This window comes from Stigmatopora nigra, chromosome 15 (genome assembly GCF_051989575.1).
Source record: "Stigmatopora nigra isolate UIUO_SnigA chromosome 15, RoL_Snig_1.1, whole genome shotgun sequence".
Lineage (NCBI taxonomy): Eukaryota > Metazoa > Chordata > Actinopteri > Syngnathiformes > Syngnathidae > Stigmatopora > Stigmatopora nigra.
Window position 1 is genome coordinate 3,288,726 of NC_135522.1, and position 115,655 is coordinate 3,404,380.

Genomic DNA, 115,655 nt, shown 5'->3' on the forward strand with positions numbered 1-115,655 from the left:
CCTAATTGACGGATGGTCACAGGGATTATAACGAGAAGGAATGCACAGGAGGCCATCTTATTTTGAAAAAGACTGACAAGGTGGTGGTAGGCGTGAAGAGATACAAAAGCCATACGCGTCTTCAGATACGAGACTCGCAGCTGACAACATTGCCGTTCAATGCTAGGAATGCGACCGCGGGTTCGGGCTCTGTCACATTTCTGACATGTTGGAGTCTGGCCAGGTGGGGTGAGGAACGAGGGGGGTGGGGGGGTGACGACGACAGACGAAGAGCATCACGATGGTATCGGTGGACTGCGAAATATTCGACACGCTTCTTTGACGTGTCGGCTGTTGTCAGCCGTTACGAAAGACTGTAAAAAACAAGCTGTTGTTTTGGAAGAAGTCGTTTGAAACCAGAATCAAAACAGGAACGAGTTTCCAAACTGTGAATCAGTGGTACTTTGACTTATGAATGCCTTAATTAACTCCTTGCACAAAGACATGTTAAAAAAATGGCATTTTTCCAAAGGACTTGCCCTAAACTAACAATAAAAAAGACTTTTTATGATGCATGTATTCTTTAAGAGTTGGATAGTTAAGTATACTTCATTTATTATTTTCAGTGTAAATAAAATGCGACTTACTATACAGTAGTAGTTTTCTTATCATTTTATAGGAGGCCATTTTTTATGGATATGGCGACCTTTTGTTCATTTTCACTTCTGGGATTTCTTCCTTAAAACATTTATTTTGATTTATTAGATACAAATGTGAATTGCAATTGAAAATATACAGTCAATTGACTTAGAGTGTAACATAAGATGAAAATCTGAGTGCTTAAAACATGTTAAAATCAGTTAACAATGCTTTTTAGTACAAAAAAACAGTATCTTTTGTTTTTCTTCACTAAAACTGCAACTATATTTTATGGAGAAACTAACTGAAACATTTCTATGAGTTTTTATGTTAACTACGGCCTAGAGGAAAGTAGGGCTCAAAGTAGGAAAGACTATTCCAGCACCCCCCACTCCAAGTGCACAGCGGACAACTTCCGTTCTTCCAGATTAGCCTCAGTGGTCTCATTCTCAGGGTTTCCTAGTGTGAAAGTGCCACTTTCTTTTGATTCGCCCCGTAAGCGAGTGCGTCAGCCATTGGGACGGCTGATGCCGCTTGACGGCCGTGAAGGACACTGGAAATTCCACTTTTGTCCATTTCCAAAGCCCGCTATCGTTCCTACGCGCTCCCTCTCACGCCACTACTGAATTTAAACATTTTAAACGTACTATTTTTACAGTCTGGAAGATTATTCAACCTTTTCAACAGGTGCTCGTGACACAGAAAAGCAGCTTAAAAGGGGGTGAACAACCTGGATGAAGTTGAAAGCAGATCCTAACGAAGATTTTTGGGGGGATCAGATGAAGGATCACAGTGGAGTGCACCGCGCCCTTTTGGGCTTAGCTCGAACCCACTGGGGTGACGTCTTTGGATGGACTGGAAAAGGAAAAGAAGGGAATTATGTTGAGGTTCATGAAAAAATAAAAAGACAAGTCAAACGGTTAAGGGTAGTTATTGTGAAGAGCATGCACCCACATGTAGTTTTGGAGTCTGGCACCTGTTAAAAAGTCATGACCAGACTTGTATGTACAGGTGAATCAAACGCAAACGTCCCGTATCATTTAGTTTCAGTGTCCAAAACAAGTCATTCTGCTTTTCTATGAGAGTATAGGAGTATCGTAAACATGCCTATAGTATATTAGTACATTATATTTATAGGTTTCCCAACCGCTGTGAACAAGAAAAACTAGTGCTGTTTAATATTGTATCTTAATTTTTGCTTGTTTAAATACATATAATGTAACAATAAGACGTGGATTAGGATTTTTCCAGAGTTTCTGAATTAATAATGTGCTCAATTTTTTTCATGAATAGTGCCATAGGATCATTGTGAGGATAAGCGGTACTAAAAATGAGTGAATACAATTAAAAGTTGATTCTAGAATATAGTAATACAGTACTTTTATCGTTTTTTTGCAGAAATAAATAGGTGCATCCCCATGTTTTCTCCTTGTGTGTTTTCCTTATGTTCCTAATTGTATCATCAGCCCACAAATACATATCAGTACAGCAGAGTAGTTTCTCCCCTATTGTCAAGACAGGAGTTTAATTTGAGGACCCGCTAGCTGCTTATGTTACTCTTAGTAGTATATTTGTGTTTTTTCTTTCTGTTACACATGTTGCAGTGTTTTACAGTCAAATTATCTTGTCAAAACAACATATTTAGAATCACTGTAAGTAATGTCACGATGTAGAAACTGTATTGTTGTGGGATGACATTTTTTACCGGATTTATTTCCTTAAAAAAATGCTACAAACAGTTTCCGTTCTGGTGGAGTGGAAATAGCCACCCTAGCATTAAATGTGTAGATATTCCATTTGTTATCGGAGGGTTCAGAGTGTAACGATGGTGACATCGCCCCCGATAAATCACCAGTCAAAAGAGGCCAAGAGGAAACCTCACGGTGGTCTGCCAGCTGGTCGCCATCCAGATCTTATTTGGCTCGTGAGCAACTTCCTCGCCTTTCATCCTCCTCGGAAACATCTGGAAACACGCGTGTCCTCCAAGAAAGTTTGTGACAGGAGCTTTGGGTGCGCTGCCAAAAGATGTTTAGACTTTGACGTCAGTATTCGACAAAAACGCATTCCTGATAATTGTCCACAATTACCGTCAGTCGCCACCTTGTTACTCGCCGGGCGGAAGTTTCAGCGACACTGATTGGTCGCATATACTGGATTCAAATTGGATAATAATCCTGTTTTAAAAAAAAATGGTATGTGGTATAGAAATAGGAATTAGTGCTTTGTGTTTTTTTTAGTGACGTGTGTACATTTGGATACTGTTACTGTGAAGCAGGTGAATGAACAAAGGACTCGTGTCCTCCCCTATCCGGTGGGGGTGCCGTATCCAGACGGGACGTGTTGACAGACGCTGACAGATGCGCCTCGGGCTGGTCCAACCTGTCGACGGTGATGTACGACAAACATTCAAGACGGAAAGGAATTAAAAAGCGTTAGCGGTCGTACCTGGGCGCTCGTGCAATGCAGTCTGTTGACCCAATTGGCTGCCGTTGAAGTCGATTGACCGGACGTTTGGTGGCCGGTCTTTCAGTCCCTTTTGGTCGCCAGTCAAATGTACTTGGATGTTAAACAGTACTTGGATATTAAACAGTACTTGGATGTTAAACAGTACTTGGATATTAAACTGCACTTGGATATTAAACAGTACTTGGATGTTAAACAGTACTTGGATGTTAAACAGTACTTGGATATTAAACAGTACTTGGATATTAAACAGTACTTGGATATCAAACAGTACTTGGGTATTAAACTGTACTTGGATATTAAACAGTACTTGGATATTAAACACTATTTAGATATTAAACAGTACTTGGATATTAAACAGTACTTGGATATTAAACAGTACTTGGATATCAAACAGTACTTAGATATTAAACAGTACTTAGATATTAAACAGTACTTAGATATTAAAGATTTGAAGTTTGATCCTTGGCGCTCATTTAGGTTTATTGACAAGTAGGACATAAGGAAGTAAGATTTGGAAGGAACAATAGTATTTAATTGTGTTCATCTTTTCTGGTCACTGATGTCAATAACATATGACATTCTGTTTTTTTTATAGCTGAATTCAGATTTCCTGTTTTTAGCCTTTCTGCATTTGGACACAAAAGACAAGCGGTGATGAGATTTTTGGAGCATCAGAGAGGAAGTTTTGCCTCCTGTGTGGCGACTTCTGACCCCCGCCATCCTCCCCATCCTTATCAGCGAGCGGAACGTAGTACAGGAGGATCCGACATAGGATAACGCCTTCTTTTGTTAGCGTTTTAGACATTGGAAGTCAATAGCTTGAATTCAAATGAGGGTGGGGTGGAAGAACAATTCTATTCTGGAAGAACTTTGCAGTACACGACTATTAAAGCCACACTGGTGCTGTCCATCTAGCACCCCCACAACAGCACGTGTCAGATGGTGACCCGATTGACCCGTTGCGCTAAAACAACAGCGTGCGGTGGCGAGGGCAGCGCGGCCACGCTGCTAGTGGACGTTAACGTGCACCGACGTGGAGCTTTGAAGTGGACCTGCGCCGAGTTCGGACAAAAGGCGGCCCGGCCGGCGTCAAAGCATGCCTGGGGTGCGTCCGGACAATGAGCAAAGACAGCGGGGCCCCCCTCTTTGCGACTTTTTGTGTACTTTAGGAAGGGGAACCTGCATGTTGTTGGTGGCGGAGATGATGAGGGGGAAGATGTGAAATGACAGAGCTCAGCGTGGCGTGTCAGGGTATTCTAGCACGAGGTTTCAACAGCAACACCAATTTGATTTGAAGCGCATATCTACCTAAAAAGACATTGCCTTTTTCTTTAGCCCACATTAGTGTCGTCCGACACAGAGGAGATCCTAATTGTAATGCTTAGTGGCTTTGTCAAATTAACAAATTACAACTACTACTACTATTACTACAACAACTACAAGTGCTACTTCTATTACAACTACTACAAGTACTACTTCTATTACAACTACTACAAGTGCTACTTCTATTACAACTACTACAAGTACTACTTCTATTACAACTACTACAAGTACTACTTCTATTACAACTACTACAAGTACTACTTCTATTACAACTACTACAAGTACTACTTCTATTACAACTACTACAAGTACTACTTCTATTACAACTATTAAAACTACTACTTCTATTACAACTAATTCTATTGCAACTACTACAATACAACTACTACTTCTATTGCAACTACTACAATACAACTACTACTTCTATTGCAACTACTACAATACAACTACTACTTCTATTGCAACTACTACAATGCAACTACTACTTCTATTCCAACTACTACAATACAACTACTACTTCTATTGCAACTACTACAATACAACTACTACTTCTATTGCAACTACTTCTATTAAAACTACTACTTCTATTACAACTAATTATATTGCAACTACTACAACTACTACTTCTATTGCAACTACTACAATACAACTACTACTTCTATTGCAACTACTACAATACAACTACTACTTCTATTACAACTACTACAACTACCACCATCCCTACTACAACAACCACCACCACAACTACTACACCTACTACCACCACCACCACCACCACTACTACTATGACTACAACAACTACTACCACCACCACCACCACTACTACTACAACTACTACCACCAACACTACTACTATTACTACAAATACCAATACTACCTCCACTACCACCACCAATATAGTGCAGAATATCCAGTAGTAAGACGTATTTGACAGAGATTTTCTCCTATCTGAGTGTGTCTTGTAACCCTATGCGATAAACGGGTGTTCACCTCAACTGCCACATCTGGTTCACTTTAGCTCCAGCATCAACAAGTGCCTCCACCTTCCAACTACATTCCCCCACTCTTATGAATCACAGATATGACCGCAAGTCTTTGAAACGGGCCGCTCCGTCTATTTTTCACGAGCAACAAAGACAGAGCCGTGCTCTCCCCACATGCCGGACAATATGTCCGTCACCTTGCCGACGGGTCGTTTGTAAAGGCAGAGTGCACGTGGCGAAGCCCGCCTTTGTTCACTACGGGGGGGATTCTGCAGTACGATAAAGAAAAATGTTTGGACGAGTTCTCCGGATGGGTTGGATAATCATCTTTTCCTAATAAAGAAAGCATGTTATGATGGAGAAAGAGCACATTATACACTATAAACCTGCTTCCACTATGCATGCATGGAACAAGGCTGCCTTTGTTCGCCCGTCTTGGTGGGTGGAAAATCAAGGTCGCTGCCATTCGCTATAGAAATGTCTTCAAATGGGCCAGCTTTCCTTACAAGGTAGCCATCGCAGTACTAAATGCTGTTTTTAAGTAACTCTTCTTATCGAGACCACTAAATCATTGCGAGCAAATTAAAATCCTGTCAACTCTATTAACGTTCAATCTGAATGGAAAACAAACTACAATATTTCCCATTGTCAACTATTTGTATCACATTCAAATGACCAACACTACTACTACTACTACTACTACTACTACTAATATTACTACTAATACTACAACTACTACTACTTCAATTACTACTCCTACTACAATTACTACTCCTACAACAATTACTACTCCTACTACAATTACTACTCCTACTACAACAACTACTACTCCTACTACAACAACTACTACTCCTACTACAACAACTACTACTCCTACTACTACTACAACAACTACTACTATGCCTACTACTACAACTACAACTACTACTACTACAACTACAACAACTACTACTACAACTACAACAACTACTACTACTACTACAACAACAACTACTACTACTACAACAACTACTACTAGTACTACAGCAACTACTACATAGATATATAAATAAGTATGATACACAACATTGTGAACCTTTTGGTCAATGTAAACCAATGAGGTTAAAGTGATATGCACCACTTAAGTAGGAAAATAATAATAAATGTATATATTTCTTTTAACTAAAAAAGAAGTATGAGTTCAGCCAACTAAATAAACTCACAAGTCAAGCTATCACCGTAAAGATTTTGCCACCGAGGGACGTAATGTCCACCCAGAAGATTTTTTAGAGTTGACCATACTTCAACGCACACAAAAAGTATCAAATTTCATCCATTTTGGATTTAATCATTTTTCAAGACGGGTGCTCAGGATGACGTGAGCTACCATTTCCGTAGCAACGCTCTCAGTGGGCCCTCAACCAGGCACTTTTAGAAGTCGGGGAGTGGTGGGCCGGCATAAGGAAGTTGATGAAGTGAGTGAAGATTTGAGGTGGGTGGACTTTTTTTTGGGGGGGGTGTGCAGGACATTCCTTAGCCAGCTGTGGGTTGGTTGAGGGGGGAATTCTCCTTGAATGTTTGACAAATACAACAGGACACGTGCTATTTCAGTGCTTTGGGCGGTGAGATGTGGGGGGAGGGGGAGAAAAAAAACACTGGCAAGCCGCGGCGGGTGGAATGAGGTGGGAAGGCGATGGAAAAGGTTTTTGGAAGGACAACTAATGACAGAAGCAGTAGTTTAGTCCAGGAGGTAAAAGTTTTTTGCGCCAAAAAGAACAGATTTTTGTAGTCGCATTCTTCACGCCGACACACAGGTGGCGTGACGGCTGTTTTCGAGAGTACAGTCGGTGGAAAAGGGGAGGAGAGGTCAGGCCAAATTGGGGTCATGGATAAACTTAAGTGGTCTTTGTTGGGCTACTGGTTTTTGAGGGAGAAAAAAGTACCCTCATTTTGATTTGCCGTCAATAGCACTGAAAGAGTTACAGTCGGAAAATGGTGTATTTAAAGTTACGGTGGTTTTAGCTGACGTGGTACAATTGTAAGGTCATATTGGGGTGAAAAAGGCAACTAGAGACCGCCTGACCTAAAAGGCTTTATAAATGAAAAATGGCCACTTGACATACTTGATGGTTAAGATGTTTATCTCCTAATGAAGCATTACCAGTTCAACAATCAGGGACGTTGTTTGAGGGCGAGCCTGGATTTGTCATTTGCGGCCAAACACACTTAATGTTAACGACTGCCGTCCTTGTTCATAGCGGCGCCTTTGCCCTGGAGCACGCCACTGTTTAAGAGAGAAAATTATTATTGGAGGCGGTGCGCCTGCAACGGATCACTTATGACTACATTCAATGCCATGTTAACTTAGGAGAGAAGAGAAAAGAGCTATGTTAGTTAGAGATGGGGTTGTTAAAAATAAAAATGCAATTTGACACCAAAATGGGAGTATAAAATAGGGTAAATTGGATTTTTGCAGTAGTTTTGGTAGTAGTGAATGATATTTTTTGCATTTTCAGTAAATTGGATTTTTGCACTAGTCTTTATAGTAGTGAATGATATTTTTGGGATTTTTCTTTCTAACTTGGCTGCCGTTCAAAGCAGTAGATGTCCCATTTTTAAAGTTTTTTCTTATTAGTGTAGTATTGGAGTTGAGTATTTTTTTGGAGTATTGATAGAGTTGGAAGTTCTACTACACTTTAGCACACAATATCTAAAGATAATATTGTCCTACTTTCAAATTTTTGCCTTTTACGGGGTTTATTTTAATCAAAAGTATATAGATACATTTTAAAAAACTCAAAAGTGATCATATAATATATAAAACATCCCAAAAGTTGCATACATTTGATTTTCTGAATCAAAGTTTTGGAGCTACTTAAGGGCAGATTAGAAAGCCACGGCAACAGAGACTCTTGATAAATCTTGTTTAAAAAGAAAGGATGGTTGTGAACAGATAAATGCAATTCCCCAAAAAGAGAAGAATAATGATGTTTTGTCATTGAAAAAAAAAACATTTTGTAAAGAAGACATGCGTCCTTCCCGCGGTTTGGACACGCGCGTTCTCGCCTCATGTCCCAAACCGCTTCCTGAAAGCCAGGGCGCTCATTGAGGACGACAGCGGCGAGGCGACCGCGCCGACCACATTCACTGTCCTTTCTCTTTGCCCTCCCTTCTCTAAATCCCAAATTTGAAAGACTGAGCCAAAGTTGTGCCTGCTAAAAAAAAAAGCCAGCACTTTAACATCTCTCACTACGGATGGAAATGATCAAACTAGTACTGAAATATTGAAAAATGTAAAAAAAAACAACTAAAATTTGGACAAAGCCAAGTAAAACCAGAAGGCAACTTGGTGAATTTGTCCTACTGAGGTGAAGATAATCAAGAAAAAAAAAGCAGTGATCATCAGAAGCATGTGATTCCCCTGTCAAAGTCTCATGATGATTTTCATTTTACAATTCAAGCGGAAAAAAAGCTGGACACGCGCTCAGCCACCGCAAAAAATGCACTGACCCACTTTGCAAAAAGGTGGGCCATTTAAAAAAGGAGCAACTTAGCCAACCACCAAAAAAACAAAAGCACTACAGAAAAGAAAAATATTGTGTTATTTCAACACACTCACAGTTTACCTTAAACCAAAAGCAAACATACAATGTAACAATAGTAAAACAACAGTCTAAAAAGGTATCTGGAAATATATGTTTTTGATAACTATAGCCTAAAAAACATATGCACACTCAACTATGAAAAAAAAGTGCGACTTATAGTCCAGAAAATACGGTAATTTTAATTAAAATAACCAGTTTGACTGCAAATTACTCAAAAATGGTGCAACTTTCTTCACCAAACAAGTTTTTACTATCTTTTGGTGGGTTGAATATACTTCAAAATACATAATACTGTTACATATGCATATACCACCTTAGTTAACAAACTACTTCAAGACAAAGCTCCTCCTCCACTGCAATATTTTGCACCAAAAAACTCCAACACATGAACAGGAGCTGGCTCTAGAGGTGACTGTGTAATTCCCTTCAAAACTTTTGCATTCAACCAAAGCACCTTTTTTGTCCATGTGGCACATATATGGAACTAAATACCAATTACCATAAAAGAAGAGTCTTAAAAAAACCCCAAAAAACTAACACAAAGTGAAAAGAGCTAGCAGTGGAAAATTACACTAAATATTGAGAAACGCTGGACAAGAGCGCCATCAAAACAAACGACAATGACATCATGGTTTCGTTATTGGAGCCCAAAGGAGCCCACGCCCGTGAGCTGTCCCAGCCGGGCCATACCGCCACGTGCACGGCGTGCGTCAACAACAACAACAAAAAACACCAAGCTAAAGTCAGAGGTGGCTCGAGGTCGCGTTGCTAAACAGGCGCCGGGCGGGTTGGGATGTCGGGCCCTATTTCATGGCTCAATCCCTGCTGGGGATTGTGGGAAAACACCAGCTCAGGGCGGGTTAAGTCCAAGGCAGCTGGACTCGCTGTCACGGATGAGCTCCATTTCATAACCACGACGTCACTTTTGAATCAACGGGTGACTTAATGAAGTTCATTTGAGGACAGTTCGATGACGGGAACGCTCTTGATTTATCAGTACGTGCACCAGATCATTTCTGTTCCCATTCGGAATGAATGACCCGCAAAGCCAGAAAATTAGAGGGTCGACAATGACTTTCCGACACGGAAACTTGCACAAGACGATCCCTAATTAAATACTGAAGACACGAAGACCCTTTCTTTAAAAGAGGCGATAACAGCTGCGAAAAAATAGTCAAGGTCAAATACTATCAATGTTTAAGCAGGCTACCGTGGAGAGAAAAAAAAAACATAGAAACAAAACAAAATAATCTTATCTGGACACTAAAACCTTGGCCACGAAGGGCCTCATTTTAATTTATAAGTGCCGAGAACGACTCCCAGTATGAAGCTACATATTTTCCAGATTTCGCTTGACCTGTTTATTTAGACTAAAAAAAGTTTTCTAGCAAGATATCAATCTTGCTAGAAAACTTTTAGTCTAAATAGTCTCCATTAAGTGGATGTATAATACAATCCGCTAATATTACCACTACTACTACTACAACTACAACAACTACTACAACAACAAATACTACTACAACTACTACAACAACAAATACTACAACAACAACAAATACTACTACAACTACTACAACAACAAATACTACAACAACAACTACAACAACTACAACAACTACAACAACTACTACCACCAACACTACTTCTACTACTACAACAACTACAACAACTACTACCACCAACACTACTTCTACTACTACTACTACTACTACAACAACTACTACCACCAACACTACTTCTACTACTACTACTACTACTACAACAACTACAACAACTACTACCACCAACACTACTTCTACTACTACTACTACAACAATAACAACAACTACTACTACTGCAACTACCATCACCACCACCACTAATACTACCACTACTACAAGACTACCACCAACACTACTACTACTACTACTACAAGATATCATCCCATCTTAAAGCATCAGTTGGCGTCATCTTGTAAAAGAAAAAAAAAAACGAAGCAAACCTTTTAATAAATTGGATTTGCCCTAAAAGTGTGGCCGTTTGATTGAATTAGCCAAAAGTATGGTAGGGAAATCAAAAGTAAGGAACCCGGTTGTTAGTTAAGCCATGAGCCTTTCAAAAAAGGACAGCAAGTTGACAATTAACCCACAAGCTAAACGCATCCAGCTGCCCGTCTTCCCCAAATGACTATAATTCTGGGGAAGATGGTCATTTGAGAGCGTACGCAGATTACAAGTCTGGCGAATAGTTGAAAAAAGGCTGCGGCCGAGTCGCGTTCATAATGACAGCATCCCGCTCTCTATTTCCATCAGCGGTGTAATTACGCAGCGGCCTGGCCTCCTCTCAGCCGTGTCATTATCATGCTCCTTTATATCTACCTCAACTTTGATTCGCCAGCCGCCACGTTTTATTTACGGTGCAGCCGGCGAGCACTTTTGCCCTTTTCAGCTTTGGCGCAAAATTCACTTTGATATGCTAAAATGGAAAAGTGTCGACTTGAGGATTGCTTTTAAGGAGCTAAAAAAATAACATTGAGAAGGATTTGGGAGGAATTAAACAGAGATGGGTTGGCGATATGTTTTGCTCAGTGGTAGAAAATGATTTCTAAAGAAAGTTGGGGGAAAATATTAAAAATTTGAATTGGAAATTGGGAGTTTTATTGATGTAGAGATGTTTTGTAATGTTATAAATATGTTATTTAAATTTTTGTATGGTGGTTGTGGACATCCAATCACTGCCAGTCAAAATGGAATGGAAGCTTAGTGCCTTAAATTAAAAGAAAAATTACAAAATAAATAATGGCGGGCGATAAAAAGCAAAAATAAAGTCAGCAAGATCAAACTGAACTGCAACCACCCGGCTCCCTCTACAGGATAACTCAGAATATACAGCCAAAAATATGTCAACAACCCTAATAGACAAAAGAATGTGTAATATGGCTCAAAATATATATCTACCAAATCTCATAGTGATCTTTCCACGACTAATAAACGATAAAATAATCTTATTTCCTCTTTAAAACGTAAAGGCTGCCTTTAAGCCACACTGCCACGATATGAATATGAATGAACTAACAAAAGGTCATCTGGAGGTCATTGATGGTCGCCGGGTACCAATGGGTCGATGATATGTTAGCTTGTGACGTCCCTACACGTCCCAGCGTCATGAGGCCCGTCAGAAACACGGTTCGTTTGTGCCGAAAAACGACAACCGGTGCTCTGGATAAAACTGGCAGCGAGACAAGCATCGCCATTGTCTTCGCGTGAGGCCTGGTGACTTTACACATGACTGGAAAATTACTTTTTCTCGCCATGGTGCAAGTTTTTAAGGAAAATGTGCATTGTAGTTTTGCAATTCAACCTTCATTTATAAACTAAATCTAAAGTATGTACATATAGTGCCGCATTGGTGCTTTATTTCTCAATTATTGTTATTTTTAAGTACTCCCTAATGCTAATAATGTAATTTAAGGGAAAACATTAGTTTTTTATAGTTCAGGTTAATGCTAATAATGTAATTTAAGGGAAAATATTAGTTTTGATAATTCAGGTTAATGCCAATAATAGAATTTAAGGGAAAATATTAGTTTTTTTATAATTCAGGTTAATGCCAATAATAGAATTTAAGGGAAAATATTAGTTTTTAATAATTCTGGTTAATGCCAATAATAGAATTTAAGGGAAAATATTAGTTTTTAATAATTCTGGTTAATGCCAATGATGTAATTTAAGGGAAAACATTAATTCTTCATAATTCAGGTTATTGTCATGATTTATGCATATTCAGGCCTCCCATTTGAAATAAGTTGGACGCCTATCATTGTCAATGGCGATGAATGAGTTAAAGGGAGGCACTTTAAACAAAAGTAGAAAGGATCCAATTGGAGCGCCTCTCTTCTCCACAAGGCCACCTTTGTGTGTCAGAACGTTGCCATGGATACCGTCCCAGAACTGTAAGCCTTTTAACAATTCATCATCTCAGGCTCTGAGCACTGTACTGAAAGAAATTTGCTCACTTTGTCATCAATCTTTTCTGCAAGATTGGGGGAATAAAATACCTCACAATATTTTTTTTCACCATAAAAAAAAAAAAAAAAACACTCCAGGAATGTCCATCTGGGACCGGAATTAATTAAAGTCGAATTACTACGGGCCGGGGAGATATTAAAAAACGGTGAACAGGAGTGACTTTGGCCTTGTGAAGGGAGGAAAGCTTGTGCACTTGAAACTTGTAAAGTTAAAGAAGAGAGACATAATAAATCCTTGGAGACGTTATCAGGAAAACTTCGGGTCATAATATTGAGGAAAAAAGATTTATATCATCAAAATTGTGACTTTTTTTCACTTAGAAGCAACTACACTTACTACAGGGTGAAATTATACCTTATAAATAAGAAGGTTATTTTTAAAATATATACAAATACTCAGCTACTATTTTTATCCATTCGTTGGATTATAGGTCATAATTATATGAACAATTTCCACTAATTATGGGATGATTCACAACTTCCACATTTCTTGACCGTAAATAAAAAATATGATCTTTGTTGATCTACTTTCTCACTAATTGTAACTAAAAGTCAACTAACGACATGACTAACTGAAAAAATTGAATTCTACAAACTATTATTATCAATTTTCCCATTAAAATTCACAAATAATGTGATATTTTGCGCCTTCACCATTTCTTGCCTAAATAAAATAAACTCCTTTAGATCAATATTTAATATTTTACTTCAGAAATTTACCAAATTAAGATGAAGATTAACATGAAGATTATTACTATTTCAATTCCACTTTTCAGCAAACTTTCTAAGCTCAATATCACCATCTAGTAGAGTAATATTAAAATAATAAAACAAATAATTTCCTGTCAAATGCACTCCCTTGCCCCAAAAACGTTTCTCTTCATAAAAAAATAAAATAAATTATGGCCAGCCCTGAACCAAATAAGAATCCAAATCTAGTAAAGTTCAGTAAATTCCTAACACATATAATAAGGGTGAATTCTGCCAGTAAAACAGTAAATCTTATTAAATTAAGCCTATTAGCACAAAGAATGTAATGCAATATGTCCAGCAGCAGGCTTCTCAGCATTGTGTGATAAACAATCCACAAGTGTGACGCAACAACTGCAGCTTTGTTAAGAGGCAACATGGACAAATCGCCATAAAAAAAGGGGCTTCTGTTAAACAAAAGCGGATGGGAACTTGCATAAAAATGTCTTACGTCGCAGAAACTGGGACATTCAATCCATTTTGAAAGGGAGGGACATTTTTCTGTCAATATTAGAGATGTTAAATTATTTTTTTAGAGATTATTGGAAAGGTTTCAGCTTTGAAAACGCGACAAAAAACTGCGACAAGATGGATGAGTCCTGCTATTTAATATTCTGACTTTTACTACATTAATCAAACCTACTTGTGTATTTTGCAACGCTTTCAGGAAACATGATTAGGAAGATTTCTGCCAGAAATGAAAGACAAAAAAAAAATATATATATATATTTTGATAAGGCAAAACCTTATGATATTATTTCTGGTTATTACCATGTGCAGGTATTACCTGAGCAAATGGCCGCTTTGAGGGGACCCCCAGCAAATCCCTTAACTGGTTTTTAGTATCCTGCAGAACAGTAGGTGGACTCTCCCTAACAAAAAACAAGAGAGTTGCATTTCAAGCTTTGATACTTAACATAAAGTTATTATTTGGAGAGAATGGTAAGAATGGGGATGATTACCAATTGGTGTCACTAAGCAAAGTCATGACCTCATCCAAAACGTCGGGGTCAACGACGTCTTCGTATGTCAGAAGCATTTCATACATCAAGCTGGCGGTTGTCGTTCTTACCTAGAAAATGGAGATTATTATTATTACTATAGCCCATCATTCATAGTTGTTTTCCCTTTTTTACCATGGTTAACTAGTTCTACAATGTCTTCTGTGTCTGTACTTGCTACTGCAACCAAGGGAATCTCCAGAATATGGGATCAAATAAAGTTCTACAATAATAATAATGTTGAAAAATGGTATGGTCTCATCTAGTCTCTGATTGGATGAATTATTAATTATATCTGGATTCATAAAACAATTGTTTCCCTTTTCCATTGAAGGTTAACTAGTTCTACAATGTCTTCTGTGTCTGTGCTTAAACTGAAATCAAGGAAATTTCCAGAATATGATGAAATAAAGTTCTATCATAATAATTATAATAATGATATTGAAAAATGTCATGTTCTCATCTAGTTTCTGATTGGATGAATGATTAATTATATCTTTCTTTAGTGGGACGCTGACAGTCTTTGTGAGCCCCCCAAAAATATATTTTTTTGTTCAATTACCACAAGGAGTTTATGGCAGATAAGCATGAGCAGTTGGTAGAAGATCTCCTTCCGGACTTCACCGGGGAACTGAATGAGGCCACAATAGCTGTCAAAGAAGAATGATTGACACATTAGTACGGACATCCATTTTTTGGGGGGAGCATTTTTTTTAAAGATGGAAGGGGGTCCTCACACAGCGGCACAGGCTCGCACCCTGTACACGTCATGGGATCGTCGGACCACCTCGCAAAGGTGAAGTAGTTCCATGCAGAACGGGTGACTTGATGGAGAAATTACAAAAATAGAAGGATAAGTTGATATTGGGGTCGTATTTGAAAATTGGAGTGACACTTACTCTTCTTCTGTGGTAAATATTTCAAAGCAGCCATTGGACAAGAGTTGGTTTAGCATTTTGAGGAATGGGAGCACGATCCTGAAACAATATGAGTAAATTGAAGGTAAATAAGTATGAAAAATAAGGTATTTACTGACAACAAAGGAGAATAAATGTAGTTTTACCTTGCGTTGCGCAAATTATCATTAAAGATTTTTATCAAAGCGTCCATAGCAAAGTGCTCCAGAGCGGGGCGGTCATTTTGGATCTCTCGCAGGTAATTAACCAATGACTCGGACGAGGCTGTCACCTATAAAACAGATTAATACCACATATTTATATATAATAATAATATATTTCTCCTGGCACTTAGTCAAAAAAATCATGATTTTGTGTGATCAAATAGTGAATTATAAGTCTTAATAGCACAAATATGTATGTGCAAACAGTTACACATTAATTGATTGAAATAAGTAAAGGCCATTAAATGTATTTTGATTTACTAAGATAGGCGAGTTAATGCTTTGGCTTGCTGAATATATTTGTGTAGTGTGAGAATGCTGATGTTGGCCCGCATATTGATTCAAGGCAGGCTTGGCTCATTTTACAGGCGGCTCTGTGAAAACATATCAATTCCGCGTCTCTGAGGATGTCTATGTGCGGAAAGAAAAAAAGAAACTAAACCGACACGCACGGCTTGTATTCGGCTGACCTCATAGTCAGGGGTGAGGGTGAAATTTTGTTTTTTTGTTATACAGTGAATAGTGGCAACCCTCCTGGTCGAAATGGATTGGACATCCATTATCGTCAATGGTAGGTGACATGAAATAACAGTAAATGAAAGGAGAGATGCTAAATAGGGATTCTAACTGCTGAATGGTAGGACAAACAGTCTTTGGGTGTATGGCTCCCTCTTTTGGATTCATAATTCTAACACAATGAATTGAGCTTGCACTAATGCACATGCAGATTAATTAATTATAGAAAAATGGGATTTTTGCAACTATGCTTACATATTTACCTTCGTGCATTAAGTTGTTTTTATTTTCATTAATGTGAAATGCTATAATTAAATAAAGAAATACTAAAAAAACATTTTTAGAAAACTATGTTACATTTTTTATTAGTCCTGCATTATTATAACTGCCCTTAATATAAATGGTGTTAATTTAAGATATACATTAAAATTTGATTTTTTAAATTAATTGAAATATATTTTCGATTATTGATGATAAATGTCAATTTTTTTTGCAAAATACTTTTTTTTTACCAGTCCAGAATGTAATTAGTCCTCTAGAAGCCCATCATCACTCTTTGTCACAATTTCACAGTTACTAAGTAAAATCTCTATGCATTTGAAAAAAAATCCCAAAAGTCTGTGAGGTCTACTAACTAATACATTCAAATATTTGTATTGGAAAAGTTTCCCAATGGCCTCAGCTTTCCACCGAGACATAATTTGCAAGTGAACAAAAAAAAAAGTCAGAAAAGCCTTTTAAAAATAGCCCTGTGTCAACATGGCTTCTGTGTTGCTTGGCATGTCGTACACCGAGATGGAAAAACCTTTCCCTTTTCCAAAATACGACTCTATAGCGATTGACTTACCGTGGATTGTGTCAACCCTCCCACGGATACCGTGAGGCCCACTAAGGTTTGGTACTGATACTCTTGGAGTCCAAGTAGTTTGGTAATGTATGGGAACGCTTGGGATGGAGCTTTCCATTGTAATCGGGTTATAACTTCACTATAAAAAAGAAAAATAAATTGACATGTGAATCTAACAAATAAGTTGATAAATAAGATTGACAATCTCACGTTGGAAAAATCTTCAACAGCTCATCTCTGTGGGGGATGTGGGGTACCGTAGGGTCACTGTAATGGAGGAGCTCTGTAAAGATGGCGCCAGCGTGCGCTCTGTAGTGGTCTATCTTTTCTGCAGATTGTTGTGCAAGGGCACACATCATGCGCTTGACCCTGATTGATAAAAAATAATAACAAAAAGCTGAAAATGGAGAATTTCTTTACTGTGATATGATAAGCATTGATGTCAATGGTTAATAGCCACGCCCACTTAAAATTGTACTGAAAGGTGGTCACTTACTGGTCTGGAAGAAGGATCTCTGGGGCAGAACTGGTCACTAGGATAGTCACGTCCTTGAGACTTGTCATTGCAGCCTCTCTCACCCTGTGAGGAAAAAAAGCATAGAGAATGAGGATAAATAATTTAGATAGTGTTAAGGAATAAAAAGTCGGGAATATATTAAAATAGCATTCATGCCTTGTAGTTTTTTTGTTTTTTTTACTTTAATTAAAACTGATTTGTCTGTCTGTTGTTATTTTTGCACTATGTAGTGAAACCTTTAAATGTACTTGTATAATGACAATAAAAGAATTTAATTCAATATGTTGCAGTTGACAACTTTGTTCCTATAACTTTAAAGCTAAATTTAAAAAATTGATCTTTCACATTGAAGAACTCAAGTTAATGTAAAAACAAGGCCTGTCCCGTAACCCTTTTTTTTTTAAAATTTAAATTGAAAAACCGGAAGAGATTTACTCTAGGCACATTTTTTATAAATGGATGGTGAAAACTCCGCCTATTTCCTAAGTCACAAAAGGACAAAGCACAAGTTAATCAGCATTCCTACTGAAGAAGTAAGCATCACTTCAGGCTATATTACTAACAGATTCAAGCCAGTCCTGTTTGGATGTCCCAAGGTGGAAACAAATTATGAAATGTAACAAAAGCCCCTCAAAACTATACATTTTAAATAACAACAACAACAACAGGGTGGCTTACCAGGCACCAACATCCCCTCTGCCATCCGTAGTGTAGTCATCCAAACTGCCTAATAGAACATCGTAAACACCGGCAATGTTCTCCGGGCACAAAAACGATGATGGTGGGCCACCAGCAGAAACCCCCGCCTTCATGCATACTCTGATTAGGAAGTATAATGAATAAAATTGCCTTGAGTTAAGTCATCATTGTACAAATACTTTATAATCGTTTCTAACAGCTGCATTTAACTGCACATTAACATAAATATATATACAAAAGTACCCAAAAAATGCTAAATACCATTTTTTTTTTGTCTATTGAATGGAGGTGTTCTAAAAAAACGAGGATATTTCTAATATTGGAAGCCATTGATGGCAATACACATCCAATTAGGAGAGGACATGTGAATTTAAATGAGTGTTATTTGTAGACGTAAAAATGTTTTTCATTTCAAATCCAGGTACTTTCTAGAACAATATAGTATGTTTAAATGAGAAATAAAATAATGAACCATGTGTAAGTAAAGAAGTCGGGTAAAATTGGACGGACATGCCATTCAGGTCCTGCCGGTATTGTCAGTTAAGTGTTTATTTTAGCCTCAATGAAGCTTGAATGAGGCAGAACAAATAACAATGGAGGCACAAGAGGCCTTTTATAAAAGCAAGCCCTGGCAGAAAATGTTTAAAAAGTAAAATTTTAAATATAATGGTAGAAAAGAAGAAAAAAATAGGAGTGCTCACTGAGCTATGGCTCGGACTGCATCCCTCCTGGCTTCTGGGAAATGACCCTCACGTAGACAAGCGGCTTGCATTTGACTGAGGCCATCCAGGATCTGTCATGGTACACAACAGATGATGACAATGTCCAGTGTGTGTATGTATGTAATGTGTGTTGACTTTAAGCGCACCTGTTTGAGTTTTCCATGGATCATAAAGCCTGGCAGACAGCCCAGGGCAAGGGCAGAGCCGCAACGGGTTAGCATCTGTGGGCTTTGAAGGTTGGCCAGGTATTGAGATATGAGGGCACCTAGAAAACATGTCTTTGGGTTAGAAATTCTATAGCTCCCATACGTATTTTCATGACTATAAGGCGCACTTAAAAGTCTTAAATTTGCTCCAAAATTGACAGGGCGCCTTATAATCCAGTGCGCCTTATATAATGGAAAAAAATGTCATTCATTGAGGGTGCGCCTTATAATGCGGTGCGCCTTATAGTCGTGAAAATACGGTGTTAAATTTACATTAAAATGGAAAAAAAAAAAAATAGCTATGTTACAGCCAATGGTTGGAATATTTTTTATTTATATTCTAACTGTTTCTTTAAATTTCAAAATATATTCAACATGATTACTAAATGTTAATATTGTGGCATATATAACCCAAAAATCAAAGTATATGGCTGACTGATGTATTTTTTAATGACCAAAAATAGACATAACATTGTAATTTCTATTTTTAAGACTCCTTATGTTTTTAAAGCTTGAAATCTAAACCAAAAAATCTTACTTTGCTTCTCCAAATCAGCTTGATTAGGTTGAGCCTGGTAGTACTCGTCACACAAGGCAGACAAGGCCAGCATCACTGCGGGCTGTAGATATACAAAAAAAAGGTGCCATTGATTTCAATAGTGATGTCGGTGACGTCAAACAATGAATTGATTGACACATTTGGGGATTATTAACTCGCCATGATGCCATCCTTTACACCTCTGGAGAGAAGATGGAGCGTCTTAATGGTGTCATCAATAAGTCCTTGCCAACCATCTGAAGCACAAAGCAACGTCATAAAAAAACCGCCATTACTTTATAATGACTAAATAAAAAGTACTTACGGATAACTGGGTCGTCCTTATATGGCATTTTGGACAAAGAGAGCTTTTCAATAAGTCTGCACACTGCAAAATTAAAAAGACAATCAGTGAAATGCATTGGAGAAGTTTCAAATGTTATTTTTTAGAGATTTACTTACTGGCTGGCCTTATGAGTTCTCCAACAAAACCTCTTTAAATATAAAAAAAACAAAAAACAAAAATATTTATGTAATATTGGGTAGGTAGCACAATTATTTGAATATTTATATTGGTAAACTTACTTGTACTGTTGCTTTTCTTGTAGCTGAAAATCAAATTTAGCAGAATTCAGCAAAAATACATTTTTATACAAAGTGGCGCACGCTTTACCTTGGCGTGAATGTCCTTCATTGCCTCCACACACTCAGAAGAAATCATGTTTTCAATGGTTCTGTTGGAATATTTGAGAAAAATATAGTAACTATTAATTCATTCCCTGCTATAGTCAATGGCACTGAAACATCATCATTGTGCAGAAGTTATTCTTGTGTTTAAAACATCTACCTGCCACTTTGCAGGCCTAATTTGAAGAGAGCATGAGTCACTTCCGCACATGCCAAAATGGCGCCATGGCGACCTTGCAGGTCCTTAGTGACGGCCATATGCAAAAGCTGTGGCAAAACTGCAGAAAAAGCACATGGAAAAAGAATTAGTGGGACTCATTATAGAATGTTTTGAGGGAAAATATGCATCTGGAAGGATAAAGACTGCCTTAAAGGCACAGTGTTGCTTAAAAGAAACGGGTAAGGTGACATTGTTTACCTGAAGTAGCCATGTAGTCAGGTGCTAGAGGTGTTAGGCTGTGGAGTGCTTTGCAAGTGAGTTCTCGAATCACACTGGAAAAAAATGGGGTGGAAAAGCATTAACTTAAAAAAATTGACCAAATTTTTTTTCAAAATGGGTTAAAAAAAAATTAACTAAATTAGCTTACCTATCCCAGTGGTTGACCTTCATGGCTACCAAGTGGTCAATCATGGCTTTAGTGTACTCTGGAAAACTGGCGATGTAAAGACTAGAAAAAAAAGATAAAAATACAATTACTAATCAGCAAAAATAAATCTTTAAAAAAGACATTTTGCATTTGGGAACTTGAAACCAGCATTCATACAATACAATCCCTAATTGTGTTTTTTTTACTTAATGCTGGCCAAAAGATGTACAAAAAAACAATCACAAATCATTAAAAATAAATCTTTAAAAAATACATTTAGAATTTGGGAACCTGAAACTAGCATTCATACAATACAATCTTTGATTGTGTTTTTTTACTTAATGGTAGCCAAATTTTCAGTTTTGAAACTTGCTTACCTGGCTTTCAAATAACAGTGATTAAGATTCCCCACAGCACAGTAATCAGCTGCTGTTGCAATGTCAATCCCATGAGGAAATGTCCCCTGTGGACAAATAAACAAGATTTTTGCATTTTTAGGGAAACTCTATAGCATTTTTGAAACAATATGTACGACTTTAGTAAACAAGAAGTCTATTCGTCCTACTACATATTGGTGTATTATGTCTTGGCAATAATATTTTATAGGAGTCAATTGTGTTTAATACAGACCTGCCTGCCAACATTCTCTTGGAAAGCAGCCTGGGAGAAAGTGAAAAAATGAGAAACCTGTCCATTGCATCAGTCATGTTGAATGTTAAGAGGGACTTACCGAAGCGGCTTTACGGCAGCTCACATCACGGTCGAAAACACTTGTCACCAGCAAAGCGCTGCAATATTAATTCAGAAATTATTAGTGACATATTATCTGGCCCTGACAAATGAAAGTTGATTTAAATGTTAATTGGCATCAGTGGTAGTTGAATATGTTCATTCAAGAAGAGTGTTGAATGCGTAAAATATATTTATATAAATCATGTGTGTCAAAGTGGCGGCCCGGGGGCCAAATTTGGCCCCCGCATCATTTTGTGTGGCCCGGGAAAGTAAATTATGAGTGCTGACTTTCTGTTTTAGGATCAAATTAAAATGAAGAGTATAGATGTATAATAAATTTTCTGATTTTCCCCCTTTTAAATCAATAGTTGTCATTTTTTAATCCATTTTTTCTGTGTTTTTAGTTCAAAAATCATTTTGTAAAATCTAAATATATATATAAAAAAAGCTAAAATAAACTTTGTGTTAGATCTATAAAAAACTGAATATTAAGGGCTTTTAATCCAGTTCTTTTAATCCATTTATTTAAAAAAAAATCTACATATTATATCTAAAATGGTCCGGCCCACATTAAACCGAGTACTTTTACTACAAATGTGTGTATGTTTGGGTAGAGCATGTTAAAATAAACTACTATTACCCTTGTTTTCTTTACCTATGCCTAGAGCTGGACAGTTTGTCCTTTTGTAACTGCCCTAGCCCTAAGGGGCAAAAAAAACCCACAAAAAAAACAAAAGCAGTCCTGATTGCACTCCAGATAAGTCACTGAGCAAAAGGTAAACTCGTCAAGTCAGATATGACATCGTTCCCACACAAAAAGTCGTTTTCCCCCTTTTCCTGTCATGGAATAGAACAGGAACCAGCTTGTCAAAGAAAGTATGGCTGCCAAAACATTGACCGAAACTTTGAGTGAACAGGCGAAACCTGGCAATCCTGTAGACGAGGGCAAAGGGAGTGGAGGGTGTTGCAGATGCTACAAGCCAAGGGGATCAAACCGACGCTAAACCTCAGGTTGCAACACGTCCGGTCGTTTCTTGGGAAAGAATCAGTCAACCATGATGTGGTTTTAACTCAGCTTTTTGAGAATTACGTGAAAATTGCAACAGTAATATTTGATTAAAAGGTCCACCACACGTGTTAGAAGATGAACTTGGTTGCGACTACGACTGATGTCAAAAATCGTATAATCAGTTAGATTTCGGGAGAATATCATTTTTTTGGTGAGTTGTTACCTGGCGATTTGGTGGACAAAAGGCTTGAGCTCCTTGGGATCGTACGCCCTGGCGAAGGCCCAACATACGTAGCACGCAGCATCCCGGACATTAGAGCCGATGCTACAAGCGCCCCTCTTTTCTTCGTAGGTTAGAGCCTTGATGATGAGTGGCACCACTGTGGAACACAAAGCAGTTGAATGTCAGCTCCTTTCAATAAAATCTTGGAAGTCTGTAAAATTATCTCCAAAAATGTTCTATTTTTTCATGTAAGGTCACCAAAAAAATGCTACGAGTGATGAGAAATGTAAAAGAGTGCTTTTTATTCTAAGAAAGTAAATATTAATTCATTTTCTGAACTGCTTTATCCTTACTAGGGTCGCAAGGGTGCTGGAGCCTATCCCAGCTGACTTCAGGACAGAAGCAGGGTGGCCAGCCAATTGCAAGTCACAAGAAGACGGACAACCAATCATAGCTAGGGGCAATTTAGAGTATCCAATCAGCCTACCATGCATGTCTTTAGAATGTGGGGGGAAACCGACTTACCCGGAGAAAACCCACACACACCCAGGGAGAACATGCAAACTCCACATAGGTAGACCAACCTGGATTTGAACCCCATATATATTTTTTTTAAAAGACCCGAAACCTGGTCCCAGGCTGAATGAAAGCGCATCATGAAATTGTTGCTCGAGGCTCGGCTAATATCAGGAACATTGATGTTGCCCGAGGGCGCTGCTGTTTGTACTGAGACTCCGCCCACATCAGCAGAGACAACAGCTCACCAAAAGAAGCTCACCAAACAACTAATAGGAGAATAAGATTCACACATGCTGGATCTCCCACGTTCCCTGAATTTGGCAAAAAAAGGAGACGTCCGTGACAAACTGACTAACCGAAAAAGCGGCGCTACCAGAGCAGGTAAACGCAATTTAAAAAGTACTATCATTTGTGTTTTATGATTCAAGTATTATAACGACGAATGAAATTTGTGATCATTATTTTCTCGCCGATGCTTAACATATTGTGATAAACTGGATAAAAATGATAAAATGCCAAAATCAAGAGAATTAACAGATAAATTTAAAGGATAATACGATAAATACAGCAAAGATGGTAAATGAAAACATAAAATTATTGCACTAATTAGCCTTCTTAGGAAGGGAGTGGCAAAACTTGAGCGACAACTTCTTGCGACAGCGCACGACAAGCAGGTTCGTCCACACATGATCTTGAGGGACACCCGAAAAGTCTGAAGTCGGGTTAAAAATAATGTTTTAATTGACATGTCGGGAAGCCTAACGAAGGATTTTCCTGGTAAGTTGACGACTCATAAGCATACGTCAGCCAGGTGCATCTTGCAGGTGTAGCAATCATGAGAAGCAGGTGTCTGCTGATTCCCACACAAGCAGTAATAGGTTTTCTACGAGTTTCAGCTTGTCCTTCTCTGAGAATCGCTTAGCCCAAAGCGCACCTGCTACGTTGGTGACGACAGCATCCGAATTTGCGTGTTTTAACACCATCAATCAAGCTAAAAAAAGTGCCTATATTTGCATATTCAACCGTGTCTCTGTTTGGTATCCATCCTGTTTGTAGGAATAGTTGTAAAAAATAGACTAGCCTAAGGGTGCAAAGTTTTTGGGCAGCTTGAGATTTTTGGACTGACTAGTCAAACATTTGACGTTTTTTAAGAGCAAATATTTTCTAAACGGAAAATATTACTCTTAGGCTTTTGTATGGGCAAAATAAGGTAAGTTTCTGCATGTTTGAGTCCTCACTTCTGTGTTATTTGGGTGCTCGGACGTTTGGTCGCCGGTCAAATGGTAACAGAGAGTTTACTGTTGAAACCAGTTCTCAAAATTATATTAATGAGAGAGAGTTTAATATCTGAGTATTGTTTAATATCCAAGTACTGTTTAATATCTAAGTACTGTTTAATATCTAAGTGCTGTTTAATAAATAAGTACTGTTTAATATTTAAGTACATTTGTCCGGTCACTGTTATTTGCAACCTACTTTTCCAAAAGTGATTGCCTAAAAAAAAAATCTAAAATTGTATGTATTGTTTGACGCAAAAGTGGGGCAAAAAAGATTTTTTGCCAAGCATTTTACAACATATGACCTAATGACTTTTATGCTAACAAAATCAAGACTGACCATTACTAGCTTCTCTGCATTGAACTGAATTTGATATAACTGAGCGTCAATGGTAGGCAATGACTAGAACAGTCAAAAATCTTCAAAGCTATGTCTTAAATATATTTTCTCTTTCCTTGGAAACATTTAGGGATTGCATCGTCATGGCTACCGCTCAAGAACGCAAACCCAAAAGACCTCATTACATCCCTCGTCCACCAGGGAAACCCTTCAAGTACCAATGTTTCCAATGTCCCTTCACCTGCAATGAGAAATCTCACCTCTTCAACCACATGAAATACAACCTATGCAAAAACTCCCTCAACATCTCCCTCACCTCCCAGAAAAACAGCCACACAACTCGCCAGCCCAAACCCATCACCAAGCCCGTCCCGGCCAAACCCACCAACGACCCAACATCCCCCGAAACCTCCATCCAACAGGAATCTGAGAACAATCTTACATCCGACCACATTGACATTGAAAGCCACAAACCAGAAGATAAGACCAACCCAAGTTTGCCTAAAGACGTAAATTCCCAACTCCGCTCTTCTGCCTTTTCCGCTGTCAAACCCATTCGTGACGGAACCTTACCCTTAATCCCCCCTGCACCTGTCTTAGACACAACCTCAATTCGTCCACTAGAGCGCCCATCATTCCCATGGACCTTCAAACCCTTCCCCACAGAATACACTCCTTATCTAAGACCTTACTATTCCTCATATTGCCAAGCGGCAAACCAAACCGCCAACGAAACCAATTCTCCTCACCGACTTGACATTCCAGATACCCAAAGACCAATAAGACCCCAAGCCATCGTGCCGCCTCCCACTTCCATCGTTAGCTCTTACCCATATCAATACTGTCAGCCTCTCCACCTAGGACAGCAATTTCCTTACAGCCTATACAGACCCCACGATCTCTCCAGGTATCTTTCCTTTGACTGTTACGCACAACCACTAACTTCGAAAGATTACAGTTTCCACGGCCACTATCGTTTTGCCGAAGAAGAACATCTCAGGTTAAGTGGAGAGAAGGAAACCAGGCATAGCCCGAAAGCGGGTTGTTCAGCTTTGGGATCACCCGACAGACCCAGTGAAGAAGAAAAAAATATGCAGACTGATGCCAGACGGAAGGATACAGCGGAAAGCTTGTTGCGGCTTGGGACTCTGCTAGTGAGGACAGGGTAAGAAATAATTGTTATTTTTGTTAAACCAACTCATTACTATTATTGATGGGAATAGACATCTAATCCATTAGGATGTTTAATGGAAGCCAATATACAATTAATGTTAAAAAATGCATTGATCGATAAATTTTAAGGGGATAGGTGATTTGGTCAATAAATAAATTTAACCAATGATGTCTATGGATTAGTTCTAGAGATAGTTGGCTATACTAGCCGGCTAGCATTTGTTCACAAACAATAGTCTCCATTTGAACTTGTTTGATATTTTCATACTACATATTTGCAATTACAACATCTACTGTTCATTGCTATGTTAATTAGTGTGAAGGTATAGATTTAGTATTGACATTCCATACAGTAACTGTGCGGTAATTGTTTCGTCATTAGTCTGAAAATAGAATACAATTTTAAGACCTGATATAATATAGTACTTTAGTACTCCAGAAATGTAACTCATCTATTCCCTCAACCTTGTCACTTTTTTTATAAAGTACAATTCTACTGCATTTAAAATTTTGAGAAACTACATTTTATTCTTCAATCATTTCTGCATGTGTAGTAAAAAATAGCCTTGGTTCACAGGTAATGTTCAATATTTTACAATAAAACAAATTAGTTGTAGTATTATAAGGTCCATAATGGAATTTGGGATCTGAAAATTGTGTTCATTGTATGTTTTTTTTTAACAGATCGACTGAGAGGAGCAGTTTTTCCAACCTATCCGAATCGTGTCTACAATCGCAAGTAGAAGGAAACAACAGAAGCGCATCAGCACCATTGAACCTCTCAATGATGAACCAGGACAATCCCACTAACGAGCTACCGCTAAATCTCAGCCTCCGCCCTCTTGGTGCTTCAGACGAGCCCAATCAAACCGATGAAGAAGCTTGCGACCAGAGGAAAACGGCCGCATTGGCGCTTTGTCAGCTCGCCATTGCTAGCTCGGCAGCTCCCTTAAAGGAGTTTGCGGCAGGCAACCAAACAGATGGCGAAAAAGTCATTTTAAGATCGAGGAAAAAGGCTGAACTTCGCCACAGTGCTACGAAACGAGTTGCTGTAAACAATACGCAGAAACCAAAGAAGAGAAAAATGGCTGTGCGTGTAACAAGGAGGAAATCTCGTTACTGTTGAATACATCCAAATGAATGAAATAAAACAGACTCCGTATTTGCATTAAGAAGAGAAACTTTGTACTGTAATATTTGCAAAAAAAATCCGCCTATTGAACATCCACATTAGAAAAGCACTGAAACACTAATATTTTGGTGGGGATATGTGATTAGTTCAGGTGACACTATTTTGAATGTGTGTGTGTGTGTGTATTTTTTTTATTCTGACAAATTTGCCACTTTTTGTAGAACACAAATAAATGAAGTTTGAACACTAAATATGACAAATGACTTATTTAATGATGACTTACCGTCTGATAATCTGGAAGGCAAGAGAAGACCTCTCCTACCGAGTTCTGCAAGGGCCAAACAGCCTCCGTGCCAAGTGTCTGTGCTCTGGAAGCTTTGAGAGGAACACAAAAAAACAGGTTAGTAAATTTTTGTTGTGTTTTTTAATGAATGAAAAGGTAAATAAGCAAATAACCTGAAGCTATCCAAAACTGATGCCACCACCTCGTCTGCCAGCTCCTTGGGAAGCCTACCAGTTACTCGCCCAACACTAAAAGGGATTTAAAAAACAAACTTAATTCAACTTTCATCCAAAAAATCAGACATATCATACACTAAATTGCTAAAAATTTACCCTTTGGCTGCAGACCATCGCACCACTGTCTCTTTATCCTTAAGGCCCACCAGTAGAAGTTCTGAAAAGACATACAATATATATTATATACTTTATAGGTAATAAAATGTAGGACTTACAACTGGAAACACACAAGTTTACCATAAAATGACCATATTTACTCACATATAAGCCGCCTTTGCATATAATAACCCTTAAAATCGTTAAATTTTACTATTTTCCCCATATAAGACGCCCCTAAATTCACAATTTTCACCTCCATATTCATGATTTTAATAGTTATGTGTTATTTTGAAGGGAAAATCTTAAGAAAATTTTTTGTTGAGCATTTTATCTGTTTATCTTTGGCCTATTTTGAAAATAAATGACCATATCGAACACATTGTCTGGCTTGTCAAGACTAATTTATGCACATAAACATTACCCTTGTTTAAGTCATTTTTTAGCGACAAATACGGCCTATATGCGAGTAAATACGGTTTCTGAGATTTTGGCTATATGCATTAATTGTTATATTCTTACCAATAACAGTCTCCAACTCTTCTGGGATATCATAATCCTCCTCTGCTTCTTCTGTTGTCCCTTTAAGTCCATCTGAGGCCTGGCTGGTCAAAAGGGTTGATGCTATGGAACGGCTACCTCTCTGATACCTGGAATTTGGACACAAAAATCATCAAGGAATTGGATTTAAAGCTAATTTGCATCTTTTTTTTTACCTCCATGGGGCCAAGCGAGGTTTGAGATAGGTGAGGCCGAGTCGTTGAATCAGTTTGACGTTGAGTTTCCTCAGTGTGGCTTCACTGCTTTCCGAAAGATGCTTTTCCTCGAGGCATCGTAATACTCGAGATGCTTAAGAAATGGAACATTTTTCATGAGTTGGAAAGCGTTTTGAATAAGTAGTGTTAAAAAGTGCTTTCACAAATAATACTTATGATAGTCCGTGAACAATTTATCAATCTGGGCTTCTCATTTAACTGCAATTGTCTACTATCTAGGGGCCAAAAACTTACTATGCTGTAAAAGGTCTTCTCGTTTTCCATGTTGAAAAAGCATCGCCTATTGGAATAAAAAGAAAATTGTCAATTCCTTAACAAAAAGTTAATGTCAAGTCATGTGATTGTCTTTCATTTGGACCAGTTTAACATCAAGTTTACACAAAAAGCACCAACTTCCAAGTTAAAGGAACTTGTTATTCAAGTTTACCGTATTTTCCTGTACAGTTAAATGCATTGAGATTGCTCAGAGCGTGGTACTAATTGTAGAGCCGTTACTAGGTCGCATGGCTTGGGTGGGAAAAAAACTATGGAATATTTACTTTTTAACTCTTTCTATACCAACTGTTTTAAGAAAGGACTAAAAGATATTGAATTTAAGCTTCATGATGACTTCTCTATTGAAAAAAAAAAAGTAGTACTACTTATTCTTCAGAAATAATTGGCAGTAAATACTTTAGTACTATATACTAGCTTTTATCCATCCAATTTTTGTAAACAATTTATTTTGCACTAGTGATTTTGTCAATAGGTATTGCCTATTATTCTATAAATCTGGTGATGTGCACATATTTGAGAAATATGTCCAACAATTGTTTATTAAAAAGTGTATTTTGACATGTGTGAGCATCAAATATGTATGCGTGTTTACCAGAGATTGAAGAGCGCCATCTAACATTCTGATGGAGTGTAGGTACTGGTCGTTATTTTGGGATATAGTGTTTAAGCTCCAGTCCAGGAAATTTTCAAGGCACATTTTTACCACATCAGGCCGTGTCATGAACCTGCAATTAAAAAAAATAACAAATTAAAAAGAGTGATATTCATTTCCAGCTAAATACCGCCCTCCTGTGGACTATATGTCACACTACAGTACTACACAAGATATACGTAAACATTACTAGTGTAGAGATGATGGATTCTGTTCCATATGTTCCTGTTTTATGGTGAATGACTTACTTTGACACCAAAACGGCAGATGCGAACCTGCAACGGTCACTGACAGCAAGGTAGGACTGCAAAAAAATTAAAAAAAACAAATATGATGAACATTTTGTGCCTAATAGTAGCATATAAATGGCCCCTTTATAGCAGTATGATTTTATCATTGCCGATTATTGACGTTTAATGCATTTGAATTGGGAGGAACCTCCGAATTCAATTAGTGTATCACTGTCAGTGACATTTAAATATTATAATTCGTCCATCTTGCCTTTGCAATAGCAAGGATGCGCTCCATAATGGGCTCTCGGACTCGTCCATCTTCAGACTGCAGATTGCCATCAAGACGGGAGAGGTCAAAGGGCGTAAGACAGGTCATTGAGAGCCACAAGAGCAGAATGTAGCGAGATGACCATGTCTACAAGAAAAAGAATTGTCAAAACCCACTCAAAAGTTTAGAAAAAAAAAATATATATATATATATACATATATGAAAAATGTGATGCAACCTCTGTGTCTGTTGGGTCCTGCTTGGACAGCAAATCCAAAACTGGCTCGATGTCAGCAACCTCATGAGGAAACTTCCTCATGAAAGTTTTGTATACTCTCACCTGATAAGGAATAAGTGTGTTTTATTGTCATGTTTTTTTTATTTATTAGACAAAAAATCAAATCTACCTTAGAGATGAGGTAGAGGAATTTGAAGGCCAAATGAAACAAGGACGAAGGAGAATCCTTATGCCTTATGAACTCTATTAACATATTCACCATCCACTCTAAAAACAAGATGATGTGACATTCAAATAGGTTGCATGTAGAGCTTTGTTTTTGTTTGTTATGGTACGTACCCAAGTGAGGATCTAGCAGATGAGGTTGTTCTTGATATTTGCTCAGAGTTGCTGTTGAAGGGTACGCGTACACATAGACAAATACAGTGCAAATTGTCAATTTTTCCATTTGGAACTGAATTAATAGGGTCAATTTTTATGTTTATCACAGTACATCAATAGTAATATTATGATTCACGTCTTGGTCCCTCAGAGTGGTTGATTTCTTTTTTTTTCTTTAAAAAAGCAGTTCATCAGAAACAATTTTCCCAGTCAATAGTTACTTTTTCAGACCAAGCAGAGGGGAAAAATGGAATCGCTGAATTCTGAGGAAAAGATTATGTAATTACATAATTATCCAGACAAAATAACATTAGTGTGCAGAACTCATAAAATATAATTCACTCATCTGAACTACCAATTCTACCTACCAGTGAATGAGCATTTTTGAAGCTTGATAAGCCTCTCTTTTGTGTAATATTTCATTTGAAACCCAGTTGACCAAATCTGATTTATGTTTTAGCTTTCTTAATGACATTCCATCATTTTTCTTTGACTGTGAGGGCTCTCACCCAGGATGTGGGCTTGAGTTGGGTTGACAAACCGATGCCTTTCATGATGTACATGAGCTGACCCTGTCTCTTCTTCGTTCCTCTCCTCTCCTGCCACAATTCCACATTTTTTCCCTTCTGACTGGTCTGGAAAAAGTAACCGATAGTGATTAACACATTTTTTTTTCTAGATACTTATTAGAATTTCCAAAAACCCATTTGAAATGGGTTTAGTTTGAGTTCATAACAATGATCTACCCTTTTTTCTCAATCAATTTAACACAGATCTGGCAGTGGTGATTCCTTCATTGTTTTGTTTCCACTGTTTACATGTGATCAGATGAGTTTTTTTTTTAAATCTATACTGATACTCACCATAGAACTTCTCTGTGACGGCCTCCCTGCTCTTCATTTCCCCGTGGAGGTCTGGAAGACTTGCGATCATCGCCTCAACCGTGTCCCGTTCCCCAAAGCCCTCCAACACACAGGTTTTCAATAACCCGTCCGGATCTCCTCCATCCCCAGCACAACCTATTTCCCTCCCTATAAAATCCCTTTTGCTCACATCATCACCTCCACCACCGATTTCCATCTCAGTTAAGACCATTTCATTTCCGATATCACCCGAACAAGCAACTTGAGCCTTAGATGAAGCCATTTTGGTGAGATTTTATAGACTAGGTGGCGTGTGATGTAGACACTAGCTCACTTTGGTTAGCATTAGCAACTAGTAACATAATTGATGGTAAGACAAGACAGGCACCTGTAGGTTCATCTATGTCAAATTGATGCACGATGATCTTAAATTGATAAAATATGAACTAATATTTACAATCCCTTGATGCTGGATCTTTTAAAAAAAAGTGATGCGTCAACGTTGTGCCCTGCCCAAAGTACGGAAAGCGAGAAGGTTAAAATTAATTGACACTACAGCGCATGTGCAATTAACCCGGAAACAAAAAGAACAAAACAATACGCGAGCGTTCATTGCGAGGCTTTTATTACATTACGCCGTTACTTTTTGTTTATAGATACTCACCTTTGTTGTGTTCATGATTTTTCCATAGATGCTCGTAGGGTTAAGGTAATTCCAAAAGTCTTTAATACTGTGACGCCTGATCTGACGCACGTTTTTCTTGAGATGTCTTTACAAAGAGAACATAATTACTATACTAAGTATAAATGATGGTGCTATATTGTATGACGCTTTTCTCTTTGTTGTTAAGAAAACTTATTAGGTATACTGATTGTAATTGTATTGTTTTTCACTGAAGGTTGTTATCCTTCTCAGATTAAAAAAATGTTTAATTCATGGCATGTCATTGAAATGCAAGGATAAAACACGTCATGGATGTGATATTAAATATATATTTCATATATTTTTTTCTTCTCAATCAACAACTGAGAAACTTAACTCCCTTTTTTTGTTTTAAACCAGGAATGCTGTAAACAAAGGGCAGTACCCCATAACACAGCAACAGCTGACTGTCAAGCCAAGCCACACATAAAAATGCCACGTTCAAAGACACCACGTAAAAGAGCAAGTTATTCCTCTGCTTTTAAAACAAAAGTGATCTCCATTGCCGAATTGGTGGGAAACCGCGAAGCAGCTCGTAGGTTTTACGTACCTGAAGCTAATGTGAGAGATTGGAGGAAAAGTAAAGAGAAGCTCCTGCGAGAGAACCCCCACGCCAGAGCTTCAGGGCGGGGTAAAGTAGCACAATATCCAGAACTGGAGAAGGAGCTGTCTGAGATCATAGCGGAACGGCGAGCCAACGGCTACGCCATTAGCACGGTGGAGCTTCGCTGTAAAGCATTGAAAATCATGAAGGACAAAGGTAACCACGACTTCAAGGCATCAGGTCGCTGGTGCCAACTATTCATGAGGAGGAATGATCTCTGTGTCCGGCATAGATTCCACAGCACATCAAATTCAGAAGGTCTTCCAATCTCCATTCAAGATAAATTGATGCAATACCAGCAATTTGTCACTCAGTTAAGAACACGACACGGATATGATGACAGCTGCGTGGCAGCTGCCGATCAAACCGCCCTTATGTTTGACCTACCGTGTTTTCGAACCATCGATCGGAAAGGCACTGGGAATGAACAAAACCACTTTACTGTAATGTTAGGTGCTTACGCAGATGGCACGAAAATGAACCCTTTCATAGTCTTCAAAGACGATCTTCCAGAGAAATGTCATTGGCCAAATGGCGTCGTTGTCCGATGCCATCCGAGTGGATCGATGGATGAAGCGCTGACTCAGGATTGGTTCAGGTCAGTCTGGTGTGAGAACCAAACAATAGGCCGTAAAATGCTAACAATGCCATGTTGGTGCACACGTACGCCAGCCATTGAAAAGATGCTAATGGAAACGTCAACAGATATGGTTTTAATTCCTTCAGGCTTGACTGAACAGACGCAGGTTGTGAGTTTGCCATGTGATGGTCGGTTTAAATTGCATCTCCGGCAAAAGTGGACCAAGTGGATGAATTCCAGGAATGTGAGGGGTGAAACTAGAAAACCAAAACTAGTGCAAATTGCTGCTTGGATTAAAGAAGCATGGGATGGAGTCCCTCCTCATTTAATTTCAAGTGGGTTCCAAAAATGCAGCCTTACGGACAAAGTTGTCAAGGAGGAACCTGAGAGTGATGATCAGTCAGATTCTCTTGAAGATTTTCTTGTGGATGATTCCTTATACTTATGAATTACTTGTAGAGTTGATTGTGTATAATAAAATGCTTTGTTTTCCATTTAAAATGGATATTTTAATTAGAATGCATCTGAAGTGTTGGGTGATTTTAATAGTAATTTAAAATTATAATAATATATTTACATACTGGACAGAAATCATGTTATATTTGTTTTATTTTAAAACCTGCTATACAAATGAAGAATGATGAATGAAGTGTAAAAATATACACCTTCAAATAAACTGAATATTTTTATCTATCTTATTTCACTGACTCATAATATTTTTAACTAAAAAAGTACTTTTGTGCAATTTTGATCGCTATCATGCCTCCAAGTCTAATTAGCAATAAAGCATTCTTAGTGCATTTCCAGATAATTTAAGACTTGAGCATTTTAAAGTTAGTCCATTAGTGCAATTACTTAAGTAGTTCCTTCATAATACTTATAGATGAACCTCTATAACCACCACCAAAGTGATTCCAATGATTCAGGTAATGGAAAAGTTGATAAAGCTTGTTTCTTCTGTCAAAACCAGGCGATTTGGGAATTTTTTGGTGGTATGCATTAAAAAAAGAGCTGTTGAAACCACCAAACATCCCAGCAATTCCTAGCTCATACTCGGAATGACCGTAGAAAGACGCAGGGTCGTACACCACTGGGCCTTGATTGGTTTCTGCCACGTTGCCACCCCAAAGGTCGCCGTGGAGGAGAGCAGGGAATATCTGGATGTCTTGGAAGAACTGCGGGATCTTCATCTGTTGGATAATTTGATCAGAAGAAGTTGTATTTTGTATACGGAAAGTCAGTTGAAGTATACCTGAAGTGATGCCCAAAGTTCTCTGGCCTCTCGGTCCCCATTTGACTTCTCCAACATGTTGAGTTGGAACTCAAGCTTCTGTTGGGTGTAAAATGTCACCCAGTCTTCATGCCATGTGTTGTCCTGGAAAATAAAAAATAAAAATATACATGAGTATAAGCTAAATATATAAAAGCCACCACTTTTGGTATGTATTTGATGGATACCTGTGCAATAAAACCACAGCATGTGGCAGTAGAGAAGCCATATTTGTCCACGTATAAGCCCTCTGACTGCCCAGATCCTTTTCCTGTTTAACATTAAACCACAGCAATTTTTGTTATATCATCAAATTTTCTTTTTTGTCAAACTTCCATTGGAAAAATGCTAAGTATTAGTTTGGTCACTACCATTGATAGCAAAAGATGTGCAATTCAATGGACGTCTATCACCATCAATGGCAAATAATGAGTTAATATTAGTGTTTTAATAAAGCAGTTAATGGTGCATTATACCAACAGTTTGCTGCTCTTCGCTGACTTTCTCAAACTGCCTTTTATTGTGAAGGTGAAGATCAGCCATTTGCTCTCCAAGCTGTTTTGAATACCTACACAACATGAATAAAAAGCACGTTTTTAAAATACTAATTTTGAATATTTGGCTATGTCATGTCTTACTTGTTTAAGCCACGCATTTCCAAATGCTCCATAACAAATGCGCATCCTCCTCCAGTGTCCAATTCGATCACTTTAATAGGTTCAGGCACTTTAATAGTTCCTGTTTTCAAGATTGCTTCTAAACTGGCCATTTCACCATCAAACATTATCTTGGACTGCAGCGTAAAAATGGGATGTTACAAACATAACTGAGCCCGTTAAACAACTGGTTAAGAGTTAGTTACCTTGCTTTTGTGGTTAACCTTCACAAATACTTTGCCAGTGTCAGTGTGGTAACTTAAACCCTCACTGATGCATCCACCTCCAGAGTTACCAGCTGATTTTAGCATCGTGGTACCCAGCTCTTTCTTTATCTTTTCTTCCATTGCAATTCGAGGACAGTCTATAATACTAAATATTTACAAACCAACAAACAGCGTGCTGTTTGTTTTGATTTACCTGGACCAGACAGAACGGTGCATGTTGGCTGACGTAGGGGCTTCCACTACTGCGTGAAAAAATACTGTTCATTTAAATATTATTTTACCTAGAATACTTTTACTAGTATTTAATGATACACATCGACAGCTGTTTTACTGCTTAAAAATAAGTTCACAAATAGCGCTTTATGATCTGGCAATTTGGGGCAGTCATCTTGTGGTCCTAATTGGGACACGTGGTATTTGTTTATCAATGACCAATAGGAAACAGAATTGGAACGAGGCGCTGTCCTATCACTATTGAGTAAACTCAACAAGGCTTGGCGTGGGGGTGTGTGTGATGCTGACCAATCAGGGACACGTAATCCCAAGAACGAGTTTCCTCCTATCCCGATCGAGTTGACTGATCACGTGAACATCACCATGGTTTCCAGAAGCTAAAGTGATACATGCTAATGTCCGAGGCATCTCCTTTTGGCATCAAATGAGCAGCAAGGGAGCCTGCTTGCTCCTCGGGGCTACGGGGGTCGGGAAAACGTTGCTTTTAAAACGTCTCGTCAATATCCTTGAACGTTAAGAATAAATGCAATGAATATTTTGCATGTCTGAACCATTTGTGATGAGTTAGCTAGGACGAGAGCATTAGGATTGTTATGATGAAGAGTTGAACCTGAAAATACTAATTGGGTTATAGTCAATTGGATTTTTGTTTTTGTGTTGTTTGCCTGTTTATTTCTTAACGTTTAGTCTACCTCTCAGTCAGAATGGAACCGTGGAAGTGGCTGGTTGTCCACCGACTCTGCCAACTGTAAATATACTATATAATATTTATGATTTATACATTTATAGCATCATTTTTTTAAATGATAAAATATATGACTTTTAGAAATGTATTTACTGTAATACCTTCCCATACTAGTTAAAGTTATGCATTAAAAATAACCAAAACCATTTCTTTTCATTCCATTTATTTACATTTTATTTATCTGCACTTTAAAACATATAAATGTAGTATTTCCCTCTGATATGTCCACAGGTAGGAACCAATTTGACAGATCTGAAGCTAAGGAGAAAAAAGCTGACCGTGAGGGAGCTTGGAGGCTGCATGGGGCCAATCTGGCCCAGTTACTTCCCCGATTGCTCCTCTGTCATTGTAATTACTACTTACATACACTCTTATACCCGTTAAACACAGTACCGTTTGTATAACATTCATTGTATTGCAGTTTGTGGTGGACTCGGCCAACATCTTTCAGGTGGCATCATCTTGCATTCAGCTTCTGTCTGTGATCTCCAACGAAGCCTTACGAGATGCCTCTGTGCTTATAATCTTCAACAAAAGGTCAACTGTGCATTGAATGAATGTCCATTTTCAATTTAACTCAGGAGAAAGTCAAGAGAACTAACCTGAATGTTCTACATGTTCCCCCTTTTAGGGACATGCCTTGTACAATGAGCCTAGTGGAAATGCAGTCCCTCTTCCGATTGGATGATGTGATAGCCAACGCTACCCAGACAATAACCACCATGGAAACAAGTGCTCGCACTGGAACGGGACTACGGGAAGTTTTAACTTGGATGGAAACAGTTGCCGTCAAGTGACATTCAATCAATGCAAAAATGGGCTCTACACTGACATTTGATCCAAATATAATGATAAAATGGAATCAGGGTCATTTCAGCCTGTAAGGTCAAGTCATGAGTCAACATGTTATTTTTATTTTATTAACTAGTAGTAATGTATCCTTGTCGATTGACAGAACAATGTTCCAAAACATGTTCTTCCACTGGATGGCAAAAATAAATCAACTTGTGTAACCAAATATGTGATTTATGTTTTTTTGTGGTCAGCTATTAAAGCTAACTAAAATCCAAAAGCTCCTGTTGAACCCTTCAAATGTGGATATGTGTTAAACCTAAAGAATTTTCACCCCGTGCAAAGCAAATAATATAAAAAATTTAGCCAAAATATTAAGCTTAGGGATGCTTTAACAATAGTGCTGTACAACAGCAGCGGCAAATGGTAGTAACACAAACAGCTGAGTGTGCAACAGGATTGTTGAGTACACAAAGCTAGAAAACCTTTGAGTGGAAATAAAGGCCAAAATGCAACGGTAACAACTTATACTACATTCTGTTTGGTTAGCCACTTAGCAATAGCATGAGAAGGGAGTTTTACACATTATAGTAACACTCCTTCAGTTACAGGTTTGTTATATTTTTCCGACTGTTTTTGGAACAGTTTTGTGACTCCAATTTTTGCTGTTTTCCATTTTTTTGTAGTAGTTTTGTCCAAAGAAGAATGAAAACAAGAAATATTATGTCTTAGTAGATTGTATGCTCAATATTGAATATTGATGATCAGGTTTTTTAGTCTGGGGAAGGGGTTATATCTGGTATTTTAACTTTTTGGAATTGAATTATTTTAGTGGTAGTATAGATCAGACCTCCACAGTGGAGGAGAGGGTTAACATACTTTCATTTCTAGCCTATTTCTTCATCCATTAGCTTGTTAGGCCAAAAGGTAAAAAAAAAAAAGTGGGATTCTTACTCAACTCCCATTGGTTACAGTTCAATTTCCCTTTTTTTGTGTTGAATTGTTCCTCATAGGAAGGGGTTCTGATTGTTCAAAGCCGACTGTGAAGCCTGAGCGCTGCCTGTGGAGAAGGGGAGAAGAGGCTCCGGTAGCTCCAAACCGTTGTTGGTAGGGTGGGTGAAGGACGACGGGAGGCTTGTTGGCTGGTTGCTAGGCAGAGGCAGAGAGGCGCTGTAGGGGAGGGCAGGCTGCAGAGTGCCCGAACCCGAGCCCATTTGACCCAGAGTCAGTCGGCTCGGCTCTGGTTGGAATGGATTGATGGTGGTGGATGGGCCTGCACCTTTGGGGGTAAAACCAAGAGGTCAAAAGATGGTAAATAAGTTCCTTTTGGAAATGAAATTTAGCAATTACCAGATAGAAATGGATTCATGCTATTGGATTGGCCGTTGGAAGAAATCAGAAAGTCCAAGTTGACCAGAGAAGCAGCCGCCGGGTCCAAGAAACTCTCGGGGGTCTGTAGAGTGCGTGGTTTGGGGTCCTCTAGACTTTTCCCTATTTTGTATAAGTCAAACATTTCGGGGCTGCCGGCCCTCTGACCGTTGATTTTGCCTCCGTCCATGACGTCGTCGAATAAATCGTCGTCTAAAAATGAGTGAAATTGGGTTGTTTTTTTTGTTTTACAATGGGAAAAAAGTAGGTGGGTAAATTGTTTACCTGAGGGGCTTATGGGTCGGAGAGACTTTTTGGGTGTTGTGAAGGGAACGTCTAGTTTTGCTCCTAAAACATGCAATTTGGTCAAAAACATTGGAAGTATTTTGGGGTTTTTGAAACAGTGTTTGAAAATAGTTAGCTTATGAGTCAATGTAACACATGGTTTGAATTCAATCACCTGTAGCCCATGGGTTGGCGGAAGGGGGGTCCCAAGGATTGACTGGAGGTGGGCTGGGTTCCCATGGTGGAGGAGGGCTGTTGGGACTAGGTGGATCCATCCAGGAAGGATCTAATTTTGAAGAACTGCTGCCTCCATCTGTAATAAACAGCAGAGATTAAATGGATTTGTAAATATTGTGTTTGGATCCTCCTACCCACAAAAAAGCCACAATTTTGAGTAGACCAAAACATTGCAAGTCTAGTAACTTATTTCTTCAGTTTTTATAGGTCTTATAAATCGCAATTAGTACATTTTGCTAGCAAAGTAATATTGAGGAAAATGCTGAATCCTAATTTGCTAACTTAATGACTCCCTTAAATGGTAAAATATTAATTTTCTTTGAAACTCACCCAAGGCATCCCAGGGGTCCGTGGCGCCTAAACGAGTGGACGCCTTTAACGGGTTTTTCTGCCAAACGTTGTCTTTTGGATGATCTTTGGGTGGTGCAAAAACATCGACTAAGTCCATGAAAGCAGTCTGTAAAGCAGGAAAAGGACAATGCATTCAATTGTTTTACAGCCAGTTTGAACATTTTAGTTTAAATACAAATCAGAAGCCCATCCAAGTTCCCACTAACAGTGACCCCCATTAACTTTTTGATAATGATAGACATCCATTTTTCAATTACACTGACGTTTTTAAATACGTTTCTTACCCCTCCTTTAGCCGACATCTCACGTTTACTCTCCTCTAAAGCTTTTTTAAGCATGGATTCGTCTCCTTGGCGACCCAGTTGCTCCTGTCAACATATAAATGGTCCAAAAAGTGTCATTATGGTAAGTCTTATTCTTAATATCTTAAAAATAATAAAATTTCAGCAGCACTTTTTTGTGAAAGGCACCATTTTAAATATCCAAAGTTGAATTTCTAACCTACCTGTTGGTGCGCCTCTTTACTCATACTAAGTGCTAACTTAAGTTGAGTGTCTTCATCTATTTCCAGTGTGGTTTGTGTCCTCTTGACTGTCTGCAAAAGTGCAAAAAAATAGAAAAATGTCAAAAAAAACGTTTTGAAATTGTCTCAACCTCACCACAAAAAAACTAATTAAAAAAAAGCGATTTTAGGAGAAAGTGATCCATTCAACCAAACCAAAATACACTGTATGGACAATTGTATTGAGCCTTCAATTTTCCCATGATTCAATTCCCAAACATTAAATGATTAGATGTATATGTGTGAATACTGTTGTCCATGGAGTGCAAAAAAAATAATAATAATAAAAGATGCGAGGAGGAAGAAGGGAGTGAAATAAAGCATTTTTTTCCTCTTTTCCCTGAACCCAGTGAAGTGGTACCTTCTTGCCCTCTTTGTTGAGGTTCATAGCGATCTGCATTGCAGTCTTTTCATCGACAACCATCGTCGTAGTTGTAGGCTGAGGTCAAGGGGAGGAAGGATTAGGAGGAAGCATTTCTAAATACAAATCTGAGATCATTTATAAAAGATCATTTATCCAAGGAAGTCTAGTAAAGGTGGAGGAGAGCCACTTTGGGCGTGGATCAATACATGCTTCCTGTTCGGCTGGATTGACAGTGATGGATCAGAGGGCTGGCTATTACTGGCTGAGTCACAGACCGAGACGTTCTGTTCCCAGGCTAATGGCGGCGTGTGCCAGTGGCGCTTAATCGTTGACAAAAACGGGGAATATTCATGTCAATGCTGGGTATACGCCCATTGATTTTAATTACCGTTAAGAGGATTTCAATGTCTTTTCAGGGAGAATGATTTCTCCTGAATAGCCCAAATGGAGATTTTCTATAACTCACATTGTGGTGGAGTTTGCATGTTCTCCCCAGGCTTGTGTGGGTTTTCTTTGGGTACTCTGCTGTTCTCCCACATCCCAAAAACATGCACGGTAGGCTAGTTTCTCCCTCAAAATTGCCATGTAAATGAGTGTCCTTAATGTTTCGCCCTGCAATTGGCTGACTACCGATTGAGGGAACCTCCCACTATGTACCCATAGTTCGCTGGGGTATGCTCCAGCACCCCCTGCGACCCATATCCCAAAAACATGGACATTAACCTAGTTACTCACTCTAAATTTTCCCATAAATAACCATTCATGATGTTGTGCCCTGCAATTGGCTGGCCACCAACTGAACGAACCTCCCACCTGGTTAGCTGGGGTGTGCTCCAGCACCCCCTGCGAACCTTGTGAGGATAAACAGTTGGGAACTTAAATAACAGAATGAATCAAAAATACACTGTAGTTATCCCCCCAACAACAATAGTTTTTATGCGTGTATAAGTCAATGCTAATAAGCTAATGGTTGCCATTGACAGCAATAGACGTCCAATTCATTTTGATTGGGAAGATGGTAGAAAGAATTTGATCCTATATTTTTCCCCATCAAAGTGAATTGGACGTCAAAGGCAGTCAATTAGTTAATTGAATGTCCTATGAAGGGAATTTTGACCAAGTGTGGATGAAGTAGTACATGATGGCCACGTCGTCGTCGTACCTTTTCGTTCTCCTCCCGGCTCATAGCCAACGCCAGCTGCAGTTGGAGCTCCTCCTCCCCCGTGGTGGTTGGCCGAGCTTGCTCCATATCCGGTGCGAGCTGTGGCGAGGAAGAGGAGGCTGCAAAAAGGAGAGGGCAACGAGTGTTTGAGCCAGCGGGAAACGCATTGACAGAAGGAGCGTAAACAAAACACTTTTGGCCCAGTCCCCGGGTCAGAAAGGTGCCGGAGCCTGCCCTGAATGTTAATGTATCGGCCGGTTTGCCTTGTTTGGGCTCTTTGTTGCCGTCTCTGGCCACTCGCTGGGCCCACTACCAGAACAATGCCACGCCTGTGCGGCCCAGTTTGAAAAAGAGAGAGATGACGGACTGAAAACAACGTGCAATTTAGCGTTCACGGTGAATGTTTAAAAGTAAAAAATCAACATGGCGTGAGGGTTTATTTGCTGGGTATTGTATTTGTAGAAGAATGGAGGCACGTGTTGGGGATGAATTTGGTGAGGGGCCACGTTCCCCCTGGCGCACCTTCCTAACCAAATATGCAGGGAACGCATATTAAGGCAGGAGGACAGTATTTGCTCAAATTTGAACGGAAGTAGAAGCAGTAAAACGGTTGGATAGTGTCTGGAAATGTGATTCTAATTAACTTGTTAACGGCCAATGGAGGGGATAAGGTTGGCACACTCCAACTTGGCTTTAACGTCAACTTGATTTCACGTTTTAGATATAATATTTAGATTTGTTTTTATAAATGGATTAAAAGAACTGGATTAAAAGCCCTGAATATTCAGTTTTTTATAGATCTAAAACAATGTTTATTTTAGCTTTTTTAAAATATATTTCTAGATTTGACAAAATGATTTTTGAACTAAAAACACAAAAAAATTATTAAAAAATGACAATTATTGATTTAAAAGAGGGAAAATCAGGAAATGTAATATACATCTATACTTTTCATTTTAATTTGATCCTAAAACAGAAAGTCCGCACTTATGATTTACTTTCCCGGGCCACACAAAATGATGCGGTGGGCCAGATTTGGCCCCCGGGCCACCACTTTGACACATGTGGTCTAAGCCATTTGAGTTTTCAGGGTTGAGGGCATTGAACTTGCCAAAAATAATCAATGTTTTTTTTCACCTCTATAGGCATTATGGGAATTTGGCTTATAGTAGTTTTGTTTTTGTTTTTTTGCATATATGCACACACAAAAGGGGTAGAGGGCCTTTTGTGATTTCAGAATGCAGATCAACTCATGTGACTATAAAAGAGAGAATGATGGGAATGCAAAAGTCCAAAAAGAAAGAGCAAAATTCAAACCCCCACATGCCGATAATTACTTCTTAAAAACTGACCTTTTACATGAAAATCACATTTTTTCACTTCTCTTGCTACTTACAACTGATAGAAGAAGGCAAACTTCTGGATCCATACGTCCCGTAATACGCAGCGTGGCCACCAGGGTATGGAGGTGGCAATTCCCCGAATTCATCGTAGACCCCCACCATGCGCGACTTGGTCTTCAACGCCTGAGTCCGCTCCTTCTTTAGCTTTTCTGCGTCCTTCAGTAAAAGCACTAATTTCTTGGCCTTCTCCCGTATATGGATCCCCTGATCCTGTCCATCTCGGTCCACATACTGGAAATCCCTTAAAGTTTGGATGGAATAGATGTTGTCCCTGCACTCCTGCGCCACCCGGTCCGAACCGGTCTTGATGAGGTAGTCCATCAGGTTGAGTGCCTTGTAAACATGGCGCCAGTTCTTGCCGTGGTCATTGAGACGTCTCCAGATCATACCCATGACCTCGGGGAATGCCACCACATTGTAGGTCAGGTCGGAGATTTCGGCCATTAGCGAGCCGGAGGCACCCCAAGGGTCGTTGGATGTGGCCTCGCGCACCTTTTTTTCGGCCTCCGTGTAGTTGTTGACCACGTTTTTCATCTGACGGCGCAGTGAGGAGGTCGTCATGGTGGCGGTAGTGTTCGGCACTTTTGTGAGGGGTTACAAAAAAGTGGAGCTCTATGTAGAAGTGGCTATATGAGGGCGGTGGTTTAAAAGAAAATGGTGATGTGGATCCAATCTTTTATATCAGTTTTATCCACACGTTAATTTCTGTTGGGCAGGGAAAAAAATTATGAGACACAAAATACCAGCCAGAATTAGTCAAAAAACGTTTTTTTAAAAGACACCCAGCCCAATGAATAAAAAAAATACTATTATTCTCAATTAAAAGTCCAAAGATTCAAATAACACTGAGTTTTGAATCTTCACTAAAAAAGATGTAAACACACAACTCGTGTCAACATTCTGAAACATCCAAATGGTGATTGATGAGCGTACAGGGTTCCCCAAATAGTTGGGCAAATTCCTTAAATATTCGAACAAAGGTCAAACCTGACACTAATTACTATTCTGTTGTCATGGGAAAATATAATTGCCCAAAAGTGAATAAAAATATGGGTAGGAAATTTCAATTAAGGGAGTTACAGTGAGATAAAGCTATGCTGAAGCATAACAGAAACTGGACACTTAAGCTCATCTTTGTAGGGACTATACAAAGTGATTACGGTGCAAAATATAATCCATTGTTTCCAAGAAGTCTAGGTTAAACAAGCTTTCTTTAATGGAACTACAGGGGGAGATGATTTTATTGCCCGTTATGCTATCCGTTAGTTATGTTAAGCTACACTTTAGACTGATCGATACAGTGAGGATAAACTGATTATTTTCCGATGAGAACACTCACAAGCCACAATAAGTCTGATACTATCAATTTATGTGTCAAAATGTCTAGATATAAATATATTTAAAAAATGTATAAATTTTGATTGGCATGTACATTGACAGATAAGTATTGAACTTTTTTTGATTTAAGTAATAGGTAATTTTAGGCATTTTTTTAAAATTACCCTCAAAGTGATCATGTACTACAAACTATAAATACAATAAGAAACATTAAAAAGCTAACAATTAAGAGTGTTAATGTTCACCTGTGTTAACAGCTGGTTAGAAAATTATCTTTTAATCAATTAATAGGCAAAACTTGCACTGACACGCTACAGAAAATTTCAAAAGGAAAATAATGAAGGCATTCTAAGTTGTTGTAAAAGTTCAAATTGGTGACTTAATTTGTACTTATAAATTCATGTCATCGTGATGTAACATATTTGCATCTATATTTAAAATAGCATATGACGTCATCATTTTCAAAGGAGGAAATAGCTTTCTGAAAATCAAACGAAAGAAAGCAAAAAACAAAGGGAAAACGGCCTATTAAAAATACATATTTTATTATTAGACTTTTCAAGTAAATTGCATTCTATTTGATCCTGTAGGTGCTTATTTTAAATGGCTATAAATCCTATATTAGCTCACAATTGATCGCTTAAGTACACTGGATTTTTTTTTGCGAAAAAATGGAAGGGAAATTATTTAAAAATGAAAAATAAAAGGTTGGGTGACAAACTAATCAATTAGTCAAAAAAAGTCAGCCCATGTGGGTACGTGACGTCATCCCAACTCAGGTGGTGCACTTCCTGTTAGTCTCGTAACGCCAAATCAATGTAAACATCAAGATATTTCTTTAAACCCCGGAAGACAAATCTATTCATAAGTAACATTACCTCGTATTAAATTACTCTCCAAAATATATTTCCAGTCATTTTTAATAAACTACAAGTCAATAAAATCCTTTCTAACGACGCAAATCCCCTATAATTGATGTCTAAATTAAAAAAAAAAATGTCATGTCAGTATGAATTACAGCCATTTTTAAAAGCAGGAATTTTGTGACATTGTCCTGCCCGTGTCGAATTAGCCCGGGACGTTGGATCAAAGATCCGAAAGAGATGAGAAAAACAACACAACTACCTCAGCCGATCCACTTCATATGACTTATAAAAAAAGTTAAAAACGTGCCTTTTCCGCGTATAAAAACGCATTCCAATTGATTTCCCCTTGCCGTCTGCCCTCTTACCTTCATGACATGGCAGCGTCAGGCTTCCAAGTTGAAGAGGAGGCGGAGAGAAGATCAAAATGTGCCTCCGCCTCTCGTCATGTCCCAACCAGGACTCCGAATCTGGAAAATAACAATCGGGCTCCAAAATCCGGTTAAAAAAACAAATTCCGACCTGCAATGTTTACATATAAGTAAAGCAATCCTGCATAAAGGCAGCTGGTCCCCTTTTTACCTCTCCTGAAAAACACACTAAAGTATACGCAGATGATGAGGGATGGGTGGGAGGAGTGGGCTGAAACTGCATGCAGAGTCAGACTTAACTCATTCATCACCATTAGGGCTGGTTAAAGTACAATCGGGACGATTTGAACTTGGAGGGCTGACAGTCAACGATTGAAGGCGATAGACGATTAATTCAATTGTCAATCCTCCAATTTGGTAGGGATTGGACGTCTGTGGCAGTCAATGGTCGTGGCTTTGATTAATTTTCACTTTTTACAGTCTATAAATCAATTATTCTAGTCTGAGTAGCATTTTTTTCGTATTTTGTATGCGTAGAAATATGATAAAGTGGGGTTGCCATGATTAATTGGCAAATTAGGGACTAATTGTCCAAAGGTTGATTCATTATTTGGATGTAGTTGAACTAATAATGTTATGAATCATTTTTTTCAGCCTATAAATAGTAAATATTATTATTTTTGAACTCAGTAGCTGTCATTGCCAAAAAAATTGTAAATTGGACATTTATGGCAATGTACAACCCTGAAAAACGTACATTCAAATTGATTAAATCTTTCTTGCTATCAAAAATGATAACAGAAATTAACCTCTATTTAAATACAATTTATTTCAATGGGAAAACAATTGTATTATTTATTAAATTGATGATGACAGCAAATGCTAATCACTCTAACAAAGCAAATAATATCAAATATTTCAAATTCTCCAGTAAAAACAATAACAATACATAATGCAACAAAACAATCTTTCATTCTAATTTCCATCCCCAGTGTCAACACATGTCAAAAACAATCTCTGATTAATCCCCAATCAAAATAGCCATATGTGCCAGACATATAGTACAAATTTAAATTTACAACACATTATAAAAGCGTTTTGACTGAGAACCCCATTTCCTCCTCTACAAAAAGTCTTTACTTATTCATCAACCCTAATGGCATATTGTCCAAAGTCCCATCCTCATGCATTATACAGCACTTCACCCTTATTGGCTTTTTTGCCTTTTAGTCATCGCTACGTAGTCGGGCCGGTAATGCCTGTTGTGAGAAGTAGAGGAAACGTTACGGAAGTATACACCGGCAAAGTCTCGACGGAACCGGACGTACAGGAAATACCAGCTCCTCCTTTGGAAAAAAAAAACATTTATGTGTTGAAAATTTCAAGAGGTTAATAGTATGAAGACTTCAGGAACTACAAAATGGAGGGATGTTCTAACATCTAAAATAACGCGAGTCATTTTAAATCAGTTTTGATTCTTGCCAATCAGGTTGATCCAGTTAGACTTCATTGCTAGTTTGGTAACAAAAGCACTCTTTCCTTCCATGGCAACTTGTTATTTCTCCTCAAAACAGATGCTTAAGCATTCTTTGTTTCCCAACAAAGGCCCGTAGAGGTCAACGCAAGGAGGAAGGGCGATTCTAGACGGGAGGAAGGGGTACAGAGGGGCACGTAAACATCATGTTGAACATATTTTAAAGGCATAACAATGAGTCATGTTCAGGGCGTAGCACTGATTATTGTCACACTAGTTATTCTTTAAGGGTTGACCCGTATGGCACTGTTATTCTTTTTTTTCTTCTTTTTAGTGCCCTCTAGTGGAGAAGGTGTAATTGCAGAAGATTTCATGGGTGTAAAGGGCAGAAATGCAAGTTGTTTGAGGATCTTTTAAAATTGAGCTTGAACTTTAGGTTCATAGTCTGAAATGGGGAAGGAATTATGAAGATAAATGCATAAAACCAGACAAAGAAAACACAAATTCCAACAACTGTGTTGGTATAAAATATTTATCGTTGCAATTAGGCAGGGAATGATAGTCTCCATTTGCAAAAATATGTCGTGATCCATTTTTCAAGTATTAAAATTGAGTTGACTTTACATGTCATAATAGGGCAACAAGCACCTGAACTGATTGTACAGTACTAGGCCTAAGGGCTGACGACCGGTTTAGACGTTTTCATCATGACTTGGACACTCCAACAACATCCGCATTCCATCTTGCTTGCTCACATTCTTCTAGTGGCATCTTGAATGGAATAATCAGCATACGACTTCCCCCAATATGGCCGCCGATTGTTCTAAAAAACACAGCACATCAAATCTTGAAAAGAACAAAATGGACAACAACTCTCAGACATGATGGGTTCTATTCCTTAGTGTCCCATTCCTAGTGTTGTTTTAGACGTATTTTCATATTTCATAAGGGAACAAACACAATGCCATTTTGTGCTCTTGAATAAATGATGACTGTAATGTGACGTTGGGTGGAAAATAACCCGACTGAGAGAACTCGATGGGTGAATCATGGTTAAGTGAGTGAGCTGTTTCACTGCAACTCGTGATAGCTACTTGGGCAGTACTTAGATATGATGACTAGATAATACATCTATGCAGTGGGGAGTTGAATGATAAAAAATATGAATATATGCAATAAAGAATTGTACAATACACAGGTATTAGCCCAAAGACTTTCCTGTAGATGCCACAAGATGGTGGCAATGTTCTATTTTGGTGTTAGACACACTTGGAATTACACAATTCCTCCAGGAGGACTAGTAGTAGTAGTAGTAGTAGTCGTAGTACTAGTAGTAGTAGTCGTAGTACTAGTAGTAGTAGAAGTCATAGTACTAGTAGTAGTAGTAGAAGTCATAGTACTAGTAGTAGTAGTAGAAGTCATAGTACTAGTAGTAGTAGTAGTCGTCATTATAGTAGTCATAGGACTAGTACTAGTAGTAGTAGTCATAGTACTAGTAGTAGTAGTCATAGTACTAGTAGTAGTAGTCATAGTACTAGTAGTAGTAGTCATAGTACTAGTAGTAGTAGTCATAGTACTAGTAGTAGTAGTCATAATAGTAGTCATAGGACTAGTACTAGTAGTAGTAGTCATAGTAATAGTAGTAGTAGTCATAGTAGTAGTAGTCATAGTACTAGTAGTAGTCATAGTACTAGTAGTAGTAGTAGTCATAGTAATAGTAGTAGTAGTAGAAGTAGTCATAGTACTAGTAGTAGTAGTAGAAGTAGTCATAGTACTAGTAGTAGTAGTAGAAGTAGTCATAGTACTAGTAGTAGTAGTAGAAGTAGTCATAGTACTAGTAGTAGTAGTAGTCATAGTACTAGTAGTAGTCATAGTACTAGTAGTAGTAGTAGTCATAGTAGTAGTAGTAGTAGTAGAATTAGTCATAGTACTAGTAGTAGTCATAGTACTAGTAGTACTAGAATTAGTCATAGTACTAGTAGTACTAGAATTAGTCATAGTACTAGTAGTAGTCATAGTACTAGTAGTACTAGTAGTAGTCATAGTACTAGTAATACTAGAATTAGTCATAGTACTAGTAGTAGTAGTAGAGGTAGTCATAGGACTAGTAGTAGTAGTAGAAGTAGTCATAGTATTAGTAGTCTAAAATCAGCTTGGAAAGTCAATGTATTATGTTGGTTAGAGAATCACATAAATATAACAGAAGCATCCAAAAGCCCATCAAGCATCAGTGACAGAGACACCTCATACTCAGAACTCTCATCCTTCCCGTAACCGTGACAACAAGATTCTGGGCCAGGTTGCCAATCTATTGATCTGTTAAGAGACAACATTTGGGGGTAAAAGTGAGGAAAAGTGAGACACGACCGAGTTGAAGAACCTTCCCGGCAAATCAAATAGGAGAAGAGGAGGGATTTGTTTCTATAAAAGGAACATGTTCCCTGGATGCAGGCGGATGACGCAGTTCGTACGCTTGACGTGGGTGTATATATAAAAAAAAAAAAGAAAACCCAGTCCAGGCTCTACTCGGAGTGCACATGGCCAAGCCAGCGAACGCCGCTCAGACATCGCCAAACAAATGTGAGGAGTCTGACTGAACAAAGATGACCACGAGTGAGAAGTTACATCTTCCCGTGGAATCGCTCGCCAAACTCCATCCTCATTTGTCGCCCGGCCGACAGAAGCACTCTAAAGTGTCTGACCTATCAAAAACGGGTATGGGTCTCCTAGAAAGTGTCAAAGGACGATGGAAGCAGCAAGATAAAGTGGCGCCGGGTATGGTCAAGCCTCAGAATTGCCATAGAATTGTGGTTTTGGGGGCACCCGGGGTGGGAAAGACCAACATAGTCCGACAATTCCTGGGGGAAAAATTCCGGGAAGACTACGAGGAAACTGCGGAGGACTTCCATAGGAAGATGTTTCGTGTCGGGACTGAGACGTACCAGGTGGACGTTTTGGACGCCGCCAGGGAGAGAAATTTCCCGGCAAAACGGAGGCTGTCTATACTTACTGGTGAATATTATTAAATCATAGTAATTTAAATGCAGTTTTGTTATTTATACTGTGTATTGTTATTTACAATTGAAATGTAAGACTTTTGCCTCATTTTAAAGAATTTAGTGGCTAACTCTTGCAAAAGAATGTTTCTCAGAAACAATTTCAAGTGTTTAATTTGAAATTTGAGGAATTTAAATCCTAACAGATGAAAAATAAAATGGACTAGTACTTATTTATTGATTAATTATTGGTGCATTATGTGGTGAAAGCTTTAAATGTCATTATACTTGAATAATGACAATAAAACCATTCAAATCAGTCAAAAAAATTCAATTCCAACTTTATGGTAGTCAATTTAAGACTTTGAAGACCCCTACAGGAATTATGATAGTAGTTTTATTGTTTGGATTTATTGAAAAAACAAAAATAATTTTCATGCTAATAGTGAAAAGAGTAAATATATTTTACCGGTGAAATTTTAAATTCAAAAAGTAAAGAATCAAATCATGGAGGACTACAGAAATCTGAATTTAGATGTAATTAATTGTGAAAGATGTGCAATTCATTTTAAATGGGAGATTTGAGAGGAATCCATTATAGCCATTATAGCCATAAAAAAGCTGACTTTCTATGTCTACATGATATAAAGACACAGGACAAAAGAAACTAAATATTCTTTCTTTCCCTCATCTTTAGGCGACATCTTCCTTCTCGTCTTCAGCTTGGACAACCGAGACTCATTTACCGAAGTCCATGAACTCCTCAACGAAATCCGACTAGCCAAAAACAAATTACTCAAATCCAAACGTAAAGCCAGATTGCCCGTTGTCATCTGCGGCAACAAATCAGATCTGGACTCTCAGCGACTTGTCAGTCTATCCGAGATCTCCGCCTCGCTAACCCGAGACGTGACCTTCTTCGAAACCTCAGCCAAGCACGGCACCTCTCTAGAATCCGTATTCCGAGAGTTGGCCATCATGGGCGGCCTACCCGATGAGACCGGACCCTCTCGACATAGACTGGTCTCCATGGTGACCTACCAGTCGCCGTGCCTGCGAGGGGACGCGCCTTACGCTGCCGTGGACCCTCTGGCACGGCGACCCAGCTTTGGTAGTGACCTGCAGCTGGTGCTTGGATCGTGTGGCAAATCCAACAAATCCGAGAGATGTCAGATTCAATGAATCGTGACCTCTCTACGCAAAAACCCATTGTAGTAGTACGCTACAATGTTGTAATATGTAAGGAGTTATACTCTGTAACGCACTTGGCTGGACCGGTGCTAACCTTTTTTTGTACATATTTTGCTTGCTTATTTCAAAAATGTCCAATCACATGACTTGAATGTATTTCTAATCTTACTTGAAGACATTAAAATGACAAAAAAATGAATCAAAAATGCTTCTGGTCTTTTAATTTTGCATTTTTCTGCTACGTTTTTACAAAAAAGTGCTATATTAAATTATTCTTGGCTACATTTATGACGTGGATTCCATATAAAGGCCAAAAATTGTAAGTCCGCCCTTTCCAGGCAATGATGCAAAAAACAGCTCACTGAGTGTGTGCGTATGTGTTTTTTTTTTTTTTTTTTTGGCTATGAGAAAGTCCAGATAAAAAAAGAACTGAAGCATAGCGGTATTAAATAACAGATGCGTTGTTGGCGTGCACAACCGAACCGACGCATTGTGAATGATGAGTATGGAGGAGGAGGTGTCATTGTGAGTCAGCAATCCAAAATCTTTTTGGACTACTTTGTTACAATAGGAAATGTATATATTTAAAAAAAATGTATGTCAGCAAATACGTGGTCTAATTAATATATATATAAATTGGCTTTTTTGCAATATGCAATCTGCCACCAACAAATCTGCACATAGTCTTCTTTTAACATTAATATTTTAGGTTTTGTTAATTGGCAAACCTACTTTACGTTTTCTATTCAATATGTTTTACATACAGTTTACCAAATGTGTCAAAGTGGCGGCCCAGGGGCCAAATATGGCCCGCTACATCATTTTGTGTGGCCCGGCAAAGTAAATCATGAGTGCTGACTTTCTGTTTTAGGATGAAATTAAAATGAAGAGTATAGATGTATATATTATATTTCCTGATTTTCCCCCTTTTAAATCAATAATTGTCATTTTGTATCAATTTTTTCTGTGTTTTTAGTTCAAAAATTTTTTAAAAAAAAGTTTTTAAAATCTAAAAATATATAAATAAGCTAAAATAAACATTGTTTTAGATCTATAAAAACTGAATATTCAGTGCTTTTAATCCAGTTCTTTTAATCAATTTATAAAAAAAATCTAAATATTATATCTAAAATGGTAAAGCAGAAGAATAGCTTCAGCAAATGCTATGATGTAATATACTCAATAGGTCCTCCACTCCTATTTATTCGTGGTAACTCTATGCAACTGAATAGTATAATTATAATAATATATATCATTAAATTGCATCCGATATTTTTTAGTGAGCAAACTATCATTCGTGACACGAACTGACATTAAACATGAGGCGATGGTGTTCGCATTAATTCATTCTCAAGTGCATCTAATGCATGTTTTCTTTTGGGAAAACATAATGAGATCATCAATATTCAGGTCATGGCAGCATAAACAAACCCACTAAAACCCCCCACAAACACACAATAAAATAGCATAAACTAAAGCATTTCTCAAATGGCATAATAAGACCAATAAGTCATGACTGTTTTTCAATATTTAACATGTCATATGATGCCATATTTGATTGAATGGAACAAATACTTTGAGGTAAAACCAACACTACCATTTTGAATTGGCTGATGGTCCTCTTAAAGCTCTCGAGGGGAATTTCCTCTCCAATTCTAGTAGCAAATCTGGCAACATACTGTCCAATAATGCCAAACCGTCCCGGGAGCATCGCAGTCCTCTAAAGACCAGAGGAAAAAAAACAAACATGTGATGGGATTCTGGCACGGATGTAAGAAATAAAGAAAAAAAACAATTTGGTAGAGTTATTACCCGTCATCAAGGGTCAGCTGGCCATGGAGGAGGAATTCTCGGACGTCAGTAGATAAAGCGAAGATGTCAGCGAGTCCTAGTTGTGGACTGAACAGCTGCCAGTGCTAGGAAATGCAATAACATGTACAATTAAATACTATATATATATTTGGACATTTACAGTGTCGCAAGATAACAAATTGATCTCATAAAAGGGAGTTCATGAGAGGAAGTCAGATATAATAGACTTCAATCTGTGAACTGTATAAGATGCTTAATGCTTTTTTGACTATAAAAGCAAATAATTGTGCCAATATGGAATGTTTTTTTTACTGCAATAGCAAATAATTGAGCCATTTACAGGAGGTATTAATAAATTAGGATGTAAACAATAGTGGACCTATGACAGAGACTTGTGGAACTACTGCATATATTAACAGGTAAAATGATAATAGATTTAAACCTGTGAATGGTATAAAGGCCTATTGGATTGCTTTTTTGACTATAATAGCAAATAAGTGTGCCATAATGGGACATTTTTTCAACTATAATAGCAAATAATTGTGCCATTATGGAACTTTTTTTTTACTATAATAGCAAATATACATTAACAGCAGGTACTACTAAATTAGGATGTAAACAATAGCGGACCTATGACAGAGCCCTGTGGAACTACGGTCTATTTATCTATTAACAGGTAAAATGATAATTTACTTAAATATGTGAAGGGTGTAACATGTCTAATGGAATGTTTTTTCTACTATAATAGCAAATAATTGTGATGTTAAGAGCAAGAACCAATACATTAGGATGTAAACAATAGTGGACCTATGACAGAGCCTTGTGGAACTACTTTATATCTATCCATCAACATGTAAACGTAAGCTATTGTAAACATGAGTAAAGTTGATTGACAATGTGGTAAATTGATATAATGATTTTTCTGCATCACCTTGTGAGTTATGCCTTCTGTCATCCTCAAGCCCATCACCAACACCTCCTCCAATCTGACCAACAAAAAGAATAGTCACTCGACTTCAGAAATAACGGGAACATGACAGCGCCTGTCAACGTGCTGATAAATTCTTTCACATGGACAGCATGATTGAAAGGACACGCATATGGGCAGCGACCTCCAAAATGTTTGTCAAGCTTACAGTTCCAGACGGCCTAGTTGAATTCTTCTGCGGGTCCCGTGTCCGGATTGCTGGACCTCACGGATCCACGCGTCGGGATCCAGTGTCTGGGTGCGAGCCTCACGCTGCGTAAAACCCTCGTTGAGAGGAACGAATCGCCCATGTGCTCCTGTTGGAAAAAAAATGGTGAGCGACACTTTTGAAGATCACGGCTTTGACTAGAACATGTGTCAAAGTGGCGGCCCGGGGGCCAAATCTGGCCCGCTGCATCATTTTGTGCGGCCCGAGAAAGTATATCATGAGTGCCGACTTTCTGTTTTAGGATCAAATTAAAATAGTATAGATGTATGTTACATTTCCCGATTTTCCCCCTTTTAAATCAATAATTGTCATTTTTTAATCATTTTTTTCTGTATTTTTAGTTCAAAAATCATTTTGTAAAATCTAAAAATATCTATAAAAAAAGCTAAAATAAACATTGTTTTAACCTATTAAAAACTGAATATTCAGGGCTTTTAATCCAGTTCATTTATTCCATTTATAAAAAAAATAATATCTAAATATTATATCTAAAATGGTCCAGCCCACATGAAATCGATTACCTGGACCGACGCCAATGTACTGTTTTCCCTTCCAGTAGCTCATGTTGTGATGGCTCACAGCACCCTGTGAAAAATTATGGAGAAAATAGACTTAATTTTTAATCCAAACAATAAAGGTTACAGTTGGCCTTCTACAAGCAACTCACGTTTCTGGCAAAATTCGACACTTCATACTGTTCAAAGCCATACTGGTGCAGCATCCTTCTGGCAGTTTCATACATCTCTGCCATATCGTAGTCGCCGGGAAGCGTCACCTCACCCTCTTGTATCTGTTTAAACAGCAGGGTGCCACGTTCGGGTGTCAACTGGTAAAGAGACACATGGTCATCGCAGGCTGGCAACAGTTCTGATAACTCCGCCTCCCACGAGGCCACGCTTTGCCCGGGCCGCCCGAACATGATGTCCACAGACACCTTCCCGGGGCGCAATTTGCGAGCTTCTTCGAGAGTTCGTAAGGCTTGTTGAGAACCGTGGTCGCGCCCCAGATTGGTTAAGTCGTCATCTAGAAGAGACTGTGGAAAGAATTGTTATGTTATGATTGTTTGGAAATGAATGTTGATGAATCTAGTGATTTCTAAACACTGTGTGGAACATTTTTTAACTCCGTTCTTGAGGCTACTGTGGCTTTTATCACCAAAATTTTGTATCACTGTAAATTCTTTTAATAGTTACTATCAATTTGAACACTACATTATGAATGTAAACGGTTCTGAGATTTACAACAGCCACTAGGTGTCCCTGTATCAGTAAAAAGGGGCGTTATAAATCACCAAACAACACAAATGGGAGTGTGGTGCATGAATAATTGAAACTTAATAAAGGATTAAGGTGGAAATAAACAGTGGGAACAAATTAGACACCAATAAAAACAAATGGGCAATTTATTTGTTTTTTGTTTTTTTACAAAAGACCATAGGGAATGCTAAAATTCCCAGTACTGGTATGTTAAATGGGGGCATAATGTTATAGTAATACAAAATGAGAATACTGCATTGTTACCATTTCACTCTTACCTGAACCCCAATGGAGAAACGGTTAACTCCAGCATGGCTAAAATCCTTCAATTTTGCCATCCCTCCAGAAGTGGGATTTACTTCAAGTGAGACCTCAATCTGGTCTGCAAGACTACTATGCCTAGAAACCGCATCCAAGATGGCTGAGACAGTGATGGGGTGCGCCAGGCTTGGGGTACCACCACCAAAAAACACAGAGGTGATGCTGAAAAGACAAAGCAGATGCAATGTGGGTATACTGAATAATAATGGATGTGCAAAAAGGACATACCAGGACACCTGACTGAGTTGCAGAAGTGTCTCCACTTCTTTTTGAAGACATTGGCTCACTATGTGGTTATTGTCACTTTTAGGGATGTACTTGTTAAAATTGCAGTAGGAGCATCGCTTGAGGCAGTAGGGCCACTTTGAAAAAGGGAAAAAAACATGATTTTAATATAACAATAATATGTGATTGCAGGGTGTACTAATATAAATATATAAATATAATATATATAAAATATTGATAACTTGATAATAAATTTACTGGTTCAAAAACAATAACAACAGCAAAAACCCATTCAAATGAACAAAAAAAACACCACTATTGTCATTAAAACTAAAAAGATGAATTTATTATTATATCTTACATGTATGTAGAGAGACGCCTCCTTCGTGAGACATTCGTGTTGAGTAAATTCGGTCCTGTCCTCCACCCACAATTGTTTGCTGCTTTTCCCCGAGAAATGACAGCGTTGGCCGGCTCCTATCACTCCACGCCGGGCTACTATCACGGCGTGCTTGATCATAATATATTCTTATTTAATGTCTCAAACGTTTCCATCGCCGGAGGTTAAAGTCAAAACACAAGTTCATTCATTACCCTGACAATCACATAGTTTTACAAATGCAATAGCTAAAACGAACCTGATCTTATTTTAAAGAGTAATTTTACACTGCGAAGTCTATTCTAACATGTATTTTAAAATCTAGTGTGTCATGCCTTCATCTCAAAGTTTCGACTGGAAACAGAGATCTTGCAAATGATTGTTCCACCATGAAATGTTAGAATAAAAGTAATAATAACAACAATAATAACAGTAATGGTAATAATCATATCAATAACAATGACAATGATAACAATAACAACAACAATAACAACACCAATACGACTACCAATAATAATTATTGTAGAACAATGTGCTATAAAATTCATTATCTGAACTGCCTATCCTCACAAGGGTCGCAGGGGGTGCTGGAGCTCATCCCAGGTGGGGACAACTTGAATCGTAGACCAGCCAATCACAGGGCACAAGAGGACAGATAACCAATCATAGCTAGAGGCAATTTAAAGAAAACTGGAGTACCCAGAGAAAACCCACGCAAGCCTGGGGAGAACCTGCAAACTGAGATCGAACCCTCAACCCCAGAACTGTGAGACCGACACACAAACCACTATGCCCAATGCGGCTTCTTTAAGCACATACACATGAATATAAATACATATAGTGTTTTTATTTCCCTTTAAAGTGTCAGGGTGTGTATGTTGCCAAGTCAATGTAATTTGCCCACGGCCTCTAAAATTGTGTGTGATAGCTATAGAGCCAAAACAGCCATGTTGTATTGATGAGAGATTGTGTAATCCAGTGGGATTTACACGTGCTGTCTTTCTAATCACTGACATTTATTGTCACCGTGACGCCACCGCTCTATATTTAGAATACCCATTGGAACGAGCCTTGGACTAAATCAAATTTAATTTAATGAAGTATTGATTATACAGATCTCTCTGTAGGGTGACTATTAAAGAACCGTGGCTATAAAAGCAGTGATATACGAAATACAAGGATTCAAGGATGAATCTCTGTAAAGACTGTGAAAACTTTTTCTACTTGATAAGTGAATGTTTACAAGTATTAAATCACAGAGAATCGACTAGGAAAACAACTGAGTGGATCATTCGAGCGTCAGAGAGGGACAGAAAGACGTTTTTATTCTCTTCTCAAATTAAAGTTGGCCTGGCAAATGGAGAAAAGGAAGAAAGGTACGTTTGTATTCTATTGAGTATGATTGGGGACCCAAATACAAGTTGGGTTTCGGATTGCTGATTGTCACAATTAAATCATCATCCACTTCGATAAAAATTGCTAGTTGGATTTTCCAAAATATGTCTGAACAGAAGAACATGATAATACTACATGGTGCTTTTTGTTAAAAATAGGTCATTATGATTGTGACTGAAATTGTGATTGATTACTTCTACTAATTCTGACTGTACTTTGGGTTATTATAACCGAAATCACTATCCAAGTATGAAACATAAAGAAAACAACAACCAAACATCATAATGACCACTATAATCCAATAAAGAGTTTACTTACCAGATTTACCAGAATATACATGCCTATTCGTCAATGAGTAAAAAGCCATAAATATATTTTCAAAGTAGTTATCTGTTATTGTATTGAAATTGTTGTTATTGTTGGGTTCCATAATTGGCTAACATAAGGAAATAATGGTGCATCATTTCTGCTCAATTCAGTCATTAATTGTATTATATATAGTAAGTCCAATTTTAGAATGATAGGCTGTTTGGATGTATATGAGCATGAATGGAATACATCATAAGCAACTATTGAACACAGATCCGCTTCTAACAGGAACATGCTTGGAGTTGAGGCTGATGGTCGTCGGCAGCAGCGGCCCATCTCAGTTCCAGCTAACCAACGCCATTCTAGGACGGGAAGAGTTCCCCAAGGACACCACGAGCATCTCTGGCAGTCGCAAGATTCTCGGAGAACTAGCAGGTCGACGGGTGGCTCTGATCAGTGCCCCCAACCTCTACGATAAGGACATATCCCGTGTCAAGAGGAAGATGGAGCTCAGAAGGTCCAAGTGTTTGTCAGTTCCCGGTCCCCACGCTTTCCTGGTTGCTTTTGACATGGACAAAATCTCACCCAATGATATGAGAACCCCGCAGCTCATGATGAATCATTTCGGAAGACGTTGTTTGAGACATTGCATTGTCCTACTCGCCTATGAAGGGAAGCCAGATGGCGGTAACTTGGAGAGTGCCGTGAGGAACACTGATTGGCCCTTGAGGCGTCTTGTGGAGGACTTTGGTGGCCGTTTTTACATTTTTAACAAGGACTGGCGTGACCGTAGCCGAGAGCGAGAATTGCTCCAGAAAATTGAGCGGACGGTGGCGTCTTTGGGCGGCGCCTGTTTCGCCAGCGGAACCTTCCAGAAAGCCGAACGTTGCGTTAAGAAGGAGGAGAAGAGGCTCATGAAGGAAATGGCGGCAGATAATGAGAAAGTATGGAATGAACTGGAGAAGGAGTACCTTTCGGATGAGTTGTACCGGCGAAAAGATGCTCACACGGCTAGCGTTAGCGCCGAGATCAGGGCCAAGGCGGAAGTCGATAATGGGTGGTTGAGGACGTCATTGGCCAGAGGAGTGGGCTCTGGTGTGGTGGTGGGTGCCGCATTGGGGGTCCTGGTTGGCTCCATTGAAGGCCCTGGAGGGATGGTGCTGTATGGGATCATTGGTGGGGCGGTGGGAGCGTCTGCGGGGGGTGCCGCTCAGGTAGCCACCAAACACATGGAGGACCGAGTGGCGCCTCCTGCTCGACTTAACTTCAACTCCATCTTTATTAATCGCTTCTTTGCCAATCCTCGGCCATGACAGGATTTTGTTCTTTGGAAATTTAAAACCTGATGAACTGCCCAGCAATTTTACATCAAAATATTTTGGACTTAGTGCTTCTGTTTCTGAACAATTACTATGTTAAAACATAGTCCAGCCTCCTGTTATGTTTGCCTATAGAGAAGCTCCTATCACATTCAGGGTGGAGTTTGTTTCAGTTGAACTTGTTTTTGTTTGACTTTCTAACACACCTTAACGCAATATAAAGCATTCCGAGTGCACTTCCCCGTTCGCCTGGAGCCTTTGGCGAGACAAAATCAGACTTCTGCTCAGAACAGGTGAGCCTTTATGTCACTGTTCTACTCCTGTTTAATTACTTTCATTCATTTTTCAAGCAAACACAACCTGCTACACCAAATGAAGCCTTTAAATACCTTGTGTACATGACAAATGATCAATTTCCTGAGGATTGAAACTCAAACCTGCATTTAACAACAAATAATAACATTATACTTTTGTTCCTGGTAGAATTAATCTATGTTTTTGTACTTAGTGTTGGAGTTTAGCTTCTCTGTGTTGTATTACAGTAGTCATCCATGCGTTGGGTATACCTGTTTGCCTGCATTCTTTACATATTCAAAATAGTCCATTCATAATATCAGATTTCACATGATTTGAGTTGGAAGTATTGCAACTAAATCTGTGAGAATCTGAAGTCCAGGATCTGAAGGATACTTTTTTTGTCCCTTCCTTCTTCTCAGTCCTAATGGCGTCAACTATTAGCCTCCTGCCCGAGAAGTCCTTACTATGCTCTCTGTGTAAGGATATCTTTAAAAATCCAGTGACCACCCCATGTGGTCATAGCTTTTGCCTGCCCTGCCTTTGCGACTTCTGGATGCGGCACCAGTCCAGATACTGCCCGTCCTGTAGAAGACTCTTCATTAGCAGACCGGATCTCAGCATCAACCACCTCCTAGCCGAAATCTCTGAAAATTACAAGAAAACCAGACCACAAAAACCCCCAGATGAAGAAACGGTAATGTTGCAAAGCAGCAATTTGTGATGGAAATCCAAGCTTAAACCAGACTTCTTTAGGTTATCAATGTTGAGCAAATGATTCAGGAACGATTACAGAAGATTGAGAAGCTGAAGAGTTCTCTTGAGCTTCAGAAGGTAAGGCTGAACACAACTGTAAAATTTGATTTCCTCTGATGGTGTCGTGTCATCCAATTAGAACTCTCATCTGAGAGAAGTGCGCGATAGCCAGAAAGTCTTCTCTACTCTTGTCCATGCCATGGAAAAGAGCCACAAAGCATTGGTGGTGGCCATAGAGGAGCGCCAAAAAGTGGAGCAGAAGAAAGTTGAGACTCTTTTGAAGGAACTGGAGCAGGAGATCCAGGAACTGAAAAAGGAGACTGCCCAACCTGACTTACTGGTTCCAGAAAAAAATCACAACCAGGACGAATCCAAGGAAGAATCTATCGTAAGTACCTAATACTTCTTCACATAACCCATGACACCATGATAGAAAAATGTTTGTTTCTTTACAGAACATCATGCCTGGTGGGCAACAGGTCCAATTGAAGGATTGGTCCATGGTTACCATTGAAACTGACCCTTGTGTTGGGGTCACTAGAAGAGCACTCTCGGAAATGATGTCAAAGATTAAACTGGAGGTCAACAGGCTCTCCAAATCAGGTCAGTTTTCAAATATTCTTGATTGTATACCTCATGAACTAAACACTGTCTTATTTTTTTTACTTGCCAGAACTTAGGAGAATTGAAAGATACATTGGTAAGACTTTATCTCCATTTAAATTCAAGCTAAGATGCCAAACCTACTCACACACTTTGACCTTCCCTCACTATAGTGGACGTCAACCTGAGTGCCAAGACGGCCCACCCTTCCCTTTCGGTTACGGAGGACAGAAAAGAAGTGCGGCAAAGTGATAAGCGCCATGAAGTTCCGGATCACCCCAAACGCTTTGACCGGGTGGCTAACGTCCTTGCCAAGGAGATCTTCAGTAGCGGACGATCCTACTGGGGCGTGGAAGTCGGCGAGAAGACAGAATGGAGCTTGGGGGTCGTTCGGCAGTCCATCAACAGGAAGGGTCGCTTCACAGTTTGCCCTGCCAATGGTTTCTGGATTCTGAGTCTAAAGGCTAACGGGCAGTATGTCGCCAACACCTCTCCACCGAGTGCAGTGGCAATGGACCATAGGCCTAGAAAACTCGGCATTTTTGTGGACTACACCGAAGGCCACGTGTCATTCTACTGCTCCGAGACAGGCGTCCACCTGTACACCTTCACAGACACTTTCACAGATAGCCTACACCCGTTCTTTAGTCCCGGTCGTCTGCACGGTGGTAAAAACGCTGAACCCCTCGTCATTAGCTCCGGGTTTTGCAGCATCTGATTGTACTGGAGTAAAGGTACTAATCCCTTCGTAGTTCTGTAGTATTAACACATTAAGTTATTGGAGACTGGAATGAGTGTTTCCATCCACCCTGGAAATCTGGAGAGAAACCACAGGGTGAGCAGACATGAGGCCAAAGCAGGACGTGGACAGAGGGCGAGGGAGGTGGGGTGGTTCTCCACCAAACAGCAGCTTATTGTGTTCGTACACCAGGCACCGGGAGACACATTCACGCATTGACACACTCACAGATACGGACACACATGCTTGTGCCCACTGCCACACCGCCTGGGGAGCATCTCGTTGCCACTTGATGCTGAACCGAGGCTCTATCGCCCCGCTGCCAATTCTGTCAAACTGCCCCATTGCACCTTGAGGACGTCGCACCTGCGGATCTGGAGAAACAAAGTTGCTGAGGACAGGGAGAGTCCAGTTTAAGGTAAATGGAGAGGTTGTTTTTGCCAATGGTTTTTATAGTTACTTTATTGTGGCATTTGTATCGTGTATGCTTTTTGGATGGGGACCATGTCTAATTCTCTGACTTTTGATACCCTAAATTTTAATCACTAATTTTCACTTGTCACAAGAATTGCGAAAGTGGACCACAAAAAAAGACCAAAAGAATTGCTAATATAACAGTAGATAACCACCTAAAAATTAATCTGTGTACATAGAAATCAGTCTCATAAGTGAATCAAAATAGCTTTGGATTTCATAGAAATCAGTTTTTTGTTTGTCATTAACCTTTTAGTCAATAATCTTCTATCATTGTACACATTAATTCCCAAGAATTATCAAACTTGCATCCCAACTGACGCGATCCTTGTTGTGGCCCACTCTAAAAACGCCCATGAAAGCTCGCCAGTGTTCCCCAGAGTAGCCTGGTGCTGTTTCCAAGATTAGCTGGTTAGCTCGACACCCACAGGCTCCCAATGTCAAAGAAGGCCTTTCTCTGGGCGACACCATGGAATCCACCAAATATGGGCCCATCACCAAATACTTATGAAAACCATATGCTTAGTTCATCAATGACATAACATTTTCTATCAACCTATTGGGCGATCAGATTAGCTGTTGCTGTCAGTTTCTTCCAAATAAACCAATCCCATTTAAATAAAATACACTTCTGTATTTTTGTGGATTGTTTTCAGATGATTTATTTGGAATTATCTTGTTTTCTAGATTACCCGGTCGGATTGAAACTGAGTGACATCATCACCACAAACCCAGACCTCAGCATTGGACCGCAATTTAAGGACTACACTCCATAAGCAAAGACTTATATAAAACCCTCCTACTTTTTAGCAAACATGGCAACCACAGGCATGCAATTAGTAGGCCTCATCATGTCCATCCTAGGCTGGGTGGCAGGGTTAGTAGTGATCCTAGTTCCACTTTGGCGGGTCACCGCTTTCATCGGCAACAACTTGGTGACCGCACAGATCATCTGGGAAGGCTTATGGATGACTTGCATTGTACAGAGTACGGGTCAAATCCAATGCAAGGTCTATGACAGCATGTTGGCGCTTCCCAGCGACATGCAGGCTGCTCGAGGTCTCACGGTCCTCTCGGTTATGCTATGCGCCGTGGCCCTTTCTTTAGGGGTCCTTGGCGCTAAATGCACTAAATGCGTTGGTGTTAATAGTCTCAAGGCGCGTATCGCTCGTATCTCAGGGGTGCTTTTCGCCGCCGCCGGATTCCTCTTCCTAGTACCCGTCTGCTGGACCGCCCACTCCATTATTAAGGATTTCTACGACCCGCATGTGGCTGCCCCGCATAAGCGCGAACTGGGGCCGAGCCTTTACATCGGCTGGGGGGCGTCGGGTTTACTCATGGTGGGCGGGTCTCTTCTGTATGCCGGTTCGAGCCCGCCCGGCTTGCCCGGATCTCCTACATTCAGTAGTGGGGAGAGCAGTCCTCGTCGGGCGCCTGCCTCGCAGGCGAAGGGTTATGTTTAACGTCCCCCATTCAATTGATGACAAGCTTGTTTCATTTTCCTCTTGAAATTTAATATTATTCAGCATGCGTGGAGGAATTGAACTCTATGTGTGATTAAATAACATTTTATCCTATGTATTTGATTGTGGAATACAATAAAACATTTGGCCTTATGTAAAATGTGTTTGTTTTTACATTTTTTTAATGATTATTCACACAAGAGTCTAGGGTCACTTAAAAATAGATGTAATGATTTGCTCTTTTTTAAAATAAAAGTTTTATAGTGCTTTTATAACATAAAAACAAGTTTGATGAAAGGTGGAGATGATTTAAAACATACTGGGAAAGAAGTTTAGTACATAGACAGACCATTTACACTCACAATTACATATATTTATCTTCTTTTAATACTTCAAATTGGAATATTTTTGGAATAGGGGGAGATATTGGATTAAACCTAATAACAAAATCATAAAAAGCCATCCTAACTATAAAAAGTTAGCATTAAATTCATTAAAATAATTATTTAGACATAGTAAGAATTGAAAAAAGTTCAGTCCAATTCTAATCAACAACACAGTGACTTGAACTCAGCACAGTAGAACAATAGAACAATGGCTTTAAGCTTGTACTCTTGTCTCTGCCATTCTCCATCCGGCCAGAACGGAGTAAAAAAAATACACCTAATCATCATATTTCTGTAGCAAGATAGTCTACTTTAAAAAGCGGATTGCCTATTTTCCATCTGAATGACAGCAGATGGACTAGCACAATACAACTTGATCATACACCACAACAATGAGCGTCAGTGATCCGAGTACCAGGTAGTGACTCATACATGACCTACGTCAGCCTGGAACAAAGCAAGACAGCCACTGTACAATAGAACGATGACAGGGTGCCATCTTTAACCCTTTTAGATGCATGTGTTAAACTTACAGACTGCCATTGACAGCACTAGTCGTCCAATCAATTTTGACTGGTTGGTCTCACAAGAAGCAAAAAAAAAAGCCTAGTTTAAAGGAATTGGACGGATATTTTTATTCAGCAATGCACAATTATTGCCCTGCACATTGTTCTTTTTTTATCTATGTTTTATACTTTCCACTCACACACAAACATAGGGGGCAGATATGTATATGTATACACATACATATATTCTGTATATATGGATATATAGAAAATAATAAAACCTGACAATTAGTTTTATAGTGAAAATAATGCTTTATATTTTCTATATTTTGAGAGGTATTACTATTGGGGGGGGGGGTACATTGTACTTTCTTGGTCCCCAATGGCTGGATTTCTTCAAATTAAAATAATTTCTGTGTCAGGGCTGTGACGTCACGTACTTGTTTGCTGTTCCAGACGGTATCATATGTTGTACCATAAATTTTCGCTAGAGGGCACTAAAACAGACATTGACCGAGTTCATACAGGAAGTGGGAAGTGAGAAACAGTACACAGCTGTGTGTTCGGTTCCGTGGCTACTGACGCTAAAGCTAAAAGGGTGAAAATAAAAGCCGACGCAGAGTTGAGAAAAACACGATTCTAATTGCGACTTTTAAGACTTACAGTCAACTATGGGGAAAGGTGGAGGTACATTTGAGAGGCTTTTGGGTAAGTCGTGAAGACAATTGCTTATGTTAGTAATCGAATGTGTGTCTCAAAGTGACGTGTTTTCAGCAGTGTATTGTTACGAGCCGGGGCTGTGGCGCTGAGGCCAAGCTAATTTTAGCCTTTGCTAACTAAATTGGCTGTTGATGATGAAGGCCCAGATAAGATCGTTTATTTTCATAATCGACATCACAATCCTTAGACGAGAAAGATCCCATTATGTTGGTCGAAATAAGGGTCGGCTCTTAACGTCTAATCGGACAGTCATTTTAACCAACCTACATATTTGTATCATTTGATATTTAAACAAACGTCAACATGACGATTTAAGTCACAACAAATGTCCTTTGGGGCTTTGGTGTGAGATAAATAACAGTTTTACAATACTGTCATAAATGTAATTGTTTTAATAAAAGAATATGACTTTGGTGGTGTCACTGTGGTGAATTCGATATCATTCCAAAAGTTTGTTTATTTGATGTACTTGTTTAATCAGGGTCACCTGAAGACTGTAAATAACCTCAAAAGTAAATAATGTTGGGTATTTTCCACGAAGAAAATTCATCATCTTTGCACACAAAAGTCATGCAACTCTAATCAGCCTACGCCATTGACATCTTATGCATTTTTACTGGAAAGATGGATGCTATTAATGGCAACCAAAGAGTTAAATAGCAGTTTTTTGCAGATAAGGCCACCAGTCAGCTGCTCCTTGAGACCGACTGGGAATCCATCCTGCAAATCTGTGACCTCATCCGACAAGGAGACACCCAGTAAGCCACTCTCATTATTATTTATTGTCTTTTTGTAATATTTTGTTTATTAAACTGACATATCTCCTTCCAATCAGAGCTAAATATGCCATTGTTGCTATAAAGAAGAAACTGAATGACAAAAACCCACACGTGGCCCTCTATGCATTTGAGGTGAGTTGTTTTTTTCTGCTATAGTTAAAAATAAATACTTGCTCATGTTGGAAGTTAGTGTAAAATATGTAAGCAATTCTTTCTTCCCCTTTTAGGTCCTTGAGTCTGTGGTTAAGAACTGTGGGCAGACGGTACACGATGAGGTGGCGAGTAAACAAACTATGGAAGAGCTGAAGGAGTTAATTAAGGTAGCATAAGTTGCAAATATTTTATTTACCCTAATTAATTTCACTTTTTTATTGATTGTACCATTATTATGAGATGACAGTAGACACATAACCTGGAAATAAGGTACTAGCACTTTAAGAAACTGTAATTTTCTTTCCGACAGACGCAGACAGAACCAAACGTCCGAAATAAAATCCTATATTTAATCCAAGCCTGGGCTCACGCCTTCCGTAACGAGCCCAAGTACAAAGTTGTGCAAGACACTTATCAGATCATGAAAGTGGAAGGTGAGCAGACATATTGTTTCTCCACCACATAACACAAAGAAAATTTTAAAAAATGACTAATGCATTGAGGCTTCTGAAAACGCAATAAGTCATAATTAATGACTCACTTTCAAATATCTTCAATCCTCAGGTCACGTGTTCCCTGAATTTAAGGAGAGTGATGCTATGTTTGCAGCGGAACGAGTAAGAATTTTAAAAAAAAATTGGCCATGTTTATCTCACTATTTTGGTGCTGTTGAATCATGACTCAGCACTTTTTTGTCTCACGTATTTATACTCATGTTAATCATTTTTCTTATGTTTCTTTTTATTATTTCAGGCCCCAGACTGGGTCGATGCTGAGGAATGCCACCGGTGCAGAGTCCAGTTTGGAGTAATGACAAGAAAGGTAGGCCTGGAAATAGGACTTGGGGACATTCCCACAATATATTGAGTCACCGCCATGTTATCAGAGTCATAGTTTTACAACCCATGTGAGAGCCTGACCTGGATTTTGCTCTCTTCCATTTTGAAAGCACCATTGTCGAGCCTGTGGGCAAATCTTTTGCGGCAAGTGTTCCTCCAAGTACTCCACCATTCCCAAATTCGGGATCGAGAAAGAGGTCCGCGTTTGCGAGCCCTGCTTTGAGCTCCTGAACAAGTAAGTACTCGGACTACTTTGACAAGTTCCGTGCTTCTTCTTGGTCTTCACAAAGTTGTTTTTCCTTCCCTTGCCAGCCACCCGACCCTATCTCCTCCTCTGAGGAAAGCCGAGGGCAAACCCGCGCCCACCACTGCCGCGGAACTGCCGCCGGAGTATCTCACCAGTCCACTTTCCCAGCAGTCTCAAGTAAATGCCACATTGAAATATGACTATGGTCCTAAAAATCAAATAATTTTCTGCTTTTTCTTGTCTAGATGCCCCCAAAAAGAGATGAGGCAGCCCTGCAGGAGGAGGAGGAACTGCAACTGGCCATCGCCCTCTCCCAAAGTGAGGCTGAGGAGAAAGAACGGATGGTAGGATGCGGAAAATTGAATTGTAGCTGCATTACCATGAAAAAAGGGTCTAATACAGCCATTTGTTTAATTGCAGAAACATAAAAACTCGTATGGCGTGTACCCAAAGGCCGACCCCATTCCTATTACTTCCTCAGCCCCTCCAGTCAGCACCCTCTACACGTCCCCTGTGGTAAGATGACACATTTCCCCAACATCCTAAAAGATGTCCTAACTGGTGTTTATATGAACATTTCAATCTAGAATTCCTCTGCTCCTTCTGCTGAAGAAGTTGACCCTGAGGTATAGTCAGAATCCAACATTTTATTGTTTTAAATGGGCACAAACTAGTCAAGATATTGACCACCCCACCTCATTGCAGCTGGCCCGTTACCTGAATAGAACATACTGGGAGAAAAAGCAAGAAGAGGCGCGCAAGAGTCCCACCCCCTCGGCGCCTGCCCCTGTTCCCATGGCCGAGCCCCTACCGCCAATCGCTCAGCCCATTGAAGCTCATGTCCCAGTACAGCCTGTCAACATAGTGGAGGTATGTTCATATTTCTTCCCCCTTAGGAGGGCATTGTATCTTAATGGATTAACAAGACATGGTGTTCTACCTTCCTAATATGGCTGCCTTTAGCAGCAGTACCAGAACGGCGAGTCGGAGGAAAACCACGAGCAGTTTTTAAAGGCCCTCCAGAATGCTGTCACCACCTTCCTGAATCGCATGAAGAGTAACCACATGCGTGGGCGCAGCATCACCAACGACAGTGCCGTCCTGTCACTCTTCCAGTCCATCAACAACATGCACCCGCAACTCCTGGATATTCTTAACCAACTGGATGAGAAACGACGTGAGTGCCTTTTGTGCAAATGTGGGAAAAATGTGAAGTATTTTGATATGAACAATCTGTTATTCGCAGTGTACTATGAGGGGCTTCAGGATAAGTTAGCTCAAGTTCGAGATGCCCGGGCGGCACTCAATGCCCTTCGGGATGAACATAGGGAGAAATTGCGTCGCGCCGCCGAAGAAGCTGAGAGGCAGAGGCAGATCCAGCTGGCACAGAAACTGGAGATCATGAGGCAGAAAAAGCAGGTACTTTTACTATGTGTGGCTCCAGTTTCTTAACTAGGTCTACAATGTCTTGTGTCTTTATGTCTATCTTGCTACTGCAACCAAGACATCCCGGATCAGGGATGAAATAAAGTTCTAATTCAGCCATGACTGCATTTAGCGCAAGTTGCAAAGCTGTCACTCTGCTCTGAAATATTTTGTTGTCACGCTGTAAGGAATATTTGGAAATGCAAAGGCAGCTGGCCATCCAGCGCTTGCAAGAGCAAGAAAAAGAGCGGCAGATGCGCCTGGAGCAGCAGAAGCACACCGTCCAGATGAGAGCCCAGATGCCTGCTTTCTCTCTGCCCTACGCACAGGTGAACACATCCATCCACTCACTCAAAAAGTCTCAAAAGTACCCGTTTGCCAAATACTCTTTCATCTCCCACAGATGCAGTCATTGCCCCCAAATGTAGCCGGTGGAGTGGTGTACGCACCGGGTGCACCCCCCAGCTACCCCGGCACCTTTAGTCCAGCCAACTCAGTGGAGGGTTCCCCTATGCACAACATCTATATGAACCAGCCGGGTCAGGGTCCACCACCTCAGTACCAGGCCATGCCCCCTGCCCCCACAGGTTTGTCACAGATGTCACATTTCAGGGCAATTGGATCACATTCTTATCAATATCTTTTTGCATGTGCCTAGATCCCAACATGGTGAACGCTTACATGTATCCGCCTACTGCTGCCAATGGACAAAATGCTCCTCCTCCTGGTCAGGCTCCGCCCACCACCAATACTCCTTACTCCAACTACCAGCCTACGCCCACGCAAGGCTACCAGGTCTGGCTCTTCTAGCACTGTTTTAACTCATTAATTGCCCATGATAGATACTTTCAGATCTCACAATTTGGATGAATTGGACGTTTATTGGCATCAATGGCACTGATGAAAATCTTTTTTTTTTTTTTCGTAGATTAGGCAGTTATTGTTATCAATTATGAAGGCTTAATTATTAAATGCTGGTACTTCTGGTCTTTCACAATGTAAATCAATGCATTGTGTTGCTTCTTTTCACTGCACAGAACGTGGCATCGCAGGCCCAGAGTTTACCCTCCATGCCTCAGGGCGCCCCCACCAACGGCATGGCTTACATGGGCTACCCAGCCTACAACATGCAAAATATGATGTCAGCACTTCCTGGGCAGGACCCTAACATGGCCGTCCAACAGCAGTACATGTCCGGCCAGCAGCCCATGTACCAACAGGTCAGATATAAATGCCTCACCGCCATTTTTTTTTTAGTCCAACTCCTCTAACTACTTTTAACCCAATTACTCTAGATGGCGCCTCCCGGTGGCTCGCAGCAACCGGCTCAGCCACCCCAGCAGCAGCAGCCTCCGCCACAGCATCAGCAGCACCTGCCCCCCGCCCAGGTGGTCCCGGGCAGCGCAGAGGCGCAACTCATCTCTTTCGACTGAAATCTGCCGCTTGCTTACTATAATCGGGCCTCAGACACTACTACTACTACTCCCCCACTTTCGATCAGTCGCACTTCCACTGTCATGTCGCGCCGATGTTAAATCTTGTGATGATCTCTTTACATTAGCGTGGGGTGGGGGGGGACAAAAGCGGGTGCGCCAACTCTCCATCCGTTACTTGTTCCTTGTATTTCCTCCTTCACAAATAGTCTCCTAACAATGAAATAAGAAAATACTAATTGCAGGGGGAACAAACACATGGCAAAAGTAAAAAGCATGTTGTTTTTAAATTGTATTCCAAAGTGGACCCTGTCTGACACTTTATTTTTGATTGAGAGATGTTTAAAAGACATGCCTGTGTCTTTAAGAAAGGGGAAGGGGCTTGGAACAAACAGCACTAACAGAGCTTAACATTCCGCTTGTTGGTTCCAAAATCTTCAGTTTTAGTTTGAGTTTTTTTTCGTCGTGAAGTGTTTTCAGTATTTAAACATAGTTAAAGATTCATGGTTGAACCACGTAAGTTATACAGAGAATGCAAATCAACTCGTTTATTTGAATTATGAAATAGTGCCCCCCTCAAGATGTAATTATCTGTTAATATTCTGTCTGTGCACAGGTACGCTAGATGTGCACAAAAGTGGAAATGCTTTTGGCTGCATGTAATCCATTGCTTTTTTCAGTAACTGATTCTTTGTCATTCATGGGGCTCGCAGGTCATTTTAAATTTATATTTAATAAATATGATTCTTATTGTCCACAAGTCCCATTCTTTTTTTTGTTTGTTTTCTTTCCACAATCTTGGCTTGTCATACTTGAGGAACGCATTTCTAGATTTTTCTGAAGATGAGACATTTGTAGAAGTCTTCCATCTCCACCTGTAAGACAAATACATATTTTTGGTGTGTGAGAGAAAGTTTTACACAACAGTGTGTGGAAATGTGACCCACTATTCGCTCCATACGCATGCCATTCCCAAAGGCCATCTGCCGGAGAACGTCCAAGTCTGGAAGTCCCCATTCAGGATTCCTAAATAACCAGAACAACTCATCTCAGTTTATTTTCGTCTGACTTAATACTATAAAATGTCCGAAGATTATAATGTTGTCCTGTTGCAAGAACAGAAAAAAAACTAGATCTAGTAGGCCTGTTAAGTACTACATGTATTATAAATAAATGCACTTTAATGAATGGCCCTAAAAGCACCAAACTACGAAAATGTAATACTACTCACACTTTGCGTATCTCTTCATCTAGAAGTTCATTACATTGTGGTGTAATGGTTCCGTTAATCGCAAACACCTAAAAAAAGTAACCAAAATCAGTCATTTTGAAAGCTTCTTGAAAACGTACAATACATACATACCCCATATATGACCAATAGACCATTTTGTTTGATGATTTGACCTGCCCCAGTAAAAACACCCTTGTAAATTGCAATAACAAAAATAAAAATAAATCAGTACAGTGAGCCAGGCCATTCATGCACTTTTCCAGCCTACCTGTGCTGTCTTAAAGGGACTGTACTGCAGTAAATTAATAGCAATAATGACATCACAGGAGCCACGGGTAAGCCCCGCCCACTTCTCCCAAGGTTCACCAGCATCCAGGTGCACAGGTGGTAGCACCGTCTTCATATTGGTTGCGGCGATGTATGCTTTGATGCTGCAAGATTGACACGTCACCCCAAAACCGGACTTTAATAGTGAACATGTTTTTTATTTTCCAAAATTTACCTCTCCAAGGCTTCTTCCTTGATGTCTGACGGTTGCCAGGTGACAAAAGGCATCTTTTGGGCAAAGCGTATGACATGCTGTCCGGTTCCCGAGCCGATTTCCAGAGCAAAAAGCTGCCGGTGTGACTGGTCCTCCAATGTTTCCTCTAGAACCCAGGACAGTTCTTCCCAGTTCCTCTCTGCTTGAGGAGATAAGAGCATGGCTTGTTAGTGAAGGAGGCCACAAGGATGTCTTCAGCTGGGTTTGAGGTCCTGAGTTTTGGTCTAAGGTCTACTGTCTGGTCTTCAAATGTTATAAAACATTAGTCAGTGTGGATGTCTGAGGTGAGATGTAAGTGAAGACAGATGGGCAGCGGATTATTACTTTAAGAGGATTCCTTATGTGCAAGAGTACCCGGAAAAAACCAACACAAGCACAGGTTCCCCTTTGGGTACTCTTGCAAAACTGGATGGATGATTCAAACCCACAAATTAAGAGCAGTAATGAGTCTAATCAGTTAAAAAAAACTATTGGCCACTTGGTACTTGGCCAGAAACACATATAGTACATAATATTACATGTATTTACTCCTATAATAACAAACCAGCCCAGAAATTTGGTCTTCACCAGCCACTGTCGTTGTTCGCAGTGCATGCTGGGTAGGTCAGCTTCATTGTGGAGGGCGCCATGTGCTATTGAGGTAGATCCGGTTGTATAAACAAGCGACTCACTACGGATCCATAAGGCCGCTCGTCGAAGGCTAAGACCGGGATTTGAGGAGTCCGCATCACCGTTTAAGCATGTACTGCACCAGACGTTGCCTCAGAACGGCGCTGCGGGCCGCAGCGAGTCTACACCGGTACGTTTAGTCCAACCAGAACCGCTTTAGTTATTTTCTCCGGAGCGGTGGCGGAAGGTGTGCGGCGTACTGCCGGCTTCTCAAGGGCAGACAGCCCCCGATCGATGGTAGAACATCGGCCCCTATTAAAACCACTTATTACGTGCCATGTTTTGCATTGCATTCCAAACATATTAAATATTGTTCCCGTGTCTTTCGATATATTTGTTTTGCAAAGTGTTTCCTGAATCTAGCAACCATTAAAGCGTGTTGGTCATGTGACATTGCGTTTAATTTGGATAAAATATTAAGTTAGCTTAAATTTGAACATTAGGAATGTTGCATTGATTTCTGTTTTCGACATTCAAGGTCATTCCGTCTGTTAAGGAATGATACGTGGTCGTGGGAATAAAAGACATTCTGACAGTCTTTTGTTGTGACCCTGGATATTAAAATTGGTTCTAAATTGAAGATATACATTCTAAATTGAGATATTCGTGATTTATATTGGGAAAATGTTTTCCATGCAGGAATGTCGTATTATTTTGTGTAACATTGAATGCACCATCTCTGGAAAGATGGAAAACTGTGTTATTGGAATGACAAAAATCTGTAATAACCCTATCTGAATTCCACCAGGCGACAGCTTGAGCAGCGCCAGACGCAAGCATGGTGCACGCTACGACTCCTCAGGACGGGCGCCGCCATTCGCTCGGACGCCTTGGTCTCGCCGTCCCTGGACGGCGCCCCCAAACAGTACTCACCCAAAATCCAGGAGCTTGTCAATGACATAGCCAGCCTCACATTGCTAGAAGTCTCGGACCTCAATGAGCTCCTTAAGGTGACCACCCACAACTGTCAAAGTCAAAATAATATGTTTTTAAAATGTTTTTTTCCCTTTTTTTACAGAAAACATTGAATATTCAAGATGTCGGAATGATGCCGATGGGAGCGATGGCTGCATCAGCTGGTCCGGGACCTGCTGTAAGTTTTTTTTAATAATAAAATAAATAAAAATGTAATTATAAAGTAGTTATTTTTTTCTCTTAAATCATGGGAAATTCCTACACCATTTACAGTTGTGCTAAAAGAAATGTTGTTCAGGCGCTGAAAAAAATGTCGTTCAGGCGCTAAAAAAAATGTCGTTCAGGCTGCAGAAGAGGAGGCGCCAGTGAAAAAAGAAAAGACTCACTTCACAGTCAAGTTAACTGAAGTCAACGCGGCCGAGAAGGTGAAACTCATTAAGGAGGTGAAGAATTGCATTCAAGGCTTGAACCTTGTGCAGGTAAGAATGACAAAATAATAATAAAGAAGAGATTCAGTGCAAGAGTTGATGTGTCCATGTTTTTTTTGTCCGTCCTCCATTAGGCCAAGAAACTTGTAGAGTCCCTTCCTCAGGAGATCCGTGCTAACGTTTCCAAAGAAGAAGCGGAGAAGCTTAAAGCAGCCTTGCAAGCGGCAGGCGGAACCGTCGTCCTGGAGTAGAAGCTCGCCCCCCTGCTGCCTGTTCGTCCATTTTAATTTTCTACGTGACAAAGCAGCAGAAGAAGAAACCTGCTTTCATTCGTCTGTTATGGTTCTTGAGCAGCGGGGCGGAACAAGTCGGACTGAACTTTTTATAAAGAAGCTCGTGTCTGCCCTGCTGGCGAGATGTCGCACTTGTTAGTGTGTTCGGTGCATATGTGCAAGTCTAGAAGTCAAGTGCACTCTTTTTTTTTTTTTGTTTGTTGCTCAAGGAATTCTTGTCATTAAAACCTCATATATAAACTATTTTTTTCCAGTTTGTTATACTCCATGCCTTAAAATTGCCAAATTGTTAGGTACAAATTCAAAACGTTAAAAAAAAAAGTCATTCTGCAGTCATTTTTTAAGTTTTAGAATGCTGTTACCTGATAAGTATATGCATCTGAGTTTTTATTTACTCTAAAACAAGAGTTTAAAAGAAATAGGTGCACACATTGTTTCTCTAAGTTGTGCAATTGTGAACTGGTTGCACAAGAAAACATCAAGTGCATGCAAATATACAAATTATATATATATACACACACACACACACATATAAAATATAAAAATATATTTTATATTTTATATTTTATATATATATATATATATATATATATATATATATATATATATATATATATATATATATATATATATATATATATATATATATATATATATATATATATATATATATATATATATATATATATATATATATATATATATATATATATATATATATATATATATATATATATATATATATATATATATATATATATATATATATAAAATATAAAATATATTTTTATATTCATATATATAAACGTTTTTTTCTGTTTAATTTTACTTTGTGATTTTACTGCTACAGGTGTCCTGCCAATCAATGAATACGATGCAAGCAACCAATCACGGCCATGCTTGCACATGAGGCTTGAGCAAACATTTCTGAAGTGAATGCAACGCGTCGTCTCCCCAAACTCAGTAAAAAAAACAAATATTACATGCATTTTTAAAGTTGAACTGGATGTCGAAGTAAGTGCAAGTTGAAGAACAAGTGTTAAACCTGGAGACATCTTTTGTTTTTTGAGTGAGGAGCGTCTGTTTTGCAAAATATGCAGCGTTTTTTTCCCCATCAAAGTTGAGAGCAAGTTTTCTGATTAAAACATTTGGGCTTGATCGACGTCAAACTACTTCAATGACAGACTTGGAAAGATAAGGTAAGTCAGATTTGTGCATTTTTGAGTTCCATTTATTAAGATGTTTCATGGATGGGTATTAATTATGAAATGTTTGACTAACTTATGTATGGGGTGGTAAAAACACATGGTGATGGCGGCTGTGATGATGATGCTCAGGTAGGTTGATGCAATGGATTCATTAAATCTAATTCCAAAATATCTGTATGCCCATATATTTGGAAAATTAGAGGGAACGTTGGTACAAATAACTTTAATCTTGGATTATTGCATACTGTTGGCTTCAGTTGATGAAATGATGGCGTTGTTGGTTTGATTGGAGATATTCTTTCAAATATATTCATTTTTTTGGGTAATCCTTCATTTAGTATAAACAATTCCTGTTTTTACATGATCTCTGTGTAAAAAAATCATGAAATTGAATCCCGTTTGAGCTATTTCAGTGTATATTTACAAGATGCAACACCGTGATTAACCGCTATAGGGCAGCAGAGTAACAATTCCATTGTGGTGTTTATACTTTTCAACAGCAAATGATGTAAAAATTGACTTTCTTTTAACTTGTTAACGTCAAATGAGTACCAAAACGAACCCGTTTACTTAAGGGTGAATTGAGGGAAAAAAAACAATAACAAAAAAACAACAAAAAACGGACAAGATCCAATGCATTTGAACTGGAATGGGCTGCCAGTCAATACATGACCAACCTGAGGACTTCTCATTTTGGGGCAAATTGTCCCAACATGTTGAAGTGAAGCTCGATAATGTTTGGAAAGACGGCAACCGAGTTGCTGACTCCACAATTTGCGTCAACCTGAAATCAATTTAGTGCTTTTTCCAGCCGCCTCTCACAATTTGAGTGACGACAATGTGAAGATGAGCCAGGACAAAGTCCAACACCAACAAAGCCCACAGGATACAACATTAGTTATATTTGCAAATGCGTTCCTCATGTGTTATTTGAACTCTGCTAACCTGGATTTCAATGAAGTTGAGATGCTGTGTTAAACAAATAATAACAATTCAATGAATTGCAGCTCATGTTTATCCTTTTATCTAATTGAATAAACCTCAAATAAACACAATGTTTAGAATTTATGACTGCAAAATGTCTTTAAAAACTGACTGTGAATGCCATTTAAGTTCATAACTCACTATTATTTGTCATTTTTTGTGAAAGTGCAGGTAAGTTTTTTTTTAAATTACAGAGTAAAGAGTCTCTTATTGTCTTTTGAGCATAAAAAACCTAAATTATGTTTGCTGGGATAGGCTCCAGCACCCCTAACAAGACAAGCAATACAGAAAATGAATGGAAAAAAAAAATAATAATAATCCCTACACATCTATACTTTTTAATTTGTTTTTATCATGACTACATAAATAGTAAAATCCAATTAAAATTGAAAATAATAATCACTACACATCTATACTTATTTTGTTTTTATCACGACTACATTAATAATAAAATCCAATTAAAATTCAAAATAATAATCACTACACCTCTATACTTTTTTTAATTAGATTTTATCACAACTGCATAAATAATAAAATCTGAATCTTCAAGTTACAAAATAGAGAAAAAATTGACACATTTAGTGAAGAAACATTGTAGTTAAATCCCTTAAGATTAATGTTTTAAATCATGACTAATAAAAACAGATTATAGTCGATAAAAAGTGAACAAATGAATGCATGGTTGATGTCTTGCCAGCATGTTTTATTTTTTAACCATATTCTGACTGTGTTGATGCTAAAAGTAGAACATACAAATGATAATTCTTGGCAAACTACCGCTGTGTCGAGCCAATTAATCGACTTCATTGGGAACAACGATAATTAACGAAGCGAGTTGACGATCATGGCGGGGTGACGTGATCGTTTGATTATGCCTGGCAAAGCCACATGTGGCCTAAACGGGTCATTTCCTACAATTTATATGACCTTCTTATAAGGAATACAGAAGAAAAAAACGCCTTTGTGGTGACTTATTGAGGAAACAACGTGGGTAACAACGTAATGGCTATGCGTCCCACTAAACGTCGTCTTCCGCTTCGTGGTTTGCTCGGTTTGCCACAAAATCAACTCAATTTGCCCACCAGCCGCAATAGAAATCATGGGCAGGAAATGACAGCAATTGTTTCTTAATAGGAAAACAAAAACATTATGTTTATTTGCGCCCTCGGGGGCAGGACATAACGTCATAATGTTTGACTTAAAATACGCAGTTTTTTTTTGGTGCACAGCTGCTAAACAACTGATTATTAGTTAAAAAAAATAACAATAATCATGATCATAATAACAAAAAAGTACCAACACCGTGATCAACGTTTGCTTATAAAATGTATTGTTTGCGTTTTTAAATGATTGGTGTTGATAGAAGTCCAATTTATTTGACGTGGGAGGTCGACAGCGAGTTAAAAATGCATAAATTTGCTATAATTATATTTTTTTTGTGTGAATTAACCCATTTTTCAAGACATTTTAAAGCCGCTTGGTTGGTTTAATGAGTAAAAAAAGGTTTTTAAAGGATAGTTTAATTGCTCTTACATTGTAAAGTCATTTTTGTAATAGTGACATTTTATATGGTTCACGATGACTATGTAATTTTCTTATTATTATTTGACTCTGGGCTATTGGAGTCTTTTTTAATGTATATTAATGACGGTGATACATCAAAAGGCTGGGTGTAAAATTGTATCTTTGCTATTGTAAAAGCTACTTGCAAGCAATTACATAAATTATGATGATGATTATGAATAAGTTGGCATTCTCATTAGTGGTTAAGAACTGGCAGTTACTATTATTATTATTATAGATATTTTTTAGAAGTTAGAGGGTTAGATGAGGCAACTTTTATACATATGTGCCTCATACTAAAAAAATAATAAATTTGATGGATTTTTCTGGTTTTCTTAAGATATTCATTAGTAGGTTTATGTACTTTTGTAGTATTAATTGTATGTTTTTTAGGATTTGAAAAGAAGAAAAGTTAGTATTTTTTTAAGAACCAACCATAACAGTTGGAGTTCATTTCAATATGTTTTAATGCAATAGAGTTTCAGCCAGGTTTAAAAATATAATTTTCTTTTAATGAGAGTTTATATTTCAGCTAACAAAATTAGTTTTCATCATTTCAGTCATTACCTTTAACGCCAATATCCTTAAATGACAGCCAACCTAAAAATGTTAAACTTACAGACTCTTACCAATCAAAAAATCCAACTAAACCACTCAATCTTTTTCACATATTTAATGTATGCCTTTTTCTTTGTGCATTTCTCCCCAAAAAACCCCAACACAAAGTCCCGCCTTCCACAATTCAATACCTATAAACCATTTTATTCCGCATCATTTACAACTCCTCTCAAGATTTATTTGGAACTAAAAATATGAGCATTTCTACCATGCTAGATAATCCCACCCACTCCCTGAATGATATTCATCATCTCCATAGAAAAGAAGCATCTAATACCAATTTTTCTGCTTCCACTTGAAATCTCTTCTCTTTGATTCCATTTATTCACCAAGTGAGATTTCAATGCACTTTATTTATTAACTGGATTGAATTGAATGGCCCTATCTTACTTAAATACACCAATATTTAACCCAAACAAGTTCATTTAAACCATTTAAACACTCAAGTCTTTATTTTCACAAAACAAAAACAGTACTGCTGCCCCAAAGGGATTTGACACTGCCATTTTATTCATCCACTTGGACACAAAATATATACAAACAGCCAAATGAGCAACTGTTTACACCTGAGCACTCACACCAAATATACTGTACACTTTAAAGAAAACACACATTTTTTGGAGAATACATTCAAATAGAAAAAGGGCAAGTGACCCACTCACAACAACAACCACAACAACAATAACAACAACAACAACATCCATGTCACAGCTTATGGATCTGCAATAAAAGAATACACGGACCCCACTGAGGCTATATATACATATATTCATGTTTTAGGACTTAATAGTGCACAACATAACAAAAACAGAACACAGTGCTTCCATGCAGCAGCACCACTGTGTCAATATACTTGATCGTACAGTAACCCGCCCCCTTTTTTTGTATTTTAATCTGTTTATTTTTAATACTTCTTTTTTTAAATAAATGTACACAGCGTTATTGTCATCTAAATGCCACTCGGTAGTGGTCAACAGAAAAGATACTTCATTTTTCCACATTAGAACACAGCAGCAAGCTACATAACTCATTGATTCTCATTGATTCTCATTGATTCTCATTGATTCTCATTGATTCTCATTGATTCTCATTGATTCTCATTGATTCTCATTGATTCTCATCAGTGTTTAATTAAATATGATGATAAACAGGCTTTGATGTAAAAGAGGGGGTCTTTGAAATTGGTTGCCATATCAAAGAGGTGCTGAATGAAATTTTTTCACTTTTTGCTACTTTTTGACTACATTGCCACACCCCTTTCCCCCCCACATAAGCACTTTATAACTAATAATGTTCATTTTTCTTTTCAATAGGCTTTTAAAAAAAGTACAACTCTTATTATATATTTTTAGTGTTATTATATGCAGATTTAGCTTGAAACTATCTCTTGTGCAAAATCTGGAGAGATGGTGTGCAAACTTAAGTTTTTTTAAGGGGATATTTATCTTTAAAAACAATAATAAAGTACACATCCATCTTGTTTTTATGTCCAATCCAAAATGCATTTTGAGAATATTTGTCCAGGCTGTAGAAGGCTCCCAACAAACATGGCGGCCCTCCCACAGCATAAAAAAACACACCCAAATATTGATTAGTACGCATACAATCCTATATCTGAAGTTAATTGACCAATAGTCTTAATTTAATCTTAATTCTAAACACCCCCTCTCTCCCATCAACACATTATTTAAAAGCCTGCTTTTAACCTGTAAAGACATTTTATTTTATTATGAGATGGTATGGATGTAGCTAATGAAGTGGTGAATGCATTATATGAAAAATTATTACGCAACACTGTGCATATATATAGTCTGACATGCACTCAAAATGTACCAAAAAAGAATTCAGTTTTTTTTTTTTTTTTTTGTTCCAAAGAGTCACCAACCCCTTTAAGGAGTTAAGGGTGAAGTCCTTGTTGTGTTTTAGCAACCCTTATAAAAGCAGCCAGTTTCACTTAAGTCCTTTTTTTGGCGAGCACTTGCCCGCAGACGGTAAGTCACGGCAATTCCGCTAAATCTGCGCGACAGCCTGAACTTTGCGCAAAAGCACCTTTTTACACATCCCATTGTTTTTTTTGTGTGACGTTGCACTGTACTTGAAATATGCAAAAGTATGGAAATATTAGCAAAAGTATGAGGATAAATTTCTTAGTTAATAAATAATTTATCAGCCACAAGTTAGGGCTGGACATTCATTTATTCATTTATTTTATTTTTTTAATGTATCTAAATCAGGAACGACCTAGTTGGAGCAATTGACGCTTTCCCATGGATTTGGGTTCGATTTCTAATGTTAACAACAAAAGAATCAGCACAATTTAGTATATTTCTTTAAGGGTTAGGGTTAAATATCTATTGTTGTCAATGGTGATAATGGAGATAATAGTAGTTTAAGTGGTGACATTTTTTTTAAAGTTTGATCCCAAGTGAATTTGGTGTATAGTACCCTGCTTAGACAATACAAATAATGAAAATGTCATCCTGACTCTGCATTTTGAATGATTTTTTTGAACCATAACCAGCGTCTACCACGCGAAACTAAGTGCCATGGAGATTATTTTGTGTTTAAATCACACAAAAGTAGGCAAAGGCTCATATGAAGAAGTCTTCTTTTCAATGGCTGTGTGAGGTTTCAAGGTTGTATTATTTGAAATGGCTCCACTCGAGTCTTGGCCGTTCAGCTTGGAGTCATTGGTTACTCTCCACATTCTCCTTTTGGGCCTTATCCAGAAGGTCCAAGTCCTCAACCGGTTGAGTTCCAAGCGGGCCTGCCGCCTTGCCATTGGCTACCAACGCGTGCCATTCCTCGGGGCCACAGGCGGGCGTCGACGCCTCCTGTTGGGTCGCCCGCTGGGGAACGTGGTTTAGAAGACTGGCCGTCTTGGTGTTTGGCGTGTTGCTATACGTATGGCGGTATTCCTCTTCGATGTTTCGACCCAATTTCCAGCGTTTCCACTTTTTCAGGACCTCTGACTGAACCTGCATAGTTTAATTGGTTACTCCACAATTACGCCAAATTCTACATCTAACACATCAAATTCAAATAATTAACATTTCTGAGTAAATCTTTCTTAACCTGAGGCTAAATCTTAAAATATACTCTAAAAATATACAAAAAAAATCCTTAAAAATGCTCTCCAATTCCACACAAAATAGAAGTGACTCACTTCCTTGTTGACAAAGCAGTACAAGATGGCCACCAGGAGACCCTGAGGAGACAAAAGTGGACCATAACTTTTTTTAATCATCGACTTTGCAATTCTCAGTCTCAAGTCTCTTCGCGCCGTCTGGGTCTCGGATCATAAAAGTGGAATAAGCCCCCCACTTTTGCCCCCGGTGGCCAAGTGGTCAATGGTAATGTGAGAGTGTGACACAGCCAGTTAGCAGCACATTATGTTCATGTAATCCTCCGTGGCAGGCTGAGTCACCACTGAAATTGGGACCCACATCTTAAAGTGAGAATGAAAGCCATGTTTTACATTCAATTGACTTGAGCTAGTGGCGGATATTCAATCCAAGCGAGACTTGGCTAATCCCTTCGTGTTCCATTTAGGTCTCAAATTCAGTTTTTTTAATGCTCTTGAAATGTCATAAATCAAGTCAATGAAGGTTTTAAATTCCACAATTTATTGCATACCTGTCAACTTGGAGGTTTTTCTTGTATTTTATGCATTTTTTTTGATCACTTCAAATTGTGTATGCTGTACAACAACTTTGTAGGGGAAAATGTATTTTAGCAGTACGTTTTTTTCTAAAAAACGGTCTTGTTTGACCTATTTTGGGTCTAATCTGGATAATTTTGGTCAAAACGTCATTGTCAACTGCTAATATTGTCTTTTTTAAGCATATGTTCATGTGCATTCCCCTATCTTTTCACTCTAAAATATAGCGTGTCAGCAAGTAATGTTCCCACAACTATTCCAATTTGGGGTAGATTTTAGACTTTTAAGTGTACCCTATGTCAGTAAATGTGTTGTGTAGCATTTTGGTGTTTTATTGTCGCTTAATAATGGGACTTATATTCATTAATAAGGGTAGTAATTAGCCGAGGTTGAACGTTATGTTATAGTAATGTGAGAATTCCATCAGATTTGGAAAATTGTTCAATTTATCAAGTCATTTCTTCATTAAAACTCAATTCGTTGACGTCCAATCTGAACTTTACCTGGAAAGAGGAGAAGAAAAGGTCAATGACCAGTTTGGTGAGCCGTAGCCCGATGGTAGTTTCCGTGGCCTCGTCCGTGACGTAAATAAAGACCACCTGATGGATGCCCAGGAGAGGGATGAGGGTGAGGGTTGACTTGGCCAACCTGTGACAGACCGGGTGGGTTGCGGGGGGTCACGGTCAGGTTGCCATCTTTTCCCAAATTTTCCATTACTGTTTCCACTAACCTGAATTTATAATCCGTGTATCTCATTTGATGGGCTCTTAATTTGGACACCAGAATTTTGATGATGTGGATGAAGATCAGGAAATTGATCTAAATGGAGCAGTTTTTTTTTTAAATTTAATAATGATATTGAAAGGAAAAAATAGAAGTAGACAGTTTATATGTTCAAAGAAGATCATTGGGGAATTCCTCATTATTTTTTTATGTTATGGTAAGAAGGAACTTATAGTTTAATACGGTAAAAAATACAATTTCTTTTACAATCACAATGACAAACATTTATTCGTGTCTAGATTACTTTAATGGAAAAGGGAAAAAAGGGGGGCAGATTAATAAAAAAAATATATTTTATTTGGAATTTCTTCTTCATAGGAAGAAAATGTCCTCCTCCATTTTTAATGTATATTATATGACAAAGTTTTTGTTTCTGGTCATCCTTTATTCATCCCAATTCATTTTTCATTCACAACCCACCCAGGAAAAAAAACGACAGTGACACATTCCACCTAAATATAATATTTCCCGCATTCTTTTAGATGGAAAAGGGAAAACAAGATGATCGATGGTGCAAATTCTTGTCAGTTAGAATCTATCCAAGAATCCTAATGTCAATGGCATGTAGCCATTAGCTATCATAATAAGTGTCCCAATTCCTTAGATGGAAATGGGAAAAAATAGGGTGGATGTGGGAAAAAATAGTCATGAAAATATATAATTTTTGTGTTATTGTTTTTTACTGATTTCTATAAGGAAATTCTATCTTGTATATATATGTAAGACTTTTTTCTTTTCCACTTGCAGGTTGTTTATTTCAACGCATAGCAACGACATTGTTGTCATGGGAAAGACTTTAAGGAAAAAGTGGTCTGCATCCTCTAATGGAAATCACTTACGACGTGACCTTTTGCACCAAGTAAGTTGTTACCTACTTATATTATTAGCATCAACACATTAAGCAAGACTGTGGACTTAATTTTTAGGGAATTGAAACAATAATTGTTTTTTGTACAATGAAAAAGTATCAAGTTTGAAGAGTGTAAAGATGTACTATGGATTCACATACAAAAACATGAGGTGGTTACTTCCTGGTCAGTGGATCAAGAATGATTTGTTTCCGCCACCGATGTGCAGCTTGAGCACCATTAAAGTGGGATAAATTCAGAAAGGCTAAAACGGGAACCAGGCCCGCTGATCTCGGGGACAACGCAAACACAGGAATTCCTGCGCGGTGCAGCCCACTTAACCCGACGATTCATGTGTGGAAAATAACAGTGTGTGTGCGTGAGTGTGTATGAGTGTGTGTGTGTGTGTGTGTGTGTAGGATGGACCTGACATGACAGTCATGACAAATTAGACTTATATAAACGTTCGCAAATGACCTTTAAGGAGTAAATAAGGACGGAGGTGTGGTCAGAGTCTGGTTTGGATGTGCAGCTTTTGATGTTTGTAGCGGGATAGTATAGTGAAAAGAATAGAAATTGTGCTTAAATGTGAGTTTAGAGAAATTCTGAATATGTATTTGAAAAAATATATAGTAAAAAAATGCATATTTTTTCCCCTATGACCAAAAAACATATTTTCTTACAAAATATAGACAAAATATACCTGGCTTTTGATTTTTTTTAGGTGATTGTTTACTCAAAAGATTAAAAATGTTCTTAAATGTGAATTTATATAAATTCTGAATTTCTATTTGAAAGAATATATATTAAAAAAAATGCATACTTTTTTCCCCTTTGACCCAAAACATTTTTTTCTTACAAAATGTAGAAAAAAAAATTCAATGGACATTTAAATATGAAAAAATATATTACTGAGAAGTATTTTTAGGTCACCAATGTCTCAAAACAACTAACTATAAAAATAGTTTCCCAGTCCATTAGTCTATTTATCATGATAGTCCTTTTTTAAAATGATAAATAACACAAAAAGTGGACAACTAAAACAACTTTACCACAACTGCCACCAATATGGGGGAACGTATAATCCACCAGTAGTTCATATTTATATTCTGTCCCCAGCACCTGTAAAACAAGCACAGAATTATCAACATTTTTTTACCTTCCTGGCCAACTCTAAATATGAAATGTTAATGAGGCGTGTGCCTTCGGGGCCGTCCCCCCCCCCAAAAAAAAGTCCTTTAGACATAATTGCCATATTTGGCTGCTCATAACAGAACAACTGCGTGGGTGCACTAATGAGGTGTTAGATTTAGTGTCAACATTAACTTGGTTGGGGAGTCAAACTATCTGCCAAAATTTGAGTTTACACAGGCAAGCTTCTTATTTAGTACTCAAACTTCACGTCTAATTTTCTTTATAGCCTCTACTATAAACTTAATGAGGTGTCATATAAATACTATGTCTTGTATTTGACTTGTATCTGCTACTGTGATTATCTACATGTGTATTTGCTGCCATTGTTATTACCGTCAATGGCACGTTTTTTAGACGTTTATGGCGACAAGAATACAGCAAAGTATGGAAACTCACTCGTGATTCTCGTAGAGATATTTTGCAATCACCCAGGGGACAAGAAATAATAATGGTGTACCTGTAAAAGGAAAAAAAATGCCATTATTATTCTCATAGTCATCACAATCAAGAATTGGGTCAAATTCCCCTTAAAAAAACAGCAAGAATGGACCCAAAACCATAAGGAAGTGACCCCGGAATGCCTGAAAATGTCCCCAAATCAACAGGAAGTGACTTCAGGTCAACAGGCAGTGATCTGAAAATGCTCCAAAAGCAATAGGAAGTAACTTGGAAATGGTCCAAACAGGAAAGGACCCGCAGGAACCTCACTAAGCAAAGCATGCCCTGTACAATGTTTTTTTTTTACCCCCCAGAAACTACATTTTCTAGTAATATCACATGATTTCCATTTTTTGCTCACCCCAGCCAATGCACAGGTAGATCTGGAAGTAATTCCTCTCTGTAAACACGGTGATAACAAGCAGGTTGTGGAGGTAGATGCCTTCAACCAGGAGCCAATAGCTGTTGGCCAAGATGCTATACTGCATCATCACCGCCGCCACACGACAGCTAACTGTAATCTAAAGACCCAAAATCATTCAACTTCATAAAATAAAGGGAAAAATTGCATTTTTATGCATTTCCACCTACCTGGTTGTTTACCAACAAGTCCACAGGAGACACTGAGGCTCGGGAAAACCCTTGTTCCTGGTCCCAACTCAAATCCTGGGACGTGATGTTAGCCTCCATTAAAGCGTCTTTAATAAGAATGGACAAAGCTCGCAGGATGAAGGATGCAAAGAGGTTCATGTGGATGTTGTTTCGCATGCAGTGGAGTTTTCTGTCAGAAGAAGAATAGCTCATTATCAATGGGATCATTCGCCCTTCAAAATAAAACTTTCCTCTTTTTACCTGAAGAATATAAGGATGCTTAGAGCCAATACCAAGGCCACCAGTGAGAGGGAATATCCCACTGTGTACATGATCCGAATATGGCCGTAGAACTGCTGCAAAGGGAAAACATAGTTTCTTTTTGATTGAAATTAAAGATAAATAAAGGAACTCATTGGAAAACATTGATGGTAAAACATGTCTACTCCGTTCTGTGTTAAAGGTCTTAGCATCTCACCTGACTGGGCCCATTGGAGTCACATTCACTGGTGTTTTTAGTAAGCCACTGGCCATTAGCATCACATTCCTGGTACACTAATCCGTGTTGAACTACAATTAAAAAGGGGAGACAGATTTAAAATGAGTTTGGGTTATGGTTAATTCAGGATTTTGGTTCTAAATCATTCCTACCTTTGTGGTACCATGGCAGAAACCACGGACATGACACGCTGACCGTAGTGTTGGGTGGTCCGTCGGGCCAGCAGGCGTACTTATCGAAGGTTCTGTTGCACACAAGCACTGTAGGTAGTAATAACAAAGAAGCAATATAGCTGAGAACATCATGCCGCTTTCATCTTCTGTTGGTGTCCTTCACGTTTTTAGGGGTTTTTGACATGTCTTGTTTATCTTCACGGTGACGTCCCATTTGTCTCAATGGGAAAAGTAATGTTATACTCCAATATGGTCAAATTGAGAAATATTTCAATAGACATGACATAGGTTAACATTGTTCAGTTTTGATTGGCCGGCAGTGAGTTAAGAAATGGCCCGCACAAGAACCTTAAATCAGTCTGCATTTTTTTTGCACTTTTTAGATGGGATTAGTTGCCGAAATGGTGCGACTCTATTAATGCAAAAAGACATCTAAGTCGGAAATATGGAAAAAAAATCATTTGAAGTGGGAATGCTGAAACAACAACAAAAACTTACCAGTACTGGGCGGGGCTTTGCTGTTGTTGTGCTCGCACTCGTCCATGTACAACATCCAGCTCTCTTGCAGCTTATCCATAGTGACGGCGGGGGACATCTAAAGCGCCGTAGGAAGTTGGGGAGGGTCATAACAGATACACCCGAGCTTTTATCGTTGCCCCCTAGTCGCCAGGGGGGGACCAAAGTATGATAAGAATGTGAGCTTGACAAAAGGCATGATGGCACAAAGCTCATGTATATGTCTATAGTACAGTAGGCCTATACTACTATGTGGTGGGTGGTATACTATGATATAATATGTGAGGGTGAGCCACGTCATAATTCGTTGAGGTGGGTTGACAGGGTGACGTTACCCAAACGTAGTTAACTAAACATGGCAGTTTGCTTAGGTGGACACCTTGATCTGGATTGTGTCAGAGGACAGTGGAGGTGAACAAGAAAGACTCTAACAATGGTGTATAGGATTTCTAGTTAGCTCATTCATTCAGTTTCTCAACTGCGAGGGTTACGAAGGGGTGCTGGAGCCTATCCCAGCCAACTATAGGTAATGGACACCCTGAATTGGTGGCCAGCCAATGTAGAGGGACAACCATTCACAGTTATATCTAGGGGCAATTTACTATGTTCAACCAGCTAGCATAGCATGCATGTTTTTTGTTATGTGGGTGGAAACTGGAGTACCCGGACAAAATCCACGCAAGCCCGGGGAAGAACATGCAAATTCCACACAGTTAGGCCCAAACTGGGCTAATTTTCTAAATTATATTTATCCTGAAAATTTATTTTTTAATTTTTTATAGCATTTAACTCATTGCTTGCCAATAATAACCATATATGTCCAATTCTAATAAATTAAAAGTACTTGCAGTCAACTTTTATGTTTCAGTGCCCCGGACCAATGAGTTAAATCATAATTTTTCCTAAAAAGTATTTTTATTTACCTATATTATATAAAAATATACAACACTTACATAATCCAAGCACTTTTACCCATGGCAGATATTCTCAAGTCGATTTACAATTGAAAAAAAATTACACTGGCTAGAATGCGACTACATAAAATATTATATAATACTCTCTAAAGCCAGTGTTGCGTTCACTGACCCACCTGGATGCTGCCAGAGACCAGCAGCGTTGCCAAAAGCAGGAAAAGCCGCGTCATTTCCCAAGTGGAGATTGGTATTCACCTCATTGGAGGGCGGGAGGGATCTTATCTGGACTGACCACTCTACCTGGTTAACACACGTCCACATACACATACACATGGGCCATGTCACGTAACAACAAAAGAACTAAAAGAGGAAAGAAGCAGGGCGGTGTCATCACATTAGAAGGTGTGTAGTACATTTCAAGAGGCCATTGTGAGTGATTTCCATCCTGCTCGGTCACTCACCTTAGCACCAAGTCGTTTTTTTAAGCGCGAAGTAGGAGAACGGAACGAAATCTGAAACGTTTCTGCAAAAAACACCTTGACAGTGGAAACATTTTTGGCTAAAACGTTTCAAATTTCATTCGGTTCTGGTCTTTGCCGGAAGACGGATGCGCCAAGTCAAGACATATTTTATTATTTTTTTCTTTCTTCGTTGACCCTTCAGCTGTGTTTTTTTTGTCTGAACATTCCAAACAAAGGCATGAAAATGTAAATGTCCAACGGCATGGGAGCGGGACGTCAGATAGTATCTAAAACCAAGAGGAATGCTTTCCTAATGGACTGTACAGAGGAATGACCCTACAGGAAGCATTAGCTAATTACCTCGGGGGCGCCGATAGGCATCGGATCAGACTGGTCGCCACATCCTTGTAATGTATGTTTGCCATTGAGTTTGGACTGTAAGAAAGCTGCTGCTAGTGTGGAGATTTTTTTAGATTTAATGTGCTGTTTTTACCCTCTTAAACAATATTACTTAAAGATTTTTTGGCCTCAATCATTGTTCTTCACTTTAATGAATGCAAATGCAGTTTAGTTTTAACATCAATAAATTTAAGCAAAATCTTTAAAGAAGAAAATGTATTTTTTTTGAGGATTTATGTGGTCACACTTTTGCAAGATAAGAGAAGTTTGGGTCAAGATCTGGTCAAAAGTCATAATGTGAAATGGGACATTTTATTTAATATTATTATTTGTATTTATTTCATGTTCTGCCCAGGTGTATGTGGGTTTTCTCTGGGTACTCCACTTTCCTCACCCATTCCAAAGACATGTTAGGCTAATCGGACACTCTAAATTTCCCTTAGATATGGATGTAAATGTAAATAGTTGAGCTTGGATAGGCTCCAGCACCCCCTACTACCCTTGTGAGGATGAAGCAGTTCAGAAAATGAATTATTTCAATCATTTTCCATACTACTTGTCCTCAAAAGGGTTGCAAGATTTTTTTTGTGAGAGAAATGTGTTGAAATTTGAGTGTATGCAACAATTTAATTGTGTAATTTAATTGGATGTTTTTTAATCAAAAGCAATAACCGTCAATCAAGATTTTTTTCCTCTATATTCTATTTTAATTATCAAGCTGAGTGTTACGTTGGTGTATGCGTGTCTTGGTTTGGGCATTCAATTCTGAGCCCAATTCCAGCCAATAAAAAATGCTAATTAACAACTATCCTAGCAGGAAATAACCCTTTGACCCCAATATACTTTTTTTCTTTTCATCTGCATGAACGTTGTGGGCCACAAGGAGCCCCATAAGGATGATTAACTATTCATCACTTTTCCTTAGTGTATGTATGAAAGATTCATATTCTGTATAATTCTGCAACACAGCGATGAATACTAGTCCAGGAATGTAAAATATTCAGGGCAATATATATATCGCGGAAGTAGCGTCACTAATTTGCTTGACTTGAAGCCGGAACAGATCAAGACAGATAAAAATGACCGCCCCCCCCCCCCCCCCCCCCAACCTCAACTACACGAATGAATAATCATGCATGCATTATCCCTGGAGATGTGTACACTCTTATATGATATGTCTGTTTAAATACATTTGCAAGAGCAAAGGGTGCAAGGGAGGTTATAATAATGTGTGATGAGGCGTATGCAAGTGTTTAAATTTTTCATATAAGCTTCTGTTTTTCACAAAAAAAGCAAATAACATGAATTTATTAATAAAATATAAATAAAAAATGACATTATTTAGGAGAATATGCCTATGATAGCTTAGGTATAGCATGTAATGCTTCACTTTTAGTCGCTAGGGAGCGGGAATTGATCCCAAACCACTTGTACCCGAGTCAGGTAATTGTACCACTAAGGTAAAACACAAGATTTGGTTCATGTAATTTTATATGTCAATACTTTACATTTAAACAATAGTAACTGTGTTGTACATTGATTTCTAGTTGTGTTTAAACTCAATAAATAAACAAAATAAACTTTAACAATTTTTAAAAATATATAATAGCAGAAAAAATCGTGATAAGTGAAGCCGTGATAATCGAGGGAAGACTGTATATCAATATTTCAAAAATATGGTTATGTGTATCACTAACTTGACTTGACCTTTTTAAAATTATGACATCCAATCAATGAACATGATAAGTTCCAATCAGGAAGCAGGATGACACTCACTTACTAATTCTAGTTTTTCCTCTATTTTGCAGGTAAAACTACAACAATTATATACGTACTTTATATTTCTCCGAAAGACGCTAATTAAGGTAAGACAAACATTTTTTTACTTAATATTGGGGTGGCTTTTGTGTTTTCTGCTACTATTTGTGCATTGGTGATTAAGTTAATAGCTTTCCAATTGTTACTATTAGTGCAACCAATACATTGGGCTGCTAATTTATGGGATGTTTTCAGGGAATGAAAGAAATTTTGGGATTCTATATTCATGTTTATGGTTTAGAAAGTATATAATATTGTTTAGTTGCTTTTTAATGGAATATTGACCAGAAAAGGTAGGTACTTTAAATACTACAATATTACAAATAGATGTTTATTTCAATAACTACAAATAATGATGAATGCAAAGTATGAAATAATACAGTTAAAATGTAAGGCACATAAAAAAACTCTAAAAAACAGATTATAAAACTAAAAAAAAAATTAATATTTACAGAAAATCCATCAGCATACTATAAAGACATCCACCATTCAATAAAGTTATGGCTAAAATGAAATAATTATCCCTTTATTACCGTTCCATAATTACAGTGATTTAAAAAAATAATAATAATAATTTTAGACTTTTCAGATCCTTCCACTATCAATTTTTTTCTACAGAACATAAACCATGAGTAGACTTTATTTGTAATTTGCATGAAGTCCTATATAGCTAAAGGCTAGCAAAGAAGTATGGCGGGCAAATCCTCCAAACGTTCCATTGTTATCAGATGACTGTCATTCTCATCATAACATCTCCAGCCTCAAGCATACATGTGTGTGTGTGTCTGTTTGTGCCCGCATTTGACCTTGACTCATCTTAAAAATATGTTTCAAACAAAACAAAGCCTTCACATTAACGCTTGACAAGAGTTGTCCTGCATGTTTGCTTTGGCGGTCATTCATTTGCGTAACATCAGTTCGGGGGCCACGCTGCAGGGAAAACAAAGCTCTATTATTCAAATAATATTCAACTCATTTTTTTAGGGGGGGGGAGAATAGTTATGTCTGTGAAAAGGTTTGACTTTAATCTCTGTTGAGCCCCTCCAAATGCATACCGTGTTGTCATTCTATTTGTCGGTGCACGCAAACGAATCAATGGTGAGTGCCCTCCAACAAAATAAAAGCAAGTTGAAAAAGGAAATTTTCCGATACGTACTTGAACATTTTGCTGCCCACGCCATTTTTTTTGGTGAGTGGTAACAATGTTTTGTCTGTCAATGACAACTAATTTTCAAACAAAAGGCGCCATACACTTTTATAAGCCGTAAATACTTTTCGTCATTTTTAACGATTTTTTTTTTGTGGAAATGAACTCAACCTTGCATAAGTTTAGAGAAATAGCAGCAAAATTCACTTAATAGTTTAGTAACAATTTTTGTTAGGGTTAAGAATGTTTTGTTTGTCAATGACAACAAATTTTCAATGAGCAGTAAATTATTTTCGTCTTTTTTAACGATTTTTTATAGCGGAAATGAGCTCAACCTTGCATAAGTTTATAGAAATAGCAGCAATATTCACTTAATAGTTTAGTAACAATTTTTTGTTAGGGTTAACAATGTTTTGTCTGTCAATGACATCAAATTTTCAATGAGCAGTAAATTATTTTCGTCTTTTTTAACGATTTTTCTTAGCATAAGTTAAGAGAAATAGCATCAATCTTCACTTAACAGTTTAATAACATTTTTTGTGAGTGTTAACAATGTTTTGTCCATCAAGGACAAATCTTCAAATAAAGACGCCTTACAGATAAATCGTAAATAGTTTTCGTCATTAACGATTTTTGTTTTGGGCAAATATGTACTCAACCTTGCATAATTTTATAGAAATAGCAGCAATCTTCAATTCATACTTTAATAACAACTCAAGTCTTGTATTGTGTCAAATAGATGCAAAGCAGGACGTGTATATTTGTGAATAATTGCTTCCACGTTCTTGTATCGTCAACAAACCCATAACCTTCGTCTCTGTGTTGGTGGCCTAATTTGGTCACTCTCTTGTCAAAAGGATTATTAGGGCGCAATACTTTGATTAATTCGCTTGTCTTTGGACGTGCCTGCTCTGCCATGTTTGCAAAATATGTCACCACAAACATTTTGTTCAGCACCCCGGCCTTCATTGTTCTCCGACGCATCATTTATGAATCCATATAAACATGGAGGGTTGGCAGTGTGTGGTCATGGTTCAGTGACAGCGACAGATGTCCAATTCATACACTTTTTGCACTACAAGTGTACGTAAATTAACCATTTTTTTCTGGCGATACCTTGTATAGTTTGATTATTTGGTTATTTCATACATTTGAAGGAAAATGATTCTTTTTAACAAACTATATTTAAGATATTAAACAGTACTTGGATATTAAACAGTACCTGGATGTTAAACAGTACCTGGATATTAAACAGTACTTGGATAGTAAACAGTACTTGGATATTAAACAGTACTTGGATATTAAGAAGTACTTGGATATTAAGCTGTACTTGGATATTAAGCTGTACTTGGATATTAAGCTGTACTTGGATATTAAGCTGTACTTAGATATTAAAATCTCTCTCTCATATATTAAACTCTCTCATGAATATAATTTTGAGAGCTGGTTTCAACAGTAAACTCTGTCACCATTTGACCGGCGACCAAAAGACCGGCGACCAAAAGTCCGAGCACCAGATAAAGTTAATGATTACACTAGGGTTGGGCAATCAGTTTAAACTATGCCCAACAAGTCTTTTTGATGCATATATTTGATCAAATATGAGATTTATAATGACATCCATTGATCAAATTTTCCTTATAAAGTTGTTTTTAAAAGCATTAGACATACCCCAAAACCTTAATAATTTGTTTTACACTGAAACCCCAATACCTAAATAATTTGCACTACACTAAAAATATTCTGTTAAAACACAACTTGAATTTTGACTCTCAGCCAAAAATCCTTATATCTCATTTTTCTTCCTCAAACCAAAACTTCCGTCCAGTTTCCCCTTGCGTCCGAAATCATTAAATTCTTACGAGCACTCTGTGCAAATTGCTCCCGTTTCCTGTATCAAAAAAAAAAAAAAAAAGTCACATCCCTCAACCCGCATTCGACCCAACGGGAAAACCAGAGTGGTTAACCTGTGATCTTAAGTCCAAAAAGCAGATGGTTAGCTACTAAATATCTAGGAGGATGCACACATGTGCTCGTCCATGACCCTGTTATGCTTTTTTCTCCCATCATCTTCCTACTTTTCCAGCCCACGTTATTGATGTGTTTTTGTCCAGTGTCTATAGGGGGTCACATCTGGTGAATATGCGTGACAAACAATGACAAACGCCTGTAAAACGTTGCCCATTCACCTTGGTTGTTCATGCCGTCATGTGTGGGACGATTGTCAATGTGCTCGCTCGTCATTGGTTGCTAGGGTGAAGTGTTCATAGTTAAAATCAACTAGAGGTCTTTTATTTGTGGATGCTTTCTGTTGCCTGTTGAAAAATTGAAGGTTTTATAGATTTTTTTTAACGTTTTTTATTGTTGTTGTTGCTTTAATCTTTGACATTGAATTCAATTGAAGTTTTGGTTGGAAATGACTTGAATTGAGATTTATCGCAAGACTTGTTGGAATATACGATGTAAGTTGGTTTTAAGTGGGTTATATTTGGTCTGATTGTTTTGAGTAGTAGTGTCTTGCTAATAAATGATACCAGATTAAAATCGTAAATTGTTATATTAAGATAACTTAAGTGCTTCAAAAAAAGGAAGAAGACATTGGTCTTTATTTATTTCCTGACTGACAAAACTAATTTATTTTCCAGTCGTTATTCCCCAATTGAGATGTAGTTTGTCATTCATATTTTTTGCATTTTTAAACTCTAATCCACTCTGTTCTTCTTTTTGTTCTTCTTGAGGACACTAACTAAAATTGCTAGATTTCCGTTATCCCTGGACGGATCAGAATAAAATTTAGCATGTCTATAGCAGGCATTTATTCACATTGATCTGTGGAGGCAGAATTTGTCTTTTTGGCAAAAAAATTGAAGCCTTTTTTTGTGCCAGATTGCCCAACACCATATTAAAAGAAAGATTCTTCCTGTCTGTTGGGATTTAGCTTTGTTTTGGCACAAAACATTGAATTTGACACAAACAAAACCTTGTTAAACAATTCCTAATTAAGCCAGATGGTAAATTCCACTAAAATAACTCAAAAAAATCCACTTGGAAATTAATTAGACCGACTTCTTCACTTCAGTGTGAATAAATAGTCAATAACTCAGCCATTATTTGTCTCTACCAGTCAAAACGGATCAGAATGGAAGACAGCCAATATGCAAAATGAAAAACATACATATAAGTTGACTCTTTACAATATAGGTCAGTGCTTCTACTAGTGTCAAGGCCAGCAAAAAAAAACTAAAAAACTAAAACCCTCCCGGCCCTGACCTCAACTATCAACTTAGCCTCAGGTGTTGTGTAATTTTCGCCCAAATAATCGGTTACCCTCAGGCCCCTCCGAGTCGAAGCCAGCTGATAGTTTGCTGCCTACCGCAGCTGCTTATACGTGACAGTGACACCAAAAAAAAAAAAGAAAAAAAAGGTTCAGAGTGCATTTTACGCCATGCTATCACTTCACTGACATTCTAAGAAAAAACAGAAATGAAGCTTTCTCGGTGTTGTTTATTTTCCCATGTCCAAAATCTAGGTTCACTCGTCGCAAATGACCCGACTTGGACGGAAAGAATTAAACACGCATATTAGTTCGGGTCACCCGAATACACATAGAAAAGCGAGATAAGGGTAGAAGGACGTTGAAGTGGACGTGAAGTGAAGACAACATGGTCAGACTCGCGTGGCAAAGTTAGCATCATTCATTCATTCACTGAACTGCAGCCTCATGTGCGTGTAATAGACGTGTCGTTTCGCTCATGCGTTAGAAATACAAATTAACCCCAGGCTACTTTTTTTTCTTTCATATTTGCTACATCCGTGCTCTATTCTTGACAATTTCTGTGACTACCGTATTTTCACGACTATAAGGCGCACTTAAAAGTCTTAAATTTTCTCCAAAATAGACAGTGCGCCTTATAATCCAGTGCGCCTTATTTCTGTAAACATAAACTAATTAGGCAGTTAAATAGATAGTAATTCACATATGCTGTTTCGAGCTTAAAGGAACAGTTGGCTGTCTAGAAGCTTCTCACAGGACTGAATTTTTTTTAAGTAAAAAAGCACATCTGGCTTAAATTGAAAGTGTGAAAATAGCAATTATTTTTTTGACAGGTAGGGACTCTTAGGATTATAATTGGTTTGTCACAAATAAATATTTTGCTATACACATGATATGCATACAATTTACTCCATTAACTGCGTTATTGTCGATGTTTAGGCATTGTGGTGAAAGGAATTTAAATATCTTAATGCTGTCATCAACTGAGGGCAAAAAAATCATTTTAAAGCAAAGTTACTATAAACAACAATACACTGTAAGGAATAATGATGATACCCTGTTATAAATCAATAGTTTTCAGAAAATTGGTACTCATGATTTACTTTCTCGGGCCACACAAAATGATTCGGAGGGCCAGATTTGGCCCCCGGGCCGCCACTTTGACACCTGTGTAGTATTACATGATCTAAAATGTGGGTTATATGGTTAGATTCACCTTTTTAACACCGGAAAAAAGCCTTTTTAATGAATTTTTATATTCCTTCACTCTTTCATACTTGGTGGATGGAAGAAAAAGTGGAATTAGATTTTACTTTAGTACAATTTGTAGTGTATTAAATAGATTTTTCCTCTAAAATAATAGTTAAGTGGCACTATAGGACTTCAAAAAAAAGATCCCAATGAATGAATACATTGTGCAATCCATTCTAATTCCTCTCAGGTTAATTTAAACCACCGCCGAGAAACTTAAAAGTACAAAGTAAAAACCTTTTTAAAGAATCCGTCTCCATGGCGACGTAATCAACGCCATCGTTTTTGGTTCCTTGCTTTTTTTTTTAAATTAACACCCAAAGATGTTCCTGTAAAACAAATGGAACGCTAACCGATGCATTTAATGCATCATCCCTCCTACGAGATCATCATTTGCAAACATGACGCTTTGGTATTTATGTTTTTCACACTTTGGATGGATGGATGCTGTGCGTTTTAGACTGATTAGTGCTGCTGAATATTTCATGGCATTTGATCACATGAGAATTGTGAGCTTAATGGCTGGGGCGGGGATGACACGGCTTGACCGGAATGGCAGAAAAAGCTTGATTTTAGTCAGGTGAAGAAGTGTTTTAGTGAAGGATAGTTGTTGGAAATCACTTTTGTTGCAATAAAAGCAAAGGTTAAACAGTTCCAAGGCTTTTTAAGTCCTATCTTAAAGAACTACTGGGTATTAATATGAAGCTCTATTAGTTTTTGCTGTTAACTGGAACTAAGTATGACCTAATTGCAGATGTTGTATTTATTTTTATTTTTTTTTGAAAATATTTTGACTTAGAAGTAATTTAACAATGCTAAACTACAAAAGAAAAAATATTAAAAAACAACATTTTTTAATATGACAAAAATAACCACCATTTCTATTCAATATTTTTGTCCCACCCCTATTTTGCTGTTTGCCCCCAAATATAATGTAATAAATAATACAAAAAAAGGCAAACTAATTTAAAAATATATATAGTTTGATATATCAGTCACATTTCCCACAATTCATGTATAAAATATATGTTCAGCCATATAGAGGGAAATGATTTTATCACTATGAAAATGATCCAAATGTGTTCTTTAGCTCCAAGCTTTCCCATTTTAATTGGATTTAACATCTATCTCTATAAATTAGACACACTTGGCATCTTGGTTTCTATCAGCTTCAAATAATTGTCCTTATTCTTTCCATTTTTACAGATGAATGCATGTGCATTTTTCTTTCTTGCAAACTGTATTGCTTTTCATGCGATGACTCATTTTTAACTGCGTATTTTTTAAACACCACATCTTTCCTTACAGTTTACATCCATATCTACAATTAAATAATCATCTGTGCTTAGAAAACCCCCCTAAAAAAGAACAGTCTGCCCTTTAGATATTAGCATTTTTATTTTATGACCGTTGCGTTGTTCAATTTGCAGACCTGTCGTAAAGTGCGTGTGGTCGGTCAGTATATGACCGCCATTCATTTCCCCGAATTTCAGCCTTAATTAAATCACTTATTTGTCCGTCACGTGTCAGACCTCAGGAAGCGGCATAGATGTATGGGTGGATGTATTTCTATGCATGTGATGTAAACAGAAGGTCAATGCCCCCCTTGGCGTCTCCAGGCCCGTCAGGACGACTGTTGTTTATGTCCAATCCTGCTAATGATAGGCGGGGATATGTTTTTTTTTTCCGTTTTTGTGGTGTATGCCATTGACAACTATAGATAAAATTAGATTAGATAACTTTATTCATCCTGTAGTCGGGAGGGTGAGAATACAGACACAGCAAAATACATTGCAGACATAGATAAATAGTCAAGAAATAGGTTAATAAATAAATAAGCGTGTTGCTGAAATATATCTATCCATATCTATATCTGTACATACATATAAATACACACATACATACATATACATACATATAAATACACACATACATACATATACATACATATACACACGTATACACATACATACACACATACACATACATACACATACATACATGTATACATACATGTATACATACATGTATACATACATACACACATATACACACATACATACATGTATACACACATGTATACACACATGTATACACACATGTATACACACATGTATACACACATGTATACACATGTATACACACATGTATACACACACATATATATATATATATATATATATATATATATATATATATATATATATATATATATATATATATATATATATATATATATATATATATATATATATATATATATATATATATATATATATATATATATATATATATATATATATATATATATATACAAATATACACATATATACACACACATATATACACATGCATACATACTACTTGCATGCATACATACACACACATAGATGTGATGTAAACATGTGTTTTATAGTCTGGAAAATATTGTCATTCTGGATTGAAATTGAGACTATTGACGATAGATAAAAATGACCTAGTTGTCATTTTTTGCAAACATTATCTCAGTTATTTTTTGCGGCGTCTCGAAGCCCAAAGCGAAAGCACCCGTTCATACTAACAAGCCCGACTTAGTTTATTCTCCCAATAGTGGGAATTGCCTTTCGTCTCGGAGGACGATTCATGCCGCAGCGGCTCATCACGCATGAGCTGCGCTGGCGCTACAGTGGGGGAAAATAAAAATCTTGTATATAATATGTCTTCCCCGAGACCACACATTGTTCACGACCACTTGTGTGTTTGTGTGCGAGGGAGCGAAAATAGATTTTTTTCTTTCTTTCCACATGGCCGCAGAAAAAAGTAGATGGCGGATAAGACATGGTGGATGACTGATATGAATCATAATAGACTTGTACGCTGATAAACTTTAAGTTCTTTTCATACTTCTGTTTTGAATTCAAAATAGTTTGGCATTAGTAGATGTCTAATTCATTTGAACAGAATGCCAACCCTCCCACTTCAATTGGTTTGGACATTTTTAGCTATCAGTGGGGGTCAATGGGTTGACTATTCTGTTGGATTTTCATAAGACTGCGTAGTATTGTTTTTTTTTTTCGCAGTATGTGTCACTGATTTAAATTTAGTCATTGTTATTACTTTTATGTCAGAGTGCTTATCTCTGTTAATTTAGTGTCGTATTCTCTTTACTGTATAAGTCGTAGTTGTAATAAAATGTGGAATGTAAGCTTAAGCTTCATTTTACCCCTTTTTGGGTATACTGAGTATATACTGTTATTAGTATTGTAGTACTTATTGTTGTTATTGTCTCATTGGGTTTGTCTGAATTTTTGATTTTCTTTTTACTGGCACAAATCCAAAATAAAGTTTAAAAATAAATTAAAATCAATGTCAACCTGAACATTCTCATTCGGTATTAAAAATGTAGTAAAGCTAACGTCTGAATGGAAAGTATAAATATTTGATGTTGTTATACTTCGAAGTTGTGTATTATATATATTATACATAAGTCCACCATTAAAAATGCTGTTGATTTATTTTATAATTGATTAGTTGTCAGTTTACCATAGTTTTAATTGATTCATTTTAAACATTTAGCAAAATTGGCAATAAAAATTCATTTTTTGCCACGAAAAATCGTCTAAATTTTGAATATACACTTTTATACTAGCATTAGCAAAGCTAATTTGGAAAAATATCGTAATCTAACCAAATGCCGTTCGACCCCGAAATTCCAAGTTCCCATTCGTCTCGGATCCAAACAAAACTTTAAAATCGAGGCAAAAGCAAAAGCATGTTGCATCCATTCATCCCCCTCTCCGCTCTCCATCCACCGCTGTTATCGATTTAAACCCGGTAAATCTTCGCGCTCGCGGCTTTATGTTCGCCGAAGAGGAATTTCAATTCCCAAAAGGCCGTCGTGAATCACGGCGTTCAGGCCGACACGAAAGCCACCGTTTTTTCTGGCAAACGGTCCGCCTAACTCCAGTTCCGCCATGCCACGTGCACTTGGCGGCTATCGGGCGAGTGGGTGGCTCATCAGTCAGTTAATCGCATCAGCGCCATTCACTCTTGATTGGCTGGATTCCGCCTCGAGACAGTTTCCGTCATCTCAACCTTGATGACCTCTCGATGACCTCTCGGCTACCCCCTTCGTCCGTCCCACTCGACCTGTCTGATAACCCTAGTCTGAGCATTCTAAATGCATCCGTAACTTTTTGAAGGATTCTTCAAGACCTGTTTAAGTCTGAACATATGGATGGATGGTCCTCGACTTACACACCATTAAGTTCCCCCTTCTTGTGCGATTGCAGGCGTTGACAGATATGCGACCGCTCGTGTCTGCACTCCCGTGTAATGAGATAATGTATGTATGTTAAGAGCGTGTTTCCTTGCAGGCATTTAGTGGGTTTCCATATGGAAAGAATAGGCGCTTTGATCAGTGGTAAACTTAGATTGCTTAGTTGACAGTTGGTCCATTCACATGTACAGTAATCCCTCAATTATCACGGTTAATGAAGACTAGACATGACGTAGATAAATGGAAAACAGCAGAGGAGGGTCACCCTTATTTAATTTTTTTATTTTTTATTTTAATTTTATTTTTGACTTTCTAGTAGTAGGCAGTACAAAGGGGAGTTGCCTCAGTGTGGATTTTCACATTTTTATGAATTTAGACTTTTTTTTTTTACTAAAAATCATTCCCTTTGCATAGTTTTATAGATTTTTTTAATTGTACTTGAGTAATTTTAGCAGCATGTTATTATTTTTGCTATATATTGTTAATTTAGGTGAATAGTATATTTAAGAGACTATTTACCTATATAATATTTGAACTATATACCTATTTTCTTAAGAAATATCGTTTAACATTACTTTTGCAATGCACAGACAATAGCAATAAATTATAATAATTATTGTATTTATTTATTAAATAAAAGAAAATATCATGTTGCACCAACTTTCCAATTTAGGCCTCATATCAAAGACATTTTGGGAAAACAGTTTTAAAAAGCAACTACGTGCAGAAAGTAATGGAAAAACTCCCATCCAACAATCACACTGGCTCACAACTCTAAACAAATAAATAGAAAATTAAAAACTATATTTATCTCCATCGCTGTCTCGTTTCCCAGAGCAAATAGATTCCCCATCTATCGCCGTCAATGGCCGCCAACGACTTAAACAGCCAATATTTTAACTCCGTATTCAAGCTTAATCGACCACATCGTACTGAAAGCCATTTATACTCCTACACGTTCATTTGCAAAGTTCACCGACTAGTTGAATTCTTTCTTTTTTTTCCCTGTGGTCAAGTGGTTTTTGATGTTTTCCATCACGATACGTGAAGGTATGGCTTGGAGAACGAACTGGGTTCTATCATCCTCCAAACGATGAAGTCAGGAAGGATGTGATTGAAGTGTTTCTGTGTTTGGAAAAGTTCCAGAGAGAACGTGCTTAAGCCCTTCTATCGCAACTTTTTGGTTTTCCTCCATCTGGATGTTTTACAACAGCTGTCAGGGATGTGGTTTGACTGGTGAACCACAGTAGTCATGTAAAAAAAATTGCCTTTGACCCACTCTGATAGGGAACATCGGGGTTTTTCAGGCTGTCAGCTTGATTAATCTCACTGTTTCCCACTAGCCAAGGCAGTGTTACTACTACACTACGTTTTTTCACATGGGCAGGAAGGTATGCCACTGGCAGACACCCAGCTACAGTGATGGAATGTTCTGGCTTTAGGATCTGATTCTGTTCTTGGTTCTGAGTTTAGATCATGGATAAGTTGGCGACATGTTGTTGAGAAGCAACCACCCAAGTTGTAGTGTTGCCATTTGGCTTGGATGGAATAGCCAATCGCATTGGAGCTTTTGCTATTCAGCTTCTGCTTGGAGAAGTGTAGTCATTGAAAATTTGGAATAGAATTGGCAATTTTATTGGACAGCCAATCTCGGTGCTCGGACGTTTGGTCGCCGGATGTTTGGTCGCCGGTCTTTTGGTCCATTTGGTCGCCGGTCAAATGGTGCCAGCTCTCAAAATTATATTCATGAGAGTTTAACATCTAAAAGAGTGTTTTATATCTAAGTACTGTTTAATATCCAAGTACATTTTGACCGGCGACCAAAAGGGACCAAAAGATCGGCATCCTTACCTAAAGACAATTTAGATTTTGATTTTTGATTAGATTTTTTTGATTTAGTGTCTTAGCATGTGTTTTTGGGGATGAATAGGAGGAAACTGGAGTACCCGGAGAAAACCCACTCAGGCACAGGACGAACATGCAAACTAGCAAAGATTGAAACATCAACTTCAGGCCTGTTAGACGGACGTGCTAATTGATATAATATAAATACACCAATTTAATGATAGCTATAGATAAATAGTTTGGCTTGATCCATTTTTTCATCTGAAAAATGATGACCAATCAACAGCAGATGTCCTCTCTAAATCCAAATGGATTGGTTGTTTATCACCACCATTTACAGTAAAAAAAAAGTAATTGTTCATGTTTACACCCATTTCTTTTATTGCCTTTTATTGGCTTGTAAAGAGCACAATTGGGTTACCTTTCGGGGTCATGGGACGAATAAGAGCTTGTTTTGGAGCTTACATGAAGAGATTTGACTCTTTGCTTCAAGAACTGTTTGCTCCACACTTGCGAATAGCGCCGTAATCCACTCTCAAATTATCCGTTTAAGGCCCACACGTGCCTGAATAAAAAGAAATGGCCCGTTTTAAAGTAGCTGGGAGCGACATGGGAGTCGATGTCTATTCAATAGGGAGGACATTTCCTCTTCTTAACAGGAAGGGATCGGTTCTAACGTTTCCCCTCTTTTTTTAAATTGTATTTATTATTAATGTGTGTGTGTAGGTGAAGTAAAGGGTCTGCATAAAAGCTGCTAAATGTCATTTTTATTTACACGCCATTAACGTTAAAGGAAAATATATTGCAGGTCAGGCTCAGTGTGTTTTGAAAGCTTGACACCTGTGACTGTTTATTCATATTAATGTGGATTTAAATCACCCCCCCTAGAGGAGAATATAATTGCCTGCGTCAAGTCCACAGAGGTCTGCCACTGTGCTGCTAATTTTCCTGAGGGAGTTTCTTTTAACCGCTATTTTGGTGTCCATACGGGTCGTCTCGGTGAAATCTGTTGTGACAGTGAAAGAGCGTGTCAACTCAAAGGAAACTATGTCCTGTACAGGGGAAGATAATTAGACACCAGCTGGGTTAGCACAAAAGAGTGGACTAATTACTAAAATATTTTTGGTCATAGATTTAGTGCAGTGTAAGAGTGGTGAGGATGTCAGATTTGAGGGAAGTTAATGGTGGGGGTGTCGTTTGGACGGTAATTAATTCAAAGTGTATCCCGTTTTCTGTCTTTTTGTTATCTGGTTTAGGCTCTAGCACCCTTGCAAACCTTGTGAGGATAGGTAGTTCAGAAGATGAATGAGTGGAAAATAGTTTTTTTATATCTGTTGATGGTAATAGTGGAAATATCAGTTCCTACAGAAATGACTGACTTTTTTGTATTGTGAGGTTATTATGAACCATGTACACAAAAATTGGTTTGTTTTTATCAAGGATATTTCGTATTCATCGCAACTCTACATGACTTTAACTACTGTCTTTTGCCATTTAATATACCCGGGTATATTAAATGATCTTTGCTTTTTTGAGCCTCATGTTTGTGCGCCATTTATTATACCCCTGCTGTTTAACATACCTGGGTATATTAAACAGCAACTCTGCTTTTTTGGCAAGACTTTTATGGTGTTCATGGGGGCATAATTATAGATTAAGTTCATTAAAATACTAAGTCAGACTTTATTCCCAAAATACGGTAGGTTTAACTTCTTCCATAACAACAATTCAAAAGACCTGAAACCAATGTCTTCTTAGAAAGTCAATCCATTTAAACCGCCGCCTCTCCAAATCAGACTTCAGCCCCATTTTAGAGAGAAAGCATCTCCAAATACTTTACTTATCACCGTTGATAAAATCGATGCATGTGGAGAAGGTGTCGGCCCGCCGGCTCCGTCACCCTTATGGACCCTTATCGGCCCTCTGTTACAATCCGCAGTGACAGCTCTTTGTAGTGGCGGGCTATTCTTAGCGCCGTGGCTTCACGATGTTTGGCGCCGAGCCCGAACGGACACCTCGGGGCCGACGCGGTGGCGGTCACGCTTTCCTCCCGACGTGTTGGTCTTCAAGATCCCCTGAGTGACATTTCACGTTTCTTGACATCGGTTTGAGTCCTACCGCTGGTCCCCCTTTCAATCTTGGCCTCTCGGGAGGTCTTGGTTCACCCGCTGGTACGCAATCAATGTCCAAGGCGGTAGAGCGAAGGCATTTATCTTTTGTTTTTTGCAGAAGCCTCAAACAAGCTGATGCTTTTAACACCTTTGCTTTTTGAAATACTGCCAGGCCAGCAGGGTATTCTTATAAGACCACATGTGGCGAATTGGAGAGAAGAATGCAAGTTTGGACCAGCTATTTTCAGGTTGTTTGCATGTACTACATTATATGTGGCTCTTGAGCTGTATGTGGCTCCCAGGCTCAAATGAATGTGGCTTTTTTGCTTCTGATCATAGTTTTGAGTTTGATTTGTTTAATAAGGGAGAGCACATATGAATGAATATAGTCATATTTATGTTAATGAATGTTTAGTACAGTTTTTGGGCAGCGTTGTCATGGCAATTTTGGTTGGTTAACAGCCAGGCTTTAAGATGATTGGCCAAGAGGTTCAAAGATGCATTTTAATTGGTTTTGAGTTCCAGATATGAAGAATGAAAGTGCTTTGGCTAATTTAGCATTTTTACTTTTTAAGGGTACTACACAGTCACCTATAGAGCCAGCCCTTGTTGATGTTTTTTGTATGATTTTTGGATATACTGTGGCTATTTTCTTTCTAATTTTTATTCTCTTTTAAACATTAATCAGGGCGTAATTTAGAAAAAGTATTTGGCTGATTAGATTTTTTGACTCAGTTTAAAATGGCTTTTTCTGTCAAACTTGTTCTGTCTAACCGTTAATTTTTAACTGTCTAATACATATTTTGTGACAAAAATTAAAAACACACTCACGACAGACCTAAATAGCAAAAAAATGCACCAGATGGCAAAACATTTTTAGCGGTATGCTCCCTGTAGAAACAAAAAAATGATGTTTACAGTCTGTTCAGTGCTTACATATTGACACCATAGTTAGTTTTTGGCATATTTTTGAGGTTTTCAGTGATTTTTCACTTGTTCTGGGTTTTTTTTTTTCATATTGAAGCTGAGGAACAATTGGGAAATGCAATTTAACAGCGTTATCAGCTACCAAATGCGTCTCACGTTCACGTAATAGAGGAACGTAATCGCCGATTGGATGTAAAATGATAGTGTTCATTTCATATGTATGGTGGTGAGCCTCATTCTGCCACATGCTGCAAATGTGTTCGCTGTTCAGAACCCAAGAAAACATGTACGCACGAACGCATCACTCATTCATGAAGCGTAAGGCGCAGCACTAACGCATCTCTTCACATCTTCTATAGTTGCCTTGAATATATTTGCATGCTTTAAAAGGGTCTTATGAGACTAAAAAGAACCCGCGTTGTTCTTGTACTCCTTGTTATGCCGTTCAATTAGGAGTCAAAACACTAGCGGACTATGAGAACAGCAATTAGCAATTACTGGTAAAGTGGATTTATAAAGTCGCGTGTCCTCAGTTGAGGTCTTTTGAGAGTCAGTTAGGAAGACTGACTTCATTTAGTCGAGGTAGGAAAACAAGATTTTAATTGTTTTTATTACATTCGGACGAGGGGGTTTCAAACTTGAGGACTAAGGGCCGAATTCTGGCCACGGGATGACATTTTGCGGACATTTGTTATATTAAGATTGCCCGTGGATATTTATATATATATGAATATATAATGTATGATTCACTGGAATTGAAGGATCTTTTTTTTAAATACAAGCAATTATTTAATTGGTAAAAAAAATTGGAAAAAATAAAATAAAACAAAAAACAACCTAAAAAAGAGAATTATGATTAAAATAAATGGAATTTCAGAAAATGAAATTAATACATAAGAAATTCGAAAAAAAATGTGGAAAAAGGGAGAAGAATGACATAGTAAAGTGGGGCTCGTGTATTTTATTCTGAAATTCTGAAATTTTTATTACATTTTTTTGTCCCTTGTTTATATTGACGGCATTTAATGACCAATCTATTTTAACTGATTATTTTAATTCATTTTTTTAATGATTGGACATGACTTTGGCTGTCAATAATTGTTTTAAAAATCAATTTCATTCTTCTTTAACTACCACAACACAAACTCAAGCTAATGTTAACTTAATATCTGTCCACTGTAATGACCACTGACCTCCAAAGGGTTAATTTTTCATGACCTCAATCACTCCCATTGACATTAATAGACGTCCATTTGACACGACTATTCAATTCTCCCCCTTCCAATTCAAATACAGTGTGTGTATTTAACCGTCTCCTTCCATCTGCTACTGCGGCAGACCTCATTTAGAAACCTCAAATATTTATTTGAAGTCTGCTCACATCTGTTTGTCAGCGTCGTGGCATTAAAGGGACATTTAATCCAATAATATGTCGGACAAATGATAAATGCTTTGGATGGGCTGGAATTGGGCTGAACACGACACGGCGGTTTTGTTCGCGCTTTTTTTTGTTTCATTGGATTTTAAAGCGCCGCTTGTTCCCAAACTTTTGGGTCAAGGCCTGGGGAGGATTTTTATTGGGATCAGACTATAAATGACATTCCTTGTCAGCAGTTAAAGTGATGAGATGCCATGTTGGTCAATATGCAACAGCCTTAGGATCAATCTTTTTCAAACAATGTTAGATGATAGAAGAAGAAAGCTTTAAACAGATAAAACAAACCAAAGGTGAACATTCTTTACTTTTACATCACTGGCGGCAATCATTTTTTAACTGTTGAAGGTTTACTGCAAAATTACTGCTGTAATATTTATCTTTTTCTTGGAACTGATGTTTTTTAGTAGTAAGATTTCATGGTGTGTTTAATGACTGCTCACGGTGTTTAATGATACTCATTTCCACACTTGTCAGGGGTACTTCTAGCTTGCTTATTCAGCAGTTTCTTTCCTCTTTCATTTTTCTTTTACCATGTTTTCCTTTTCCAAGGGGCATTATTGATCAATAGATTTCCAATTTATTTAAAATGGCAGTGATTATTCGTATTCCCAGTTCAAATGGATGGGACGTCTAACACCAATGGCGGAGAATTACTTAGTATATGCAAATTGTTTTCAAGGAAAAGAGGAACTAAATGTTGTTCTATGTTCTATGTAGTATATATATATATATATATATATATATATATATATATATATATATATATATATATATATATATGTATATGTATATGTATATGTATATGTATATGTATATGTATATGTATATGTATATGTATATGTATATGTATATGTATATGTATATGTATATGTATATGTATATGTATATGTATATGTATATGTATATGTATATGTATATGTATATGTATATGTATATGTATATGTATATGTATATGTATATGTATATGTATATGTATATGTATATGTATATGTATATGTATATGTATATGTATATGTGTATGTGTATGTGTATGTGTATGTGTATGTGTATGTGTATGTGTATGTGTATGTGTATGTGTATATGTGTATATGTGTATATGTGTATATGTGTATATGTGTATATGTGTATATGTGTATATGTGTATATATGTATATATGTATATATATATATATATATATATATATATATATATATATATATATATATATATATATATATATATATATATATATATATATATATATGTGTGTGTGTATAAATATATACATATATATCTATATGTATGTATAAATATATACATATATATCTATATGTATGTATAAATATATACATATATATCTATATGTATGTATAAATATATACATATATATCTATATGTATGTATAAATATATACATATATATCTATATGTATGTATAAATATATACATATATATCTATATGTATGTATAAATATATACATATATATCTATATGTATGTATAAATATATACATATATATCTATATGTATGTATAAATATATACATATATATCTATATGTATGTATAAATATATACATATATATCTGTGTATATATATACATATATGTATGTGTATATATATACAGGTATGTATACATGTGTACATTTACATATATGTATGTGTATATATACATGTATGTATATATGTGTGTATATATATATATATATACATATGCATCTATATATATGCATATATCTATGTATATGTATGTATATATGTTGTTTATATATATTTCAGCAACACTTATTTATTTATTACCTATTTATTTATGTCTAAATTGTCCTTTTCTGTGTCTGTATTCTCACCCTCTTGCTACTCTGTGACAACGAAATTTCCCGACTATGTGATGAATATCTAATCTAATCTAATCTGAAGTGTTGCGAAAATCTTTAGGAGCTATCTGTTAGCGCTCTTGTACCATCTAAGAGGTGTCATATAACTCCACTTCTTCACTTGCGGCATTTTGTTGCCTCAAGATTGGAAGTCTGACTGATTGTTTGGCATTAACGAGTGCAAAAAAAAACATCGGCTAGGTATTTTCAAGAACATATTTATGGTCCAAAAATAAACAGCAATCATATGAGCATGCCTTGTGACCATATCCATACGCTGTTGTTTCAACTAGTTTGTTGCACAACATTTGTCATCTCTAAATCTCGTATTTCTGGAAAAAAAGCGACTTTTAGACTTTTTAACTAATTAAATGCCAAATCGAATAAAAAAGCAGTAAATAAAGCCCTATACATGTATATATGCATATATGTATATATATGTAGAAATGTATCCCGGTGCCTTGCGATTGGCTGGAGCCAAGGTTTAGCCTATTACGTTTGGCTGGGAAGGGCTCCAGCACCCCCGCGACCTTTGAGTGTAAGGTAAAATGACTGAATTGAAGGACTTATTAGTGCACTCATGTTTTAATTTAATGTATTGCTTTACATTTAAAAGTGAGTGCAGAAATAAGAAAAAATTAAATGTAAAATACTAGAAGCATATTTTGTATTGTATGTACACTGCAAAGTTCACTTTTCTGATCATTTGCAGTAAGACCATGTGAATTCTATCACAAGTTTTACGTATTTAATAAAAGGATAATAGGGAGATATTAATGCACATATAGTACATTAAATTAAAATATAAATGATAGGGTTAGTGCAGCTAAATTTCAAACTCCGCTTTGGAAAATGTTGACATAAAAAACCTTTAACAGGAACTTAAATGAGCATTTTCCAGAAGGTATTTTTTTTGTTTGTCACATGTTTTGTTTGCCTCTGAGGCAACCTATTGATTTAAAAAAAAGAAAAAAAATAGTACAGCACGAGTCATTTTGTACGCTGGAAAGTCTGCAGCTGTTCCAAACTTTTTTCTTTTTTTTTTTACTACAACTATATGTGCATTTTTTACAGTGGTGGGCTGCAAAACATCGATAAAAGACCCCCATTTTGATAACAACACAGTTGAGCGACAGTAATAAAGTAACACTCACATAAACTTTAACACATGCAGGAAAAAAGGAAGTCAAAAATAAGAAAAACAACAAAAATATATCTTAAATCTATTTACCGGTGTTGGAAGAAGGTTCTACTGCTTCGGTCTATGTCAGTTCGGCTCATCTTGAAGGCATTAAAAGAAGAAAATCCCAAACTTCTCCCTTTAATTCTTCTTTAAAATGAATCAGCTTGGTGCAGAAGTGAAAAGTTTCATTTTTAAATGTCCACTTTTAAAGAGAGTGAAGGGAAAATACCATCATTGGAGCGCCTGTGCTTCTGCGCTTGATGTCACGTCACAGTGAAGGGGCTTACTTGCTGTGGAGGATGCACGCGCTCCTTGTAGCCCTGTGATGTCATACGTGGGGAGGCGGTGCTTTTTTATTTTTCTGCGTGGGTGGCAAAACGCTAATTGTGTCCTATGTTTTGCTTAATGGTTGTATTAGGAGGGAAAAGTGGTTGTTTTGATGTTAAGTCGGGTGTTGAGGGTGTTGGAGGTCCAATCGTTTTGATAAAAAGATTGCTTTGTCGTCAATGGCGATGATAATTGGTTGTGAGATGATGTTTTTGTGATGAGTTGGCCATTGGGTGAAATATTAAGTGGGTTATTATATTTTATTTTGGTGGTGTGTTGGTCTGGGTAAAGTATTTTGGGTGGAAAATAACAAAAAAATGTATTTACTTATTGTAGGTGAATGTAGGATATTTTTTAAAAAAAAAAGTGAAGTAGATGTTTGTAAATATCAATTAATTGTAGTAGTAGTAGATTTGATTAATAAATAGTAGCTAAATCTGAGGATCCACTATCGCTTTTTAATTTCCCTAAAAAAATCCTATCAATAATAATAAAATTAATAAAAATAAAATAATAATTTTAATTGATTTTTTTTTGATAATTATTGCAAATAAAATTAGAATATTTCCTGATTATTGCCTTTAAAAAATCTATACATAACAAAAAACAACCATTTTTTAAACAAACCTCCAAACTAAAAACCATTAGAAATGACTTAGTTTTTTAATGATTGATTTTTTAATCATTAAGTTGAGTGCACATCTTTCAATTATGTCATCTTAAACACAGTATTTCCATTCATTTTAATCATAAAAATGATGTCACCCACTCTCTAAATTGTCCTCTCACCCTCAAAATAACATGTTTTTATTGACTATTATATTCTCTTATACGGTTTGTCTGATCTAAAGTTCGAAAGTTGACATGTTGACACTCTATTTCTGCAAAAAACATTCTTCCATGAACTCATGTTGCTCTTTACAGCTAATAGACGCCTCGTTTATGTGTTTTTTTGTTTGTGAGCGTGTCTTTGCTAGCCATAGGTCACTAAACTTTGTCACATAAATAGTCAGTCGGCAAAGTGAACTTTGTGCTTTTTTTGTGTGTATTTGGCCCACTTTGGGCTCGGCCTTCATTATGCGAGCCCATCTCCACATCTTGGGGTCATTGCATTTTCCAACAGGGCGCAGAAATGAGGAAGCAGCATTTTTTTTTAGCGTGCCAGGAATCGTTCCTAAGTGCAGATTGGCCGCTGACTCATGCCTGATAGCCACCCAAATGTCAAACTCAATTCCTACTGTTTTAACCAATTGGATGAAACGAGTGGAAAAGGCCTGCCGTAGTCATGAACTTGAAAATCACTAAAAAATATGCGACCCAAAATCATTTTCCTGGAAAGCAATTATTGCAAGAATGTGTCATAAAGAACGCCATTTTTTATTATTATTTTGGAGTTAATGACAATATTTTGCCATTTGATTCAGTCAATAATTACATTCCAAGTCAGTATAATGTTATGCAAATAAATACATATTTTTTTACATAGTTTGAATCGCATGGAGTTGAACCAGTAGGTTTTTTTTTCTATTGAGCTTGTAGCCGTTAAATTTTTTATATTGGCTTTTAATAATTCAATGTCTTTTTCATTGATGCCCTTATTGCATAACATATGAAACCATAACAATATGTACAATAAGGGAATATGCTGTTGACCCACAATTGTGTAGAGACTGGATTATGTAATTCACAATATTCTTAAAACTGTTTCAAAATGGTGAGATGATCCAATTTTACTTGATTTTGAAAATTACTGCATTTCTAAGGGATCTAAAAATAGTTTTCTTTAATTCTGCCCTTCAACTGTTAAAAAAATGTTTAAAATTGATGCTTTTGTGCAATGTTACCGACTCTAAACCCAAATTAGAAAGATAACAGATCAAATACGATGCAAAACTTATTTAAATTGCATTTATTGAGTAACTACCCAAAAAGTATCTCTCCATTTGAACGTAAACAGTGAGTACAACACATCAGTCCTTTTCATGATTATTTGGTTAAGTTTAATCATTACAGAATACCAAACAAACATGGCTGCCATGCAAACTCTTAAACCAGGCATGTCCAAAGTCCGGCCCGCGGGCCAAATAAGGCCCGAGGACAAATTTTGACCGGCCCACGGCCTCTATCATGAAATCAATAATACACGGCCCGCCAGCACTGTTGACCACAGTATAAAATAAATGTGTACAAAAAGCTATTTTTCACTTCACCAGAAGATGGCAGTGGCCCTGTGGCCGCACTCTGGCCGCCGTGACCCTTGCGTCATTGTTTCAGCCCAGCCCATTTCTAACATGTAAACAAAAAAAGGAAAGTTGACCGGGAGGGCCGCCGCATCCAGGAGAAGTGGAAATTTGAGTATTTTTTCACTGAAATGCGAAACAACTGTGTCTGCCTAATTTGCCAAGAGACTGTGGCTGTTTTCAAGGAATTCAACATTAAGAGGCACTACCAGACGAAACATGCTAGCTACGACAAGCTAACTGGGAACGAACGCGGTGAAAAAGTGAAGCAACTGGAAGCTGTTTTAACGGCACAGCAAAGCTTTTTCACAAGAGCCCGTGAGTCAAATGAAAATGCCACAAAGGCAAGCTACGAAGTGGCAACGCTAATTGCAAAGCACTGCAAACCTTTCAGTGACGGTGAATTTATTAAAGACTGTGTAATGAAAATGGTTGAGAAAATTTGTCCCGCGAAGAAGCAAGAGTTTGCCAATATTTGCCTGGCTCGTAATACTGTGGCACGGAGAATTGAAGACGTTTCATTAGATATTAAGAGACAGTTAGAGGCAAAAGGAACTGAGTTTGACTTTTTCTCGTTAGCGTGCAAAGAAGACCTGGACTACATACTGCAGTAAAGATCCCAGTATCACCCTTCACATTAGTGCAGGCAAGATATTTGTTAAGTCCTCTGAGTTGAATAAATTCTTAAATCTCAGTTCATTATTTTTTTTGTGATGGTCAAAATCACAGTTTGAATATGCAGTGATCATTGTTTTGTTTTCAGCACTGTTCCTACAGTGAGCATATAATAGTGAATAATATGTGATGTTTCACATGAACTTAGATATCCTTGATAGTTTTCTTATTTTTTTGTGGTTTGTGATTTCGGTAAAAACCTAAATGTAAAAAAAATGTAAAAGTATGCCATTTGTAATTAAAAAAAATCCCAAAAAGTTAATTTGCATTTAATGTTAATGGTTCAAAGAATGTCAGGCTAAAAGTCGGCCCGCACACATTTTCACCTTACCAAATCTGGCCCTCTTTGCAAAAAGTTTGGACACCCCTGTCTTAAACAAAAGAGCTGCTTTAAAAATCATCTGGACTGTCATTTGAATATTTATTACAACTTACAAGAATGACTTTGAAACAAAACCTACTATTATAACTAGTATTTAATTTTAAACCTATCGTTGACTTCACCATTAGCACTGACAGACAATTAAATACAACAACTACAACAACAAACTCCTTTAAGGGCCATAAACGTTTTTCACTTTTAGAGCCATCCCTCATGTTTTTTGCTAAAAAAAAATTGACAAAAAAATGGCAAAAAATGGACAAAAAATGTCCAAAAATGCCCCCAAAATAGGCCAGAAATTGCCTAAAATTGTCCAAAAATGGCCCAAAAATTGAATTCTCCACCCTGTTCCAACTCTGAGATTGACCTTTGTAGAAAAATCCGACTTTCTACTCTGATAAAAAGACAAAATGTCTTTCAAATTGACTACTCCAAGTCACTACGGAACGTGGAATTAATGCACACATTTATTTCACCCCCTCAATCTTCCTAGTCGACTATACTTCTCCCTCCTCCGTCCTACTATTCCCTCTGTAGTTTATTAACACTGGCAGTCTGGGGGGGGGGATTCACTCGAAAGACCCTCGGATGAATCTTCTCTTATAACTTAAAGGAACGTCACCATTAAAAGAAGAACGTACGCTTCTCTTTTGTGAAAAAAACTCATACGAGCTGCTATTGAACTTTGCACATAAACAAGGGTGAATGACCCCAATATGGCAGGATATGGGGAGTAAATTTACTCATTTACATTGCTAACGTGCTCCGTTTTACTTTGTCGTCGCTAAGGTGTTTTGAATGAGGTGATTTTTTCATATTTTTTTATATAATGTGCCACTAAAAGCCCACCAGCCGTAGTTTTGTTGTTTTTTTTTCTCGACCTTCTCCTCATTAACTTGTTTTATTGTAGCTAATCGTTGTTTTCAGGGGAGATAAGATTAGAAATGTAGATTCCCCCAAGGGGGGTCCAATAGAAAACGTCCTCCACATGACTGTAACACTTAAGAATTAGACGTCATTTTCTTGATAGGAAGAAAATGGAAATGAGGCCTCTTGGGGAACTATTAAAAGATGGATATGGTTATTTTAATGTGCTTTTAATTAAGATGTAGATTGTATTATATAGTAAGATTTAAAAGTAGCTTTGCTTTATCCAACAAATAGTATTTTTTTTAATGTTGTACTCTACACAGTACTGTGAATATCCACTTTAAATAGACTCCTCCCATTCAAAATAAAAGCCCAGAGTTGAATTTGAAAAAAATATTTATGGATTATAATTCTGTTTATTATGGTTTTCATGGTATTTTTTTCCTTTT

General features: G+C 37.9%; 14 protein-coding genes across 24 annotated transcripts; 8 read left to right on the forward strand and 6 right to left on the reverse strand.

Annotated features, from left to right (window-relative positions):
* Nucleotides 1-698: 698 nt before the first annotated feature.
* On the reverse strand, nucleotides 699-32,499 carry tbcd (tubulin folding cofactor D). 2 transcript variants are annotated; one of them, XM_077733914.1, is made up of 41 exons: nucleotides 31,878-32,499; nucleotides 30,973-31,023; nucleotides 30,803-30,900; nucleotides 30,634-30,735; nucleotides 30,396-30,542; nucleotides 30,143-30,198; nucleotides 29,835-29,967; nucleotides 29,201-29,246; nucleotides 28,907-29,039; nucleotides 28,713-28,840; nucleotides 28,191-28,251; nucleotides 28,032-28,106; nucleotides 27,859-27,950; nucleotides 23,135-23,291; nucleotides 21,901-21,958; nucleotides 21,801-21,830; nucleotides 21,548-21,633; nucleotides 21,171-21,251; nucleotides 21,002-21,075; nucleotides 20,744-20,861; nucleotides 20,570-20,630; nucleotides 20,482-20,504; nucleotides 20,359-20,390; nucleotides 20,222-20,284; nucleotides 20,077-20,153; nucleotides 19,897-19,978; nucleotides 19,299-19,417; nucleotides 19,132-19,223; nucleotides 18,410-18,550; nucleotides 17,711-17,794; nucleotides 17,425-17,583; nucleotides 17,215-17,353; nucleotides 15,795-15,919; nucleotides 15,631-15,708; nucleotides 15,469-15,555; nucleotides 15,294-15,381; nucleotides 14,693-14,802; nucleotides 14,518-14,602; nucleotides 2,706-2,997; nucleotides 2,501-2,633; nucleotides 699-1,473 (listed from the first exon to the last, which is right to left on the reverse strand). In XM_077733914.1, the coding sequence occupies exons 1-39, from the start codon at nucleotides 32,158-32,160 to the stop codon at nucleotides 2,923-2,925; spliced, it is 3,729 nt and encodes a 1,242-aa protein (XP_077590040.1). In that variant the 5' UTR covers nucleotides 32,161-32,499; the 3' UTR covers nucleotides 699-1,473; nucleotides 2,501-2,633; nucleotides 2,706-2,922. The 2 variants fall into 2 exon arrangements, with proteins under 2 accessions (XP_077590040.1, XP_077590039.1); XM_077733913.1 differs by lacking the exon at nucleotides 31,878-32,499 and having other exon boundaries at nucleotides 30,973-31,096.
* On the forward strand, nucleotides 24,421-27,826 carry znf750 (zinc finger protein 750). Its single transcript, XM_077735449.1, has 3 exons — nucleotides 24,421-24,863; nucleotides 25,401-26,435; nucleotides 27,128-27,826. The coding sequence occupies exons 1-3, from the start codon at nucleotides 24,850-24,852 to the stop codon at nucleotides 27,567-27,569; spliced, it is 1,491 nt and encodes a 496-aa protein (XP_077591575.1). The 5' UTR covers nucleotides 24,421-24,849; the 3' UTR covers nucleotides 27,570-27,826.
* Nucleotides 32,500-34,355: 1,856 nt separating the features above from the next.
* Nucleotides 34,356-36,319, reverse strand: fn3krp (fructosamine 3 kinase related protein). Its single transcript, XM_077733915.1, has 6 exons — nucleotides 35,897-36,319; nucleotides 35,673-35,827; nucleotides 35,511-35,602; nucleotides 35,223-35,305; nucleotides 35,017-35,139; nucleotides 34,356-34,954 (listed from the first exon to the last, which is right to left on the reverse strand). Exons 1-6 carry the CDS (start codon nucleotides 36,035-36,037, stop codon nucleotides 34,616-34,618), a joined length of 933 nt encoding a protein of 310 aa, XP_077590041.1. The 5' UTR covers nucleotides 36,038-36,319; the 3' UTR covers nucleotides 34,356-34,615.
* A 188-nt stretch (nucleotides 36,320-36,507) lies between these two features.
* On the forward strand, nucleotides 36,508-37,914 carry arl16 (ADP-ribosylation factor-like 16). The gene is made up of 5 exons (XM_077734850.1): nucleotides 36,508-36,651; nucleotides 36,844-36,899; nucleotides 37,128-37,244; nucleotides 37,318-37,433; nucleotides 37,528-37,914. The coding sequence occupies exons 1-5, from the start codon at nucleotides 36,576-36,578 to the stop codon at nucleotides 37,691-37,693; spliced, it is 531 nt and encodes a 176-aa protein (XP_077590976.1). The 5' UTR covers nucleotides 36,508-36,575; the 3' UTR covers nucleotides 37,694-37,914.
* epn3a (epsin 3a) lies at nucleotides 37,778-46,275 on the reverse strand. Of its 3 annotated transcripts, none has more exons than XM_077734847.1 (11): nucleotides 45,990-46,274; nucleotides 43,414-44,125; nucleotides 42,018-42,136; nucleotides 40,853-40,930; nucleotides 40,435-40,524; nucleotides 40,214-40,297; nucleotides 39,909-40,035; nucleotides 39,517-39,654; nucleotides 39,342-39,404; nucleotides 39,039-39,269; nucleotides 37,778-38,967 (listed from the first exon to the last, which is right to left on the reverse strand). In XM_077734847.1, exons 2-11 carry the CDS (start codon nucleotides 43,979-43,981, stop codon nucleotides 38,696-38,698), a joined length of 1,770 nt encoding a protein of 589 aa, XP_077590973.1. In that variant the 5' UTR covers nucleotides 43,982-44,125; nucleotides 45,990-46,274; the 3' UTR covers nucleotides 37,778-38,695. The 3 variants fall into 3 exon arrangements, with proteins under 3 accessions (XP_077590973.1, XP_077590974.1, XP_077590975.1); XM_077734848.1 differs by lacking the exon at nucleotides 45,990-46,274 and adding an exon at nucleotides 45,884-45,983; XM_077734849.1 differs by lacking the exon at nucleotides 40,853-40,930 and having other exon boundaries at nucleotides 45,990-46,275.
* A 548-nt stretch (nucleotides 46,276-46,823) lies between these two features.
* Nucleotides 46,824-57,188, reverse strand: rsad1 (radical S-adenosyl methionine domain containing 1). Its single transcript, XM_077734645.1, has 10 exons — nucleotides 56,825-57,188; nucleotides 56,467-56,600; nucleotides 56,196-56,400; nucleotides 55,329-55,694; nucleotides 55,183-55,246; nucleotides 54,602-54,749; nucleotides 54,397-54,451; nucleotides 53,466-53,569; nucleotides 53,251-53,373; nucleotides 46,824-48,289 (listed from the first exon to the last, which is right to left on the reverse strand). Coding segments are annotated over exons 1-10 (1,359 nt in total). The 5' UTR covers nucleotides 56,984-57,188; the 3' UTR covers nucleotides 46,824-48,288.
* Nucleotides 49,993-51,808, forward strand: rasd2a (RASD family member 2a). The gene is made up of 2 exons (XM_077734804.1): nucleotides 49,993-50,478; nucleotides 51,160-51,808. Exons 1-2 carry the CDS (start codon nucleotides 50,070-50,072, stop codon nucleotides 51,642-51,644), a joined length of 894 nt encoding a protein of 297 aa, XP_077590930.1. The 5' UTR covers nucleotides 49,993-50,069; the 3' UTR covers nucleotides 51,645-51,808.
* Nucleotides 57,189-58,038: 850 nt separating the features above from the next.
* LOC144208102 (GTPase IMAP family member 9) lies at nucleotides 58,039-59,872 on the forward strand. The gene is made up of 2 exons (XM_077733764.1): nucleotides 58,039-58,218; nucleotides 58,835-59,872. Exons 1-2 carry the CDS (start codon nucleotides 58,200-58,202, stop codon nucleotides 59,857-59,859), a joined length of 1,044 nt encoding a protein of 347 aa, XP_077589890.1. The 5' UTR covers nucleotides 58,039-58,199; the 3' UTR covers nucleotides 59,860-59,872.
* A 138-nt stretch (nucleotides 59,873-60,010) lies between these two features.
* Nucleotides 60,011-62,238, forward strand: btr02 (bloodthirsty-related gene family, member 2). The gene is made up of 7 exons (XM_077733763.1): nucleotides 60,011-60,158; nucleotides 60,582-60,856; nucleotides 60,916-60,993; nucleotides 61,055-61,303; nucleotides 61,371-61,518; nucleotides 61,589-61,615; nucleotides 61,692-62,238. The coding sequence occupies exons 2-7, from the start codon at nucleotides 60,587-60,589 to the stop codon at nucleotides 62,234-62,236; spliced, it is 1,317 nt and encodes a 438-aa protein (XP_077589889.1). The 5' UTR covers nucleotides 60,011-60,158; nucleotides 60,582-60,586; the 3' UTR covers nucleotides 62,237-62,238.
* Nucleotides 62,239-63,545: 1,307 nt separating this feature from the next.
* Nucleotides 63,546-64,354, forward strand: cldnk (claudin k). Its single transcript, XM_077733765.1, has one exon. The coding sequence runs from the start codon at nucleotides 63,547-63,549 to the stop codon at nucleotides 64,192-64,194; it is 648 nt and encodes a 215-aa protein (XP_077589891.1). The 5' UTR covers nucleotide 63,546; the 3' UTR covers nucleotides 64,195-64,354.
* Nucleotides 64,355-65,615: 1,261 nt separating this feature from the next.
* On the forward strand, nucleotides 65,616-71,444 carry hgs (hepatocyte growth factor-regulated tyrosine kinase substrate). Of its 2 annotated transcripts, none has more exons than XM_077733761.1 (20): nucleotides 65,616-65,794; nucleotides 66,480-66,564; nucleotides 66,642-66,717; nucleotides 66,813-66,905; nucleotides 67,049-67,172; nucleotides 67,303-67,355; nucleotides 67,492-67,560; nucleotides 67,688-67,812; nucleotides 67,890-68,001; nucleotides 68,070-68,168; nucleotides 68,245-68,340; nucleotides 68,412-68,450; nucleotides 68,530-68,694; nucleotides 68,788-69,001; nucleotides 69,071-69,243; nucleotides 69,438-69,578; nucleotides 69,653-69,836; nucleotides 69,908-70,044; nucleotides 70,287-70,469; nucleotides 70,545-71,444. In XM_077733761.1, exons 1-20 carry the CDS (start codon nucleotides 65,758-65,760, stop codon nucleotides 70,680-70,682), a joined length of 2,343 nt encoding a protein of 780 aa, XP_077589887.1. In that variant the 5' UTR covers nucleotides 65,616-65,757; the 3' UTR covers nucleotides 70,683-71,444. The 2 variants fall into 2 exon arrangements, with proteins under 2 accessions (XP_077589887.1, XP_077589888.1); XM_077733762.1 differs by having other exon boundaries at nucleotides 68,791-69,001.
* LOC144208105 (methyltransferase-like 26 B) lies at nucleotides 70,467-73,001 on the reverse strand. Its single transcript, XM_077733766.1, has 6 exons — nucleotides 72,416-73,001; nucleotides 72,182-72,344; nucleotides 72,046-72,105; nucleotides 71,914-71,981; nucleotides 71,630-71,708; nucleotides 70,467-71,557 (listed from the first exon to the last, which is right to left on the reverse strand). Exons 1-6 carry the CDS (start codon nucleotides 72,613-72,615, stop codon nucleotides 71,510-71,512), a joined length of 618 nt encoding a protein of 205 aa, XP_077589892.1. The 5' UTR covers nucleotides 72,616-73,001; the 3' UTR covers nucleotides 70,467-71,509.
* A 20-nt stretch (nucleotides 73,002-73,021) lies between these two features.
* mrpl12 (mitochondrial ribosomal protein L12) lies at nucleotides 73,022-74,997 on the forward strand. Its single transcript, XM_077733767.1, has 5 exons — nucleotides 73,022-73,253; nucleotides 73,872-74,073; nucleotides 74,142-74,216; nucleotides 74,383-74,517; nucleotides 74,601-74,997. Exons 1-5 carry the CDS (start codon nucleotides 73,195-73,197, stop codon nucleotides 74,715-74,717), a joined length of 588 nt encoding a protein of 195 aa, XP_077589893.1. The 5' UTR covers nucleotides 73,022-73,194; the 3' UTR covers nucleotides 74,718-74,997.
* Nucleotides 74,998-79,608: 4,611 nt separating this feature from the next.
* Nucleotides 79,609-110,989, reverse strand: gcgra (glucagon receptor a). 7 transcript variants are annotated; one of them, XM_077735104.1, is made up of 15 exons: nucleotides 110,761-110,989; nucleotides 103,668-103,767; nucleotides 88,926-89,049; nucleotides 87,818-87,914; nucleotides 87,299-87,406; nucleotides 87,126-87,217; nucleotides 86,909-87,003; nucleotides 86,648-86,837; nucleotides 86,418-86,577; nucleotides 86,015-86,075; nucleotides 85,477-85,546; nucleotides 83,524-83,612; nucleotides 83,297-83,441; nucleotides 82,299-82,340; nucleotides 79,609-82,110 (listed from the first exon to the last, which is right to left on the reverse strand). In XM_077735104.1, exons 3-15 carry the CDS (start codon nucleotides 88,977-88,979, stop codon nucleotides 81,820-81,822), a joined length of 1,494 nt encoding a protein of 497 aa, XP_077591230.1. In that variant the 5' UTR covers nucleotides 88,980-89,049; nucleotides 103,668-103,767; nucleotides 110,761-110,989; the 3' UTR covers nucleotides 79,609-81,819. The 7 variants fall into 7 exon arrangements, with proteins under 7 accessions (XP_077591230.1, XP_077591233.1, XP_077591231.1 ...); XM_077735107.1 differs by having other exon boundaries at nucleotides 87,818-87,978; XM_077735105.1 differs by lacking the exon at nucleotides 103,668-103,767 and having other exon boundaries at nucleotides 88,926-89,045.
* Nucleotides 110,990-115,655: the final 4,666 nt, after the last annotated feature.

Bases quoted from the DNA above. Each gene is read 5' to 3' on its own strand.
- rasd2a (XM_077734804.1), top strand. From the start codon at position 50,070: ATGACCACGAGTGAGAAGTTACATCTTCCCGTGGAATCGCTCGCCAAA. The intron at 50,479-51,159 runs GTGAATATTATT...CCTCATCTTTAG, and splicing joins GAGGCTGTCTATACTTACTG to GCGACATCTTCCTTCTCGTC.
- mrpl12 (XM_077733767.1), top strand. From the start codon at position 73,195: ATGTACTGCACCAGACGTTGCCTCAGAACGGCGCTGCGGGCCGCAGCG. The intron at 74,217-74,382 runs GTAAGTTTTTTT...AATGTCGTTCAG, and splicing joins CAGCTGGTCCGGGACCTGCT to GCTGCAGAAGAGGAGGCGCC. The intron at 74,518-74,600 runs GTAAGAATGACA...GTCCTCCATTAG, and splicing joins AAGGCTTGAACCTTGTGCAG to GCCAAGAAACTTGTAGAGTC.
- arl16 (XM_077734850.1), top strand. From the start codon at position 36,576: ATGAGCAGCAAGGGAGCCTGCTTGCTCCTCGGGGCTACGGGGGTCGGG. The intron at 36,900-37,127 runs GTAAATATACTA...ATATGTCCACAG, and splicing joins GTCCACCGACTCTGCCAACT to GTAGGAACCAATTTGACAGA. The intron at 37,245-37,317 runs GTAATTACTACT...ATTGTATTGCAG, and splicing joins CCGATTGCTCCTCTGTCATT to TTTGTGGTGGACTCGGCCAA.
- gcgra (XM_077735105.1), bottom strand. From the start codon at position 88,979: ATGACGCGGCTTTTCCTGCTTTTGGCAACGCTGCTGGTCTCTGGCAGC. The intron at 87,915-88,925 runs GTGGGTCAGTGA...ACGGCGCTTTAG, and splicing joins TGGTCTCTGGCAGCATCCAG to ATGTCCCCCGCCGTCACTAT. The intron at 86,838-86,908 runs GTAAAAAGAGGA...TTCTTCTGACAG, and splicing joins AGCATCCTTATATTCTTCAG to AAAACTCCACTGCATGCGAA.
- znf750 (XM_077735449.1), top strand. The intron at 26,436-27,127 runs GTAAGAAATAAT...TTTTTTTAACAG, and splicing joins ACTCTGCTAGTGAGGACAGG to ATCGACTGAGAGGAGCAGTT.
- fn3krp (XM_077733915.1), bottom strand. From the start codon at position 36,037: ATGGAAGAAAAGATAAAGAAAGAGCTGGGTACCACGATGCTAAAATCA. The intron at 35,828-35,896 runs GTAACTAACTCT...TTTACGCTGCAG, and splicing joins AGGTTAACCACAAAAGCAAG to TCCAAGATAATGTTTGATGG. The intron at 34,955-35,016 runs GTATACTTCAAC...ATTATCCAACAG, and splicing joins AACTTTGGGCATCACTTCAG to ATGAAGATCCCGCAGTTCTT.
- LOC144208105 (XM_077733766.1), bottom strand. From the start codon at position 72,615: ATGCTCTTATCTCCTCAAGCAGAGAGGAACTGGGAAGAACTGTCCTGG. The intron at 72,106-72,181 runs GTAGGCTGGAAA...GCAATTTACAAG, and splicing joins GTCCCTTTAAGACAGCACAG to GGTGTTTTTACTGGGGCAGG. The intron at 71,558-71,629 runs GTGGGTCACATT...TTTGTCTTACAG, and splicing joins GCATGCGTATGGAGCGAATA to GTGGAGATGGAAGACTTCTA.
- btr02 (XM_077733763.1), top strand. From the start codon at position 60,587: ATGGCGTCAACTATTAGCCTCCTGCCCGAGAAGTCCTTACTATGCTCT. The intron at 60,994-61,054 runs GTAAGGCTGAAC...TCATCCAATTAG, and splicing joins GTTCTCTTGAGCTTCAGAAG to AACTCTCATCTGAGAGAAGT. The intron at 61,616-61,691 runs GTAAGACTTTAT...CCCTCACTATAG, and splicing joins GAGAATTGAAAGATACATTG to TGGACGTCAACCTGAGTGCC.
- rsad1 (XM_077734645.1), bottom strand. From the start codon at position 56,983: ATGATCAAGCACGCCGTGATAGTAGCCCGGCGTGGAGTGATAGGAGCC. The intron at 56,601-56,824 runs GTAAGATATAAT...CCTTTTTCAAAG, and splicing joins AGGCGTCTCTCTACATACAT to TGGCCCTACTGCCTCAAGCG. The intron at 56,401-56,466 runs GTATGTCCTTTT...TTGTCTTTTCAG, and splicing joins CAACTCAGTCAGGTGTCCTG to CATCACCTCTGTGTTTTTTG.
- cldnk (XM_077733765.1), top strand. From the start codon at position 63,547: ATGGCAACCACAGGCATGCAATTAGTAGGCCTCATCATGTCCATCCTA.
- epn3a (XM_077734847.1), bottom strand. From the start codon at position 43,981: ATGACGACCTCCTCACTGCGCCGTCAGATGAAAAACGTGGTCAACAAC. The intron at 40,931-42,017 runs GTACGACGACGA...CCTTGACCTCAG, and splicing joins GCCGGGAGGAGAACGAAAAG to CCTACAACTACGACGATGGT. The intron at 39,405-39,516 runs GTGATTGAATTC...TGCATGTTTTAG, and splicing joins CGCCAACCCATGGGCTACAG to GAGCAAAACTAGACGTTCCC.
- hgs (XM_077733761.1), top strand. From the start codon at position 65,758: ATGGGGAAAGGTGGAGGTACATTTGAGAGGCTTTTGG. The intron at 69,244-69,437 runs GTACTTTTACTA...TCACGCTGTAAG, and splicing joins TCATGAGGCAGAAAAAGCAG to GAATATTTGGAAATGCAAAG. The intron at 70,470-70,544 runs GTCAGATATAAA...CAATTACTCTAG, and splicing joins AGCAGCCCATGTACCAACAG to ATGGCGCCTCCCGGTGGCTC.
- tbcd (XM_077733914.1), bottom strand. From the start codon at position 32,160: ATGGCTTCATCTAAGGCTCAAGTTGCTTGTTCGGGTGATATCGGAAAT. The intron at 21,831-21,900 runs GTAAGTCCCTCT...ACTTTCTCCCAG, and splicing joins GCTGCCGTAAAGCCGCTTCG to GCTGCTTTCCAAGAGAATGT. The intron at 17,354-17,424 runs GTGAGATTGTCA...TCTTTTTTATAG, and splicing joins CTGTTGAAGATTTTTCCAAC to TGAAGTTATAACCCGATTAC.